Raw genomic sequence first — 110,095 nt, 5'->3', positions numbered from 1 at the left:
AGCAGCAGGCAGATGTCATCTCCCCTCGCTTTCACGTGCATGAGGACTGCAGATGCTACTCCTGCCACGACTCCATTTCACCGGTAACTTCAAAAATGCAGATTAGTCCAAGAGAATAATTTTCATGATGACCCAAACACAAACACAATAATAGAGTGATTTCCATTTCAGCATTTCCACAAGTTATAGTACAGCAGTGTGATACGGCATACCTAACTCATTCTCCTGCAAAAATACTGCACCTATGCATTCCCTCGGCTTACAGTCAATGTTGAAGGCCCCCATCCCCCACCCCAAGAAGACAAGCAAGACCAAATTCTTCCTGGTCTTAAGAGGTATCACAGAAGACACCCAACAGTACCTTCAGCTGGCTAGGTAGTCAGACTGGTTGTAACACATTAACCTCCCCCCAAAAGTAAAGGTCAAAATATCGAAGCTTGCTCCAATCCTGGTTTTTGACGGAGGAAAAATGTCTTTTTTTCAGTGACACCTACACCAACAGATGTCTTTTCTACACAAGGGAATTCAGGTAATTTGTTCTCAAGCTGGAAGTGTTTTTACAGCCTACATGTCCAAATACTAACTTCATCTTAACCTAACTTTATAACTGAAGTTGGACAAGACAGTTGATGTACTACGCTTCTTCCGTAACAGAGTACCATGTGTGCATCTGTTTGAAAGGTTTATTTCTATCTTCATAAATACATAATTTTCTAAACACTGTGCAAGGCACCCAAAAATTAAGTAAAATCTTTTCTTTTAGAGTATTTTAATCTCTTTTAACTCAATGAAGTAAATAAGAATCTGAAACCACCTATTTGCCAATTACAAGCCAGCAGTTAAGGCAGGTACCATTGATACAGTGCATGAATTTTCTATTGCAGTTATTTAAACAAGCAGCGTTTTACTATAGAAGTGCATATATGAACCGAATTCCAAACACCAGCAACCCAAGATAGGCACCTAGTTATGAAATTTCCTTGTATGTGTAGTAGAATGCCAAAAGTTCTGCCATAAAGTGCAAAGACTATGGACAATAACACTTTCTTTTGAGCATTTTGATACCAGTAACATAATACAACGGCTAAACATTTATAAATGTGGTTTCCATTACAAAAACATGTTCCACATAAAAGCTTCATAATACAAGCCAGAAACAGAACTTGTGCGTGTACATATTTATAAAGTTGAAGCTGTACTGGCATACTTAGGTACCGGGTATACATTTGCTGACCTCTACAGACACGCACTAAGTTTATAACCACTTTACATGTACAGTCAGAATCATTCCGCTTTGAGCACCGTGATATCCACTGAGTTTTTCCATTTGAGTGACGATGTGCGACATCTGCCCTGGTGATCCACAACCGAGCATTGCCTGTAAGATGATCTGGTTCACAGCTCTCACCCAGCCCTCCCCAATAAACGGAACCTAAAATTAGTGTCTTCCCAACACAAGCACATGTCAGATGTGGACAAATACATTCATGGTCCCGAACTTAAAACAACTGGTAAGAATTTCACAGTGATCTGGTTAAGGAAGCACAAAGACAAATGATTACGTTTAAGATGAAAATTGCCTTAAAACTCAAATGAAGCTAAGCTGTTATATGACGAGAAGCTAAAGGAACAAAGTATTAACCAATTAGAAAAGTGGCTCTTTCCCAACTAATAACAAAAAGCCTACAGCAATAAACTTAGGGTCCTACTGCTGCAGCAGCCTTTGAGGTAGGTGGCGATGGCTTAAACCGAGGTAGGTAAAGTCCAAACTTGTTTTCAATCCCTGCGAAAGTGGCAACTGCCAATTTATAACCACCAACATGGTCAGGGTTAGGAGCAGGGAGCGTGATCCTGGATTTAGGAACGGGCTCTGATCCGGCTGGTTTTCTGCAAAATAATGAAAATAATAAATTAATTTCCAGAGAGTAAAAGCAGTATGCCCAAAATCTCCTCCATAAACTAAGCTGAATGAGACATCTGAGCGTACGTAACTAACTAAATCAAATGCTACAATGTAATGAGAAATACCCTGGTTTAAAACCTTCCAGAACAGTTAGGGGCCTTCGTGCTGATTGTGTATGGTTAAATCCAGATAAAATTTGTAGTGCGTTCATCAGCACTGCAGCGTGGGGGAGCAGGGGTTCACAAGTCTGCCACAGCGCACAACCAATCCAGGAACCTAGTGGAGTTCAGTTAATGTTTGGCTTTCAAAAACTACTGTCCCCAAAGCTTCGTAAATGGCCTGCAGCTGCTCCTGGGATCACATTTAACAGCAATCTGCACATCCATCTGCATCGTCAACAAAGACAGGAGGCAGAGCTGAAGCTCCAACAAATAGGTTTTGGACTTAGCGACACCTTTAGGCTTTCTTGCATGTCAAATACCCCGCCTAATCAGGGGCACAGCTCCTCTACCAAACTAATGAGGACTAATGCAGAGCGTATCCTGACCTGGCAGGCGTCACTTTTCCCCTGCAGTTATATCCCCAGCCCATTACTTAGCCTCTCACTGTCTCTGTTTACACTAATGCAGGTCACCAGCTTGAAATGGTGGTATAAAATATGGTAAAGCCTTGCTGTGAAACAGGTACCAGCATATCATCCTAGCCTCCACCAGTGCAGTGTGGTTTAAATAGTATTTACAAAGCCTTTGCGATGTGTCCTCTGTAATACCAAGGCCCTGAGACTGGCACAGGAGCAGCAAGACCTACACAGAACCAGGTGCAGCATCAGGGTCCCAGGCAGATTCAGACACCACATACTTACACTCCCCCAAAGTCCACGTAGAACCATCTCTGCAGTAGCTCGTAAGTCACTAGAGTTACACCAAACTGAGGAGAAGATCGAAATACACGAGCTTGAAAGAAAAAAGAAGAGTTTCTAAGTGACAAAACCCACAAGTGGAAATCACTTAGTAATCAAAATCTCTTACACACCTCCTGCTCCCTTCCACAGAGCCTTTGGACCTTCCTCTCGAAGGATCTTCAAAAAGCAGTCTACAACGCCGCTGTAGGTGGTCTGTCCTGCCCGGGCTGCCACCTGTAGCCTTGTTTTGATCACATCTGCAGGGGTCACCAGAGAGGCTGCAGGCATTCCTACACAACACAAAAATCATCAGTGCGTACCACCGACTTGTCACATGTGCTACACACCTCGTTTACGCAGGGGTGACCATGCCTTCTGTCCTTGCATCAGGAGAATCCAGCCACACTTGATTTAAGCAGAAGCTGAGAAAGAGAACGAGCAACAAGAGGCAGCCGTTGTGGACGTGGCTTTGCTGAGAGAGAGCTTCTCCTAGAGGAACAACCATATCACATGCTTCCTGCCAAGCAGGGAGGCACGGGCTGGAGTTTTCAGCGCTAACCAGAAACTTGCATAGTTAATAAGCACAAAGTTTTTGGAGGTGAGGTCGATCTTTCCCTTTCCTTTTCACGCCTCTCTGTGGTTCCTGGCATTCTGGTTGCACACTGTGCTAGAATAGCCTGTACGTGCACACGCACACCCCCCTCACACAGCAATGTCACCGAGAAGCAGATAACACCGGGCAAGCTCAGTACGGCGTGACAGCTAAGGTTTAAAAAAAGGGTCATACTTCTCATTAGGAATGGCAGACTGCTCAGCTGCAAAGCCACAGCTGACATCCTCAGCACAACACTGGGAGGAAGATTTAAATTTACTCTGGCAGATAATCAACTGAAAGCAAAAAATACCAAATTACCAATGGGTGGTATTTCTAAAATCATTCCTATCCAAACTGGGACTGCCCATGTTTAGAATTGAAAAAAAAAGCCAAAAAGAAAAGCAACGAGACTGCACCCAGAAGACACTGTCTCTTATGGTTTTATTACTTTTCCATTCTGCATCTGTTCCAAACCAACTTGGTCAGATGTAGATGCATAAATCTCCTTTGCTTTTTTTTTTTTAGGCTTAATAATTCTGTAACAACTTTTGTCCAAACCAGCATGGTCTGGCTACAAGCACCAGAGCACCCTTCCTGCAGACTGCTCTGAGAGATGTAAGTATCACCAAAATAAGAACTCCTCTTCCTCTCATGGACCCCCCCAAAATAACGCACGAGCTGAATTTGCACAGTGGTCAGTCTGGCAGGCAAGTGCTATAACCCAGTAAAGGTTTCTGATCTCCAGAAATGTTGAAATTCCTCTTTGCTTAGCCTTACCCACACCAGGATATTGGTGAGTCTTCAATTTAAAGCTGGACTTTTGTCCTTCAAAAGCCAACCAGTGTTTTCAAGGAAAACCAAAGGACATACTTAGAAACAATTCTGCTTACTACACGTTGACTTCCATCTCTTTATTCCTCGTTCCTTATTGCTGAGGATATTCTGCAAAGATGTTTTTAATCCTGTTTTTAGGAACTATGTGTACAGGACAAAAGACTTTACAGACAAATAAAAATTTACAGGTTGCTCCTGTGAGGAGCTTACAATCAAAATGAGACAAATGGCACAGCAGGAGCTGACAATAAAAAAGAGGAGCGAGGGGAGGAGAAGGAAATTCATGGCGGCAATAAGCAGATGGAGCAAATTAAGGAGAGATCCTGTAGCTGATATTAGAATCATCTCAGAAAAGGCTGTGGCACAACAGGTTGAGACATCTGGTGAGCAGTGAAAGCCAGAAGCAGATCAAGCTAGGTAACGTGCATGTTGCATGTGTCCCTAACAACAATGAAAAGGAAGAAAATATGCTCAGCACAAGCAACGCCCACTGCAAAGCGCGGAGGTGCGCATCTGAGCACGGCCAGCTTGAACATCCTGGCACCATGGGGCTGTGGAAAGGTGGAGTTTCCCACGCCCGGTCAGAGCTCACGCACACGTCTGAAGTCCGGTGGCCAGGTGAGATCCCCCGGCCAGAGCAGAGACATCAGCCCAGAGACCAAGCCAGCGTTTCAGAGGTGGTGGGGTTTTCGTTTTGTCTTCCCCTTGACTTTCTTGTGGCAAAACAATGGACACATATGCCCCTACCACACTTTACTTGTACCCAATAAAAGAAATGCCTTGTTTTTGTAAACAGTATGATGAGTGTTGTATCTTTAACACTAATTTGCTCATGAGAGTTAACCTAGGATGGGATTCACAGGAAGCACTGGATAAAATTCACATTATAGCTAGTTTGGTAAGCCATATCAGCAACAATAAAGACTGCTTCTGTGCCTGAACTTCAAAGGGATGGTTATCTCAGTCTACAATCACCTGACAATGGCTAGAAAGAGAAAAATAGGAAAATCTAAGAAATTACTTGGCTTAAAAATGCCAGCTTATGTTTCAAGTCTGTAAATATGATCTAAAGTTCAAAAATTGTTTTGTTCCATTAAAATTGGTGAGAAATAAGCTGGCTGTAAGCTCCTGTTGGGGGTCCTGGAGGCTGGTGCTAGTTTGGGGTGGGGGAGGGGAGGGGAAAAGGGTTTTTAAGTACCAGTCATTTGAACACAGCTGGTTTTCCTAGTGCTAGGTCAATTTCTCTGGACTACGAGTTACTGAATACAGACCAAACCCAAAGAGATGAAGCTATACGCTTCAACAAGACAGACTGTCAGGCTTTGCCTATATCCTAAGCCCAGATACTGGCTATAAAAGGTCAATGGCCCTTCAGGAGACACAGCCCCATGCATAATCTTGACCAAGAACAGTTTCCCCAGGGAGAAGAAAACTCAGAATTAGACGAGAAAACATAGCTAAACCACCAGCCACCTATCTGTACTGGATTCCTGCCATTCCATCATCTTTCTCACCCAGCAGGTAGCAGCAGCCTGTCAGGGGTGGAGGAAGAACTTGGGTGCAGCTCAGAGAGACCAGGCAGTCAATGAACACGATGGAAATACACGCTGATGGGAGCCCTCCTGCTTGCTACACACTCCCAAAAAGGTCTTGTTGCACAAATTTTCAAGCTCGTTTGCTTTCTGAAGGCAAAACCTTGGACACAGCAGGAGCGGGACTCTCAGGCTGCCCTCTCCAGGAGGCAGCTACCACCAAATGGTGGTCCCCTTTGGGTGTACAAGCTGGGTGCTGTGCCAGGGACCAGCTACGCAGCAGACACAAAGGGAAGCTTAGGCTACAAAGTATGTCTCTGTCTTTTCCCTTAGGCTCTCGAGCTCTCAAGTTAAAAGCATCTGTGACAAGTTAAGCATGATTTGGCTTTCCTATCCACTATGTAGCAGACTAAAACAAGCAAGCGCTCAAGATCACACTCAGCATCTCTGTCATATCTGGATACGCTAGGAATCAGCAACCTGAAACACAGGCACAACAGAAACATTTTCAAGATTTTATTTTGTTTGATATAAAAAATTATATCTATTTTGTTTAATATAAAAAAAATTATTATATCCCCACAAAGCCAAGTAACTGCATGCGATACTCTGGGTAGCAATTAACTGTCATCATTTTGTCGCAGGCTATGTCATTGTGTTTGGAGAGCTGTATTGCCAGCATGGCCTTTGGACTCCACGTACCAAAATGCAAGATTCCTCTGATCATAAAGAATTTCACAAATGCCGTGATTTTATTTATAAACCATTTCAACAAAACTTTACCAGTCAGCCAGCCACAAACAAAAACGGTGCAGTAACTTCACAAAGTATGACAATACATGATGAGAAAACATCAGCATTTAAATCTTTCCCTTTGTTTTTCCTCCTGAACATTGTGATTATACCAGGAACTTACAGTATCTTTAACATCAACTCACTCTGCAGCATGGTGGCTTTCTGGGTTTTGGGCACAAGGTTGCAAAATACGTACGGTTCTTCTGAGCTTTTCATAGTTCTCACTGCCATAACTATTGCACTGCAGGTGCAACGTAGTGGCATGCAAAAAGAAACCCGGGCACTCACCAGCTATTGATCCAGCCAAGAGCAGATTTCCAGGGCTGACCCTCCCATCTTCATTTGCAAGTGAAGCTTTCAAATGAGCGTAACAGGGGAAGTAAATGGCAGAGAAGGGGATGTCACGCAAAAAGCACGCCTTAGCACCCTGTGTTGAAAAAGAGAACAAGTTCTGAGAACGAGCAAATTTAACATGATGAACTATGAACACCAGAGAAGAGAGCAACATTGTATTTTTTTGTTTTGTTGCAAAGGGCTGATAGAAAAAGCAATCCTTCACTCAAAATTTGGAGAGATCCATGTATTTCACTCTGCCAAAGTGTGTGTGTATTGTTTCTTGGTTCAGAAATTTCTCTCATTGTATTTACCTTGTCTGCTTGCTCTCCCTCACTCCCTAGTACTGTAGTTACTTGCTGGCAATAGAAAAAATATCAGAGTTTACTCCAACACATGACAACACCTTTGCAGAATTTTAAATAGTTGACATTGTAGCCACGCACATGTAGTGGGAGCTCAGGATGTGTCTGAAGAAGACTGAGCCAAAGGACAGGTCTGTCCCCTCTCATTCCCACTTGAAATAAATACTTCAGGGAAAATAGTGCCCGGTCCATGCATTTATGCAGACATTGCAATTGATAATGCAACATAAATTGAGGAAAAGAGAGTAGGGCCGTGACACTAACTGAGACCAGCCGGAAGGCACAAACAGGAGGTGGTTTTGGAAAAAATGGGTAAAATCTTCCAAGCTTGAGAAAGAAATGGTCTGAGGATGAGCCTAAGCCTCTTCTCTTTGAAGTGAGGGTGGAGTTGTGATGAAACAGCTTGAGGTTCACCCACAAGCCCTCACGGGATGCCCTTGATACTGTACTTTTCTTGTGCGGAGGTCTACCAGGGCATGGTTCAGTGCCAGACATTTCACAGGGGATACACTAATATCTACAGAATTTAATTAAATCTAATGATATGCTTGGACATATCTGTAAGCTTAGCTTGTACTATAATAGCAGTTCAGATAAAGCGCTTATCCAAGTTGGTTGCTGGTTATCAAAGCAAAGACGCAAGAGCTGCAAAGTGCCAGAAAAACTGAAAAGTCGCCTTTCAGCAAGGCAAGGCAGGGCCATGCGACCAGGACTGTGTGACGGGAAAACCAGGTCCTGCGAGCCAGTTCATGGGAGATGCTGGTCAGTACAGCTTGCAAGCTGAGAATGCCTATGAGAAAATAAAGATTTATCTAAAAACAGCCATTAGATCTTCTAGTCAGACTTTCCGTGCGTCACAGACTCAGTTACCGAGCATGGTGAGCACAACATGCCCTGCTCCAAGCCCAGCTGCTTTCCACCACACTTTCTTAGCTTATTTCTTGACATTTTCAAACTGAGGACTGACCACTTCCCCTGACAGTCCTTTCGGAGTTAATGATGCCTGCTGTTAAGACCCTTTGCCTTGTCGCTCAGCTGGATTTGTCCGATTTACGCTGCCAATCGCTCGTTCTCCTTATGCCTTTCTAGATACACTGAGGAAAATGCCATAAAGGAACTCGAAGCGCTGCTGTTGCAGCCGCTCCACTGTTCACCTGTGTTGAATGGGGTTATCAGCCACAGAACAAAGTGATGCTGGGCTGGATTCTCCTCTCAAAATTACCTGCAAAGCCCATACACTTTACCTTGAGGGCACAGAGAAGGTGAATCTTCTGTATTCACCAGAGACACAAGAATTCTGACCTCTCCTGTGCAACAGGAGCCCATTTTACAGTTCACCTTTAATCTTCACATAAAAAGAAAAGACTAGGGTTTTACCAAGTTCTGTATGAAAAAAAAGCTTTTTAATGATCAAACGTCTGCACCATATTTACCTCACAGAAAAATTATGAAACTCACTAACGAAACTTCCACAGACCAACACGGTTCCTTCAAAGATTTATTTTTAGAGCATGCTTTTCCTCAGAGCAAATCTCCTCACTGCCTTTGCCCTCAGGGCACATTACTTTTATTTTCTTTGCAATGTTGTCATTAAACACTGCACACATTTTTTCCTCTGCATTTTTTTCATACTCTGAAATATCTCAACATAGTTAAAATAACTTACGGAAATGAATAAACTCCAAATACGAGCAACTCTTAACTCAACCCAAGCTGCTGATATTTCTCCCCCTTCATTAAAAGGCTCTTTATCATGGGGCAGAAATGGCATATTGTTAACATCACTAATAATACGCATTCAGGTACACGGAGAGGGAGGGATGTCCATCAACTTAGTTGGCTCAGTGTAAACAAAACCTGGATCAAAACTTGGATCCACTTTAATAATAACCCAGCTTGGCTCTGGTCCAGCATTGCAACAGTCTAAAGTTTCCCCCCATCATTCCGTTTAAAGTCTGGGAAAGCATGTTTAAAAGCAGGCCTCATTTAACTTCAAGTTAATCATCCGCAACCAGCCTAGGCCAATTAGGAAGGCTTAGGGAGATTGGCCACAGTATCTTGAAAAGCAAAAGAAACATTTATTTTACTTCTCGCACCTTTTTGATGTGGACAACATGCTGAAAGCCAAAAGGAGTTTTAATCAATCCCCAGAAAGCTGTAAGGATCATCCGCCCGAGTTTATTCTGGCAGCCAAGGTGCAGACCTGCCAGGCATGAAATTGTTGGGACATCCCACGCAACGTGACATGCGCCTCCCTCACACAACAGCCAGTTGGCTCCCATCTTCAATCTCTTTAATAACCTTAAAGCTCTTAATCTGGGATAGTATCTCACTGAATAAACCAACGGGGGGAAAAAACCCTGATTGTCAACGATTCGGACAAATAAGGCCAAGTCAGTGCTGGGGCAGGTTCTTTAGCATGCTAATTCCTGCTTATACCAGCTCTACCTGCAAATAAGGCTCTAAACAAACTATTTCTACTACAAGGGGAGGGTAATTACACTGACAAAGGCACCTCTGTGTCGGGTTGGGCAGAAGGAGCCGGCAGGTCTGGGAGACGCAGGCTTAACCTAGTCTCCTGCAGTGAATGCACATTGTCTAGTGCAGGGGGAAAAATGCCAGACTGGGGGGACCTAGCAGCATTCAAGACAACAGTGGTGCACCTTGTCTGAGAGGGTTATTTAATGCTTCTGGCACCTGTACTTATAGCCACCCCCTCTTTTTCTCCTTTACAGGTTTAGAATTTATTTGGCATGTATAATTGTTATTTTGATCCTATAGCTACAAACAATAGGCAGCATGTCATTTCTTGATCATTTTGCATTCTTCTAGGGTTTTACTACAGAGTTAACCCTTTGGAATCGGAGCCCTAACAGCACCTAGCAGGTTTTATAACAGTCAGGCAAACACTACAGGCATTTGCTCTCAAGGGCTGTAATTTTTTCTACTGTAAAATGACATTGCCTTAAAAGCTGCTATAGGTTTTTACTCACATATATTTATACCAACCAAAATATGAAACTGATTTAGCACATCAAGTTAGAGGAATAAAACACTGAATTCAAATGCTGTGCCAGCAATTCAGATTGTTTGCAGACAAAAATTAGAGCACTTCTTAGTTGGAACGGCAGGTTTTTGGTTATTTTCAAAGAAAATTTCTGAAGAGCAGGTTTTCACATACAAGAACGCAGTCACAAATAAGGATGGTGGATGCAAATTAAGGTAACTCAAAACTTTTACTACTCTGTTTTGTATGTTTATCATCCTGCTGTAAACTCACAACTTCAAGAGGTGAAATATCTCAGCTTTATCAAAGCAACCAGGTGGGAGCTTGGTACACATCCTGTCAGCTGAGATTACACTTTCCAGGTCAACACACTAGAAGCCCATTTATGAAGTTGTCAAAAAAAAAATTACGAGACTTTTGGAAGCCTTTCTGACTAGTTTTGGAAATACGAACTGTGTTGGTGATATCAGCCAAAGCACAAACCTGAGCTAAATACCTTCTATTAATTTTAATAATAAATATTACCACAACCAATGTATCCTTTCCGCCAAGAATCATTTACTACCATATTATTTACCATCTTCTCAGGACCACAGAATAACTTTGTTGTGCAAAATTATGGAGTGGCACTGTCTGTTATGCTGTAAGGCACTATTCACAATGGTTATTTATAAAAAGAGTAATATTTTATTAAACACTTTATGGCAGATATTATATGGATATGAGTTTCTATAATGTACCAAATAAGCTGGTGTACTTACAATGTGTATTTACATGAGCACTTTAAAGATGTCCTTTTAAATCAACAGAATACAAATCCAACTGACTTTAATGGGACTTTATGCATATTAGTGTGTAAGACAGAAGATATATTAGCTAATCTTGTACAATTACTTTAGTATTCAACTGTGACCAGAAATTAAATAAAATCTATTAAAAATACTGAAAAACAGAAGTGTATCCTTTCCCATTTCCGCCAACATAAATGACATTTTGCATTAGGTTAAATGGTATTTTCCCTGACTGGGATATGTTGTCTCTATATTTTCAAGAATAGCTGTCATCTACAGAACATCTGTAGCTAAAGAAGAATTTACTAGTCATAAGCTTCCATGCCCTGGTGCTTTCACAGCAACAATTACTGGCAGAAAGAAGACAAACAGAGGAAACAAATTCCTTCTGCAAAAGTGCTGTTATGTGCCTCCCCAAAGGAGCAGCTGGGTTTTGAGAAGTACAGTGTTTTAAAATACTTATTTACACAAGTAGTTCTGAATTTTAGACAAAGGCAGAAAAAAATATTTGCTTTCTAGCTTTAAAGAACTACAGGGGTTCAACCCAGCAGTTAGCCTAATGAGCTGTATGTGTCAAATCTTTTAACTGCTGGAATTAACATGCATTTTATTTCTAAGCTTTATATCATTACAGAATTGCTAGTATCTGAACACCCAGCGAAGGCACAGTGAGTCTGGGAGGAAGGCTTGACTTTACATTGCTGTCCTTATTATGAGGGACAATTAGCTAAAGTGAAAAAAGCTCTGTTTTTCCAGACCTACTGGTCTTTAGTGGGGAAGGAAAAGAAAGCAGCAGAAAAGGCCAGAAAGCAGCTTTGGAGAAAAAGGTCTGGAGGGTACTGGCGGCCAAGCTGAGTCTGGGTCAGCAATGCCTCTTTGCAGTGAAGACAGCCAGCCACACCCTGGGCTGTAGTAGCAAGGGTTGCAAGACAAGTGATTATGGTCTTCCCTTCAGCACTGGTAAGACCACATCTGGAGTCCTGTGTCCAGTTCTGGTCTTTCCAGTACAAGAAAGACGTTGCCACAGTGGAGTGAGACCCGGCGCAAGGCCGTCAAGCCAGCTGGGTAGCCCAGCTGGTGTATGAGGAGAGGCTAAGGGAACTCAGTGTGCCCAACACCAAGAAGAGCAGGCTAGGGGGAGACCTTATTGCTCTCTTCAACTACTTAAAAGGAGGGTGCAGGGAAGAAAACTCTTCTTGGAGGTGCACAGTAGAAGGATTAGAGGCAATGAACAGAAGCTGGACCATGGCCAATTCCAATAAGGCATTAGAGAAAGGGTGAGGGATTTTGGGTTTTGCTTGTTTTAAACCACGAAGGTGGTCAAATACTGGGTCGGGTTGCCCAGATGACCTCCGGACTAGCTTTCAACACAAATTATTCTGATTCTAACATCAAGACTGCAAGTAGAGCGGAGCACATAGCAGAGATCTCAGCAGAGTACTACTGTGAATTGCTTTGTGTCACTAGCACAGTAGAGCACCATGTTAACATGCCAATGAATGACCTAAAAGAATATTAATCTCACTAACATAGAGGGGCACCAAAACTACACAACCCAGCTTCTCAGTGATTCTCAAATAGCTATCCCCTAGAACACTGGGATAATTACGATCATAACCAATACAAGATTAACTCAGCTGGATGCAAAAATGGTTTATATAGCATTTCCTTTGTTAATCTGTTGACATGAGACATAAGATTTATTTGTCTGTGCCTTGGTTTTCTCTGTTAATGCAAGACGGGAACACTGAAATTACCTATATCAGGGGTGTGTGGGCATTGTATTTTACAATCCACAGAAAGTGCTTCATAGGTAGAAATTAATACAAAATATAAGACTTCAAACAACAAGCAGTAGATACTGTTAAAACATGCAGGAATTTGCCTCTTGAAGCTAAGACTGATATATGTATCTAATTCTTCGCATCTTCTGGCTGCAGTTATGACTAATGAAAGTACATTCTTCCTTGCCAACTACTATATGGACTCTTACAGGTTTTCACCCAAATTTCAGCATAAAAGATTCATGGGAACTAAGCAGAGAATGCCAGATTAATCTATGGTGGTAAGAACAGCTTTCAAGATGATTTATTTCTGAACTGAGAAAATAGAATTTTCACTGCAGTCCTTGCAACACGGTAAACAAAACAGCACCAACAGCACCAAAGCGGAGCGAGAGAAACAGAAAAGCTAGCGTGCAGCAGACTGGATGACCAGTCCTGATTTAAGAGGTTTGTAACTTATTCACACAGAAGCAAACTCACACTGATGAGCAATGGAAACACTTCAGCTCTACTACAAGCTTGCAGACTGACTGGTAATGTTCTCATTCATCACAAAAAAAACCAACCGCTTAAAAATATCCATGCTCCTATTTTGACAAACTATCATTGTGGTAATACTAGTTACAGGTTAACATCATGTCTTCTGGGCTCCGTCTTCCTTGTAAATATGTGATATCCCTCCATTTATTCTATCTCTATAATAAGCCCATTTTCTCCACTGCTGGCAGTACAGACACATCACTGATCTTTGCTCTCTGTGGATTTCACCATCCAACCGTTAGGCTGAGGGAATCCCTTTTCTTCCCATCTCAAAGCGAGACCTTTATGGAAATTCTGTAAGCGATAGAGGATTCTGTCCCTCTGTCCAGCTTCTCATATTATCCTGCCCTACTTGGCCTCATCTAGTCCATGGCCATCTTCACCTTTTCCAGGGACTCAGCACTACAGGCACTTGATATCCATTAATCTGGACATCAGAAGTGAATTATTTGGGTGGTCAGCGGTGGAAACTGCTGTAGAAAACTGCAGTCAACCCCTCTTAGAGCAGTTTTACAGGAATTTCTAACAAGTCAAGTGGAAAAGGAGGAACATTATGGTCTTGAACCAAAACTGACAGGGCAGTTAATCTTTAGTGGTTTTGCTTTCTTTTGGCCACAAAAGAAAAAAAAAAAAACTCCAACAGAAAATAAATTCAGGCCATACAAAAAAAAATTTGTTATTAACTATGAAATGAAATATTATATTTAAATGTGATTGTTAAAACAATTTTTTTAAAAGAGAAGTTAGGGGGAAAAAATATATCAATTTATTTCAAATGAAAATTCCGTAAATGAAAAGTCTATAATTTTGCTTTCAGCACTTGCAAAAGAAAGTTAATCAGTTGGTCCTAAATCATGGCTAAGATAGACCAGTGTTGAAACAGCTGGAATACCTAGCATGAAGGTCCATTAAGCCTATAAAAAGACTCCAAGATTCACAAATGAAACTGTCTTCTAAAACAAGTATTTACGCTTGTTCCTCTGCTGCAGTATGTATGGAGTCTTGCTTAGATCTAACTAATAGGTACATACATAAGAATTTGAGATGCAAGCCTTGTGTCTTGAGACACAAAAGACAAAGCCAAAAGAAAGACTTAAGATGCAAAGAGTTGTTCATGTTAGAGTGGACAGCATAAAAAGTACTGAGATAGACACAAAATCCTCATTCCTGTTGTATATAGCTTTAACGCTAATTTGACTCATTAAGAGTACAAGCACTCCAAATGTACCAAGATATTTAAGTTCTCATTGGTAGAACACTTACTATTATTTGAAGTTCACTTGATCGTTATATTCACTAATTTACTAGAAGCACCACCAGACAAGGTAGCACCTACCAAATCTAGTCTCATCTGAAATCCATTTCAAACCACTGATGTCTCTGGGTAGCATTTACTGGGGCTGGTGACTTTGATGCAATGAGTTACTAATCCTGCCTGGCCTCACCAGCACTGCCAGCTTCAGCACAAGCATTTGGGAGACAACTGCTTTTGCCTCTAACGCTGCTGTTCCACAAGCACCTCAAGGCAGTACAAAACTCCTCTGATACAGACTGGTGGGTTCCCCATGCCATGAAGGTATTTCTCCCTTTGCCTGGGTACAACCATCCTGAGGAGATACAGAATGAGCTGGTCTGGGTTCAGAACAAACTAAGCCATAAGAAAGAGGAGGTTTTAGTTTTAATGAGTTTCCTGTTCCTGATCATTATGTGGCTGCACCAACACAGTTGCTGGCCTATGGGGGAGGGGACAGATAGAATTGCCATTTTTTTCAGCTACAGTGCCAAAGTGTTTGGTGGACAACAGCACAAACCTGCTCAGTGACAGAGCTAGGCGTGACTAAGGGTGCACTTCAACACAAGCCTTCTGACATGGTCTGTGCTCCATTGGGTGGATGACAGTGATTGCCAGGTTAAATTCTCTAGTTTTGTCAAATCAGTCAAGTTTTTGCAGGCAATGAATCCAAACTGGACATACAAAAGGACATGTATACATGGTGGAGTCGAGTGGAGGGAAGGAGAGACAACAGTAGAGTAAAAACAAATCAAAACCTTTCTGTGGCTTTTTTTGTGGAGGCAAATGGACTTAATGAATGAACCAGCAGAACTGTGTAGTTTGTGATTAATAACTGCCTGTTTCAATGCAACATAGTGCGGTAACCAGCTCCTGTTCAGGTGTATTTCTTACAAATATTCACCAAGTATCTACTCAAGAAAACAGAAATAATTCATAACATGACCCAAGGCATTAATACCATTTAAAAATGGAAAAAAAATGTAGCAAATTCTGCCCAGCCACCAAGAGTGGGTATTCAGGGAAGAAAAAAAATCCAAAAAATGCTAACTTTAGTAAACTACTTCATCGCTCTTTCTCGGTTTACGTTTTATTTTCACTAGTCCAAGTAAAAGTCAGTAGCTGCCCTCCATTTCTGCACAGCCTCAGGGCTGCAGGCTGTTTACCATATCCATGTTTTCAGTTGTAAATGTTGACCTGATCAACACCATAATGCCATTTACTAGGAGTTTACACAATAGCATCAGCTTCAGTAAAACACCTAAAAAATTAGCAAGTCAATTTAAAGGGAAAAACAAGTCCCCATTAAATCCTATTCAGACCTGCAACTTCTCTCCAGGCCAAAACATACATACATCTACTCGCAGGCAGGCTTCCACTTTGTAATGTTAACAGACCAATTTAAAAGGATTGGATGCTTAAAAATGGAGATGGAGGGGGATGGGGCTCATCTGGTGGTTTTTGAAGCATCTTCAGTTTACACTGCTGCAAATAAGAATCAGAGGAATACTGCCTGCTGCACTGGAAATACTGGGACAAATGGGTAGCGTGAAAGCTTTCCCCCGAGAAGTAGACTGCAGAATCTGAAGAAACACTACACGGTGCTCTGCAGTATATGGCATTCATTACAGGTTTTTTTTTCAATACTGTGTGTAACAGCTATCTCAAAGTATTCATAGAATCATAGAATTGTTAAGGTTGGAAAAGACCCTTAAGATCATCGAGTCCAACTGCTAACCTATCACTGCCAAGTCCACCACTAAACCACATCCTCAAGCACCACGTCTACCCTTCTTTTAAATACCTAGTATCCTTCATCTAAAAGTAGAAGGCAGTATGTTAATCCTTTAAATTATTTGCAGCATGTATCCTATTAGATTCAACAGAATATGTTTCTAATCCTGCTGCAGTCTAACATTAAACCTAACTTTATTTCTACTTATTTATGTATCTATGTGAAGACAAGATATATAGGAAGCAGAATCGTAGAGTCTGGAGTACACACTCATAAAAGCAGCTTTTCCTGATGTTATTTGTGGCAGTGTTGTTCTAACCTAGCAAGGGGAAGCTTGCTTTAGTAGTTTATTTGTATGCTGGGCTCCCACTGTCTGTGTTTCTTCACTATTATTGTGCTGCAATTAATTTCCATCACCAGGTTAACAACGACATCTGGGAAAGTTGCTGAATCAAACACAGAAGACCAAAAGCACAGCTCCAAAACTGTAAGCTCTATATCATGAAGCAGATGAAAATAAGTTTATTTTTACACCAGGCAGAACATCAGGAATCACAAACTCATCCTCAATGAACAGTACTTACACCAGCTGAATTGGCAAAAGAAATCTTAGTAAGACAAGCAACACGAGACAGTTTCTTCCCTTAGTTAGAAATGAAAAATGAAGATATGATATCACATAATAAGGAACATCTTTTTAAATAGTTCAATTATACCCAACTATGAAAGTTTTTGAGAACAATGAAATGAGGTTTCAATTTTAAATGTTCAGAATTGGCTTTTAAATGCGCAAGATAGATAGATAGATAGATAGATAGATAGATAGATAGATAGATAGATAGATAGATAGATAGATAGATAAGAAAAAAGCATACCTTGTAGAGACCAAAGAAGCCTAAGTCCCGTAATACAGTTAGGGCACTAACTCGTGGACCAGTAGTAATTTCTCCAGCCACCTGTAATCGAATCTTGACAATTTCCAGTGGATTGGTAAAGATCACTTGAGATCCTCCAGCCTGAAATTAAAAGTGGAAGGCAGTACATTAACCCGTTATGTTATTTGCAGTGTACGTCCTGTTACATTCAAGAGAAGGCATTTTTAACCCTGCTGCAGTCGGTTAAGCTATTAGCAGACAAGAGTTTTAGTATTAGTTAATAAACTGCAGCTCACAAGGTAAGAAACCCACACCCCCATGAGATTAGTGGTCAGGGAAAACAGAGGAAGCAGGTCAGCCACTGCAGAACACTGCAGCACATCAGACAGACACTAGCTCAATTCTTGCTGCAAGAATACGTTCACCAACACCAATTTATGCAATACTGACAGGCCAAGAACATTGTAAAGCAAGTAAGGAAGTGAAAGGAAGAATTAGTAATTAAGTAAAGAAACTAAAATGTGCATGCCAGTACTTAGAAAGTGAAAACATACTATTGAAGAGTCAAGGACTGGCAGAAGCTTCTTCAATTTTGGCATGAGTTCATAAAACAAAGAACACATGGATTCCAAAGACCAGAACTGCAGATATCTTTTGCATTTTTAAAACCCCACTGAACTACCAGTTTCAGTGCCATTAAATGCTGTTTGAGTCAAGAGTCTGAGCTCCACATCATTATTTTTGCACCAGGTAATAAAGAAGGTCTACAGACCGAACGATTCCGTTGATCAACAACTGCTCAATGTTTTTAACATGTCAGTCTCCATTTGTTGGGAAGACATCACTCAACTGATTTTGAAAGTTAGTTTTAAAACACAACAGTGGCAGGCAGTTTAGACTCCCAGCTAGTTCTGGTAAAGTTCATCTCGTTCACAATACGTACTGCAGGGCATAACCTTTCTGCTATGCTGACAGATCCTGAGTTATAAATTTGAAACAAGAAAACGAAGTGGATTAAAAAAATGCTAAATCCAACCCCATCTGGCCCAAATTCAACAGAGTGTCATTCTAACTTCTGCTAATTTCTTAACTATGTGGCCCAACAGCTATGCCCTTCTCTAGGTTCTGAAATCACACAAACCATGCAAAGGGCAACCCTCACTCTCCCCACAACAAAACAAGAACTATTTTTTTTCTAGAAGGGAATGACTAAAATGAAAGAAGCTGCATTTAAAAGCACTTGCATATAGCCATGTCTAGTATGTAAATACAATGTGCACATCTTTTTTAAATTATCCAAATGTTAAAAGAATTAATCATAGCTCAGATTAACTATCATTCAAAATAAAAAATATGCACTGTAATATGGTTTAAATAATGTGCTGAAGAAATGGCAAATCGCACGAACAACTATTCTTGTCTACCACTTAGACTGAGCATACACAGTGCGGTTACAAATTAAAGTCTTTACATAACCCCCAAAATATCCCAAATGTTTCCTATTTTGACCAGAAAAAGCATGCTCTTGTGTAACTCAACTGGTTTTGACTTTCAAATTGGCATAATTTAATTTAACTGCTTTTACCAAACCAGAATCCTGGTACATATAAAACTGCTATTCTTGTTGCCATCAGAAATTAGACTGATAAATTATTTGGCACATATGCTGACTTCAGTTTTGCACTTAAACTGAAACATATTAAGTAAGTAAGCATTCAAAACAAAAAATTGAGTTTTTTTTAACTTGTCTACTCATCTTGCAAAGTTTCAATATTAAAAAAAAATCCTGGAAAGGTCTTTATGGCGAATTACAAATCCCTATGTAATAAACATTTTGCTCTATGTATTACAAATATTAAGTGTTCCCACATGCCATCACACATATTTTCTTCCTAAAAGGACAAAATCCCAATTGCAGGTGATAATGATCATTTGCAAGTTTGCTATACCACAGCCATCCTCTAAAACACACCACTTACAAACTCATACCAACTGATCTATGTTAGCACAAATAAACTACTTTCTCTCAGTATGATATTCTTGCAGTTCATTGTGCCATGACTCCATGGGAAGTGTTCAATTTTCACTATAGGAAAGCCATATTAAAATTTAAAAGATGACAACAAAATGAAGTTTAATTTATTATTATTATTAATGCACCAAAGCACTGAGCAATTTAAAAATCTATAAAAATGTTTATAAGTGAATGCCATATTTAAAGAAAGGAAATAGAAACATACATCTGATTTCAAAGGAGAATAAAGGCAAATAATTTCTGAATTCAAATGACTGGGAAATACTTCAGGTGTTAGCACATGTAAGTGTTTATGTCTGCATGTCCAACCTGGCTGTGTTGACACTTGCAGCGTTAGATGTTTGCGGCTTTGGGTAAATCACCCAAGACTTCCTCTGCTTCAGCTTGCTATTTGAAAAAATGGGGATGCTATTATTTACCCACCTCATACAACCAAGCTTGCTGCATTCAAATTTTTAAAACACTGAGACCTGCATGCATCAGGCATTACTAAAAAGACTACAGGTTTTGCTGCCCACAAAGGAGGTCTGAAGACAGACACTGGAAATTCCACGGAAATCTTTCCACAAAACTGTCTAGGTACTAGCCCAGAACTCCCTGAACAACCTTTGTCATCCTCTAAATTTGATCAAAGATATACTCCAAAAATCAAATGGTGAATAACTGAAAGCAATGAGCCAGACAATACCAGACAGAGGGTCTCGGTAGGAGGGATTCTACCACCTGCCTGCTTTGCAATGGAGAGGAAGGCTGGTTTATCAACCAGTGTAGAGGCAGTTCTAGCAGTAACAAGTGCAGTTGCCTGGTGGGGAGCTTTTATCGCCCTGTTATTTAACCATCTATGCTGGTAACTGCAGCTCCTTACTCTCAAAATGAGGGGGAAGCAAACTGGAGATGGCTACTGTACTCTCTAATGAAATGATTTCTTGCTTGTCTAGTACTGGTAACTCCTATTGTGTTATTCATCATCATAGTATGCAAGTGTCTCATAAATATTAATGGCATTTCATCCCATGGCTCGCTCCTGTGAGGAAAGTACAATGACTCGAGTTTTACAAAAAGAGGATTTGAGGTAAAGAGGTTAATTGTATGCCCAGCGTGTGCGTCCCCCTAGCTCAAACATACACAACTTCTAAGAGCCTCCAGATATCCTGATCTCCAAAAGAGTAGCTTGAATCACAATAGCATGGCTTCTGTCCCTTCTGAGTTTTTGCAGAGTGAATGCAATGAAAGAAATCTCATTAATCTATTTTTTTCCCCAGTCTCTTCAAGGTGCTTGTACAAACTATTATGGAAAAAACAGACAAAACATCATCAGCACCTCGTATCACCCCACCCATTCGTTCTTTTTGGCCAAAAGTTGAAGAACATTGTCTTCTGGTTTGCTAACTTTTACAGCTGAAAGTGTTATCTCATTTTAAAATTTTTAAATATGCTCCCAAAGGTCAGAATTTGAAAACTATCTTTTTTGGCTGCAATAAACACAGTTTAAGCTCAGGTTGCTCAAGCGTAATGATTTCTCCACTAAGTGTCACAAAAATAAACTTTATCAATTGTTTAATATAGACAGTTCCCAGTAACACCATTTTTTTCTATATTGAAGTTACAAACTTGAACACAACTCTGAATTCCTTACCACCTCTTCCAATCTTTTTTTAAAGAAATAATCTGACTGTAAAAGCAAATCTATTACTTTTCAGTTATTAGCATGTGATTAAAATAAAACCTGCAATTTTGAGTTATTTATAGGAATAGATACCTAGAAGTACCGCATAGATTATTATCTGTAAGGGCCCACGAAGGGCCCATATTATTCTGAAGGAATTTAACATTTGACCTAATCACAAGCACTTATGGTCTTGTTTGATGTAAAGCAAGAAAATAAAAGGGAAATACCTCTGTCATCCAAGAACTCTTCATACACACATAGCTAGAAATCTGCGTGCATATAAAATGTTCAGTGTGCTTTAACACAAAACCAGCTAGCTATGCATCCGCGTACACGTGAATTTTTAAAAACAAGCTGGGTTTTTTCATTTTTGCATTTGTTCTTTAACGCTGCACTTGGTAATGATATCACCCAACAAACACCTCTCGATGGCAGTATAGTCTTGTACAGTAATACAGTATTGTCTATCACATGCCTCCTTCTACTTTCCTACTTTACTGAATAGAAGGGAGAAGTAGAAATAGTTGAGGTATTTTTTTCTGTCCAAGGGGAAAAACAACCCCACTCTATAGAGAAAAAAAATGAATTTAATAACAACCACTTAACAACACTCCAGTGTAAGAAGTTAGAATGTTTTCTACTTCTTCATGTGTTCAAATCACCTTGTAACAAACCTTACTGGAAAATAAACAGATTTTCACCCCCATCATTACACTAAGACAAGAAATTCCTGTTCTTTTTAATGTAACTGCATTTTGTGCCTTTATAAGATTAGATAAGAAATGAGCACACCAGACCCAACTCTCCTAAGGCATTCACATCTCCATTTGAAAGCTGCAGTGTAGGTTCTGAAGAGAATACAGCTTGTAATTCAGGAAGCTAATTCTGTTTTCCATCCCAGAAGAAAGTACTAGACTCTTTTCCTTTCATTACTACTGACCATCAGCTGTTCTTGTGCCTCTAATTAACCTTATTACCTACTTCAAATCATAGCCTTTTTCCTGTTCTCAACTATATGCATTTAGGGTCAGCATAGATCTTTCTTCTGCACCCCATACAACTTGTCACGTATCACTTCTTAAGGTTTCGTGGATGAAGAAAGGATCACTACTGCTATTAGAGTGTTAATATTTCCCAACAATATCACCCCGGGATAGCAATTATGGCAATTAATGGAAACCATTAAAATACATAAGCAGCATATTATATAATTATCCAAAATCAACCTCTGCAAAAGAAATAATCTACAATGTTTTGGTTACTCATTCAATTAAAAAAAAAAAGACAAGCAGGTGCAAGTTTCAAAATTTTTAGTCAACTGTTTATCACATTCAGTTATACTGGATATCATACACTGTCCCAGGCCCTTACTCCTTGCCAGGTCCATACACAGCTTGTTTTCCTGTGCATTTGCTAGCATCCATTAATCCTAATTAAAGTCAAGGTTCCTGAAGTGCTGAGCATTGTACAGATACAAATAGAGATTTTTCCCCATCACAAAAAAAAATCTAAATTAAATACGCACTCAAGGGATGCATGAATGGAAGAATTACCATCCACGTTGTATAATAAAGAAGAACTAAGGCATAGAACTATTAAATGATTTACCACAAAATCACATACTAATTCTACGACAGAACAAGGCTTAGAAGCCGGATTTATGGAGTGCCACTGCAGTGCTTCAAACTACCTCTAGAAGTCTTGGAGTTTGTATGGCAAAAGATCCCAAGAGGATCAGATGAATTGTGTTGAGTTGCTGCAGAGATTATTTCACTCTGGACTTGCCTGTTACCAGAAGAGCTACCAAGTAACAGACATCTGTCCGAAGTGACTGTTTTTCTTATACATCTCAAAGGTGACAACCTTAATTACATGGTGCTATGTATGTCAAGGGCAAAGCACACTGGGTTCTCAAAAGCTTGGTTCTATGTTACCTTTTTTCCCAGTAAAGCCAGGCTTCAAAAATCCAGACAAGCCATCTCATGCTATTTTGTGTCCTCTTGTCTGTGGTCCTATCTAAACAGGATTCTGATAATGCTCTTTAGCAATGGGGGTTCATATAGTAAATACCTTTTCTTCAGATCACGAGATTTCCCCAGCCCTCAATCATCTGCTTTTCACTACCCTGCCCAGGCTAGCACAGAAACAGCTTTCATGCTGCTCAGGCAGAACTGTGTTTTTCTCCAGCTAATCTTTCTTGTCTTCGGAGGGCAGACTTCTCTGGTCTGGCTAAGGTTTTGCTTTGGGCAGCTCAAACAGCGAACACTGCTAGAATCACAGAGTCTTGTTAATGTCCAAATGTACATAAAAAGTAAAGCAAGCTCCTTCAAACACTCACGTAAAAGCACTCATAAATAGAATTGCAATTAGTCTGAACAGAAGTACATTCCTGCTACTGCTTCAGACAGATTTCCAAGACTCGGATACAAGTCGTGATGATTTCCCTACAATAGGTTATTAATGACCTGGCTAAACCGAAACAAACAGGAGTATGGTTTGTTTGCAAGCACTGACCAAGTCTGCAGTGGGAAAAAAATTAAAATTGTGGATTTGATATTTTCCATGTTATAGGTAATTCAGTTCTCAGAAGCCTAGCCAAAAATCAAAGTGGAGCCTACTTGATTGGCATTATAAAAACAATTAAGTTAGAGACTTGTCAAAGATGTTAACATTTGGCTTGGTCTGCTCTACTTGTCTATTTTGACTAGTTGTAGAATCATTTAATGATTTACAGACCTTTCAAGTCTTACGGCATAGTAGCTGTATTAAAACTGTGACCCATTATTTCTTGGTCACATCATAAATTACTGTGACATTATAAATATCTTCCTTTTTCTCACAGAAAGCTAGATTTTAATTCCTGATTTCAGTTTGAGGGTTTGGTTTTGGTTTGGTTTTTTTTTAACCTGCACTGGTAAACACTAAAATATTTTACTGCCTGTAAAAGAAGTAGTAACAGGAGAAAGGGATGTGTAATAAAATATAATTGTCAAAACAATTACATGTTTTAAGCTGTAATGTATGTTCATATAAAATTTTGCAGTCATTATTTCTAATACAATAGTAAAAACTTAATACATTTCAAATGGGAAGAATATTAAGTATGTTTGTTGCAAAAAATTGGGCTTTTTAAGAGTTCAGAATTGTTCTGTTCTGCAATCAGAAACATATCAACCTAAACCTATCCATCCCTCCTTCTTTTACAGTTTGAAAAAAAATCCCTCCCCTTTTTTTTTTTTTAGGGGAGAAGGGAAGAGGAAAGGGGAAGCGAAATGGGAAAGCATTTCTAATTTGTCATGGGAAATATCTCTGGGAAAAATCTCTGGGAAAAATAAAAATTAACTTAACTAATCCAACAGAAAAATTCAAAATATAGTGAAATCGTGTTCTGCATAACTCCTCACTGCTTTAAGGAAAGGCCAGTTTAAACAGGTTTGACGGGGTGAAAATTTCTGCAAACCGTTTTAAGACATCCAAACCTGCAAGGAAATGTGGGATGAGGTCAAAGAAAAGACGGAACTCTACACCAGGAACTTCCCCACCCTTTGGTACAACCTCTTGGACGGGCTATCATGTTACTGTGTGTTGCCCTCCCAAACTTCATTATAAGGCTTAAATCTATTTAATAGATTTTAAATATCTTAAAGCTGAAAATTAATCGGAGACACTTATAACAGAGCAGTGTTGAAACACAATGGGTTTGCAAAGGTGAAGATAAATTTAAGTCCAGATCTAGCTGGGAAGGTTGTACCAAAAGATTACAATTAGCTTAAATTCTTTTCAGTATGATGAAAATAACTACAATTACAGTGGTTCAGAGGAGAAAACTATACTTTAAAAATACCTAATTAATTATAGTATATCTCTTACATTATATTAATTAAATAGACTTTAAATCTAAGTAATTTATTTAACAACATCAATTTTATGTAAAAAGAAAATAGCTTTAAATTTAATCAAGAAAAAAAAATGTTTCAGGAGCTTCTGAACCTTTCCTTAAACAAGAAATATGAATGTTGGGCTTTTACACATGCAGGTAGAACTCCCCTGGAAAGTAATGGAAGTTACATTCCCTGACTACAGGGAGAATAGACCTCTCAGAATAAATCTGTTAAGAGTTCAACACATGTATGCCATTTGCTTTCAAAGCTAGTAAGAGCAATCATCAAGAAGATCATCGTTACTTAACTATCCCAATAAACTATACCAAAACTTTCCTGTGTGATAGCAGTTGTTCATTTTTTTTCAGATACACATGCAGAGATTTTTTTTTTCCCCAGCATACATAATGCTCAGTTTCATTTTACCCTTACTCATAGGTCAGCCTTCCTTGCCAAATAGGATAGAATTTTATCAGATTTAGGTTTCTGAATAAGGAAAGCAAGAATGACACCTTCAGTCTCCTTTAGCCTACAACTTAGAAATGTCTGAATTTTTGCAAGTAAGATATCTAAGAAGCGTGGGAATTGCAGTCCATCCACCCTCTACCTTTTCTGCAATGCAACAGAGAAAATGCAGCTCAGACGTGGACTTATTTTATTACTCTCTGAAACATAAAATAAATGTTTTCAAGTAGCTTAATAAAACTATTTGCACTGGATTGGTTATTTAGCACAATTTGTTTGGAATTTCACATCATATTCCTTTATAAAAATTAAATCTGGACAGGATTTTGCATTTTCTAGACGAACGCCCATCTTAACCGTATCTAATTTTTATGTTCAATAGCAGAGTTGAGGTTGTCCAAGCAGGTCCAATATGTTTTAACTTCATTATGATTACTATAAAGTCTCTAGAAATATGCCTAAAATTGTCTTGACAACTTAAATAAAAGCAGATCTGTACGGGGTCTGTAATTGCACTGTGCTACGTGATTTAAACTGGCTAATAGTGAGCACATACTGAGCAGCTGGGAAGGAAAAGACTGTGTGTTTGGAAAGAGAAGGGAGAGCAGAGGGGAAGGTTAATAAAGCAAAATGTTTTCCCCTTTTCTTGCTGAACATTAAGCCTCCGATTTACCTATATAATTGTATTATTATAAGTAGACAAGACAACATATATTAAATAGCTATTTCTTTTTAGACATGCTATTAAAAAATCTTCTGTTTTTCTTAATTGTTTGTATGTATTTTATGATCACTCTTTATTTTGCATCTTTGCATCTCTCTCCCTATTACTTCCGGACACACAATGTAAATTTTTCAATTAAATGTGGAGCTGCTTTATTTAAGGAACTTAGCAAGATAACTGTCTCACCTACAAGCTTAGTGTTAAAGGCAACACATCAAGACCCCCAAAATAATATTTATGTCACTTTTACAAATAGAGTTTTTGTTTGGTTAATATAACTCAAAAATAAAAATAATGACCAGTGCTCTGTTAAAAAAATCAGGTTATTTTTAACAGAAGTTTTTAAGAGAATCAAGTTTAAAAGAAGCAAGCAGCTAAACTCGGTATGACTAGTGATTACTTTTTATTTAAAATATAAAATAAATTGAAAGACCATGAAAAAAGCTTACAGAAACGTGCAAGGTTATTGCCACTGTAAAAAAAAGATTTCAAGTTGTACTTACAGCTTACCCAAGATCATCCTTTTTTCAAAGAATCCCTGAAGGTAACTTAGAACATTAGCAGAACTCAAACCTAGCATATTTGTGCACTTTTTCATTTGAGCAGGTTAAGTCAGATTTGTGGTTTAGATGCTCCGCAGATCCTCGCTCTACAGTATCATACAGTCTTGGAACTGAAGCTTTTTACTAGTCTAGCAATGATAAGGGCTTTATAGGATTCTCATGAGTGATGAGAGTCCTAAATGCACAGCAGAGACCAGAGTTCATGGTGGGTATCAGGCATTGTGCAAATCTGGAAGTTACATGTATTTTTATGGGTAGCAAATAGCACAGTCACTAGGAAAATTTCTTACAAACACGGGAGATGGAAATTTTGAGTTAGCAATTTACATAAGAACCCTCTTTAACATTCTGCATTAAAAATACAAAGGTTATACTTTTAATTATATTCTTGGGGGTCTCAGAAAAAATAAATCTCAACAAACCTATCACTTTCATCTTCACATAATAAGAAGCTATGAAACAGGCTGTTAACTGAACTAAGTGCCACGAGGTCATGAAGTAAAAGATCTATTTTCTTCTTTTCTTCTTTTTTTTTTTTGAAGGAGAGAAAACAGTTTACAAAACAGAAAAAGACTTGTTCAATGAAACAATTGGCTTTAGTTACAAGTGCAAAAGTCAGCCATGTGTACTAATTCTCAGTAATTATGATGCAAAGTGAACTCCTTGGGGACTTAAAAGTCAAGGCCTGGCAACGGTTGGGCAAACAGCAGAGTGGAGCTACCCAGGTGATACTGACCCCTTCAAAACCCTTTGTGTTACTGAGCAACTCAAACCATCCAAGTATCTGTTCCATCCTCCCTTTCTTAGGTATTAATGCTATACTGTTTGCACAGGGCTGGTATTTAAAACCTTAAAATCTAGCATGCATCCGAGTACACAGCCCTTGCATAAGCAACAAATACACTGCAAGGAACAGAAGCGCACAAGGAGGAAAATTTAACATCTGTGTTTGTAACACAATCACAGCTGAGAATTACATGCAGAGAGTGGAAAGGTGGTAGGGCAGGTGGTTTTTATAAAATTCATCTTAGTTGGCTGCCCCTTTTTAGACTCTAACACATCATGCACTCCTGTCTTCTTGCCTCCCACATAAACGATTACTACATGTGAAATGAGGTAAAAATCCAAGACTGTAAATTTTCAGAAGTACTCAACATTGTCCTTACTGTCTCCACGGTGAAACCAGAGGTTTCACGTTGGCTTAATCGGGGACAAAAAGTTGGGCCAATACAATGCTTAAAGCTATAGGAAAAAGCTTGCCTTTGGCATCTCATATTTTATGCATATATTTACATCATGAAAGAAAAATTCACCCCAAAAAACTAGGCATCACATGTAATGAGAGCCTCTGCTGCTAGTCTGAATTGGGTTTAAAATTACAAATAAACCCCAAAGACCACCTGCAGAAAAGACAAGTTCCAACCTATCTACCTGGCACTAGACTATGCCCTTAAGTGGAGCACTCCAGTTAAAAGAAAACTCAGGGCATTCTGCCACCACACGTCTACTGCTACAACTTTGTGCAGCATCTCATTGTTAATATATATTTCAAATACCAAATAGGACAAGCCAACATTTACAGCACGTTTAAAGTTTGTCTCAAGCCACCTATCTCTTAAAGCAGATCCTTAGTTTACAAAGGAACTACTGGCATAAAGCTTGCTGCAGCATTCTCATGAATGACGGGTCTCTGTAAAGAGTGCTTTTTGTACCGCATTAAAAAATTCACAGCAGTCTGTAAAAATAAAAACTCTAGATCAAATGACATTTTAAATGAAAATTTTGCTGAATTCTCTATGGCTGCTATGTTCATAAGACGTTTTATTAGTGTAAGGGGCAAATACTTTTTACTCTGCAAGCATTTTATTGCATTTTTCCTTCATTTACAGCATGCTTTTTATTTAGGGCTTTAGAGACCTACATTCCTCTTCCTCCCCCTCCCCCCCGCTTTTTTTCCTCCTCTGAATGCTCCTAAAGTTACAGAACAAGGGGATCCTACCTGGCAGTCTACAACAGGTCAGTGATCAAACAGAAGGAGCAGTGAGACAGCAGCCAAATCCTGCCCCATCTCCTGAGAATTACAGAAAGCCAGGGCTTCTCAGCCTGTAATGCAACTGTGCCACTGCACCCTGAGGCTCAGATAATCGTAGTACGCTCTCTGCAAGCACATACAGCACTAATCTCCGCACCTACTGAGGTTAAGACACAAGCATTTGTTTTTAAGTTGCTCCTCACTGTAGTTTTCAACACTGGTAGAAGCTGCTTGAAAATGTGACCTCATCCATCTTATGACAGCAGAAACAAAGATACACTGAAAATATACCAACATTGCTCTGCCCCAGTGATCAAAGCCAGTTTAAATAAACCGTGTTCTTTATCTGTAAAGCGCACTGGTCTTTGAACAACGATTCATTTTACCTAAAGTATTTACATTTGCTTGAACAAAATCAATACACCAGATAAAGTAGGCTGTAATATGAACAGATAGAACTAGACCAAACCGCGAAGTATTACCATTTACCCAGTAATATGCCAGTTGTTCATTAAGATACTACTTTGTGCAAGCAAAACACTCTTAAAAACTTAGTGGGTTTTAAGTACAGCCTACATTCAGGAATGCATTATGTACTGAGTTAACATTACACAGCCTACGTCTGCTATGAACTCAAAGAAGCATGAGTAGTTTTTGCCATTTCAAAAAGCCAGTATCACTGCAAAAAGTGAATATTAGTGGGCGCAATAACACATCAGGAAAGAAGTGACGTGGCAGAGTGGGTGCCACAAAGTAGTAACTAATTATTAACTTCTGGAAAGGTTAGCATGAATCCTCTTCAGGCCACAAGCTACAGCCAACATGAATAAAAACCCATTCTTTATTAAGGAAACAAACTCTAAATTGTGAGAATTATACAGCGCAGTTAAAAGGCACGATGCACAGAAACATTTACCCTTTCATCAAGAATGGCTGGCCTATCTAGGAAAGAACTGAGATGCTCTAGGAGAGTCTGCTCTTGAACCGGATCTGTGGTTAAACAGAAGCCTTAGTCCACATAGTTACTCTAACACACGGCACTTTCATGAATCTCATACAAAGGAAATTAAAGATACTTACACAGCCACCAGCAAGAATTTCTGCAGCCAGTGGGACAGAGCCATCTTTAGTCATAAACTTATCTCTCACAAAATCATTAACCTTAAAAAACAAACAGTTATGAAAGCTGATAAATTAAATTCTGTGCAACTGAAAATGCCAATACATCCATGAGACTACCAAGCTAACAGATATCAAACAAATCTTAGATTTTATATGAAATATTGCAAATCTGACTATATTTTTCTTTCTAACAAAGATTTGAAGCATAATTCAATTATTTATTATTGAAAAAAGATTACAATTGATAATTAAAATAATTATTAAAAAATTAATGATAAAATAATTTAAGATTTTAGAAATGCTTGCAACATTTACAAATTTCAATACAATTTCAAATTAATATCAGTGTTCAATAGTAAGTTTTAACACAACAGTAATTCAATTAACAGCATTAAGTACCTTTCTTTTTTCAAAATGCATATTACTAGCCTTTATGAATACTAGCTTATTGGTGAATAACCAATACATTAAGATTGGGTTACAGCGAGAAATTCTTCAGTGCCTTAAAATCATTCAAGAAATAACAAAATTACACACGTAAAACATTTAGGAAAAAAATGCATGCAAACAAGTTCCTTTCTTACCAACACTTCACTACATGCTCATATTATCTCCTGTTGCGCTAGAGTTAAACATACAGGAACCATGTGGAGACACAAAAAACAAAAGCCCTCCAAGTCCAATTAATAATTACTCATTTTTGCTAAGAAGCAAAACCAAAGGCCTGCACTACTTACAAACAGTCAGAGGAGCTGAACAAGTTGGATAAGCTTGTTACCGTTTGAAGCGAGTCCAAAAATAAGTTTTCAATAAGATTCTTAAAATATACATATATGTATCTGCATGAAGCTTGTATGCCACTTGTCACGTTCACAAGTCACATATAAACAGCTGCATTGTGCTTTTTGTAATTAAGTTAGTAACAAGCAAAAATGATGGAATACACTCTACCATGTTGCTGACACAATAAGGATACAAATCCTTAATGCGGTAATTTTAATTAGATGGACTTTACAATGTGGAAAAATGTGAAAGCATTCCATTTGCAAACTTACAGTAAGTTTTATGGCCTTCTCTGGTGCTACTCCTAATAGCTGTGGCAACAGACCTGTAACATGGAAATAAGGAATTCAATGCATCGAGTAACTTGGTATTAACTAAACAAATCAACAAATGTATGTAGAGATCACCACCTAGAAACGGGCAATTTTTACAGCAATTTTGTGTTATTATATTTAATGAGAGTACTTAAACATTCCATTTTGAGAACAAACTTTGTGCTACCACTTCAAGTGCTACCACTGCCTGTACGTATTTGTTTCTTTAGCTTTTTTAAATCCGTGGTACTAGCTCACTTGACGCTTAAACACTAATACAGGTTTGCCAACTATGTTTCAGAATTCTGCCCTAAACTAACATTTATTTTCTGCATCTTCACACAAAAATTAAGACTTTCTAATTAATTTTGTGAGCTACACAATATATCCACTTCAGAAATCATGATCACAGTACCCTTTTCTGGCAAAAAACAATGGCATTAGATGGCAGGACCCTAGGGGATAAGAATCAAAATAGTGCAAAACATTCAAACATGTATGGCTGCATTCTTGAGCTCTCTGCCCAGCTAACTCACCAGTTCTTATAACAAAGGCAGTTATGCTGCTTTCTTCCCAGGTATGGAATTTGCTATTTTATTTTGTTAGAAGTGATGCACTACAGAACTGGAAATGGGAATCTCTGACTGCCAGCTTCACTTGCTTGAAGTGAACAGTTTATATTTTGTAAACTTTTGGATACAACCTAAAAATACCCAAAGCTTACCAATTAAGCCTGGGGCTAGAATGGTGTTGTAGTGTTCATCAGCATAGCAAAATTAGGACACCATTCAGAAGTGTAAGAAAATCACCTTGGCTAGAGTTCCTGGTGCAGACCCCCTTTGTTTTAGTAGCTCAGACAATACCTTTGGGTACTTTCTACAAAGCCTGACGTTTTCGCTTCTCCATGGTTTTATTTTTGGAGAAAAAGACAACAATTAAGATTTCACTTCTAAGAACTAACTTGCCAAAAAGCATTTTCCCAAAGAGCTAAATGTCAGAATAACAAAGAGAAAGATGTACTTGCACTGGATTAGTGTATTCTTCCATCCTCCTACCACCCATCAGCCTTACTGGTTACTACTGATGCTCTAAATAAGGAAATGACATTGGTGAATAGCACCATTTGGCTTGTGGTAGCAGGAGGGCCAGCCATATTTATACACTAATGCCTTCAAACTTTTGTACCTGTATTAGTATTTTTGTTTTTCAGGTGTCAAAAAGGGTAATTAATTGCGTATACAGCTGATGTACATCCACACACAACATTTCCCCAAGACAACTGTGTTGAATTATGATCACATGGCTGAATATTCAAACAAAAGAATACAGTAATGCTATGTTCATATACAGTTACTAAAAAAAAAAAAAAGATTCTGCAGAGTAAGTTAAATTTCAAAATTTGAATTTCTTAAACAGTTCTAGTTGCACAGGTGACTTGAATCCAGACTTCAATTAAGCCATTAAGACAGTCAGAATTGTGTAATTAAATGTTACATTTTCTGCAGCACTATGAAGAAAATACAAGCATATACAATGAATAGGATTTTTCAGTTTTAGCCTTATACACACAAAATTATCTTTGTAACTGCTATGCATAGTTACATCTTACTATAGACATGTGTGGCTTTGTATGGACATTACAGCTAATAAACTGGTACCATTAGTGATTAGAAAAACCATTTACTTTACAAGCACACTATCTGATCCTACACCTAATCCAGCAGAACTAGAGCAGGTCTATAAGCAGATATGTAATTCCAAAAGAACCCCCTTGAGATCATTAATTTTAAAATCACATGTACGTATATTACTAGATCTAAGCTATATATAACATGACTTTGAAGTTATATTGTATCAAGTAAATTACAGAAAAAGACATTCTAAAATATCAAGATATAAAATTATAAAAATAGTCCAGTTGGAGATCAGTACGAATATCCAGTTTTGGAAGCAACATAAGGAGGACAAATCAAGTTCATTTTCACTAAACTGATCTGAAGATGGCCTTTCTACCATTTTTCATTTTTCAGTCCCTAAGACTTTGCATTTGCAAAGGCTCTTGTACAATTGCAGGGAAAACATGTTTATCTTGGCACAAGTTATTTTTTCCCATCTGGTCCATTCCTTTTGCACTCAAATCTGAATGGGACTGTTACGACTCAAAACTTTCCATAAAATGTCAATGTAGAAAAGAAAGATTAAATAGAATAGGTAGAAGTTACAAAAAACAAAATACCTCACCACCAAAAAAAAACCCAAAACCCAACTGAACGACCAAAAACCCAGAGCATTTTCCTTTTTCTCTCTCTACTTCACCTATGATTTTATAGTATAAAAGGGCTTTTTAAGTTTAATTACAGATACTGCCATGTATGTCTACTGCAAGATAGCATACAGTATTCTAAAAGAGGTTGCATTAATTTTAATACTACATTTTATAGCCTTGCCAGATGCCAGCTAGGCCTACTGTCTCCAGCAGCTTGGGAAGGTAGAGGGATTCTTCGTTTGCTCTCGTACCTATGTACCTGTGCATTCTATCCTTATGACTATCAAAACTAAACTACCTTTTCTTTATCCTTTTGATGAGAGCCCTGAAACATTGTTGAAAATATTTCTGAACATGGTGAAGATGATGAGTTTTGGAAGAAAGCAAGAACATCAAGGGACACATATGATAATGTCATTCTTCTGTTGGTGTTATTCTGACGTGCTGGGAATTTTTCAGTGTTACTATGCATTAGCAGATCAGCAATATGACGAATGCACAGCTGTAGGACAGGCTTAATAATGTCTGACTCTCTTAAAAATGTACGCCTCATAACATCACAGAATAACACTTCTCACATGAGCATCCTGCTAGTGTGGTACACAGCAAACGTTATTCAACCCATTTTTATATATCCAAGGCTCTTCAGTAACAATTACCACGTATCACTTCATATTTCACACACTATTGTGTTAGGACTCTATGGGACGGTGAAGGTATATGCAAAAGAGAGCACCAAGTGCTTCATTCAGAGTCTGTGACATCATACAAGTTACTTTCTGAAAGCAGTCTAAATACATTGTGAATATACATGCAATAGCTCATCCAGCCCAGCTGCGGTGATGGCATCAAATCTTATTTGGCCAAAGACTTTTTTCAGACATCTAACAGTGAAACTTCAGTTTCACACTGTGTAACAGATGTGGCTTTTCCCTTCACAGTAGAAAAACCAACTGACTGAAGATGTTGCTCAGTCTAAGTAAAATATTTGAAACCATTTGGACACCTGAGAGAAAGGTGGTAACAAAATACTGCCAAATTTTTCTACTACACGATTCACACAATAAATTGGGCAATTAATCACCAGCTGCCATTCAAGCACAGCTCCTTCATCCTGGAAATGGGGTATTTCTTGAAGATTTTGTGCTTTGACAGAACTTTGGGATAGGAATAGGCTTGTACTTCTATTCTACAAAAATGGTACTTCATTGCATACTTCTGGAGAAAACCTTCTGTCGTGGTCTTGCATCATTAGCATGGGAGTCCACCAGTAATAATGAATTTGGATGATTAAAATCTAAGATTAGAATGCATCTGGAGTCACTGCAGTGCTAGAAGCACCATCACAAGGAATAAAACCAACAAGTTCCTTAACAGTTAACGATCACAGATAACAGAGTCTTCCACAGCATTTCCTGGTGCTTTCATCCTCTAGAAGAAGTGGCATTAACAGCATGGCTACTGAAATTTTTCACAAGCTACATTTTATCTCTGGTACTTAAATTTCCCACAGAATTTCTGTGAAGTAGAGGTGAAATAATCTCTATTACATGTACTGCTTAAGACTGTGAAGCACTCTGTGACTCATTAGGTGGACTTCTGATTAAAATATGAAGAAATGCAGGGGACCTCATCAGTTGAAAGAGATGTTGACAAATCACAGCTTCCAAAATTTTCTTGTATTTGCATATATATATAAATACCTGGGAGTTTCTAAATAAGTATTTCAGGTATAAATGTAGACACAACAGTAAATTATAGGTATATGAGATGGGTATTCTCTTTAGCCATGCTGAGAAAGAGACAGATTAAAAATTTATCTCAGATGTACAATCTTAAAAAAAAAAACCTAACAACACAGCATTCAAATAATGCATGTTATAAAGGTTCTACAGAGCTTTATATCATGTTTGTGTTTTTTTTTTTTAATCAAAGTATCTTCTCAGTGCAAATAGCGATTATTCTTTGAACCAAATTCACATTAAACAAAATTTAGCGCTCTCTTTATATCCACAAGATGGTGTAATTTATCCTTATATGAGATGGTGGTTTAGAACATGGTGGTTTTGCCCTTTTCAAGTTTGGAATAAAATAATGATACAAAAAACGGAAAATCAGTTCGCTTCACTGGATGGAAATAGGTGCCTTGCATCAAAAATATCATCTGAAATGGCTGAGTTCAGAGTAGAGTTTATAATTCCTGCTTGCTTTCTTGCAGTGCAGCATGACGAAGAGACCACTGCTCCAAACGTTTTTACTATAATTTTTTTTAAAGGTTTTGCATCACTATTCAGCTAAGCAGGAGAACTCTACCAGTGACAACTCCCTCCTCTAGTGGGAGAAAAAAGCCGTGTTTATTTAACTCTGACCCCATCAAAGTGTGAGAAAGAATACCAGTTACCAAAGAGCAGCAAAAGGTAAGGTACTCTGTAGTCTGTCTTACCTAGTGTAGTATTTAAGACTAGAGTGAGGTGATTCTTGCTATAACTTTACTGCATTAAATTGGGTGAATATACTAATCTATAAAATGTCCCTTTCAAATGTTCTTGTCCTCCAAGCTTAACGTGAAACCTTCATTCTGCACTCAGTTGCTCAACTTTCTCCGACGTGATCTCCTTCGAAATCAAGCAATGGTCCAAATTTACAAAACTGCACAAAGAAGCTTCACATTTTTAAGGAGTTTTCTCTATTTGACTCTTTAAAAAGAGAAGTTAAATCAGGGTGCCCTTTAAGAAGAGAATCTGTAGAAATGCAGGTCTCAATTTGCCTCTGAAATGATGGTGTTCTTTGCCATCACACAATTTCTACTATATAATCCAGAAATGAGATTATTGCCCTGGGTTTAGAAGTTCAGCTCCACCAAACTGTCTGAGATTTCGCTATTCAGTACTCCTAGGAAGACTGAAAGGTAGTAAAGGGGATGGGGAATGGGAAGACAACCTATACTGATGAAGGTTCCTGAAGTTCCCCAAATTTGGCAATGAAAAAAATACTCCAAAAACACAACAAGCAAATGGAGTTAAGAATACACATTTATGACATTTCTGAGGTTTATTTTTCCCGGTGAAAAAATCACTGTGTTTCAGTGAGACACAAACAGATAATAGTGGAATTCTGCATATTTATTCTTATGGCATTCTGGAAGAAGCAGACATATATTTGCAGGGAATACATTTTGTTTTTCAGCCAATAACTGGGACTTTTTATGATTCTGATTGGTATAAATCCTTACAAAATAGAAATCATGTCAATACTCTTTATTAGATTACTAGGCCAACTCAAAAAATTACTTTAAACTCAGTCAATAATATGAGAGCCTTCCCACCTCCAACTGTGCTGAAATAATTACAAAGTCTGCATTTTGCAGAGCAGCTACTGAGCCAACCTCCAGTAACTCAGGTCATATGTTAAGGAGCACACATGTATCACACCACTTACTTTTAATGTTGTTTCACACACTGTCTTGTAAACTGTTAAGTTTTTTTTTCAGGAAGCTGGAGCTTTCCCAGATCATAACAATATTTTACTGAAATCCTCCATCCTTCATTCCTGACTCAACTGCTTCTAGCAATTAATTTCTGTCATTACAATATTTTTATTTTCAAAAGTTACAAAAAAGTTTCTAAGCCAGCCAGCTAAAAATGAAATATGTAACACAAGTTTCAAATCCTCCCCAATGAATATGGCAGAGGAGGATAAGAGATCTTAATAATTGGGATATCAGAAATATCATTTGCTTTACCTCTCTGACAGAGAACAACTGCAGTCTCACACAGTTCATGATTTTTTATGACTACTTCTGCATTACCTGAACTTACACCATTGGTGCCATAACAGGGAGAAGGACAAAATAACAAAAAAAGCGCCATCATCTAACTGCGGGCACTTACCTAAGATACCCAAAGTGGGGATGATTTACATCCTCAACAGAGTAAATGAGCTTTTGGAGCTTTCTCCATTGACTACAAAGGGAGCCTGGAACAGCTAACTTGGTAATTTGGGTGTATTGGTTATGTATATAAAGCTAAGTGGGTCGAAACCCAGCTAATCTCTCTGGCTGACTCAACAGTGACAAGCTAAGATGAGGTATACATAAAACTTGGTAAGAATGACTATTCCCAACGATTAGTGAAGCATATGCCACTTGTTCGGAGAAACCTTTTTGTCACAAAAGATATCACAACAGGAGATCTGGTAAATAAACAAGGTACCATATTTTTGTCTATGTTTTTATGTTTTTAAATAGAAAGAAAACAGGCAAGAAAGAATGCTGAAACAAAAAAGTAAAACCAGATGATCTAACTTCTACTAAGCAGTACAAAATTTTCTTGGTACTAAGGATCGCTAAGGAAATGAAAACTTGACTAACAGTATATTTTTGCTAGGAAATTGCTATTGTTGCCCTGTTGTAGATGAGGAAGGAAAGGACAGAAAGGTCCTACAGAAATGTTCTCATTACAATAAGGTTTTAATTATCAAAAAGTTTCAAACTTCACCTGTAGCAGAACAGAAGCAAAAGCACAAACCATGCAAAATTGAAGTCTTAGCAAAATAGGCTTAAAAATCTAGAGTTTCACTGAAGTCTTATTAGTATCTTAAAATTAGTATATACCACCTTTTAAACTTACCTCTATAAAGCCCAAAGAAACCTTCATAACGTAGCACTTTTTTGAAGCAATCAAAGCTGTTTTTATACATAAGTTCTCCCACAAAAGAGCCTGTAGAGCGCTGGTTTTGCATTCGAGTTTTTACCAAATCAATTGGATAGACTGCAGTGGCTCCAACAGCTGCAAATAAAAATCAAGCTGTTAAGAAAACATGGTTTTGCATTTGCAGTGTTTGACTGCAACTGTCATCTTCCACATTTATATCTCAAATATCAGTTTTATCATTCTTCTCCACAATATACTCTGGATACATTAAACTACCTCCCACAGTTTTAACCAAAAGCACTTCTTGGCCCTACCTCATTATTAATCTGATTCTTCTGAAACTGGTTTGGTGACAAATCAGATAGCAACACCACCTGCAAACTCCAATGGCTCATAAATTCCAAAACTCTCGTAGACCAGACGACCTCTTCCCCTTTTCTATCTTACAGTCATCCCATTCCTTAGACACGGCTTCAAAGGAACGACTGAGAAGCCTTCCACACTTAAATGAAAGGCAGAAAGGGAAAAAGGGCAGAAGAAAAGAAGAAAAAACCCAAACAGTGAAGATAAATATTCCTTTGCTCAGCCACGACTAACCTCCAGCAACTGAACCAAGGGCAAACCTGTACGCTGATTCTGCAATCTGGATGAGAACAGGTCGAGACACATCGCCTGGAGCTTTCTGTCAAGGCAGGATTTAAAACAAAAGGAAAGACAAGAGAAATAATCAGAACACCATATTTCACGAGAGAACATCTCATGATCAGACAGATATAAAGATACCTGAGGAAAATCCCACAATACACTGAGGATTTTGTTTTCAATTATTATTTATTTTCCACTGATTTCTAAGTGCCATATAATGTAGCCTCTTCAGATTGGAATAGCAAAGAAAAGAAAGACTGATACTACAACAAAATTATACAACTCCAAAATCAATGGTCCAAATGTGCTTATGAGGGCACACATACTGCATCTTAGGTAATTAATTTTCTACAGCTAAGAGCAACTCCGGTTTGGAATTTCTTTCTACTTTCGCCAAAAGCAGATAGACCTATTACTTCTCAGACTATCAAAACAACCATGCAATCATTGTTCACACATAATAGCTAAAGGAAAAGAAGGTTTCATAAAGCACCCCCACATTTTCATTTTCCTCACAGTCCATGAGTGCTAATTGAACGCAATGAAAAGTAAAATTCAGAAGTGTTGCAGATTTAAAATTGCTATCTAATGAAAGAAAAGAATTCAGAAGACAGATATTCTGCAGGGGCATTAAGTCTTACATACTTACTAACACTTTTTCAATACTTTTTTTTCTAGGATACCACAAGTAAAAGGGCAAAATAAATATGCCACAAGTAAAGGGGGGGAAAAAAAAAACATGTATTTTTTCCTGAAAATGTGTTTAGGATTTAGCTAATATTCCAATGTAGCTGGAGTTCAGCAGAAAATAAATTGAAGGTATCAATGTAGCTGAAAATCTTTTCAGTCTCAGCATCAAGCAGCTCACATTAAAAAGGAATTGGATGGAAAAGTGAAAAGGTAGGACATACATGCAGAAGAATTGGTAAGATATAAGCAGGTTCATACGTCCTAGCCTCTTAAAATGGCATAAATCATACAAAGACAGCGGTCCCAAAGGAAAAATTGAAGAAGCTGCTACTTTCACCATCACATTTTTGGCTACATTTTACTGCCACCTATTGTAACTTACGTTACTTGATATTCAGTCCAATGCAAATGCTTTTAACTCCTTGAGGAGTCTTCTAGGAATAGATGGTGAGCTTTTGGGAGCCAACTCATTTGAATTCATCCCAGCATAGTCAACACTTAGTCACTTCTCAAACAAACAGAAAACCGCCACCCTAGATACTGTCCTGGAGTGGTGGTGGGGGTGTTCACATGTAGGGGAAGGAGGAGAAGAAGAAAGAGAAGCAAAGGAGATGCATGTGTACACACACACACAGAGGCCTGGCTTATGGCCTGGTAGTCCTAAAAATGTAGCCTGCATCAACTCATTGTGGTCAAACTGGCGTCTCCGCACAGACCCAGAGCAGGAAAAAAAAACCAACAAAAAAACCTTTAGTCTCACAAGACACAAAGTTAAGACTGCCTTAAAATAGAGACAGAGAAAGAGAGAAACAGAAACAGAGGGTTAGTTTTTAATCTATCTGTATAGAAACTTGTGTCAATAAAAATATAAGATACGCTAAAATGGTATAAAAGCTAAAAAATCAGCAGGTTTGGCATTTAAAGAACACTCCTATTTCTTTTTGCCTCAAACGCAACAAAAGTTCATTTTGTGTTATACCACTGAAAAGTCCTTTAGTTTTTGGAAATGCAGAGAATATTAATGCTTCTACTGAAACTGTGATGGTTAGACTAAACATAATCTCTCCTATTTTCATATTCAGCAGAGCATAAAACAAAGCAGAGAATACTCTGAAGACAGGAACACACGTGTGTTCGGAAAAAGGGCTGCCATTTAATAGGCTAGATGCTGAAATTAGCATTCATATTCGAAGCAGGAAGTCCTCCTTCCTCATTAAAAAGAACAGAGAGCAATAGAATCACATAACAGAAACACCTTAATTAGGTATGTATATACCTAATATTTACTGAATGGCTGGATGACACTCATACATTTTATCTTTCCAAAGTAAATTACATTTAACCTGTCAACATGCAGCCCAAGAGAAAAGGGCACAGAGAAGAGAGATGGAGCACATGACACAGGTTAAAAATAAATTATAACAAGAAGGTATTTGTCACAGATATTACAGAACACAAGAGAAAAGCAACTTAACTGACAACACAGAAGGAGGTTGGCTATCTATTTACTTGGCACTGTAAACGGATAATAGGATCATACTGACTTCTGTTCTTACCTGCCTCTGAGCCTCAGCCAGGTTGTAGGGCAACGTCCCTTCCTCCAGAGGAGCAATTCTTTCAATATCAGCTAACGTCATGCGCCTGAGGAAATCAATTCATCCTTAGCGTCTGCTTAGACATGGGTTTTCAGGTCACAAGAAGTCATCTGCACGTGACCACTACACTAACCTCCTGTTCCCCAACACCACCTTCCCACTCCTTCCAAGAGGGAGAGAGGAGGACAAGAAAGAGAGGAGGATAGATAATGCTCCACTTACCCCCGTGGCTCATACAGATCTGCTAACTGAAACAAGATGTCAACTTCCATGGGTGTAACCTGACCAAATTTCTGAGCTGCCAGAACAAACTCCTCTGCAACAGAATAGAAGATACAGAAAAGAAAAACTAATTAAACCAGAACAAATAATCCAGAGCACCCCAGAGCTGCTTTACATTTTTGCATTAAGTAGAAGATGCTGGTAGGGCAGGGAGAAGGGGAGTAAAAGTGACCCACCACAAAAGTGTTCCTGCCACTACATAAATTATGTTTTAAATGGTTTATCCTTCATGCAAATAAGTACAACTCTCTGGTCTTAAAGCTTAGCGCTATCCGCAGGATTTAGGATATTTGACATACGGTATCAATCAGTTGCGGGTCAGAAGGAAAAAAAAATAAAAAGCAAACAGAAAAAAACCCCAGGAGTCAAGAGATGTGGAACTTTTCATGCATAGTCCCAGTAGGCCACATTAATGAAACTTTGGCGTTGCACAGGGAATTCTCTATAAAAGTGGTTAGATATAGCAGATAACATCTTGTTCCAAGCTTGTAGATCAGCTTACTGTGCCGCCAATACAAGTTTATGGAATTCTTCAACTACCCTTGAAGGTCACTTTAATAGGCTGCCAATTTGGCAGGACTCCTAGGAAGTTTTTTAAACTTTTAAATATCTTTACATACTTTCCTCACCCTGCCCCCACCCCCAGTTTACTAGGACCTTTTTCTGATTGAAACAAAATGAAAAACCTGGAGGGTGGACTCCAACAGGAGTGTACAAAACTGAGTGGCGTACCAAGGAACGCTAATGAGGTGGGCTTTCTCCCCCTCCTGTTGATTTAAAAGCATACAGATGAGGTCTTTCCCTCCACCCGCCCCAACCAAACACCCAAGGAAACTTCCAGACTGCAAACATTTCTACCAACCCTTAGTGACTTCCACATCTTTTCTATTTCCAGCCAGAGTACTGTAGATCTTTCTAATGAGCTCCATGTTGTTAAGGAGAGAATTAAATCCATTAAAATAGGAAAAGCTGACCTGATGGGAAGTGGTACCTCCAGCAGCCTAGAGTAGAGACAGTAAAAGAAGAAAAGAGAAAGGAGACTGTTACAAGACTAAGAAAAATCTTGAAATAAAGGTTCTCAAACAATGTTATTTTACAAGAGCGACAGTAGCACAGGGTTGCTTTTTTTAAAAAGACTGCAAAATAAAGAAAACTATGAAAGATTCTTATGTTACTGAAGCTAATCATGACCAGAATGTAAAACTCTCCCCACCATACAAACCTAAACAAATACATATGCAGGATTATAACAACATAACCAGTAGTAATTTACAAAGTTCAAGTTTCAGTACTGCTTCAGTTGGAAATGTTTCATAAGTTGGCTTATTTCTAGTAATGAGGAAATCTACTTCTACATGTAAAGTATATTACTATACAGAAAATTTCAACAAAATCAAAACATATTCTGAAAAAGGTCAGCTGAAACATTTAAATTCACAGGCATTTCAAGTCATGGAAAACCAGCAGTAAGCTCTCAGGCTTATATCAGGCAGTCAAACAAAATGGGAACAATAAGGCTTGAACAGTTATTCATTCTCAAATAAGAACTGCGCCTAAACCTTTGTTCTAAAGTGGTGTTGGGTCTGCACACAGAAAAATTATTGGATCAATTCTCTACTGAAAGTATAAAATCAAGAAAATTTCTGAAAACCATGTATAAGCTTGCCAAAATTGAATTGACCTTAAGGGATAATAAAAAATCTTATCTTATGTTTTGTGAGAGAGTATATGACCCAGGAAAACTGATAACAAGACTGGGGAGAGAACTGAGGATGAAAGTATCAGATCTCATTGTCAGTCCCTAAGTCTTCTGGCTATGCTTTTTATTGTATGCTTCTTCCAATATTCTGTCCAGAGTTCGCAGTTCTCATCACTTCACACATCTCCCAGGAAATCTCCCTTGCAAGTCAAAGGAGAACATATTTTAAACCTGGATATGGCCAGACTTTGGATTACAAATTCCCAAGATTAGAAACTGTGGTCAAAACTGAATGTACTTTATTTTTTTCCTTCAGTGAAATTGCAGAATTGTAATATCTAATTTGGTTTATGCACTTCAGGCTGAAAAAAAAGTGTACACTCAAGTGCAACAATTATCAGTTAATATATAGTGAATGCCTTTGGGTGATGTTCCAGTTCATACACTGTCCCAGGTGCTTGAAAATCACACTCAGGAGCTTAGAATTGACATTACAAAGCAAGTCCTTTGAAGATGACTTCCTAAGTGAGATGCAATAGCATTTTGAGCATTTTGACATATCTGACACAGTCCACTATGATGGAATGACTGGAAATAGCCAGGCAAACTCTACATTTGTAGGTCATTACTAAGGTCCATCTACCTGCTTTGTCTTTTGTCTCAGGAGACCAGGATCACTGAGGGTACATATTCTTCAGTAAGGGTTATCTTTCATATGTGTACATAATAACTGCTAAACTTGCATGCATGCATAAGTTGAACTACGTGCCATTTATAGTAGTCAAGGTACATAAAATAGGAATCCCACGTCTGTATGCCAGAACTTTCCCAGTTGGGATACCAGAACTACTCACAGCTACTAGGCATTCTTCTACAAATGGTGTCAGCATGTGTGGCCGGATAGTGACCATAATGTCCCTGAAGTCCATAGCTGTGACTCTTCCAGCTTGAGCATTGTCTCTCTGCACAAAAGCTTGTTTTGCATGTTCCAACTGTATCTCCTGAAAACATACAGGGGAAAAAAAAAAGCTAGGTTCAAAATCATCACCGTAATACTTAGGTTTTACATAATGCAGTCCTACAAGATATCTCATACTTAACAAAACACAATTACATGTAATCTGATTTTAATTAGATATTGTATGTCTAACTTTCAGCCTATTCTATCGGTGCCACATATGGCCTCTATCATTGAGCTCAATATCTAGGACAACTATCGTGACTTCTCTGTTGTCTGGTAATGCAATTCATTTAACTGAGAAATGGAGGGCGTGTATCAACACACCAGTGCAGGTAACCTCCCACTCATGAACATGAAAGTGTTCCATGATGTGTATTATCCAGTTTATTGCATGTGTCACAGCAGATCAAAATACTTTCTGTAAAAGCATTTGCTACTCCTTGAATGAGGACAATGCAATCATCAGAAATTTCCACATAGACACCCACTAATCTTGAAAGCATTCCCTCAAAAAGCATCCTCATTTAAAACAAAGTTATTTGTCTACAAAAGACATCAGCAGTTTAATTTAGAACTCCTTGTATCGTGACTGATTAAAGATCAGTTCTCAATATTTCAGCAGTAGTAACAGGCAGAGATCAATCACACAAGCATTATCTGATGCAACCATCTGATAATCTCATTTTGTGATTCAAATGTACCCCTGAGAGAAGAGGGGAGAAAAAAAGGCATTTAATCTCTAAAAATTCTTCTTTTCCTACTGACACCTTCACCCTTTCTTCATAAACTACTGTCAGACTTTCTTATTTTTTTTTTGTTTTTCATTTAAAAAGAACAATCCTGCACAAATAGTAACTTGAAAATATATATGAACTTTTTGTTCAGTTCTACAGGTTTGCCAAAACCAGAAATACCTTTTGGTGATGTACTTAGACTTACCAATCTATATTTATTTGGCAAATGGAGGAAAACAAATCATTGCCATGTCCTCCCTTTAAATTTCAAGGCTTATAAAAACTTACTCACTGGAAATACAGTGCTTAGTCTGAATATATATTCATAATCAGTTATTCAGAAAATGGAATCAGAGCAAAAGTATGGCAGCAATACTAAGCAATACTAAGCAAGTCTTGCAGTGAACCATGATGCTATCCTATTATTTCCATTTTATTTGCAAATATATACCTTCAAAGGGGGGTGAGCAAGCGGCTGCATGGTGTTCAGTTGCCAGCTGAGGCTGAACCACGACAAAGTCATATTAAACTGAGACTCAGGCTAGCCAAAAATCACCAGCACGATGTATTCACGGTGAGTATGATCTCCTTTAAGTTGGTATTTATCTCACAGCAGCATTCAAGGGAATGGAGAGCAAAGGGTGAAAGGCAAATTCAGCTGGCATAGGATCAGACCTGCCAGAGGCCTACATCCACGCTCCCTCCTTCTGCTCATGCCATGGCCACTGATGCATCCTGCCACTCAAACCATGCCTGTCTTTTCATTGCAGCCTCCTAACCTCTCCAATTTTAGTTCTAATTTCTAATTAAAACACTGTACCTTGACCTGAAAGGTATGATGAAAACCTCCTAATATATTAGGCAGAAGGATGAAAGGCGGGGGGAGGGGGAAGTACTGATCAATGTTTCAACACTGCATTTCACTCACAGAATTATTCAGAAATTTCTGCTTTTGATGAGAAATGCTTGCTTGTGGGGGTTATAATTTGAGGTGTTACAATTTCAGTTCTGTCACGTTTCCTTTACATTACAGCCCCCTATGTGGAGGTGTTACAATTCAGCAACAATATTCACTCTGACTGGATGCAGCCATGTATGCTCTTGCTTCACTCCAATTGTGAATGTAATTTCAACAGAAATTTGGAAGCAAGCAATTTTGGGAGGTTTACAGTGGGAGGAGCATGAGAACACAAAAAAACTTTGTCAGCTTGAGGCAGGCAGCTACTCGGGAGGCAGAAAGCTCTGAAGAGGAGCTAGGTATAATAACTCTTGTATCCCTGAATACTCCCCACCTTGCAGATGGAAACGTATGAACAAATGAACAAAAATGTTTGTCATTAAGTGGCAGCATCACCAAAGAAAAAATAAATTTAACTTAGCAGAAGGATTACATGGGAAACTGTGAATGTTGCTTTCTTCTCCTTCTCTCATTCAATTTGTTTTAACCACCGAAGCTGCTGGCAGTGTTGTGCTGGCAGAATCCAGCATTAAAATGCAGTAAAAAACGTGGACACCACTTGCACAAGTCCAATCTGTTACCATCTGCATAGACCTGTCAGCAAGTTTGGAGGTATGTATACCAGTGATGGGTCTCTGGCTCACAGCAATGTCTCAGCCACAGAAACAGAGTGGGGCTCATATTCCAGAGAGATACATTAAGTGCATGTTTCTTGTCATCACCCAGCTAATTGCAGAAAGGCTGTACAGATGAGTACAAGCCAAAACACCCCATCCTCTCCTTACTAATGTGATTCCTTTCAATCTTCTTGGTACATGTGGAACCCACTAGAGAGAAGCATTATCCCACTTGGTTAAACACATGGTCAAGGACTCGATACTGCCTTTTGCTCATACTTGTCAACTAGGAAAGAGCCACTTAGCTGTAGATAGACAGCAAGACAGAACTCTGAATAGGATGATGTCAGTCTTCTGGAGCTCCCTATTCACACCTCCTCCTTAGTTCAGAAATGAAATGGTTTAAGCATACTGCAAATAGATACAGAAGACACATCCCACCTTCTCAGAAAGGTAAGGTCTTTTTAAGCTACTGTTATTTTGAGCTGTGCTAGGCATCTTCCAATTCCACCAAGCAGAAAAAAGCACAGGTAGCTTCAGCCACGTGACATTCCCAAACCATGACGATGGCAGCAACATGGCATACAAGAACATGCAGACCATTACACGGTAACACACCTAGTCTCAAAACTAAATTTCACCTGTAAAGTCTGTCACAAAAAAAAAACCAGAGAGATGTCACTTCTCTGATCACTGTACATTGCATAACAACATAATAAACTCCTTAAGGTGTTTAACTCAAAAGAAAGGCTATCTATTCCCTCAGTCTCCAAAGCCTGAAAGTTGAGACATCTCAGAGCATGACTAACTACATTTCAAAATGAGGCTCAGTAGCTGCTAGTAATTTATCAGGGAAATCTTTATGAGACGTTCATAACATCACCTATGCTGTGTATATGGAGCTAATATAAAAAATACCACCTTAAAAATAAACTGAAAAACAATAAAGCAAAGTTGTAATGTTTAGAGATGCTATCTGACTTGCAATAATTTTTATTGTTTCACCTAGTTCACTCCAATATTGTTTACCTAGACAGACCAAGGTTTAAAAGACACAATCCTCAAGGCTTTGCAATAAGAATTGCACATCCTAAAGAACCTTCTCCGACTAGACTTTCTGTAAACTTTGATATACTTAGAAAACAAGCGTCTCCCTTGATCCTGGAAGTCCAGAATCCTCCCAGGTAGTGTAAGACTTCGTGAAAAATTAATTTGCACATCATGGTGGGCATACTGACACCAGAATTTTCATGAAATAATTTCCTCTGTAGAGATTTTACCTCAGCTTTCACTTACAGCTCATTAAAAGCTTCTTTACTTTCCACTTACATAGAAGTTTATGTTTGGGTTTCATCCCAATGGATCTACAAGTCATGAGATACAGCATAAACCTTTCCACTGGAGTAGATCCTGGGGTTCAATTACAAAGAGTACTACTTCATTAACTAATATGCTGGGCACAAATAAATTCCCAGACAACGTGGAAATGGATTTACCAGGCCCACATATAAACGTATGTTAAAATTCATCCCGTGGAATAGATTTTACACGCTGAGAAAGGAGCCAATGTTGCTCTTCGTGAAGCAGACTTGCCACTGAAAACACGGTGGAACATAACCATATCTGAACAGATATAGATGTGATGGATATGTAGTGGAGATATATGAGCTAATTTTAAGCTAGCAAAATGAGAAGCAGGGTAAAACAACACACCTTGAGCTCTGGGTTGATGCAAATAGATTGTTAACTGTATCAGAGCCAAGCGGTTTGGAGGTTATACTTTCGGGCATCTCTGTTACTGTAGACAAAAGAAGTGCTGGCAGGATATAAATATTCAGAATCCCATATAAACTCTTCTTATTTAAAGCCAGAAGAGATCCACCTTGTGCATGGATAAAATAGCATTATTTTCCATATACCTTCAGCATTGCCAGAAGCGATGATTAGCCCAAATGCTGTGACAGATAATGAATATGAGACAACTTTATGTGGCATAATAGGAGCCAACATGAATGCATTTGAATCTAGCTGGATTATTTCATTAAAAGTTGCAAATTGTGTTGTACTTACAAAGCAGTACCTGAAGCGCCTTACAGAACCATCTGGTCCATGTTAAGTGCAATGTAAAGAGCATTCACACATCAGGAATGCAGAAAGGTAATTTGGTATCCACTGTGGTCTCTCCTGCTGTCTAAGGTCCAAGGTCTAGACATCAGACCAAGGAGACTGATTCATGCACAGGCAGAATGTCAGAAGGAAAGGCTGAGTACCAAAGGTTAGAGGGCTTAAAGGAAGATTTTTACGCCTGTGAACTCTCATATTTGTGCTGAGAGTAATTTCTGTGCCCAAACTTCAGCACGTATAATGCAATGCTGCAAGCCGAGAATCAGCAAGGGAACTTAGGTGTTTCATAGATTTACAGTTCTAGAAAGTGGGTAAACAGATATACCCAACTACTGTGACTGACTGAGCATCCTAAAAGACTGCTGATAACAGACAACTGCAGCAGTCTTAGGACAAATTATTTCTTTGGAAGTCCTTGCTTCCTGCACCAATGCTGAGAGCATCTTTATATGCAGCCTTAGAACTTTTCCTGAATGCATCTCATCTCTCTCAAGGACACCCAGAATCGTCATCCATATTTCTCCATGTTTACACTCTTCCACCCTCTTTCTGTCCTATGTGGATCATCACCAAAACAGCTGTCTGGCTAATGAAGATGACTGACATGTTCCAAAACAACCTTTTACTCTGTACTGCAACTAGCTAAGATTCACTTTTGCATTAGAGCCAGTTAAAAAAAAAATAGTTTGGGCAGACACACCAAAACCAAATATAATTCTCCCCAGAATATAAACACATCCAAGAAAAGTCCTTTTAGATAAGGAAAGAGGGATACCCCTCCACACAAGGAGAAAGCCTAGTAGTCAGGACTCATCTCCAAAGTTAGAAAACTTCTGCCTCAGCTCTTGCTTTTCCTCATTCAAAGAAAAGAAACATGAAAGAACCCAAAGCCACAAAGAAAGAATTCAAATCTTCCAAATACTCAGCCATGAGGTTACAAGCTCTTTCAGGCCTGTGGCTCTAACCTCCCTCGCCACTCCCCTCCTCCTTTTTTTTTCTTTTTTATAAAAAAGTACCCTTTTTTTAATTCAGGGTTTTTCTTCAGGTCTTCCCCAGATCTCTAAACAAAAAGATACATGAGGCACATGATACTCTGTTAAGACTGTGATTTTAGTCCACCAAAATCAGTATACATGAACACCAGAACATGTGGCCAGAGACTTTTTTTCCTAATCAAGTAACACATTTGCTTTTTTACCCAAAAGAGGTTCTAGATCACTATTCTGTCACAAAACTGGTCTGTCTTAGCTACTTAGGAGTTACAATAGTCAATACAAAATCTAAGGGAATATGATTTAATCATGTGATACCTGACGTCCTCTTCATACAAAGTTAATTAGGCTCTGTTCTACAAAGTCAATTTGAAACATTTGTCTCAATAGCATTATCTTAATTATTCCTCATCAAAATGATACCACCTCCTACTGTGAACTAACATACTTGTGTAAACAAGAAAAAAAGAAACCTTGCAGTCTTGAAGCAGGTTCCCATTTTAAAACTCTCTAGTGTAAATACTAATACAGGCATTAAGTATTCAGAAGGAATACAAATAAGAAACTCACATGTTTTACCACTTCAAGGATCACTTTTCCTACTGAAGACTGTTTTTAACAGTACTGCTGAGATACAGATAATCTGTTTATTTTTTATTAGCACAATATTTTGGTTTCTCTAACGAAGTACCCTAAAGCACAAATAGCCAAGAATTCCTTGGAAAAGATTGTATTTTATTCTCTATATACCACATTTCCCTGAGATACTCTTCATTCAAAAAAGGTCAAAAGTAAAGAAGTGTGTGGAAGGGCTTGCAGGAAAACAACTTCTTTATTGGATATCAGCACTGAATTAAATACAAATTTGGTTAACATGCTGTTTACAGACAGTACTTCTTAATACCAGTCTGGCAACTGGGTCCAAAATGTTTAGTACCGTTATTTAACATTTTTTGACTCATGTGATTTAAATATACCGGAAATTTTCAGACTTTGAGGTCTAGGGGTTTGATTTCACTTCTCTGTCTACACAACAGTGTAAAAAAGATCACCTTCTGCACACAGGTGCCAAAAATGAAAGAAAAAAAAATCCCAGCTAGCCTGAATCAGTAATTTTACCACAAGCATATCCTATTTATCAACACACTATTAAAGTCCAGTACTCTGACTCAAAAAGCCTACACTCAGTCCATCTCGCAACTTTCCTACCAATGTGGTGTTTGGCAAGTCTGCATATACTTAGATTCTTGCATTCTTCTTATTACTCTTGACAAACTGTATTATATTAGACCCACCAGTAAAAACTGGGTGAACTCCGCATATGTTAGGTGTCTTTTTCTATCCTTTCCAAAATGCAGCTGTACGAACTCTGAATTCCAGTTAAACGGAATGTGCTGATGAATTGTGGTCTGGCCAAAAACTTGCTTAGCATCCTCTGGGAAGAAAAGAAAAACGTTCATTTAATAAAAACATAAAATAACAATAGATACAAGCATATATTTCTGCAAGAAAAACAAATGTGATATTTTCTAACAGAAAAGCAATACTATTCATACAAATTAGTAACATATTGTAAAGCAAACCTGATTTTGTTGTTGACCAAAATCATAACAAATGAAGTTTTGAACACCCTCACAAATACAATCCCTAAACCATCTCTTTATTTGTGAAGTTTTATACTCACAGCATTTGATTAGAAGACACTCAACTAGATATTTCAAGTTTCAAAGTCAAACAAGAAAAGATTAAAATTAAAAGACAATTTATAAAAAGATGACTAAAGGTAACCAATTTTCAGTATAATCTTTCCAAGCTGCTAACAATGAAAGTTTTGTGTCACTATAATTCAGGCTTTTGTATTATTCCCAGAGTTCTCCACACTGAAACAAATCAACTACAAAAACACCAGTATTTCAAGAGCCACTTTTCTGTAGCTACCTTACAGGAGCAGCGACATGCAGGGAAAGGGGTGGGGGGCAACACGGCAGGCAGGAACACAAACTTATCACCACTTCCAGCGCTAAGCAGACTTTAACCCTAGACCCCTAGGAGAGGTCTAAGCAGATTTTAACCCCCCTTGGGGGGGAGGGGGCGGGGAAAGCACAACAAGTTTGTTTGAGCACACCTAAATGCAAGCTTCATAGTTTAGTTCAGTTTAGTAGTTGTAACTGGGCAATAGTTTATTAAGGGCGTGGCAGTCTTTTTGGTAATATATGGCATTTTTGGTGAAGAAACAACTATTTGTAACACAGCATCTTGTACAATCAGTAATAAGGACCATATATTGCTGGAACTGGACTGTACATATTTTAACTAACGGAAACAGCAACAAGATTTGAGGAAGTACTTGTCTCATACAACAGCACCCATTTCAGTGTGATAGTCTGTCTCAGACAAAAATACAGGGCAAAGATATCTTCCAAAGACAAGCTCAAGGCCAGAGGTTCCCAGCTGCTATACACCTTCTTAATTGCCATACAACTCCTCCAGCAACTCCAGCCAAGAGCCAGTTCTTGTCTCCTGCTAATTCCTGTCGGCATGGAGAGCTGGTTCCCAGGAAACACTCCCTGCCCACAGGCAGGGCCAGGGGCTGATCTCCTCCTCCCTTCACGCTTTGTGGAAAAAAGACCAGGAGCCCAAACCCAGAGCTCCTGTCTGTCTCGGTGAGCAGCAGAGCTGGAAGCCAGTTCCCAAGCATGGTTGGTGCCTGGGGGCAAGGAAATCAGCACAGCTTTGTGCTTGCCTTTGTGCAGAACAAGCTGGGAGCCACCTCGCTGGAGCCAGCCTCTGCCTACCAGGCTGGCCTGGGAGCCGCCTTACAGCTCACCCCAGTGCCACAGCAAAGATGGGAGCCGACTCCTTGGAGCCACAAGGTCCTGTATCCTGTGCAAGTTGAGTTCTGGCTTCTGGTTCAGCCTATGCTAGCCAGGCACAGTGGCTCTGCTGACCTGGGGGAACCCAGCCAGGCTGAAGTTCCCACTTTCAGGCAAGGAAGTAGGAAAAAGCAAGAGGTGGGTGGGATGGCTGAGAGCCAGGAAGATGTAAGGACGTGCCCAAGTGAATAAAAGATAAACACATAGGAAAAAATGGTCCCAAGGAGATGAAAGGGGCAGGTGTCCTGCCAGATAGACCCAAAAGCACTGCAGTTGGTGCTACCCCCAAGGACAGCTTGTTCTAAAGCATGACGGCTGTTCATATTCTGGGATTGACGGGAAGAGCAGAGATGATACTGTGAACCTCTTCCCATCCCTCAACACAGTCAGTAATTTTATCTTTATAAACACACCACCCACTGATCCCAGGGAATCAGTGGTGAAAGAACAAGTTTGATTTAACTTACAAACAGAAAGACTGACCCCAGTTAACCTCAAATTCTTAAAATTCAGAACTTCAAGCCCTAATGTCCTATGAGAATTTTCTCCAAGCAACATCACACAGTGCCCCCAGGACAGCATTGTTCATTCATGTCTTCAAGCTCCATCACAGCAAGCTTGCATCTTGTCCGCCAGCATTCTCCAGGAGCAAAATTCTGCTCTCAGGGCAACAGGAAGGAAAGCCAATCGGTTCAGGGTGAGGTCCTGTCTCTCTGCTGAATGTCTTTTAGTTAGGATGCTTCCTACTGACACAGTTTGAGGCATCTTGCCACAGCCATTAGAGATCACCTCTATAAAGTTGCTGCTTTCTGCCAGACTTCCTTCCCCACTCCTCAAAGAAGGGAACCGGCATGAACAAGACAGACTGTGCTGTCCGCAGACAAGAGGAAATGATAGCAACCACTCTGCTTTTCGAGAGGAATTAAGATATTCCCAGAACAGCTCCGGTATCTGCCTCTTGCACAGAAATCAGATGCTCACCTGCTTCCTCTTTCTCTCCCATTCCATCTCCTGAATTTCCCCAGAGCAATTGGATGAGATTAGGAACAAGTCACTGTTTACCAAAAGCTATTGGGGAATGGACACAAGTTGCTCTTGGGGAGATTCCGATTGGACACCAAAGGGAAATTTTTCACAGTGAAGACAGTGGCATAATCTCCCCAGGGAAGTGGTTGACTCAGCCACATTGGATACTTTCAAGAGTCGGCTGGACAGGGTGCGGGGCCATCTTATCTAGACTGTGCTCTTCCTAGAAAGGTTGAACTAGATGATCCCTGAGGTCCCTTCCAACCTGGGATTCTGTGATTCTATGTTTGGTTGGACTCCAGATTTGTCTTTGTCAGAGAGAAAAGGTGCTTTCTTACTTGATGCAAGGTAAAAGATTGGAAACTTAGCTAGTACAAAAGCAGTCTCAAATTTCTTTTGCTGGGGCCAGGCTCCTCTCAATCTTTACTTCAACTTGACAACAGATGAATGTTACAGAGCATCCTCTGATTATGCGACTGTAATTTTAATTAGTTATCATACATTAGCTCTCTTGAAGGAACAATGCATCTTGCTCCCCCAACTCTGTGCCCTGTAAACTCTCCTTAGTTGTGGCCCACAAGAAAAATTCCAGCTCATAAAAATCAAACATCAAGAAGTGAAAAAAAAAACGGTAATTTCAGGCAATGTTTAATTACTGGCATTACAAATGGCAAAGGAGCTCACAGCAATGGAACTTAGAAACTCATCAAGCCACTAGGAATATAGTGAGGTATATACCCAGAGCATTTGCATTCCCTTGTCTATTACAGAAATTAAAGGCTACATGCATGCCTTAGAGGTTCACATAAGCACAAATATCCTTCCAGACAGTCCAAGCAGGAGATATACACTTAATTTTTGCTATGGCTTGGAAAACACAGACTACTGCATTAGTGTAGGTATTTAGTACAATAGCAAGGGAACTCCCTACACTACTTGATCTTTTCAAAATCATACTGTATATTGATGTCAGTATGTCTTAGCAACTAATACCAGGTGCTTTTCTGACAGAGTGCATGTTGGATTATACAGTGCAGGTAGCTGAATGGAAGATTGCCAACTTCTGATTCCTTGATGGCATGAGACATGGTATCCTGTTTGCCACTGCCTTTTTACACATACCCTGTAATTCCTTTTCACAACTATTTATGGTTCTCAAACTCCTGTATACACTCAGTGGACAGTGTTCTTCCTCTTTCCTCACTAGTCTCATCACCCATTCATCTACAACAATGTCACTGACTCAAGTCTCGTCTGTAGTCAGATTGCCTGATTCAGATATTAAAGACATGAACAAATTTTAAGGTTTTTAGCCTGTGATTTAACCATCAAAATGTATCCAATTACATACTAGGACTCACTCCAAGTTATTGTTCAGTTTTAACAGTATCATCTCCTGATCATCCAAGTCAGGTATTAAAATACAAAATGGACAATTAAAAGATGTAGTTTCACCTTATACCTGCAGCTGAAGTTCCATGGCTACCCACAAGTTGCTGAACTAAACACAGTACAGAGCACCAATGCCCTTCAATGACAGGAGTTATTTGGTTTGTTTAGACTTTTTTTTTAAGGAACCTGTTTCACAGAGTCACAGAATAATTTGTGACAGAAAGGACATCTGGATGTCATCTAGTACAACCTCCTGTAAAAGCAGGTCCAACCAGTTCATGTTGCTCAGGTCCATGTCCAGCTGAGGTCTGAGTACATCCGATGATGGAGATTCCACAACCTCTCTGGGCAACTGTGGTTTGATGCTAAACCAATATTTAATCAAAATATCTGATAAACTTAAGCTTTAAAATCCATATTAAAACACCGTTTATTTGTTTTAGCTTTAAACAGACAAATATGTCAATGCTCCACTGCCTGGAGCTGTACAAGCACAAGACCTAAAGCCAGCAAAAGATACAACCATTTCTGTGTTTGCATTGTTTGAACCAGAGCTGTTGGAAAGCTAAACAAACAACAGGTTGAAGGAGAAGATTTTAAATATTCATTTTTAGAAATGCATGCTGTCATCTGTGTCAATCTTAAAAAAAAAAATTGAAACTAATTTTTAAAATAAATTGCAATGTTCTATAATAAATGTTTTTCCCTGCACTGCCTCTAATTAAAGGATACCTTGTCATTGGTTTCTGATCCCTGTACAAAAGAGATGTTCTATTTTCCCTCCAGGTGAAGTGCCTGCTGGTTTACAGTGGTTTTTTTTCCCCTTTGGGTCCTGGGGACTTTCTTCTCTCCAGTGTACTGATGTCTATGCTTAAATGCTTACTGTGCAAACAAGTACACTGCATTCACATTTCCATACTATTGATTTGCACAAGCACCTAAATGTTCCATGCAGTGTCATCGTTCAGTCTAATGAAGTTAATACTCAGTGCACAGCTAGAAAAAATTTCATGATCATCATCAAAAATCCCACTCCCCTTACAAAATAGCGGCAACATTTCTGCAGAAAAGCTGTCACAATTGGCTTTATTTTATATGTTCTATGCTATATACATTTTGTATATAATGCATGTTATATCTTTATGCATTTAAGTAATGTGTGCATAGTACAGAAAATCTGTACCAAAACCTTGGGCCTTGATTAAAAAATTAGATTTACCCTGATGATAATGGTAATAGCAACTTCTGTAAAGAACACCAGCTACCTTCTGCAAAGAGGGAAACTAAAGACAAAATTGAAAAGTCATAAATTATCATAAGTTAACAGGAGTTCCACATGCACCAATAACCTTTTCAAACCCTTCTGGCACTAACTGTTTCTATATTCATCATACTTAGGGCCCTGAAGTGGAGCATAGAAGCATTATAGCTACAACTTGGATTAAACAAAGCAAAATTAACGCAAAGAGCGTGGAATAGATATTTTACTATAAAGAGACAAGATTATTTTTTTTTTAAACTTGAATATGCAAACCCCTGTCATTCTGCTCAGACAGAAGGTGATACCTTTATAAAATAATGTTTTGTTAATGTTTAAGCACTTCCATTCATGCATTTGGAACAGCCTCCTTTAAATGGCTGCAATAAAAGCAGTGCATATTTTTCAAAGTCATTTACAATAAATTGTACATAGAAGAAAAGGCAAAGAAGGAAGTCCAGTTGGTCAAACTGAACTGTTGATAAGAGTAGCCGTTTCACTATCAAGTCTAGGAAGCCCCAGCACCTTGCCAACTGCCAAGCAAGACCTGACCTAAAGCTCAGCGGAGATGAGAACAGAACGATTTCCACAAGTTCGGCAATGGGTCCCCATTGACCATTTGAAACAACTCTCAATTTTTCCATAATCTTCATGACCCTGAGTGCACCACCAGGTTCTGTAACCTCTTCCCTATGCCCCACCCGGGAGCACATGGATCAGAGTCTGTGCAAAGAGTCATGGGAGAAAGAGCTGGGAGAAGGTCAGGTCCTTAGTCCTCCTTGCCTGAGCCACTCCGCAGGGATGCCTGTACCTGCCCATGCACTTTGCTGACCCAACCCCCTGACTTGGCTTCCCAGCCTGACCTCGGACCTTGCCTCATCCCTGCAGACTTGTCTGTCCATCACTGGACTCTCGGCTGACCCTGGTCACTGTCACCAGACCTGCTCTGCTGTCCTTGCTTGGGCAGCGTGGGACTGCACCCCTTGCTGGGTGGCCTCTGCACATGCCCCGGCCTCTTGGCACCCTCACTCAGCTGCAGGCTCACCTGCCTGGCAAAGCGACCAGCCCTTGCTGCTCCTGACCACAGAAAAAGTATAATAAACTTCTGCAAAAGCACATGCGTAGAGAGATGTGCATATATACATGCCAAAAATAAGTAATAATGTTCTGTATTAGCTTGTTTTACTGTAATTGTTCAGGTTTATCCAAGGTTTGGGTTGGCTTTTTTCTGTGGTTTTGTGTTTTGGGTTTTTTTATTTACTGTTGTGAACTTCAAATACACAACTAGTTAGTGTTTGTTTCCATCCTTCTACAGTCTGGCACTAGGACTGTTCTATAATGATGACTTTTTACTTTGGAAAACATATGTCCACATCACATCTGCTCCGCTAAGGTATGGAATGATGGGTAGTCCGAGTAGTTGGCTGGGTTGTCCATTTATCCCCATTCACCCAGAAGAGGTACAACACTTCGGAAGTACAAGCGCTACAATCACCTTCTTGATCTCCCTGCTGCTTTGTCAAGAAAACGGATTGAAACAGTGGCCGTGCTGTAAATTAAATAACACATTGGAATAGCTTGATTACTAAGGATTGCAAAGGAAAGGTACTTATCCCTTCAACTTCCCTCAACAAAGCAATAAGAGCAGGAAGGGCTGTCACAGCCACCTTATTCCACGGGTTGGAAGCCCTGAAATAATACATTAATGCTGTATTTTCACTGCCTCATAATTCCTTGCAAAACATGGACCACAACTTATTCTGCAATTCTGAATTAAAAAAACAATTAGGTTCTTTCCTGCGTAAAATATTACTAGGAAGGTATCTGGTAGAATACTCAAGATGGCACAGTAGAAACGGAGCACATAATTTGAAGATAATGGGATTATTACACAACTCAAGAAGGGGGGGTTTGATTTGAAAAAAGACAGCAGCTCAGGTCAGTGCAATTTATCTGCGCTCTATCATGTGGTAGTGCTACTGTTTTAAAACAGATTCATTCAAAAGAGTGCAAAACCCTCCATTAGTGCACCCAATCCATTTAGACTGAGTTTCACCTGCACCTAAAACTGTGGCTGCACATACACACTTGCATATAAACCCTTAAAAATTCACTTATTTTGATAATTTTGTGTGTGTGTACACATGTGTAAGTGGTAGCTAATTTTTTTTATAGGAGTAGTTACTCCAAATTCAGAGAAAAATCCCTAAAGACAAAATTAAACTCAAATAGTAAAAATGGCAATTTTAACCAATTTACCTATGTTGAGCTAGTGCAGCTGTGGACTAGTGCTGAGTTGTAATGGACAAGCAGTGTTTTCTGCTGCTTAACATAGGCCAGTGTTGCTTGTGTGTAACCAAAGCTGTCATATTAAATTCAATGCCCCCATTTCTGTGTTGCTAACTGAAATCATCATCTGGACTCATTTCTGTTATCCCGACCATGGAAATGTTAAAAACACAGGACTTTCAGAATCCAGACTCACTCAACACCTGTTTCTTTACACTGGCAGGGACTGACCTCGCTGTAGTTGTCCAGAATACATATTTACTTCAGAATTCACACGACTGTTTCCTACAGTAGTTTAATGTACCAACCAAAGTGATAAAAGCAAACTCCTGGCTCAAAGAAATTATCCTAATCTTTACACTTTACTCTCCAACACAGACTTCAGAGCTCTATTTCTTTAACAGCTATTTTGCTTAGATACATGGTATAAAAAAAAAAAAATCACTTTCTTGCAAAGCATTAACATACATTTTCCCCCACTTAAATACTTCAACTTCAAATGCACCACAAAATGTACTCCCACAACAGTACTGTATTAGTATAAAACTATTTTCGTTCAATTAAAATGTCTAACTATCTACCCCCAAACCTACCTAAACTGTAATTTTCACTTTGAGCACTTCCAACATGTTCTCAGTTTTGTTTTCTTTTATCAGCTTATCAAATCAGGTCCTGCATTCTAAATGTTGGAAAAAATAGTCATTAACTGCTAGGTAACAGCAGATTTTCCAATTTAGAAAACTAAATTACACACACTGCAAAAGTATGTGTATTTTGCTATATGAAATTTCATATTAAAATTTGTAGTAACACAACACTTTCCTAGCTTTTAGGGGCTGCTGAAGTTTTTACCGTCTAATCTGTAATTCCAGGACAATTTGAAAAGGTGATGGGAAAAAAATTAAAATAAAAATCAAGTTTAAAGCTGTATACTGCTGCTGCCACAGCTTTAAATATATTCTGGTGTGGAAGCTTCTGGTTCATCCCCAAATGCTGCCTAGTAATCATGCTGGGCTTTTCTTTCCCAACAGGATATACAGCTGTACAAAAGATGGCTAACCCGCAGCTTACTGTTAACCAAAGAGTGACTTCATATAGTTGAAATTTACTCTCAGATTGGCTTTTCCACACCTATTTTTCTCTCCTTAAGTAGCATCAAGTAGCAGCAGAAAGCACAATATTTTAGCCATCTGAACATGTGGTATTCTTGAATTATCCCACCAACTCAAAGTGCTCTCTGTTACCTCTGTCTTTTAAAATTGGAGCCCTTATAGTCAATCGTTAAAATCTACTGTTAGCCTTTCACAAAAAGTGAATTTTTGACCCACTGAACTGGAACAGCTGCTGAGTAGTTCTTCTGATCTCTGACAAAATACCATACAACACATGCAAGCCAATCTGATCTTGGTGTGCATCTACATTCAGTTGTTCAGAAAACACTGCTCATAGGTCATTAAAAATTTCAAAAAATCAGAGTGGTTCTTTTTGTAGTACAAAGTGGTAATTTAAATAAGTGCAATAAAGCTCCACCTATATAAAAAAAAAGGATGCCTTCACAATGGTTTTTCACCACCTCCATGTAACATTCCAACATCTGGAGCATATCAGTGGAAAGCAAAAGCTTATGATATTTGTTGGACTGCCCACATAAAATGCATTGGTTGACCCGGCACATCTCCAAGCAGAAAATAGACTGTACTGCAACAGCCCCAATGGAGTTCCAGCACCCTTAGAGGCAGTCACAACAGGGCAGAGAAGCAGGAGGCTGGAGGCTCTCACTAAAAGTGGCTGCTTCCATTCAGATGTGAACCACATCCATTTTGTGGTTGGAGAAAGCAAAAAAAGGCTTCGTAGCACCTGTTGTACACAGAGGTGAGATTGCTCACCTAATGTCTTTCAGGTGTTGTAAGTAGACTTTAAAGATGACAACACGACAAAATCCCCACAAAGCCCCCAGCAAACCACAAAGTCCGGTACAAATCCTAACAGAAAGTTCAGCATACATTCCCTTTTAGGAGAGAGGCTCTAGCTACTGAACAAAATTCATTTGGTTATAACATCAGTGCCCTATCCAAACTTTTCAGCAAGGACAGAGCAGTTTTACAGGTTAATTTTACATTAATGGAAACACTATCATGAGAACATGCTTGTATCTTTGTGATTTTTCCCTATCAAAAGATCTATGATAAGCTTCAAGTTTCACCCCTCCACTGAAAACGTTCTTATTTTTAAATTCTCTTGCCTTCCCATGTTCTGGTTGTTTGTGCTCTTGCCACTTCTAAAAACTATGAATTCACTTCCTCATGACATACCCACACACTGTCCAATTCATATTGGCCCTGATTTTTGATTGAGATACCTGAGCACATCTGGTACCTCTGCTAAACAATGCAAATACCCCAAAAAGCAGGCTCTTCCCAATAGTACCATCACTTTCAGCAGTTAAGACTCTGGATCCAAGCTTGTTTGTTTCTTCTGTCCTCCCTGGATGTAAGGGGAAGTAATTTATACACAGAATGTTACATAATTGGCTTACAGAAAAGGTTTTCAACATTTTTCCAAGATGCAATCCCTTAAAAATATTTCTACTTGAGCTGTGCATATCCATAATTTCAGTTTACTGGCAACAGCCTTACATTTCTTCATTACCTTTCCTGGCCTCCTTAGAAGGGAGGAACAAACTGCCAGAGCCCAAAGACCACAGGTTTGGAAAGCACTAGGTCCCAGGAGTGCATAAAAACTAAATTCACCCCTTTTGCCCTGAAGAAGAAGAATAAAAAAAACCCAGACTGCTTCCATCAAGGTAAACAGCATAACCTGGCTAACTAAAATAAAATACCACTTTTATTTTCTCCATGTAAGACAGTTGGGGGTTGATGCACATGACACGCATGGAGAGGCTGGTGGTATGGGGTTTTCTCAGCCTGGAGAAGGACAAGCGAAAGGAGGACCTCATTGCTGTCTACAACTACCCAACGGCGGGTGAAGGAAAGACGGAAATTCACAGTGGAAGGACAAGAGGCAATGGATGCAAGCTGGAACATGGACAATCTCAACTAGGCACCAGGAAATTATTTTTCACTATAACAGTGGTCTAACACTGGAAGATGCTTGCTTACAGAGGCTGCAGACTCTCCATCCTCAGAGATATTTAAAACCTTGATTGCATGTTGCCCCCAGAGCAATCTGGTCTTGATGGCTCTGCCATGGTTTGAAGCAGATGGCTGCTACTGTCCCTTCCAACCTAAACCGTTTAATGATTCTATGATCATTCCTTGGGTTTTGGTAACGAACAAGAGAAATGCTCTGCCTTCAGCCTGATGTTTGTCGGTAGGCAACTTTGATTTAAAAATAAAAAGACAAAACAAAATCATGAACAAAGAGCAAACCAAAACACCAAATTTCAGTTTGGGGTGACTTAGAAGACTCAATATTATTTTCTAGACCAAATGAAACACAACTGTGTAAAAGGATGGACCTCCTCCTAATATTTAAAAGGACAGATTTATTTTTTGACTAAACAGGCTTTGTTTTACTTCAGATGCCTTCCTGAAAGTCTGCCTGGTTACATAACTTTTTAGTTAAAAGAAAAAACAAAACAAGAAAAACTTGCCAAGTTGACATATGTCTAGAAATGAAGTTCTCTGAAAATAGTATTAAGAAGATTTCAAGAATTGTTTTGAAGAAAATAAATATACTAACAAGTCTACCTTACATCCTCTTTTAATTAAAGCTGCCCATTATTTGTGCAAAATCCAGTACAAACAACAAAAAATACCAGAGACTAAACAAATGTTGCATTTGTAATGTTGCCGTTGGGATCATCATATCTAGGCAACTGTCATTTATAAACCAACAACTGTTTCACTGTGTAGGTGTAAGCTAACACATCACTAGCTTCAAATGGTTTCTAACCAATTTGAATAAGCAATGGAAATTTCACTGAGAAATACTGAATATTGCAATTTATCAAGTGACCAAAGCTTACAGCCTCAGTAATTTATTTTGGTAGTTCAGATTTAGCTTTTCCTTGCTTTACATGATATTGAGTGGGCCGGGATGGGCATTACTAAGCTAGGTGTTCTGCAAGAAAAAAAAAAAAGAATTCCCATAGGAAGAGCCAAATCATACCAAGCAATTACAGGGCAAAGCATAAAATTAGTAATCCTCTGTAACAAAAGCAAGAGCTAGCTCACACAGTCTCCACATAATCCTTTGGTCAGGAAAGCAGTTGTGAGAGTCCTGTAATAATTCTTTGCATATTGAAAAAGTTTCAGAGCATTATCATAAGAGGAAAAACTCTGAAGCTCATCACAATAGCTGTATAGCTATTTAAACATCTGTTAAGAGCTATGTGCTTTTAGAAAGTTTACAAACAAGTATTCAGGCAATTCAAGTATCAGATAAGCAAATAGGAGTGCTTAGTAAGATGTATCCTTAATGAATGTGTTTATCTAAGAACTGTACTGATATAATTAATAGTAGAAGCGCAGACCCACAAGAGTTGCTGTCTACATGTAAATAAAGTTCTGTTTTGAAACAAAAGCAGAATACATTGCTTGATTCTGCAGCTGTTACGCTAAACAAGCAACTATTTGGGGTTTGGTTTCCCCATTCCCTTTGCATTTTTGCGGGTTTGGGGGGGTTTGCTTTGCTTTTCCATTTATTTTTTTTTAAATTGAAGGACTGACTTGTTTTACAGCATACTCATATTTCTCAAAGCAGCACAGCACAGCATCCATTTTGAAACAGCTTCAGGTTAAGGACCTTTAGGAAACAAAAAAAAACAAAACCAAAACCAGAAAAACACACGGTGTACCACAGCTACATTTCATTAAGTACAAGAGCAAGAATTTCTGTCTGGTGGGAAATTCTATTTTAAAACAAATCAGAATGAAAATCTTCAAAGCCAGGTTCAACACTGGTTGGCAGCACAGACTCGGGCAATCACATCTCTTTTTGTGGCGTTCCTTTCTCTGTGAGCAAAACCAACATGGACAACATTTTTTGCCCTTCACTAGAGCTGAGAGAATTGGTATAAGAAAAAGAAATTTCCAGTCCCTGGATATCACCACTGTGTTATTCACTGCTCAGAACTGTTAGCTTCCATCATTTCATTTATTCATCCGAAATTAGAGATGGAGGTTAAGACGACTCAGTTTTTAAACACTGACATTTTTACCCAACCATCTCGCCTTTTTTAAACACCATCTAGTAAAGAATTTCAAAGGGCTCTGCTTCTTTAATGAGGCATTAAAATACAGTCATACGACAAAAAAGCAACTCTACTAAGTCTCTTAAACCCCTGGACTTACATTATCAGCTTTTATGTGCCTGTCAACACTCAACAGTAAGAAGCAATGGTTTGCTCTTTGCCTCGAATTTAAAAGCCAGCTAAACTTCCTCCCACTTTCCTGCTGAGAGCTTTAACTCCTTGCAAACTGTCAAAGCTTTGACACTTCAGCAGCAGATAAATCTACGACATGATGCAACAGCCAGGTGTAGTCTCAGTCAGCCACTGGCCACTAATTTACTAGTGGCCATTTCATTCACCTCAAAAAGCAATAAACCTTCCAACCCCCCCTCACACAGACTGCTTACAGATCAGCCCTTTTAGACGCTAGCTCTGTCAAAGAACCATATACAGTTAAGTTGTAGCCTGAAAAAAATGAAACATTTAAAATTGTAGAGATGTCAACATATGGCTAAAATGCAAAGGCATTTCCAACCCAGAAACTAAAGTAAGAGTGCAGCATTTTTCAAGAAAGGTAAGTGCAAAGTATTAAATACCATAACTTCTTCACCCAGAACATTTCTCTAAATATCCAGAGCCTGGATGTGGCATTCAGTGTTAAAGCTCATTGATGCAAAGCCCATTATTAATTTGTTTTACAAGAGTGCCAAGCTAAGTGCACCTGCAGAAGAATAAGATTTGGATTATTTGCTTCATAGAAAATGTGAAGTTCACAGCCGGGAAGCCCTATATTCCATTTGGTATAAGCTAAAATATTTATACCATTATCTCAGTATATAGAAAAACAATGACTGCACAGATAAGCCATGCTGTTTCTTTACAACAATAAAATGAGATACAGGCTTATAATGGGATCCTTGAGATACTACACTTAACAGCAGTATAGTGAAAAACGATCCTTTCCCTTTTCTTCTGTTCCTTTCACACTGTAATTCCACAGTATACAAAACCCCTATTTAAGTCTCCTAACCTTGATAAGGACTTGATCCCACTCTCATTCTAGTCAATGGAAAAGATCTCATAATTAACCTCAAAGACACATGACTGAGGCACTAAGTGGCAAAGTTACAGGATAGCATTGTAATAATTTATTCATTAAAATACTAGGGTTTTTTTCATAATAGGAGGAAAAGAGCTTTTTTTTTCTTATGAGAGAAAATAGAAACTAGCTTTGTCTAAAGGTCAACCGTTTCTGCTGAGACTGCACAACACTGAGACAGCTCTCACATCCTCCCCACTCCAGGCATTTGCTGGGGTGGTAGCCACAAGGTACTATATAGAAGTTACAAATGCGTTTATGCTTTCAAAGGGGGAGAGGAAGGAATTAAAAAGAAGCTATCTGAGGTTCTGCCAATGTTGGCATGTCTCCTCTTTCAAATACCTTAAATACAGCCTGGCATAGTAGTTCCTCTCATCACTAGAAGGACTTCAATGGACTTCAAATGCCAAACAAATGCCTTGACTCACTATGTCAAACCCCAAGGGAAGCATTTGCCAGCAGGAAATATACAAAGAAGAATGCCAAGAGTTAAAAAGTTAAGTCGAACTGATTCAGCATTCAGATCAAACTACAGTTCTTCCTAGATTATTAACAAGCGCTTGAAGCAACCAGGGGCTCTGACGCAGACAAGAACCTGCACATCACAGGCATTCCAGGAACCCTGGTTTGTCTGCGCTGGAACAAAACCTCTGCAAAATATGCGTGCCCTTCTGGTTTAAAAGCATGCCGTCTCTCGTTCCCTCTCTGTCCACACACATGCTCAAGACTGTTAGGCACAAAATACTTCCTTCATCAAGGTTATGATCAGCAGAACTTTTTCCTGAAATTCTTTCAAATCTTTTAACATCTGCAGTAATTTTTAAAAAGCTGTTCTAACAAGTAATATTGCACACAAAAAGCACATCTTTCACAATCTCTACAAACAACCAAAATAAAGAAAAAACAAAACAGACACAAGAAGAGACAGCAAGTCTTCTCACCAGCCACAAATTCAAATACAGATTTTTGGAGATGGTAGAAGGAATACAATGGTAACAGGATCTTGTCAGTTCAAATTGAAAGGGAAGGGCCTTTTTAACTGAGCATAAAACATGTGTGGGGAATACTAGCAAAAGACAAAGGACATGTGAATCATACATTTTGGAAAGACAAAGAGTCAATATCATCCAACTTTCCTTTTTCTTAAAACTGTTTAACAACCAATTAATAAAACTTGAAACATATGGATAACCATGTCCAAATGTAGCAGATTAGAAACAGCAATTTTATCCAGTGTATGTACTTCAGGCAAAAAAATCCCCCATGCTTTTTGAAGTGCAAGTTCAATGTCTGAAGTTACTCAGAACTGCTAATTTCTGAATCCTTCTTCCAAACAGAATGGCCCTTATCATTAGGCAGGTGGCAGACAGTCCTGCAGATATCAAGAGCTGTCTTTATGGTATCTAGAAATAAACAGTCCCCATAACCAAGTGTTAAACCAGCCTGAGTATTTCTCCTGTTGTCAGTACAAACACCACACCTCCAATGCACAGCTGAATTTGGGGGGTGGGGGTGGTGTGTAATAATGGATTTATGACTAAAATTTCACAGAAAAAAAGTTTTAAGCCTTAAGAGGAAGCCAGCTTGAAATACAGCCAATTTAAACAAAAAATAATTCAGGGTAATTTCAGACTCAACATTCACCCAAGTCTTCTGGCAACCTTCTTGCGGTTTTACAATTATTTCCTATAGCCACCTTTCACTGCTGTTCTGAAGACCTGCACAAGCATGTTGGCGAAGAGAAAAAGAGAAGTGACCAGTTCTCCAGAGAAAACCATGAAGATGACTGTGACCTTGATTTCCTATTGTGCACATGTAAATGATTAAAAAACCTCAGCCAGAAAGTGTCTTGGCACTAGTGCCGTTCCACTACCAATCACTGTGTTTCCTACAGTAACAGAAGGTGAAACAGAGTTTAGTGTAAGTAGGGATTTTTAAATTAAGAGTGTACATTTAAGAACAGTCTTACCAAAAGTAACTTCTCCTTTGCCAGTCTTGTCAAACAGCTGAAAGGCAACTATGAACAATGCATCTGGAGCACACAGGACTGATTCAAATGCCACAAACTCTTGAAATGATATCAGCCTAAGGGATGAAGGAAAAAGAAGAGCTATGAAACCACTTGCTTGCAGAAAAATTAAATACAATATTACATAGACTATACAAGAGAAGTAAGACCACAACCAAAAAGTGCACAAAAATGTTATCAATAGGGATTAAAGTTTATCCTAAAATGCCCTAACACTAACGCTGTCAGGAGGCCTTTATATCACTAGATAGAAATGACTTTGTTGAACAAGGAACTACTCCTCTCAGCAAGTTGCAACATAACATAAAATAAGCAAAGCGCTCAGCGTGGCTACTCACCTCAGCTTTAATATCTAACTGAACTGCCCTCCGGGGGAGCCTACCACTGGCAAGACAGAGAGCCAATAAAGATATGAGTAACTTCCCTCAAGACTCAGTACTTAAGGCTTTTGTAAAGCAAATCCATTCAAGACCTACATGCTGCCAGTCACTTCAGAAGGATCCGATCATAATGTTATCTGTTTGCTAGCAATTTATTAGTCATCCATCACAGCCCTCCAGTCCTGCGTGTTGAGTCAACAAATTTCAAGCGGTAATGTGCACGCTCTTCCTCAGCCCAAGAGCAGTTTATTCAAATTCATCATTACAGGCAGGTTCCCAATATGTGAGCGCAGTAGCGGTGCAGAGATAAAAGCAGAGGTGCCCTTCCTTAAGTTAGTTAATAAACAGAAATACATAATTAGACAACTTGGCATTGCTTCCAGCAGTAGATTTGATACAGCAAAGACCTTGAGCAGTTCTAATTTCTCTTGGTCACACCCAAGAGTTCAAATGCAGATCAAACTCGTATTCTTCAAGAGGTAAAAGCCAACTGTTCTTCTGGTTTGCTACTTCTTTAATGTCTAGGTTGTACAGTTTAAAATCATCTTCAAATGTGTGGCTGCAGGGCCTGCTGGCAGTCTGGGAGGTTTAAGATTGCCCTCTCTTGAGGCTGCTTTATGTCAGCCTAGCAAGCACGTAGCTTTAATGGGTTCACATGGCAGTAGCTGGGGAACAAAGATTTATTTCTATGAAGCACAAAATTCGGCGTAACAAATGTCAGGACACATACAAAACCATTTTTTTTCTATTAGAAACTAACTGTATCTTTAGGATTTCTACTCAAAATGACACTGCAGCTGGTTCAGTGAAAACTTCCACTCAGTATGCAGTAACAGTGAAGAACAAAGTGTTTGAACAGGTTGGAAAAGATATTCATTCCATCAAGTTATGATGACCCGTGACTATAGAGCAATTTCCAGTTGCCCTGTCTTAGGAATTAATTTCAAGTCACACAGAAGTGTGCTTGCTACACATCAGCAGCCAAATATCCACAGGGTATCAGAAGGTGATTTCCGTGAAGAACATGAAAACACATGAGACATGAAAACAAAAGAGGACAAAAAAAAAGCATGGCTCAGAGAAGGCCAAAAAGCTGTTCTGCTTTACCTCCCTCAATACATATGCACTAAATAAAAGCAAGATAAAGCATATGTAGAGTCAGAAATAACCTAACAAATAATTAGCTCTGAGAAGTTGCCACCGTAGGTTATTATGTAGTGTGAGAAATAAATAAAAAGAAACCTCCTCAGGTATTGTTAATATTAAAATCACAGTTGATGATGCCAGTAAACATATAAGCATGCCTTAAGCTTTACTGGCAAAGAAGGCAATGACTTACTACATATGCACACGTTAGCACATGGGCAGGCCATGGAGTCATTTATTTTAAGCTCCTTGGGAGCTTTCAGTACTCACCACTGTTAGACACAGAATACACAGATACTCAGCCTTTAAATGGAAGAAAACTTCCATTTCTCCTAAGCCAAAAGAAATTTTTTAAAATGCAGCACTTCCTTCAATTTTAAACCAATACATCACAACCTACTTAGTTTTGCATTTATGCATATTTATTGTTACTATGTGACTTACAGGTTATAAAAGCTCATTATTATCCATTATTATTGGTTACATACCTGACAACCTTACAACAGCAACCAGACACAAAGCACTGAATTCTTCTGTCCCAAGGATTATAAAGCCCACACACAGAAAGAATAAAATAGACAGCAGGCAACAAGACTCTAGAATAGGATTGTTTAGAACTAAAAATGTAAAATAATTGCCAACACCATTTTGATAAAGCCGCTTCTCATGTGAAACAACAACCAGCATATGTCCTTACCAACAGATCATGACACAGTGATGAGTGCACAGAAAAGAAACACAGCACCTATCCCAGCAGAACCCTAGCACCACACTAATAACATATCCTATGTTATTAGGCCTGGATTTGATTAAAACTTCACGTAGCAACACTGCTGCAAAGATTTTATACTGGTAGAAGCATTCTTTGTCAGTACTTGCAAGTAATAAATCCCCCCAATAAGTCAGAGATAGATGCTTAAAATAACCCCATATCCATTTTTAAAAACAATTATTCATAGTACTAGGAAGATTAAAAGTGTACAAATTGTGTGGTTCTAGCCAGACTATTAAAGAAGAGACATTAATATCTGCTGTGCCAGCTGAATTCAAATTAACCCAATTTTTACATGTTAATTAAACCAGCTATTTTCTTCTTATTGTATTTTTGCTCCCTAAGTAGACTAGCCTGCTAGTGATTCCCAACAGATCTATTCTAACAACAATGACGTATTCATTTACTTCTATTATGACCATACAATACAGTAACTGAGCAGTAATTTTTCACAGTCAATTACACGTGTGATTCTTAATGCTTAAAGATGCTGAAATAATGTGTACTACATAGCCATATGCTCACTTCTCTATATTGCACAAGGGTAGTTGCCTGGGTAACACATTTTCTCTCTGGTTTAGCATCACCCTTTTGGGTTTAGCATAACCCTTCACTGAATATCATTAGGTGTCATTAAACAGTACATATTAACATGGACTTCAATATACTACTTAAGAGTTATTTTATTTAACTAAACAAGTGCTAATTTATGTTACAAAAGCAGAGAAAAGCCCACTGATCTTAACAGTGCAAAGAAAGGAAGCTGAAATGTTTACAAAATTTTACTTCTGCCTTGGAAGATATCCTGCCCAACTGGTCAGTCTCCCTTCACCTTCACATCCTCGTTAACTGTGCCAACGCTGCACAATTTATTCATGAAGGTGGAAAACCTGATGTTTTAAAAGCATGCACACACAAGAGCTACAGTGCTAAGACAACAACTGGGTATGGTGCTGCAAGACCACTATTTACTACTCTCTCCTTTCTTCCATGCTTCTTTTGGTGCTCACACCTATGGTATCTGGGCACCACACAGCCATGATGCATTCCCACCAGAGGAAGTTCGCATGTAGCCATGCAAAGTTAAAAAGCCATTATCCACTGTAATAATACACACATGGCAATGATGAAGAGGTTTCTTCAGAAATCAATGCATATGTTGTTACTGTATCAGCAATTTAAACATGATAACATAATGGGACACAAATTGAAGCTACATCTATTATTTTATGCTGCAACCTAGGTAAACTAAGTATAGTGTAAATTGGTGCATTAGAGGATAAATTTATATCCAATAATAATGGAAAATGCTGGTATTTCCAAGTGTTATTTTTGAATAGTTTGTCCTTTCTAAAAATAAAGCATACAGTATTTCTCAGTAAAGTGTTAGTTACTACAGCCCAAACAGAGATGTGCAGTAAATACTTATTTTGTTAGACAGATGTTTGAAAGTACAACAAAAGACTGAAAAACAATATGTTACAGTAGGCAGGATGGAAAATGCCTGGCCTGTTGCTGATAGGCCTTGAGAAAGCCACTGTATTTGGGGGTAGTGTCTGATCCAGCTGAAGCCAAATGAAGCTTTTTTTTTTTCAACTAAACTTAGGAATGAGAAGCTTAAGGCTAGGAACCAGTCAAGGCTCTTAAGTCCATTTCATACAAACTACAGCCATGCGATATACCACTTCTAAAAAATCTGTGTTATTACCGATCGACTGCTTTGAAAGGCTTCTTTGGCCATCAGCAAGAAAAGCATTCCCTTTTCTTAAAGGAAACCTTAAAAAGATGCCTTGTAAGAGGAAAGACGGAAAGCCTACCTCCAAATAACCCTATGCCCTGACTTAAGATGGAGGCAAAACTTGCTCCCATGGCAACAGATATTCACTGAACACCAGAGTCTGCCTTAAGAGGTCTTGTACCTTTGTCACACCACCAGTAACGTCGGTAGATAACCCTCACATTCTTCATCTCTGGCAATGCAGGAATTGTGCTAGAGCTACATGAGAGATTTTGTTCACAGCCACCACAGTGAGATTGTACGTAAGAGCTACTGTTATTCACACTTCATGCTTAGGACTTCTTCAGTTCTGGTGAAAGAGTCTCTTTGCCCGTGTTTTTGCTCTGCTCATGAGTCTGAATCTCTTGTGCTGTCTGCTCTTCACCTGTGTGACCTACCCATTTTAGTATTTCTCATTGATTACACTTGGTACCTATACCTAACTTCTCACCAGTATCAGGAGTTAAAAAACATTTTAAAAAGTGCTAGGAACAACCCTAGTGGTTCTGGGCTCAGATCCTTTTAGTGAAGAGTGGTCTTGCTCACCAGTCATGAAGAACAGATGCTTCTTCAGAGGAAAACCAGGACCTGAGACAGTGGATAAATGCTTCTAGAAATATTCTAGCAATATTTTCAGAACCACACTACTTTAAGCCAATAACACTATAACAAAATTAATTTGTCATTGCTCTTGCAATACACCTTCTATTTCACACTAGAAATAAAGCTGAATTATAGAACAGATTCTCATGACCTTAACATGTGTAAGTCTCTAAACACTGACCAGCCTATTAAAAATAAACACTAACAAAAGCAGTTTTGTACTTCACTTTAAAACTAGGAGCTCTGAACTGCCAAGTTGGAAAGAATTCAATAGGAGACGACCAGTAGGTCCTATTGCCATCCCTAGGAGATTTCATTCCAGGAACCAAAAAGCAAGTAACCCTTGCTTCAGATGACCACTCTGCAAATTACTTTATATACCACTAAAACAAGGTACAAATGGCACATGGCAAAAAATGCTACAATGCCAGGTCAGAGAGAGATGAATGCTGCTCCCTCTCTGAACTTTCTCCATTCTTTCACACAGCTGAGCAAGACGACAGCCTGAATACCTGAAGAGGCTCTCCAAAGACATGTTAGGAACATGCAGTCCCCTGCCACTGCACAGTCTGGACTGCAGAAACAGTCCTTACCCATGGTAGAAAGCGGCAATTAGAAGCCTCAGTACCACACCACAAAACTGCAAGATCATGCCAAGTTATGAAATCCCAACTTGTCAACAAGTTCACATAGGCTACAGTTTTACATTTTGCTCTTCCTGACACCAACTGCTGCTTGTGAGGGAGATCCAAATCACAAGGTATGGATTATACTCTCAATCTTCTTATTACAAAATGGATTTGAAGCTGTGCAATTTGGAAAATGCCGTTTTTGCAGGCATCGAACCAAGGGAAGAAATCTGAGAAATGTTTAATGTTTTCAGTCAAACGCTATCTGAAGCCACCACTTTCTTGCTGCCACCATTGCCAACATAACCTTTTACAGAACTCTTTTACCAGGGGTAACAATCATCACATTAACTTGTCTGCAAGGTTTAAGGTGTCTGGCTGCCAGATACAGGAGGCTGGCTGAGCAGAAGAGAGAGCACAGAAACTACTACAGAAGTTCTCAGTTATGCATGCATCTGTTCCCTAGGAAGCCTGCATTCTCTAGTCATGCTTTATTTATCTCACATTTTACTCTCTGCGACCACTGATATGAGTCATCCCTGAAGTTTTCTGGTTTCTAAAAATGCCACAACTACAGACTTTAAGTCCATAGCTAATTATTCTAAAGTTTCTCTAAAGATACTTTAAAGGCAGGGTTCAAAAAATGCATTCATATGGATGAAGAGACAGCTTGCCTGGGCAAGTACCAAAAGCAAAAGCTAGGATTTCATTAAAGAAGGGGGGAGGAAGATGGAGGGGTAGCTAATCTTGCCTATTGGCAAAGTCAGCCTTTCAAATGCAAACCATGTGCAACCAACTTCACTGCTGTCTTCCCAAGACTGCAAAGTGGCTGCCTAAATACATTAGTTGCTACTCCTCCCTCTTAAGGGAAAAAACACTGGCAAAAACCTTTAAAAGTGCTACAGCAAAACAAAGCAGGGACACTTTTTTTTCCTACGATCCCTTCCTACACCATTTAAAGTTATTCTGGATTGCTATTTGAATGTGTTTATGACAAATACATAAAGTAAACAGAGACAGAAAGACTCATGGAAGGAAAGGAAAGAGGGAGTTAGGGGAGCCAGCCAAAAAACATGAAACGTTCAATGAATTAAAAATATATAGTAGACAGAAAATGGTCTGCTCAGCTAAATGGTACATGCAGCCCAAAACATTGTTTCTACCGTATCCACTTAAAAGATACTGTATTCCTTTATGTATCTGCAGGCCAAAAAAAAAAACAACAGGCAAAGAGCAAATACAAACCCCACCACCCTTCGGGGATCAGACTGTTTTGGAAGAATAGTTTTGTATTCTTTAAACAAACAACATAAAAAGAAAAAAAAAAGCACAAAAAACCACTTACCCATCTTTTGTCTGATCCACCACCCCTGCAAGGAGCTGTACAGTGCTTGCATTAGGTAAACCATCTCCAATTATCTTCAGGTAGCGTGTGACAAAGTCATTTGGAGACATGAAGAACTCACCATTCTTCTCCACACTTGCATACTGTTAAATGAATACAATATTTAGTGCCTCAAAAACATCCTTCTCCAGGTATTTATTACCACTACCCATAGTTTCCAATCAGGAGCAGGCGTATGTTGCAGCACATGAGACAGTTCTGATCTGAAGAACGTACAGCCTACACCCAAACAGAAGAGAGTAAGTGGGGAGTTACCTGAGCAGCTGAAGGCTGGGCTTCCCAGCCAGAAGAGTTGCAGATATACAGTTATTTGTTTATCATGTCAACAATTTCTCCATGGTAGTCTAGAACGAGTTAATACTTCAGTACCAAATGTTTTTTTGAAGTTGAACATGAAGCACACGTGCAAAAGTGCGTGGCACCTCCGGCCCACTGAAACTACAACAGCAACAGGATACTCCAGCATATTTTATTTATCTGAAATTAATCCTTTGGGATGAGAAGGTAGGTTTACACCTGTGGAATGAATTTACAGTGCTAGTGGAGCAGATAATCCCACAAGCGTATCCACCTGGGGGTGCTGTTCTGGAGGAACTCCACCACATTACCTTCAGCCACGGCTGGTCTGTAACTAAAGAATAACCTACAGATATTCCTCCTTGGTTGAACTGCTGAAAGAAGGCCAGAGAGAAGCATTTGCAGAAAAAATATAAGAGAAAGCAAGAACTTGGACACTTCAGCATACTGCAGAAAGAAGAAAAAGGGTCCGAGACCTTACCAAACACCGCCGGCACACATTATTCCTGCTTTATACTGTAGTTACTGGCATACTACTCCAGAAATGGCACTCGACAGACCCAACCTTATTTGCTCCCAAAGGAAGCTTCCACTAACATGTTAGATATCAAGGAAAAGGAATATTAAAATATTTTTAAGATAATACATAAATAAATAAAATTGCCTTTGTTACCACCCTTACCCTGATTCCTCAGTCATCCCTGAAAGTTTAAAGCTCTCATTTTCTGTAGAAGGATAAACTTGAAATCAACCCTAAAAATGTTTTTTTAGGGAAAGGAAAAGGATAAGGGCAATAATTAAGAGGAAAAGAAATCCCAGCAACATTTGAAGAACATGTGTTCACTTTAAGGGAACCAGGATAACAATGCGCACTGAGAATAGAAAAAGCAACTGTTAATTTCTTATTCTTTTTTAGGGTAAGGTAGGATGATAAACCATTATTGCAGCTCCCCACAAAGCATTATCCACACTAAAGTAATAAATAAATTAGACGCCTGTTCCTGTTTTGTAGTGTACTTCAAAGACACATCTTTTGCTTTACATTGCTATGGCTCTGCTAAGGGAAGGAAACTGCCAGTTTTCATTTCACAGAGCCACACTGGTGCCTGCAGAGTACCGTTATACCCGCCGTAGGCATGTAACTCTCAGAGGGATGCCAAAGTGTAACAGTAAGTAGATTAGTTTATTCTGGTGCTATATAAATACAGTCTTCAGGTACAGCAATATCTTCAAGAAACAAGGCTTCAGAGAAGCAAGCCCTAACAAAACATAACTTGCTTTGGCATAGCAACCAATATATATTTGTTAGCATTTACAGATTCATGTTTCAATAGACACTGTTCATTACGCAAGCTTTCTAGTTGATACACTGCGAGGACTTTTCAATTGTATACTTTTATAAGAACTAGCAGGTCAATTGATTTCAATGTAATCATTTGCAGGGAGACAGAATCTTTCAGAATCCCAGCCTCAAAAACTTTTAACACAGCTGCTATTGAGAAACAAATCAAATAAGTCATACAGCCTATGCTTCTATATTTCTTTTTTTTTCTTCCAGGCTAACCCCCTGCTAGGGCACTCAATAACAGAAAACAGCACAAGGTTTCAGTGTCCCCCTGTTTCTTGTCACTGTGATTTACTCAAGTGCATTTGAAATCCAATCACGTACTCTATACTACATATAGAAAATGACCTTGGAAAATGTCAGCTTGATCACTTTGACTAAAATCTAATCTCTTAGGGGTTATGGTAGAAGACTTAGAAAAAGTAGAGTTACTCTTGGAAATTATCATAACAAAAAGAGAAAAGCATCAATTCTATTGGTTTTGGAGGAGAGACATTAAAAAATGGTTCTTTACAATTGTATTTTTCCCCACTTTGGCAATTATACTCACAGAGAATTTGATATTATACAATAGTACTTAATGGCTTTTTGGTAACTTATTTCCATACATTTTAGATAGTCAAGTATTAACCAGTTCAACCCCATTTTAAATAAGATTTGCAAACATTTTACTGGGTTGATGTATTAAAAAAGCTAAAAGTTGACTGTAATCAACTGCATTTAAACTGATAACTTCATATTTATTTCTACAGAATGGCTACCATTCCTGCCTGGAAATAATGTTTTTTAATTCTTAATTGCAGTAGAAAGAGTGGCTGTCAAGTTATTTTACAAATGAAGATCCCGCAATCTGCAAAAGCAACTGTACTGGCCTCACCACTTAAAACTGTCTGAAGCAGCTTATCTGTAGAGCACAAAACAACATGCCACACCCACTCATCCTTTTTCCTTCTCAGTAGTAAGTGATGCAATAATTTCTGTATTACACTGAACAAAATGTTCAGCTCCTATTTCATTACTTTGCTTATTGAGACCCCTTCTTTAAGTGGAAGGGGAAGCAGAAAAGGATGAAAAGGGAGCTGTAGGTGGTATTTAGTGTGTTCAACCATGAGCCATTAAATCCACCAAAACTGAAAGGTGAGGGAGCTACAATCTTCAGAAACCCAAGAGAGGTGAATACCCACAGGCATGTAGGGAACACTTCCACACTATTCTCAGCAAACCATACAACCTTCTCACCTCAACTGAGCGCTGCCTCACACTGCAGAAGGGACCAGGCTTCTCTCTACCGTGTTTATTCCCTTCCTTAATGCTACCATCTCCTTGGGTCAACGGTCTACTCCCCATCTGCTTTTTCTGCTGTCTTCCTCCTGCTCTTCAAGCATTTGCCTCTGAAAATCCCATTATCCCATTCTTTTTCAAGAGCCTTTTTGCTCTCCTGACAGATACAAGTTCCAGGACTTAATAAGTTAAATCCTGGCTTTCTCAACTGAGAATCTGATTTCAGAGCTATAAATACTGACAGTATATGATAAAACTATAAATACTGGCAATACACATAGTGACACCTACGCATATTGTTAATAATAGCTCAGAAGGGACAATGGAAAACGTGCTAAGTACATGGAGAGTGGGGCATGATGCCGGAGAGAGGGAAGGTGGAGGGAGGAACTTGGAAAGGTGTGAGCTCTCTTAGGCACTCAACCCCGTCGTAAAAATGATTCAGATACAACAGCTCCCTGGAGCACTGTGGCACCTACCTCACATACCTCCAGATGCACCAATTTCTGTACTCACTTTTCAGACCAGACTACCAAACTAATACAGACACTGTGCTAATAAATCTTAGGAAGGTTAGGAATAATTATTTAAATTTAGGATATGGGTCAAAGAAAGCCATATTCCAGCAAAACACTGAAGCACACATTTCTCAAGTATACAAGTACATGAGTCACTTATTTGCTTGCATACTTCTTCAGCAGGCAAAGACAGAAGGAATTTGAGTGAAATAATAAATATGGCCACCACTTCACATGGTGAGCTTCCCAACGCTTCTACAAATTGGACAAGAGGGAGGGAGGGAGGGAGGGAAGAAGGAAGGAAGGAAGGAAGGAAGTTAGTTTACCAAATGGTCTAACTGCAAGGTGTCTACACGAACATTTTACCATGTGTAGGAACAATATTGAAACTCCCACCCCATTCTCTGAACAATGCAGGTTTTTTCTAAGACAGTAATACTTCTGAGTCAATACAATAATCACTGAGGAACATATCTGACTTCTTGGTGAGCATTGTTCAATTGTGATAATGGTATTTAAGTCTAACATGGTAATAATACAGTGAATGATTAATGGTTGGAAAAACTATCAGGAGTTGTATGCTGCAAAAAGAAGCAAAAGATATGAAAAATTTAAGCAGAAAGAGTAAAATATTTACTTTATACATACCTTCAAAAATATTGTTTTCAACTCAGCTGGATCAGCTCTCTTGGTTAGAGCCACCTACAAGTAAATACAATTACATTAATATGCATAATTTATACAAAAGATGTCAAAGTGTCATTTAAAAGGAAGAATTCAAACAACAGAACAAGTGATGAAAATAAATGTTCACCTTAGATAAATTAAGTACTGCTTTAGCTGGCCATGCTTATTTTACTCATTTCACATTTTACACTGTAAGTTATTCATCACTTCTGTTGTAACTGCTTCCCTTAAGCAACCCTGCAATTCTTAAACAAGCACACATTAACAAGTCATAAAGATATTCAAGTATCAAATCTTTTCAACATACCTCTCTGCTGGGATTCAGCATTATACCATCTTTACCATATAGATTTTTATACCTCCAGCATCTTTCCTCTAAGGATTTCAGAGTACCATAAGCAGCCCCCAACTGATAGACAGCAAGAATAAAATATTCAGACTTACAAACTTGTCCAAGAAAGCAACTCCCTAAAAGTCTGAATTCCAATGTAATTATTTGGTTTACTGGTACTTCTACCTCCTACTTCAACATTTCAAACTATTTAAACTTACAGTGTGGACCTTTTTGGTGAGGTAAATTCAGAAACCACAGTATCTAGAGTTTTCTGCAGATCAGACAACTAGCCATTCCAACTAAAATCTAAGTTACATTTATCACCACAAACCCAAAGTAACTAGAATTTTTTCCCAAAACACTGAATTAAAAAATATTCTATATTCACTATAGAGTAAGCCCATCAGTATTTTCCTTGCTGACATACTGTGCCATCCATTTGCTGCTTTTGGCAGTAAGAGGATTCATCTCCTCAGTCTGTACTTGCTATAGAGTTTCCCTTTCTTTCTTCAGGATACTTTGATAAAATCTTGCTTGCCAACATAATAACCATCACCCAGTAAGTCAATTCAGTACATCAATCTATTTCTAATTTTTAAAAAATTACTTTGCAAGCAAACCTGGATTTTCAAAAAACTTGTGAAAAATACCTGTAATGGGGAAAAACAGCTAAAGGGCAAGACGTAAAATCTTACCCTCACCTAAGAATTAGTGAGAAATGTTGTCACTAAAACATGGCTACCTACTTTCTTGATTCTCCAGAGCAATGATAGACTGTAAAGGCGAATATGACTGCAAGTGCATTTGTAGTAGTTTGTGTAAGTCTGTACAACAGCATTATATCCTCATATGTACATTTAATGAAGAATCTTTAGTAAGATTTTCCTCACCCTAAATGGGTCATTTAAAAACTTTAAAAAAAAGACAACCACCACCACCTCCAAAAAAAACCCCAGAGTATTTTTAGAAAAGTGTATGAATAAGGTTTCTTATAAAATTTTGTAAGTTTTTTTAAATGCGAAAAACCACACCTGAAGTTATGCTAGGACTTAACTGACAGAGTCCACAGCTGGAGTCCCAATTCTGTTTGCACAGAAATCCATGTGGAGGCAGTTGCAAAAAATCAAAGTGTAATTGTGAAACTGGGAATCTAAAAATGCGTATTTTCTAAAGTACAAGCTGTCCTAAATGCAATCACTGTGTAGCAAGCAGAGATTTACTTTAACCTTATTTGTAAAAATCTGGTAGTCTAGAGCAATTGGGAACTTTGTGGAAAGAAAAAAACCCCTACCTTTCTCCGCTGCTGCAATGCAGAATCTTGCCACTACATGAGCGAACAAAAGACACTTCAAACATCTGTAGCCATTAAAAATATAATTGGTATCACTCTTAATCTGCCTTAAAGTTTGAATTTTATACTGTTCCAGAAATCTAAGCCTAAAAAAAAAAAAGGGGATGAAAAGAACCAAGGAAAAGGGTGTATGCTGATGGCTGAACTTCCGCTCATTTTTGTTTGGTTTCACTGACATTAACCATCTTGGGAAACTTGGGAGACAAAATGTGCTCAAAGCCCAGCTGCCATTTTTCAGCTCCCTTTTGATTATGGGGGGATTTGCTGGGGGTTTTTTTGGTTGGTGGTTGTTTGTTTGTTTGTTTTTTACAGGAGATTTCTTTCAAACCATATACTGCAAGACAGGGTGCAGCTGGCAAGGTCAATGAATGCACAGCAGCACTGCAGACCGGCTGCCCAAGCAGAAGCTGCAGACCACAGCTTCCCTTTATTTCCTGCAGTCTACTTCCACGCTTTTCCATTTCCCAGGACACAGGAGAGGAGAAGGATGGTTAGCACTGTGTAATGGGTCCATTCATGTGTCACTCCAACCTCCATATTTTTTTGAAAGGTCTATTTGACCCCAAGGAAGGAAAAGAGCCTCTATTACGTTATGTTACAGCTTCAGGAGGACCAATGCATATGCAGCTACATCAGTGCTAAGGGAAGTATTTAATTCAGCCTTTCATCCATCCCCAGCTGTGGGCAAAGCTGAAGCTGCACACACAGACAGAAGAACTGATCCTGATGACAGACATCACTAGCATTTACTACTCTTCTGACCTATTGGAAAAGGTCAAAATATCACTTTCAATACCATTCTGAAAATTGTTCCCAGTTACGTTAGTAGTTGAAGGTGGGCTAAGTAACCTGATGCCAAGACTGCAAGCTAACAGGTAGCATGCCTAATGAAAAGTGACCCGCAGCCACAAGCTGCTTCTCCTTCCATCAACTCAGGTGATATTTACTGATTTGCACAGAACTGGGCTTAGGTGATGTGTTTTGTTACTGGAAAGAGATTGCCATTTCACTTTATCTTCTCTTCATAAAGACAAAAACCAGCCTGAGACAAAACTATCTACGAGCTGGTAGGCATGACATCTCACTAATTGTGTGAGGAGGTATTTGATAAAGCAGATCTGAGGGAAAAAATGTTTGTCACTGCTCTTTACAAAGAGGTGCTTTGTAACTGACACTAACACTTTAAAAAAACAGTATGTTTTATTAAGTAAGGTTCACTGAAGAAAGCTCTCCAACAAGCAAGAGTTATTTTAAAAAAAAACAGGAGACAACATGGAGTACAGAAACTGAAGTGCAGGATTATAACAAAGTCAGGGCATGCTACAAAAAAGACTGGAATAACACACAGAAAATGTCAGCAGGATTTGCATTCCTAAAGTAGATACTTGAAAGTTTTATCCAACATAACTATGTGTGTATGCGCATTATACTGTGTATCAAGAACCAGCCAGCAATGTGTATCTGAAGCAATATGAGAATTTAATTTAAAAACGCCAAATCCCTCACGTTAGCAATGATATTCAGCAAAGTGAGACAGAGGATGCACAGAGGAAAACTCTGTAAGTAAGGGACAGTAACACACGGGTGGATTTGCACACCGGTGCTGTTCATATCCTTAGACTCCCTTGCACCTTGATCTTAATTTTAGCCCATTTTCTCCAGCACAGCTCTCTTCTCCTTGTTGACTTATGCTCAATTTCGACTGACGTGCATTTTTGGTCTCACTTTCCCCCTCAAAAACAAATGCAAACAGACTCTTCCCAGAAAAATGTAACTGTACAACAACACAAGAAAACAGAATCAACTGGGAATCAAAGAAAACTATATTACCAAAGAAAATTGTATTACATTTCTAATAACTCTATTAACGTACTTGGCATACACAAGGCAGAAGGAACAAGTTGACAGACTGTATGTGATATCAAAAGATACAAAAGAACTAATAAAAGTAGCCAGCATGCTGCACCAGTAAAGAACAACAACATGGGTGGACAAGAAGGAAAAAGGGCAGTAGGGAAATCAGAATTAATGCCAATATGGCATTAGCCTAAGGGCAAATAAAAATGTCTGACCTTCTCATCTTATGGTAAAGATCACTGTAGTAGGCACCATTTGAATACAGTAGAAAGGTGATGGGGATCCAGGAACACTTTGGTATTGCTACAATATTCCTGAAAGTTTACTGGGACAGCAGCAAGTCATAAACAAAGATAAAGAGATAAACATCTCTAATACTGTTTCTTCCTCACAGTTTAACCTGAATACAGCTCAAGTATGAAGGAGAAAGTTGATGGAGGTAACTCCTGACACCAAGCAGGTAATACACTGGAGAGCAGCCCTTCTCCAAGCAGCAAACCAGGGCTGTGCCTTGCTGCCGGGCACTCGTGAGCTTCATCTGTTTAATTCTAGAGAACACCATCTACAGGCATGTACAGAAAGATGTTTGATGGAAGGCCTAACAAGTGATCTTAAGCTCTAGTAACTTAATGTTGAAATTACGACTAATTCTTTAAAGTTTTTCCGTTCCTAAGCACAACTAAAGAATGTATCTGGCACCACTAAAAGATCTCAAATCAAGATGGAAACCTCATGTCTTCTAGAGGTATTCTTCAGTTTCATCACAAGTTATTGAGTCCACCTGTAAGACTCAAACACATGTGCCCCAGTTTATGTAAGAGGTCAGATTATATCCTCACAATGTTTCCTTCTGCCTAAAAGTATACATATACACTCAAAATGTGCAACTCCAAAGGAGATCAAGACAGGGTTTGACCTTACATTCTTGTTTGAGTGACTGCAATATCAGAAAAAAAGTTAAAGTGTAGTTACTGGCCAAGTTTGAATTCAGACCAGAAATCTGTCAATACCGTGTAAGTATTACACGAAAACAACAGTCCAGCTTGTATTTTAATACAACTAACTTGCTTACATTGCTTACATTGATAAGAATCAGCTTCTTCCATATTTACACTAATACTACCACAAACATACACAATCATTCTCCTAACCTGGCAACTTGCCTTGCCACTTTCCCTCATCACACACAGCATCTTAAGTTACAAGTGTTCTGCATCAACATCTGTCCAGGGGCACTGTCCCCCGTTTCAGCTGCCTCAATAACCATTTTTTGTTAGCCCAACACGCTTCATTATCTTCTAACCTCAGAGGATATGGTAGTTCCTTTTGCACAACAGAATCCAATCTATGCAGAACTCAGCATCACGGGGAAGTCTGCAAGCAAGCTGTGGACCGGGTCACCAAGCATGGAACCAGAAAACTGCAAGCACAGCTGGTACAGGTGCAGACCAAAAAGACCTTCTTGCCAGACCTCACTAGCAGTAAACTAAGTGTTTCTCCTAGAAAAAAACATCAGATGGCATTTGGCATTCCTATCCAAAGGCTTAGGGTAAGGAGCACTGTAAGAGAAGCTGATAACTACTGAGTGGGTACTTTTATCACACTCAGTCTCATCAGCCAGAACACAAGTCAGCCTTGAGACAAAAACATTTATTTTCTAAAAACAGTTCTCATCCTCAGAGTCAAACACTACAATTACATTTTGCAAAAGTGTAACCCTACACTAAGTAGCAGTTACTGCATTCCTTTGTCTAATAACACCTAGCTAAGCTAAGAAAAAGAAATGTTATTAACACTAATCAACCAAGTCTTCTTGGATCCTACAAGCTGATTCAGTATGCAGAGCTACAGAAAAAACACTACTGAAACTAGACAGTTTTGCTGAGTTTACCCCACACAATGGTGAAGCAGAACAAAATTTGCTAACAGAGACAGCAAACATCAAGCAAAACTATTTGCATCCATCTTCACTCTGTCACAATTATATATCTCTGGGCAATTCTCAGTCTGGCTTCTGTACAATGGTAAGTGGAAGCCTCACCTTCCCCAAGTGCATCAAAGTTTACAAAACTACTTTATTGGGCCATCACCTGCTAGTTTTGATCCTGCTTTCAAGGTCCCAAAGCAAATGCAGCTGGCTTTTTCATAAGACCGTTCTCACACAAGGAGATACGCAATAAACCATAATATTTTTGCACGCAAACTGATTGGGGACCAACACACAGTTATCAATCACATACACACAGGAAAATGCTTGTCTGGTTTGTCCAATGCTTCCAAATAGGTACTGAAACAAAGGTGGGAGTAGTATATACCTTAAGGAAAACTGCTACAAGAATTTCCAAGAATAGCTAATTAATGCTACGTAAAAAGACATTTAGACTGTGTCCTTCTACAATTTTCCTGCTTAAAGACCTGGAAAACAGAAGGACCATAAAACTAGCCCAATACTAAGGTAAAAATAGCTAGGCATTGTCATTGCTCAGAGAAACTGTTTAACAAAAAGAAAAAGCATCATACCGTGACCAATACTATCCACTCCAAACTTTAAGCACGTACCAGAAGATGCAGTTAGGATCAGCCTGGACTTTTAGTTTGTAGTCAGCCTCTGGACTAGGACAAGAATGCAATTGCTGTCATTCCTACAACAAAACATGATGCAGTACACTACAGCGAGAAACAGAACCTGAAAACCAACTCTGAAAGACAGGAATTTCTTTTTCACTTTTCATGTTGTTATCAGAAAAAGCTCAGCTCTCTAATCACTCTATGTGTCTATCATAAAGTGCTACAGTATTCTGTATCAGTCCATCTTCTTCCTCATATAAAAACTTCTTCACCAAAAGGGTTGTCAAACATCGGAACAGGCTGCCCAGGGAGGTGGTTGAGTCTCCATCCCTGGAGGTATTTAAAAGAAGGGTAGACGTGGTGCTTGAGGATATGGTTTAGTGGTGGACCTGGCAGTGATAGGTTAGCAGTTGGACTCGATGATCTTAAGGGTCTTTTCCAACCTTAACAATTCTATGATTCTATGATTCTATTGTCTCATAGCTCATCTACAACATGTTTTCACGCAGATGATCTTCGGGACTGTGATCCAAAGATAAACAAGCAAGCTACTTTGCTATGGCCATTATGTAATACTAACATATCCCAATGTATGTCAGCAAACTAAAGCCCACCACTCACCTGAAGAAATACAATAATTATATGTAAAATATATTAGGAGTTCTTAAATTAAAAAAAGTTTATTTCCAAATGAACTACTAATGAGAATGGTCAAATGACATTTCCATCAACTCATGGGTATTTTTCAAAAATACTCCCCTCCTGCTCACCACAAATGGATGGAATGATAGATACTAACACTCTTAATTTGCTCTCCCTTTTGCTTCCTTACACCTTTTAGAATTGGAGGCATATCAAAGCATTATCAATGTCAAACTGCTAAAACATATTTGGTGGCTACCTCAGCCCAGTTTATAGACTCTCCCTTTTGATTCTGCCACGGCTTGTTCTGTTACGACAGTGCTACTGTACAGCCAGTGCACTGACTGTAAGCTCAAGACATGAACTGCTTCATGTTCAACTTCCAAAAGTAGCCACCCCAGTACTAGCAATTCATCTTCCAGAGCTAAACTTCAGGCTTATATCTGGCAGGAAAATAGTCATCTCACCCAAAGAAGCAAAGGATAGGAAAATTCTCCAGTGTAACAGCAAGATCAAAAGTAGTTCCTGGAGGAATCAGAAGATTAGATACTTGCTATCACTCAAAAATTGTCAGGGAGAAGTGGGAAACTATTATGGCAGCACGAATTTTACCTGGCACCCAATGTTATTAGCGTAAAATATGTATTTGGACCAGGATTACGCAATGGATAAGCCACAATTAAGACAGAAGGCCATTTACCATCATGGTTCTCACAAGATGGCACCTTCAGGAAGCATCGTTTCACAGCTATGCAGAGCACCAGTGTGCTCTGGGAGAGCCATCACTGAGAGCAACATACAAACTACTAACAAACCTCTCCAAGGACCCCATGCTCATAGTGCTTGAGGTTCCAAACAGCTCACAGCTCAATGGAGACAATCACTCCTCGTTTCACCTGGCTCCTAGCTCCAGCCCCCAACACCCAAATACTCACTATGCCCCTGGCATGGAACAAAGCAGCTTTTACAGCCTAAACGATCATGTGTTTCTACCAAGACCAGACACAAACAAAAGATTCAAAACAATGGATATGATGCTGCACCACCACAGAACTTCTGCAGAATCCTGCACTGTGCCGGACGCTATGCAGTACAAATGGCCACCTAAAAAGAAGTGTCCTGCACGCTACCTGACACCTTCATAAGTTACAGAACTAAGACAGCAAACAATGAAAGGACTAGTCACCCTGTTACAAAAGGTTTCTCAGTGATTTCCTCTCCTGGATGTCAAGGCAATGGAAGTTATACTGTGACACAAGGTCCCAGTGACTGAGCAAGATCGTTAGCAGCAATAAACAAAGACCTGATGCCCTTTGAAGAAAGCAAACCTGGAGCAGTGCCGTACAAGGGTATTGTAACAGAATGGTCTGGTCTTAGATAACTACTGATTCTGTGATAAGGAGAAAAAAAAATTATATGAATGTGCAATCAGTGCCTATAAACTTGTGGAAAGGTCTGTCTCAAGTTGTTGCTAGAGTAACTGTTGTTACTTGTGATTTCATGCTTGTGAAGGAGCAAGTGAAAGAAATGTGCTGGAGAAAAGTTCCTATATATTACATGTCTTGAGTAATAATTGCGTGACAGAAATTATGTAGGAATAACTGACAGGTAAATGTATTTTGTTTCAGTGTTGTGTTTTCTTCTTTGAACACAGAAGTTCACTTTTCAAGATCCTATTTATAATCAAATCCATCTATTCAACTCTTCAAAATGCTACACCTCAGCAGCTCAGAGAACTGGGAAGGGTGTGGGAGTGGGCATGAATCCCTGTGTGTGCACAGATCCAATTCTACAACCTTAAAAAGAACGAAAGACAACTAAACAATGAAGACAGCATCACACACACAAAGCAAACTTATTAAAGGCTATAAATGATGGGACCCAAAGAAAATCTCAAGTCCTGCAGTCAGGCACCTTTCCTTTTAGCTAACAAAAATAATAGCAGCATTACAACACACGCTTGGGCAAATAATAACACTGCGCTACTTCAAACAATATGGAAAAAAAAGTCTAGGTTCTTTTTTTTCTTTTCTTTTTTGGCTGTATAGCACTCAGCACCATGGAGTACTGGGTTATGGGGAGCTGTGACAGCTGAAGGAGCCACAGTAACTATCCACCTTCCCAGACGAACGTGCTAGTCAACCTCTGACTATGGAAAATGTGAGCTTTCAAATAACAAAATATGTCTCTCTCCCTTAAAGATTTTTACCTGTCATCTGAAAATACATATGCTAAAATATGAGTTTGCAAACATGCTCTCTTTTGCCTGCAAGCAACAGTATCACCGTTTGTCCAACCCCCATCATATGGGCTTCAGTTTTAAATTATTAGATCGCCTCCCTGAAGACAGGGCAATTACAAAGTAAAGGCAGTTTAGCATTTTCATTTACAATTTTTAACTTCACTATTAACATTAAACAAATGTTTGGCGCTTAAATATCAGCAGATTACACAGTTGCCACAGGCCACTGTGGGCATGACCTTCATTCTTCCTAAGGACCTGAACAGAAAGTTGAAGCTATCAAAGAGGGTACTTGGAAATAATTTGCAGTTTTATGTGGGAATACTAAATAATCCAATGATGACCTAAATCATTTACGTAAGGCAATGTCTGTAATAGTAAAGGTTTACCTGCCGATGACTTGCAGCAGCTCAATCAAATTGGTGAAGAGTTCACAATAACTCTCCATAATTTGCGAAAGTTGTAAAATACCTGAAAACAACAATTAAAAACTTCTCATCTCCCTAAGAAACTGCGTAAACATTTCCAGCATTTTAATACATTTTACTTAGAAATTATTCTGATTTTAGTTTGAATGATTTTGGCTTCTTACTTGTGAGCCTATTTTATTACATATATTTGCATAACGCAATAACTGTTTCATTAAAACACTACATTTACTTCTGCTGCATAGCCCTCAGAATATTTTTATGAGATCATTTGTTTGCAGGGGAAATGACGATGTCAAACTGAGCATTCTGATTTAAAGATAGGAATTTTTAAAAATTCTAAAATTACTTTCAGGCAGGCATTTTAGCAGAGAGGAAAACAGAATTATATCATTTTTATTTGTCAAGAAAAGGGTTTCTATTGGGAGCACTTCAGTTAAACTAAAATCTAAAAATGTCAGATTAACCAAATATGGAGCAGAGTTTAAGACACTAGAGAAATTTTAGCACTATTCTTTCAATGTCTTATTAACCAAGAGTTCTTTCATTTCATTCCTTGGACAGTTGGGTTGATGTCAGCACCCTGACATCACCAAACAAATTCAGAGCAGTATGTCCACTGTCCCAGAGTATGCTACTGGTATCAGATGACAACATAGTTCCCTTTTTGTCACCAACTGTCACAAGCGTAGTAAAATTCCCAAAACTTCTTTCTGACTAATGGACCAAGCCCTTTGAAATGAAAAAAAATTAATGCTTTGCCTCGTGAAAACAGTGGGTGATCAATCAGTGGTTACTTCTCAGAGCTTTCACAACCTGGGCCAGCCCAGGAAGTCTGCAAACAGTGAACGGAAAAGCCAGGAGACCTCACGCTAGTTTTCATTATATATTCCTTTGTTTAATCAAACTGTGGGTCACACACAACATAAAGTATGCCCACACTTTCAAAGCCACAAAAGAACTGTAGACACATATTCTGTATAGGACCTTCTGAAACCACTGAAGGAAAACAGTGTATCTGACAGATGCTTTTTCTGCATCCTTTGCTAAGCTCCTTCCACGATCTTCCGAAGTTCAGTGCCCTCTTTCCCTCCTTCCACCCCCACCCATCCACAAGAAAAAGGGAAAAAGCTGGTTTACTATCCTTAACTTGTCAATTGCTCACAGAATAAGGAATTGCTATTTCAATTATACAGTGTTTGGATTGAATGTTTACACACTTGAGAATTAAGTATTCTGGCCTGTGCTATTCTCATAACTGAGATTCTGAATCTACCAGTTACATGTAATGGAACACCAAAAGCAAACTGCAAGAGGTTTACAGTCGCTATCAGTTTTCTTTGCTGTGAGAAGAAAAGAGAAGCCCAAAACTTTTGTAGTACAACATTCACAATGCAGAAAAGACCGGACCCACTACTTCACACCAGTCAGCCTAGAAAGAAAAGATGCAGACCAAGTAACTGATTCAGGCATATGAACAAAGTAAAAACAACTGTAGAAAGTTTGTTGTTGCCATGTTTTTCTTCCTTTTGAACAGCATCAACATGGGACTAATTCATGATCTTTACAAAGTGGTTTCCAGTTAGACTGACACACAATGGCAAGCAGCGTTAGACAGGTGAAGTGACAGGAAGGAGGAAGGCTGACTTGATGTCAGTGACAAAAACTATTTTAATGGAAATGTGAAATTATTCAAAAATTTCTTCCCCTAAACACGTGAAGATTTCTCTAGTCAGATTCAGACTGCACAATGGGCTGAGAGCAGGAATCAGCCAGACACAGTATTTTTACATACCCCGTTTTTTCTAACGGCTTTTCATACTCGGTGCCTCACTTAAAGGTTTCTTCTGCCAAAGACCTGTTAAATCATTGATGTTCCATCAAACAGTAGTTGTCAAACATGATAAAGACCTACAATAATAAAATACATGGCCAAGAGGTTTTAGTAGCCAAGGATCCAGGGAAGAAGTGGAAATAGGTCATATTTCCAAGGCACAGAAAGACGACAATAATAACAAACAGCCTGCTGTTAGCTCAGTAATACTAATTTTCTGATCTCTTTTCTTCTGTCCTAAAATCAGACCTATGTATCAGGTCATGCAATGGATGGATGTGACAGGAAAGTCACGTAACAAAGGACAGATGATAATACTCAACTGCTACTGCAGAATACACCTTTCAATTAAGTTCTTTAAGCAGGGAGCCTCCCACCCTGCTACTGATACAGGGCAACATCTTAGTCTCTCTCCTGCAGCGAAACATCACACACCAGACCAGAGACTCAACTAAGAAGCTGTAGTGGGCACCTGGCGTAAAAGAACTGCAGAAAAAATGCAAAGCAACATCACAAACATGCAAAAGTAGGAAGAAGCATTAAGGCAGGAGATCTCATTTCTCAGTGTAGGAAACCATGCGTGTACACGTTTGAACACAGACCTCCAAACCTGAGTTGCACGCACAGATGTAGGATCTTTGCGTCATGATCCTGCTGATGGCCTTTTATGTTTTGGAGATGTTACCTGAATTTTGATTAACACCTATCAGTCTTTGATGAAAGACTTAGTCAGATGCCACTCAAGCTACTCCAACACTGACTAATTTCTCTAATTTTTCCTTAAAAAACTGTTCTAGTTTACTGCTTTACTTAGATGAAGTGGGGACATTTGCTACCTTCCCAGAATTAAATATCCATTGACTGAGGCAAAAACCCAAAACCCCAAATAAATTATAGTTCTATTGCCTGAGAGAGTTCAGAGAAGCTGGGATAAGAAACAGCAACTTAAATATGAAGACAATTAGAATTTCCCTCTCCTACTGGCTGGATGATTGGCATTTGGCTCAGGATCACCCTTGTGAAAGCATCCTCCCCTGCTGACTAAGTGCACTTTTAGGCAGTATGCAAACACTATCAGGAAGAAGGTAGAAAAATGTGTGCCCTTCTATGACACCATGTTCTGAAATCTACGGATGTTTTTTCCAGTACACAATGTCAGAAAGAAAAACAAAGAACAAAAAGTCCTAGTTGTTGTTCTCTCCTCATCTTGCAAAGCCAGCACTAAAAAAAGACTCCAACCTGCCAAGGAACCTTCTTTGAACCTTCCATTTTCTGGTAAGTTTAAACTTATATTCTCAGACAGAAATGAAGCTCAGCTCCAGGAAAGAACATTTTTAAACCTTCAGTGAATAAAGATCAGGTAGTATTCACCTACAGAAACTGAAATATGTGAAAAGATAAATACAAAATTGTGCATGAAACTGGAAAAATCTGTGGTCAATGGTATTTTATACAACAATCCAAATTCCAGTAAATCAATTTCAATTACAAAGGAAGTAGCAACAAGATTACAGTGTCACAAATGGAGAGAGAAAAAGAATACTCTCTGTTGGGGAAATAACAAATGGAATTCAAATACATCAAATCACTGTTCTCACCCTTTTCCTAAAGTTTTCAGTTTAAAAAAAATTTGTTCAACTCTATCAGAAATATTCAGGCTGTGATCCCCTACGCTTCTCACCCTGTGCAGTTCCACAACTGCTCAGAAATGTTATGTTTTACATTTGCTCAACAGCTGTTTAGCTCAACAGCCAAGGATTTAATACTCCAGAACACTAATTACATAAAGGCATCTGAAGGAGAAGGGAAAAACAAGGCAGCTTCTATTAACCAATTTAAAAGGTTGGCTAATAACTATGGTCATCTAGCTACACAACACCTTCTTCAGTATTACAGCTTTGGAATTAAGGTTGCTCTTTGCAATTCTTCAATTGCCCTAATTATCAAGGACATAAAAATCATAGTTGTAAAAAGCACATGTATTACTATTCTGATAGGTCCCCATAATTGCAAAAACAGCCTTTAAAAGCCTTGAGATTTTTATACTGATGAGAATTTTTTTAAAAAAATAGACTCTAAGAGTTTGAGGGTATATTATCTTCACCTGGGATTGATTTATGGTGGGACCTGAAGACTGGAAAAAATTAAAGACTACATGCTAATACCCTTCAAGTAAAACTATTTTTTTTAATATTTCTGTTTTGAACAGAAGACATAATCAAGTTCCAGCTATGTTATTTGCAGCTAATCTCAGTATAACCTAACGATAGTTCTACAGGTAACTACAACTCTAGGATTATCATTGCTGGTTTACCAAAACTTAGACCTTAGCATGTCAACTTAATTCTGTATTCTGGCAGCTTTTAGTAAATAAGATATACTGGTCAAAAAGTATTTAGTGTGCTTTGAAAAGGTCAGTTTCTAAGAGACTCTTCTTCAATTTACAACATATTAACATTTGTCTCCCTGATCAGTCTGTTCTGGTGTCAGACATTCCTGTCCCAGAGAGAGGTGCTGGAGCAGTACATTCATTATCTGCTTTCTGTGAAGCACCGTACTTTACAAAAAAAAGGCAATCCTAAATGTCTGAATAAAGAGACATGTCTGTGTGTTTCTCTCCACATTACATGAAATTTAATTGATCTAGCACTATGAGATAAGATGCAGCATTAACATCTTTTTTTCACTATTGCACCTATTTTTAATAAAGAGAAGTAGTAATTCAAACAGTGCTAATACGGCTGGGAAGGCCTCACCTATCATAAGGACAGTTTGCAGAGCAAGAATTAACAGTTTAAAGAGCAGTTATCTGTCCTATTCATTGCAATCACAGCCACCTAAAATTTTAACAGTAAGAATGTCAAAAATGTGGAAAGACTAGGGAGACAAGACAGGCTCATGTGAAAATCAGCACCATCAACTCAAAACAAGAGGCTATCTGGACACTAGTTGACTAAGAGCTTGGTTGAGAACCAAAATTGTTTCACCTTCTCAGCTTCCCCAGCAAACACTGTGGTGTAACTATGCCCTACCCAAAACCAAATGAAGCTCTAACTGATGGCAAGCCCCAGATCCTCCAAAAAGCCTACATATAAATTCAGTAAACTCAAGTGATGGTGCTCGAGAAGGAACACAAACTGTCAGGCATAAGAAAGGCTGCTGTGGAGACTAAAACACTCTCTACCCCACAGACAGGAGGTGTGGAAAGTAAAGAAAATGTGTCACTTAATGGAAACATATTTTAGAATAACTAAAGCAATTGCAAGTAGCAGTGGCACTATTTACTACAATACACTCAGATCAGATAAGTTTTCCAAATATGATATCTGGGTTAAAAAAACCCACAATAATGACTCCCATAAAAGGTCCCAGGTGCCTGTTCGCTCTGGGGGTATATAAACCTCCCTTCAGCTCTGGTCCAAAGCCTTTGAGATTCAATCTCCTGCTGAAGAGCTGAGCAAAGCACCAACATTAATTTTGTTGGCATGGGCTGGCTGGTAGGGAGCAAGATTGAGGTGATGTGGAGGTAATAGTCATAAAGGCAACAGTAACCTGAAACAGAAATGCATGAAACCTCTCTGTAGCTAGGTTTTTCATTTTGACCTTTATACATTCTAATATGGATAATTCATAAAATGCTATAGTGCTAAACAATTAGTATGTATCTAATAATTCAAAAACTATCAAGCTAAGAACAAAAGCGTAAGGATTACTGCATCACATGCAAGGTTCCATCATCTTCACCACTAAGGTCACTTGTCTTTACTCTCCCACATTTCTAAAGGGAGGAAAAAGCCTCAGAGAGTAAGGATTTCACTAGCTGCCTGACTCCTACATGCTAAGACTGCCGTCACCTTCTGTATGCGGTGTTGAGCTAGAACTGGTCAGCACTGTTAGAAAAACATGTTGGGGCCAGCTAGGCTAATCAAGGCAAGTACAACCATGAACTTGCCTAAAACAACAGGCAGTTATTCCTTCTATATCAAAGTCAGTTCACATTTGAATACATAAATAAGTCAATCAGAGACACACCTTTTAAAAAACAAAAACAATACTAAACCTTTTGCAAGGGCAGTCTGGTTTTTTACTTCTGCTTCCACGGAAAATTCACAACACAGTTTTCCTTTCAAAAATGGTCCTATCAGTCAGTTAATGGGCCATATAGAGAAAATCAGACAAAAGACTTTCCAAGAATTTAGCATAATTATTTAAGAGAAAAAAGGTGATGAAGTTTTCTCGGTGTTTCAGTTCCATTTTTTACTTTCCCTCTTCTGAACAGTTAAACTGACTGTTGCCTACTGGCATTTAAATAACTAGCTCATACATTTGCTGACCAATTAGACCTATGACTATCTCATAGTCATATCTCATGACTATGCAAAACTTACAGTTACAGCCCCATGGCTACGTTCTTGCACCATGCCTCGTATGTTTAGGGAAAAAGCCCTAGCACCTCTATGGTTATCCCACCATGATGGGTTGACAATGAATGAACTGCCTGATCCACAAAACACACCGCAGACCTAATTTTGGTACAGTGCAATCCCTTCTCATTTCTCTGATGAGCAGAGGAAAATGCAGAAATATTCATAAATGCAAGGCAGTAAATAGTCCTATGGTTGTAATACAAGAGAACCCTTCACAGGTTTCCAGTTTAAGGTATTTCTATGCTCAGCGTCACATTAGAGCATGCCATCCACATAACTCTTTATGCTATTTTGCTGTCAACTATATTAGGAAACTGCTCTCACTTAAAGCAAACACAACCAATTAAAAAGGAAAAAAAAGAGCTGGGCTAATTTTGCCAAGTCAGTTACCCACTGTAATTCACCCCGGCACCATTACATTACCCTTGCATTACTATTGAACATTTAGTGATATTCAAGTTGAATCACAGCTTCAGGGTTACCACTGAATTAAAAACACAGCGACCTCATGGTTCAGGAAAGAAACAGGTACCTCTCCACACCAACCCAACCAACAGAACAGCTATGAGAGTTCAGCCTTGGCATCAGAGCAGAGAGACAATCAGTCCAGTATCAGGAAGGCAAAAAAGTCAAAGAACCAGTCCCAGAGGCCTGATCCAGCCTAGTCTAGGACTCCAAAATTGAACCAATAACGTCCTAAAACTATGGAAGTAGTGATGATAGTAAGATTTGAAAATTATTTTTAAAAGGTTTGGCTGGGCATATGTCTGCCAATCTCAGTGCTCTCCTTGCAAATAAAACAAGTGTTTGTGTGTCTGCAAACTCCACTTTGCTTGGCCTCTGAGGGTCAGATCCATTAGCACGCTCCACTACCTCAGTCACAGCATGATGCAACAAACAGTCCATCTACGAGCAAAAAGGCGCATGCCATTTAAGATTTTTAGGATTCCAGAAGTTCCACCAAGGTGCACATCCAGAACTGCCGCAGACCTTGCTGAGCATGTACAGACATTTCAGAAACGCTGACCAAGCCTCGCCGCTCCAGCCCAGCAACCATGTGTGCAACACATCTAATGTGCATTGGCAGAACTGTATTAAGCATCCAGCAGAGCAACCCTCTGAAACCATGGCAGGTGGAGGTACCATTCATGCAAAATGCACAAACTCCCCTGGCAACAGAGAATCCAAACCTCCCCCCTCCCAGCTGGGTGCCCTAATTGATATCAACTGCATTGGGTTCTGGCCCACTCCCCTGTCCCCCAGGGTCCCTGCCTGAAATAGAGTTGCAAGCCTTGCTGTTTGAAGATCCTTCTGGGAGATCCCTATCTTTTTATTTCCCACTAGCTGACTTAGATGTTCCATAGTCAGCATGCTGGCTGTTGTGATACCTGTTCCTGGACACCTCAGATACGTTTCCTAATTCTACTTCCAAAGCCAAGTGGATAAAATTTAGGCATGGAGACATTGATCTAGAGAACACCAAAAAGTCTTCTTAACCTAAATTCCAGGCTCTAGTTTTCACATGGCCAAGAGTAAGCCAGTGAGTAAGGCAGATCTTCAAGATGACCCCAAGAGTGAGCTTACTGGTGAGCACAGAAACAGTTCTTGCAGGCTGCCTAGGCATGCACAACATCAGAAGCATATGAATCTGGCAGCTGAAGTTAAGCACCTCACAAGTACCCAACAGGAGGAATTTGATCATGCTTGCGACAAGCTCTATTTCTTCTGTTTCTTCTCTAAATGTACATAGTTTGGCGTACATGTATGCACTTCACTCTCTCTCAAATGTTTATTTTTTTCCATCTTTAGAGAAGAAGAAAAATACTGACAACCCACTCCTTATGAGCAATTTCATCCTTTAACACACTGGGTTTTGTGCTGGCCAAGTAACATTTTTGGTAAAGAATATAATTGCAATTGCACGTTTCTAAGGTATTGTAAATAACATGAAATTATTTTAAGATGTTATGAAAAATGCATTTGCAGTGTTCCTTTAAGTGTTTTAACAAAGCTTCAGTTGAAATTGCTTTATTCCAAAGCAATCGATGATAGAGTATTTTTACAAGGACCTCTTTATCTCCCTGCAAATGACTGAGACACAGATACTTTCCAGAAAGAGAATGCACCAGAAAACATGCAACTTTATGCTGTACTAGCCATCGTTACCTAGCACCATAAAACATCAGCTGCTCTGTTTCTGAAGACTGTGCTGTAGCTGAAGCAAAACAGCATGATTAGCAGAGTCACAATAGTGCCCGAGGCCTTATGCAAGCTGAGGTTTGCCACCATACAAACATACAGGCTCTATTCAGCATGGTCAAGCCATTCTACAGCCAAAGCAGCAGCAACTCCACAGATGAAAAGCAAAAATTAAGCAACACATTCATGCCATCTTCCAGGAAATACGGTATCACATACCTCCTTGTCATACTCCTTGGACAACATAGATAAATAAAATAGATATTGGCCTAAACAAGCTGGTCAGAAGACACATTGTTATCATTCAGGGCTGTAAGCTTGTCTACATTACAAGATCAGGAGGAATGCCTTTAACATGTCGTTTGAAACACACTTGGAAGAGCTTCTCTAACCTCCTGGGACACAAAGCTGCATGGAAAGAGGAATTCATTTGCCGATGTGATAAGATCCAGGTAACTTAAAAATACTTTTCAGTGGACATCACAACAGATGAGACGCACATGAGGATGTACACATAACTGTTGGGTCCAGTCACACTCTCCCAGAGCTATACATGAAGCGAGGTCCCCCGGCAATTCCTCTTACAGGCATACCATAGTGGAAGAGAGCAAGTGTCAAAAACTTGTTAAAACCACTGGCACTTGTCACATGTGATTCCATCAGTACCTCTAACCTATTAAAGACATAAATCAACCTCTTTCACCACCTCCTCTTACCCCCACCTTGCTCTGATAAAGAAAGCAGGGGAAAATAGTAGTACAAAGAAACAGATAAACTCAACTAAATCAAAAACTCTGGTGTAATAAAGCTCCTTTTCAGGGTAACTTGGCGTTCACTGTAGAAGAGAGTTGTACAGACTTTTTCCACAAGAGAGTTGTTCCATGAGTGGCTTGCCTGGGATTATTCTTGCCAGTGGGCCCTATAACTCACTGTGCACCTTGCGGGATCAGGACTCAAGCAGTTCCCTGAGGGTAAACGTCAAGAGCCAAGACTTGTGCAGTGAAAGAAACCAAATGAAACTAAACACATAAACAATGGCGGGGAGGACAGGGAAGGGAGTAAATGATTCACTTTCTCCTCTGTTTCAGTCACAGTGGTCATGCATGCTACTTTGTACTTAGAAAAGGTATGAAGTCATCAGCACTCAGACAATTCAGTGTCCCTTTATCAGGCAAATTCTGGTCCCTTAAGAAGACAAGTTGCAATAATAAGGCATAAGCAGCATAAATACACGTTTGTTCTGAGGGGGGAAAGTAGAAAGAAGAGTCTCATGACACATAAAGTATTTAAGAATTTACACACTTATGCACAGTTCCACAATGCAACTATACATTAGCAAGCATCACTGGACCTGTCCAGACTAGCCACAGGAGTTTCCATGTGGGTCTTACATGGTGCTGTTGCATCCAAAAAAATTACCATGGTGCAATTAAGTGTCATGACACTATTAAGCCTACAGTACGCAAACTCAGTGATGCCCTCTCTCCTTACTCACCAACCACTTTCCCCCCCACAATTTTGATCTCACTGAGTGGCTGGAGCCTGTCCATAAAGGACTCCACTCCTTTCACGGACACAGTAGCCCATCATGATGCTAAGATCCCTCACCTGTTCCTTTCTGAGGGCCCATCGAATCCACATGCAATGCAATGCAATTCTTCTCTACCATTTTGCTGGAGGAAGGGAAGAATGGCATCAATGAGGGCAAAAAGAGTGAACTCATTTGTTCCCAGGCACATCCCACCCTACTGCTAGGCACAGGGGAGAGGAGCATGGGAGAAGGAGCTGAACCAAGAGGCATGATGGAGCTGGATGATGCGCAAAGGAACACACTGGGAATGCACGACAGCAAAATAACCAACGTGGCATGGTTGCACCAGCATCTAATAGTTTCAGCATTGTCTGGAATCACATTCACTTAGAACTGCATTGCCATGGTGTGTGTATTTCAGCCATTAATTATCCAGACCTCATTAATTCACATCGCCCAGTGCAGGCATTGGATCATTTCTGCACACAAAAAGGCACACAGAGTGAGGGCCAGCGGCATCAATCCTTCACAGAACTCCAATTAATTCAGCCAAGGTGATGCATCTGGCCGGACTGGGATGTTCAGTGGGAAATGTCTGACTGTATTAACACCAAGACACACAAGGAGCCTGTGAAGGGTACTAACTGTTTTTGATATGACAAGGTCTAGGATTTGAAAGGTAAATATGGCAGTAACCGGAGAGAACATGTAACTCCACTGATACAGCTTCCATAGTAAACAGTTCCAGAAAAACACAAGCAGAAAGAGAATAAAAAATTGTTAAATACAGCAAAACTGCATACCAAATTTTCTTTACCTTGCATTAGAAACTACTTACATGACAGTATTTGGGAAAAGTCAGCAACAAATCTCTTTGTGTTACCTTACTGATATATTTTCTGACAGCTAGGCACTTGTTCTTCAAAAGACTTAGGCATGCACTTAAAATTAAGCATGCAAATAGTCCCAGCAGGTACTGATGTAAGGTTCATGCCTTCGCTTGAACAGTCACTTTTACAACTAGCTTTTTTAGCACGTGGTATTTGTGTTCACTTTGTTCATAAGACAGTAATTGTTAAATAACTTAGACATTCTAGGTAATGGAGGCAACCAGTATGTGCCCAATGGATAGAAGTTCACACGTGCATCAAGAAACAGTTACATTAGAAAAAGAGAGATATACCACAGTATTTAAGAATCATCTCCTAGATCAGTACTGTGCAGTTCAATTCAAGTATCAAAATTTATTCACATGCTATCCATAGCAGAGATGAAGTTTAATGGGGTAAAAGTGCTTCCATGCTAAGCCCACAGTTTTTACACAGCTTCTAAGCTTTAATTTATCTACTGAAATTCTTCACATTTGGAATTTTCTTTAACGCAATTTTTAACATTTGAGTTAGTGGTTATGAAAGAGAAAGTGTAAAAATACTACATGTATTAGCTTCCATTACAAATATCAGTTTCTGACCTTGTGTTGAACCAACAAAGTAACACAGGGGCAAAGGCAAAATCAGCTATGGAGAGAGGTCTCATTGAGAAGTGCCTTAGAACTTCCCACTGAAAGTAAGTTTATATTTTACCAAGCACTAGGACTTCAAAAAGATAGCAAGTCACATTTTGCACATGCATGACACAACAGCTATGCCCAGAACTGCGTAGCAGTATCTGGGCCAAGGGCAGCTCACATTCACTCAACAGGCACAGTTAATTTTGCTGTAAAATACACACAGGGTGAACGGCAAGGGGCATTAGCTAGACTACGTAACTTCTCTTTAGAAGTACCTGGCTAAAGGGCAGAAAAAACATTGTGATTGCATTGTTAAACACTCAAAATGAAGAAATAAAGCATGACACGCTATATAAAATGTCGTTATTGCTCTGTACATGCGTTACCATAAAGACTTTCCACATAGCCTGTTTTCTGTGCAATTCAGAAAAAGAAGCCAGTACCTACAATGGTAATGATTTAGTTACTAATGGGGTAAAAATCTACTGGAACATCTCACCTGCAGTTTTTACAGGCTGTTTGTGCAAATATAATTTACAGTGCAGTTTTTACAAAATGCTTTTAGAAAACATTTTCAAAGATTTGGAGAAGACACTGATGTGCAATATACATTGTTTAAAACGTTGTATAGATTGTAAGACACGGAGTAACATACAAAGAAGACAATTAAATGGCACTGTAACAGTCTTTAAAGATTCCATCCATAAGAGCTTTGCCTATTTCTTGATACCTGAGTGCTTAACTATGCAGCCTTAACAGTATCCCATTTGGCTTTTCCTTTTGACAGACTGAATTCCTGGAGTCTGCTTAAACTGTCAACATCTGAAATCTTGCAAGCAAAAAGCAATTACATTCAATCCCAAAGACTCATACGCCTAAAAGGTTGTAATTAAAAAATTAAAGGAAGCGGTCATGCAGGATACTGGCAAGGAAAAGGTACTGAAGGGATTTTAGAAAAATTATTTGACTCACCAGTCCATTGTTTGGCTGAGGTGAAAAAGGCAAACATTACTGAGATGCATCAGTGAGGAAGTTAGAAGACAAATCAAGGCCCGTGCCTGCAAGCACATGTGAATAACTTCAGGCCCAGAAGCTCTTTGCGTGGCAAAGTTATTCATATGTGTGTTTGCAGAACCTGAGCTCAGACATTACCATTAAGAGTACAAAACACATTTTGCCACTGACTTCAATAAAAATAGAAATTCATCTGTGTTTAACAGCAACTATTTTACCTCAGGAAAATAAAAACCCTTGAAGTCTCACAAGGTGACTTAATAATTAATCCATTCTAGCAGCTCCCAGCTCTACTTTTTTTTTTTTTAAAAAATGTAAGTTTCAAAACACATTAAAGCCTGCAGAAGCTATGTGAAGGCTGTAAACCCTGCAGTATAAAGTGCTGCATCTCTGTCTTGCAATGCACCAAGGATGCTTATGACACTAGTGACAAGCCATTGTTCTTTTTATCAGGTACCTCTCTGCCAAGCTTGACGTAATCAGAAGCATACTACATTCAATTCAGTTTCTCTTTGAGTGTTGAGTCTTTTCAAGGTCTGCTTGGAAAGGTTTTGTTTATCTGAACTGTGTAATAAGCCAAGCCAAAAGAAAAAGGACCACATGCAAATATGCAGCATGGAGCTCACATGTCTACCAGATTAGACAAAGAAATTATGCACTATTTTTTTAAGTGTATGTGAGTAGTACAGATTCAAATGCATTGCAGATTAAGAACTGCTGCTTGGAGAGGAAAGGTAAGTAGATGGTTCATATATTCAGTAAGCAGAAGACTCCTAAGCCTTTGAACACCAAGAGTTTGGTAAGACGTAACTGATGTGCTGTGTATGGATCAACGGGCAATCAGAAAAGTCAGCTAAGATTTAGAAATAATGAACAAAAGATTTGGGGATGACTCTTTCATATATCCCAGCAGAGGACTTGTATGTTACCCAATCCATTAAAACCGCATAGGTTTCACATAACCTAAGTTCTTAGTGAGGAAAAAGTTGACAGAAGCAGCTCCGTCAAGGACTCACTGAAATAAAAGAGTGTACAACTCTACCCAGGCTGAGCACATGTGCTGCTTTGCGTTCTTTGGGAAAGTTTTGTTTTCAGATATTTTCTCAATACAAGTTTCATCACCAACTTCAAAAAAAGCAGGATGTGGCCCAATTTTTTTTAAAGTTTCAGCATCCAAAAAAAGAAACTTAATGAAAGCCTACTAGTAAGTTTTGAAACACCATGACTACATATAAATTTATCTGCCATTAGAAGTGGAATACCTATTTGTATATGGCCTTGATCCAGCTAACAGCTTTTTTTTTTCTGGGATGGAAGTGTGTTATTAAACACCTGATAAAAGTATTTCAATTCATTTATCCTTCTGAAACAGCAGAAAAGCCTAACTAATGGGCATCAAGCTGACAGGAGAGCACAGAGATGTGAAACCGGCTGGAAATGATAATCGAAAGTGAAAACAGAAGGCAAAAACAGGTACACGGAGAAAATGGGAGAAAAGGCAAAAAGGGGCTGTCATGCTAAGGCCTGCGAGTGGGGCAGGGCCAAGCTAGTGCCCGCTCAGGGCACGGTGAGCCCGACAAGGTCCTGCCCTGCCAGCTGCCGTCCCGAGCACCCTCCGCATTTTCTCGCCGAAAATACGTGTGTATTTATGTCCGAAAATACGATGCACGTATGTGCACTTCTATGCATCCATATACCGTGCGTGTGTGGCGGGTGCTCACTGAGGCACAGCCGGGCCTAACGGCGCTCGGCGGAGCGGCGGCCCGGCCGGGGCGCGGGCGGCCAGCGGGGCGGGCGCGGGCCGCAGCGGCAGGCCGGCCGGCCGCACCGGTGAGGGCCGCAACCGAGCGGCGGCGGCGGGACGGCGGGACGTGCCGCCTCCCACCGCCCCGGCCGGCCGCAGCGGGAGGCGGCCGCGCAGTGTCAGCCAGATCTGATGATGCATTACAAGCAGTGAGCGGGCCCGCTCCCCGCGGCTGGCAGGTGGGGATCCCCGCCGCGCCGCCTCTGCCGAACCCCACCGGGGGGGGGGGGGGGCCGCGGGCACTCGGCGGCCCCGCACCCCACCCACCCCCGCCGCCTCCTCTTCCTCCCCCGGGGCCGGCGGCGAGGGGCCGTGATGAGGAGGAGAAGGAGGAGGCGCCACCCGCCGAGTTTTGCCAAGGACAGGACAGGCCCGAGGTCAAACCCGGCAGCCGCCCGCCTCCCGCCGCGGCCCCTTCCCCGCCGCCACCGGCTGCGCTGGCGCGCGCCGGGAACCCGCCGCCCGCGCCGCCTCCCCGCCCGCCGCCGGCGGTGACTTACCTTGGCAGCCATGCTGTGCCCGGCGCGGCCACCCCTTCCCTTCCCGTCCCTTCCCTTCCTCCCCTCCCCTCCCCTCCCTTCCGACCGCGGCAGGCGGCTTCCCCGCCTGCGCACCAGCCCGCCAGCGCCGGCCGTCACTGCTCTCCCAGCCGCGGACGGGGCGCTCGGCGCCGCCAGCCCATTGGCTGCACCCCGGCCCGGCGGCAGCCCGCCTCAGCGCCCGGCATGGCACGGCATGGCCCGGCGGCAGCCCGCCTCAGCGTACGGCACGGCACGGCACGGCCTGGCACGGCCTGGCACAGCCCGGCCCGGCACGGCCCGGCGGCAGCCCGCCTCAGCGCCCGGCACGGCACGGCCAGGCCCCATCCGGCGGGGGACCGCGGGGTTCGCGCTCAGAGAGGCGGGGCGGCGGGAGATGCGGCCTCTGGCACCGGCGGGCCGGGGGACTCTCGGGGCGGGCACCCCTTTCCCCCTCTGAGGCGGCCAGTTTACCTCAGGTTTTCTCCTCAGTTTTGCGGCTGATGGCCTGGCAGCCTCCGAGTCGCCTCAGAGGGACTGCGGGCCCCGAGTCACCGATCAGTGACTCGAGCTGTTAGCCTGAGGAAATGAGTCCGCCTTGTTCAGGGGGCACCAGGACAAGCAGCAGAAGGATGCCAAACACATTCACAGCAGCCATGCTGCCTCTCTCAGCAAACCCTGCTCTCCTGCCCAGAGCTGTTTTCTTCCCTGCGAGTCAGACTGCTGTTCGAGGAATGTTTCATCCAGTTTCTTGTATCCCAAGGCTTCATTCTGGGATGTCCCAAGAATAAGCCATACTTTCGACCAAATTGTCTTAATGCCATTTTAGTTCCTAATTCAGCATGAACATGACACGTAAGCAGCCCCACTAGAGTCCACAGCTGTACCCATGAAGACCACAAGTATGACATGCTTGGCCTCACAGACAGTTTGCAGACCGTCTACAGACAGCCTGTCTGGCCGTGTTTGGCAGCGTACCATTTGGGATGCAGGCCCGCAGTTGCGACCAGGGCAATCGCCAGCCCTGTAGGTGCCCGCTCTGGCTGGCCTCCGGGCTTCTGGCTCCTGGGTGGGGTTTTAGGCTGGCCTGAGGTTGGTAGTGCAGCCAGGGAACTTGTCACATGCATGTAGCTAAAGGTTGCTTATAAGAGTAGCTCGGGGGTGAGGTTTTGGATTTGTAATTGGGTATCGAGTTAGTCATAGCTTTGGGGTGGATCTTCCAGCACTTTCCCTAACACGAGTTTCGTAAAGATAGTAAAAAGGCAGAAGATCTCAAAGCCAGATTTATTACAATATAAACCAGAACAATTAAGTAATTAATTGTCTTTATTTGTCTTAGAGGGAGACAGTAGAGAAATGAAACGGATTTATAAACGCATCTGCCCTTTTCCACTCTGTATCTTTGCAGGATGGCTCCTTTTATGTTTGTTTTCAGTCCAGTGAATTAATGACTTTCTGGTTTTCAGCAAATTACATACAGCCTCCTCTGTGTCCCTCAGAAGTTTCTTCCACCACCTGTGAGGCCTGGCAGCATATCTACCTCCTTTGCTTCTCAGCAGTCTTCCAGCCTCTGCCTCTTGTAAAACCCTCCCACTTGAGGGATTCTCTTCCTTTTCTACCTGCCCTGCATCCGTGTGCCCACTGCATGTGCCCAGCTGTTCTGTGAGACAGCACAGCCTTTCTCTTCTTGCTGAATCTCCCTGACCAAGAAAACAGCAGTTAGAGCAAAGCAGACTTGGAGCCTTCCTCCAGCCACACTTTTTCAAATGACCACAAAAACCAGATTATGCAGTGCTTATCTGCAAACAACTAGATAAGTAAATACAATCATCTTGTCATAAATGAATAGATAACAGCAGTCCATTTATAAACAACAAAAAACAATCTCAGATTATTTTAATAATACCACTAAGAAGAGAAAAATTAGAAAGAGAAAATAGCATAACAATAGCCTTAGAATATACAGAAGCCAGGATATCTAGATGTGAGTCTGAAAGGCTGTCCTATTGAGCTTTATTTTTGTGAAAACAGGCTCCAATGGGATTTTTTTTTCCATATTAAGACTGCTAAGAAAATTGCTACAGTTGTCACGTTATACTGCCACATGATCTTGAGCCAATTGCCAAGGAAAAGCACAAGCAAAAAACCTGCCTATGTTTCAGGTAGACTGGTGGTGAAATTCAGAGAGGTAAATATAAAAGGATGACCCTGGAAAGCCTCATTCAACTGCTCCCTAAATGGGACAGCACCTGAGCTTTTCCAGCACTTAGAATCATAGAAGTATAGAATAGTTTGGGTTGGAAGGGTCGTTTAAAGGTCATCTTGTCCGCTCCCCCTGCAATAAGAAGGGACATCTTCAACTAGATCAGGTTGCTCATAGCCCCATCCAGTCTGACCTTGAACATTTCCAGGGATGGGGCATCTACCACCTCTCTGGGCAATCTGTTCCAGTGTTTCACCACCCTCATTGTAAAAAACTTCTTCCCTATATCTAGTCTGAAGCTACCCAGCAGGTTGGATGGGGCTCTGAGCAACGTGATCTAGTTGAAGATGTCCCTGCTTATTGCAGCGAGGTTGGACTAGATGACCTTTAAATGTCCCTTCGTATAGCTAGTCTGAATCTACTTCATCTCCCAGCCTCCAGGAACTCCAGGTGCCTCAAGTCCTGAGCATTCCTTCAGAGGTGTCTTGGTCCCAACAAGGCTAGAAGGTCATTGCCTAGCTTACATAAAAACCTGAGTGCAATCGTCATAAAGGGTTTGGCCTGGCAGGTCTGTGTCCAATGCACATGTACAGGCCCAAGCTCCTTATCTTCGTAGAAAAGGCAGTGGAGAATAATGTTCACTGTTAAAATGGCATGCGGTATTGACTGTAGTAGATTACGACACTCTCTTTGGCTACATAAGCAACTTGTTTTCAAAGTCCACGGTTGACTGAGGTTGGATTCAGGCCCATGAGCCATGCTCCTTTCAGTATGTTTTAACCACAAAGCCATAGACTGCTCTGGGGAATAGAGGAGGAACATTTTTCATTCTTTCTAGTGAAGCTGTGTCATTATGCAGGATAATCCAAGATCAGCTGGACTGGAGAGAAGCATGACTGTTCTGTATGGTAAAATGCGATGGGATGAGGGTAAAATTGTGAGTCAGTTTTCATTACAAAACATATAAGCACTTCCTGGGGAAGTTAGGAGATTGTCTCTCCTCAACCAATGGCTTTTTCTGTGACTTACACATAACACTCATAAAACAGAGCACACAATCATTCCAGGGCTCCCCTTTGCAATGAGGAATGACCTAAAGTTAGCTCCTTCTTGTGCCCTCTTCTGATACAGGACACCTTGAGTTTGTTTGTACATATGGGGATGGGTTCAGCAGGAAGAGCAGTAGCTTGTTTCCAAAATAAGCCCCAGTCTAGTATCTGGACACAGTCCTTGAGGTGAAAAATTAGGCTTTGATTGTTTTCGTGTAGAAGAGGGAATGAAAGCTTGTTCACTACTTGGTGTTTTAATTATGAGGGTGTTGTATAGCCATATCTCAATAGGCACATATGAACTTTGCCGAGCTTATTAAAGTTTACCTTGGGGAGACTGGCAGCCTGGGGCTCATGATTTTTTAGACTTAATAAAGGACTGATAAAGGACGAACATTTTCCTGTTGACTAGTGTAAGGCAGAGCTCAGTGTGCTAGCTATTTTGGATATTATTCTGACATTCATTACTCTTTCTACGATTTCTGTTACAGTGTTCCTGATTTTACACTGTCAGACGATGCCTAAAATGTAGGCATTGCAGTGTGTAGCTTGAAGGCAAGAAACTCTCTTTTTCCATCTGGAAAAATCTGAGTGTGTCTGGAGAGATCTGGAAAGGACTGGATCTGGAAAGATAAGATCTGGAAAGATCCGGGTGCAGTGAGTACCTTGGTGAAAGGCTGAGGTAAAGCAAAGACGTATTTGTTGCAAATTATTGTTTTCCTCAGTATACCTTCTGTCTGCCCCACAACACAGTAACTGTCTTCTAAGTGGCTTCTTCTGTGTTATATTATACATACAGCAGCATGGATAGTGTGTTGTATGTTAACTTACCACAAAACTTGCATTCCTACAGTAAACAAGTTGCTTCTGCTTCATTCGTAGTGGGAAAGAGCTGAATGTTCAAAAGACACGAGCACAAGGTTTTCCTGAGCAGATTTTGTTTAAATAGTTCTTAAAACTCTTTATTGGCTCCTCTCTCTCAGTGAAGCGTCAAGGAAAGGCATGAAGCAGTATCTCCTTCCTTAGGTCAAGGGTTCAGCTGGGGTTTTTTGCTGTTTCTGTGTTTTCATGCTTTGGGGTTTTTTAATAAAGGATGTCTGTCTGATGTGAGTTAGCACATCAGTTTTAGTGAATCCTAGCCAAGAATCTGTGCTCACACAGTAGGCCTAACCCTGAGAATTTCCCTAATAAAATAAAGTATGACTCAGTTTGAATGAATCATTCACAATTATTCTTTCTGTGTTTGAAGAATATTCACAGCAGATCATGATGTCTTCACATATATTTGCTGTTTTTCTGGTTATTTTCTAACATTGTCTGGCAGTTGTCAATGTTTCCTTTTTTTGCTGTTGTTTTTTTAACATATCACACAAATTTGTAATTTAAACGCCACTGTTTATCTGTGATTGCTGAGGAGGTCAGCCAAACATGATCTTGTTTCCTGTTCCTTAGAACGTAGGATTTTCAAATACTTTCACATGCATGTCTAAAATTCATCATCTATCAGTGATCCTGCCAGTGAAAAAACAAACTGGTCATTTAAATAGACGAAAGAAAAGTGAGCATAAAAGCAGCACGTAGAAGTATGAATTCATTAATGGTAGCATATTTTCATGGCTTTCCCATCTCAAAATACGGCACTATCCTCCACTGTGTGTATTACGTCTACCAGGAGAGAGTGGAACTCACAAAGTTGGACGGAGACATCTATGATTCTGTCTTACGGCTGATAATGGCATTTACACAGACATTACTGTTAAAATGGAACAGTCAAAAATGATTTACCAGGGCTATGTTTTAGAAATGCATCTGAAATAACTCAGGAAACATTAATGCTGATGATGAATAGAGGGTTAATTCTTCTGTTGGTGTAAATCAGCATAGCTGGTAGATTTGTGCTGGTAAAGCCTGGAAAATAGAGGGGATATATGACAAACAAAAGATGCTATATTTATTTCATAAGTGAAAAATACTTCATAACTCAGGCACACCATTGGCATGAATAAGTTATGAAAAATCTTCACAGCCTAAAGAACATAATCATCCTTCATGTATAACAGATTTGTTTATTCTGTAAAGATTCATTTCAGTTGATTAATTATCAGTATCTGCTGATGGTGGAGGTAACAAGCCATCTCTGATGAGAGAATCATTTTGGGACATGCTCAGAATATTTTATCACCTAGCACAAGTTGTGTATGCTTAGAATATTTATCATGCTGTGTACTAATAGTATCATGTTTTTAAAGCTGAGTACTGAATGTAAATTATATTGCAGATATAGGAGTTACCTATATTTTTCTTGGTTTTTTTTTAATAAGGGGGTATAAAAAATAAATTTAAAGACAATAACAGTTGTGTTTGCATGTCAAGTGCTGAACTGTGCTGCTGCATTAAATCATTGTTATTCTGAACCAGTAAAACATTTGCATATGTGCAAATGCCAGCTCCTAACAATACCATCAGAATTGTTTCTGCTTACACCAAATCCAATCTGTACCAGCCACTTTGCACGCTCACCAGCCATTATTCACAGATGGAAGTTAACAAGATGGAGGTTTATCAAGGGGTAAATTACCTTCTTTTTCTTGCAATTTTATTTATTAAGTAAACAAAATTGTGATACCAAGTTAAAATGCCAAAAGAGGGATTAGATCTTCTCAATTCTGAAGCGTTTATGAAGAGGAAAAAAAATATAATAAATCTGTCAGTCACTGCAAAATAAAGAGCAAAAGTAGGTCAGATTTTCAACACAGTATATTAATTTGCTATTTATAAAGTTAACCTAGTGACCAAAATACCTAGAATGTAAAGCATTATCCATAACAAGATAGGTTGAAATCTGTTAATAAATCCATTTGCCAAAATGTTGGTCATATTTGAATAGCCACACTTTAACCAGACTTTGCTCACGGAAGAGACTAGGCATCATTTAATAGAACATGTGCATGTCTATAAAGTGTATGTATGAGTGTCTGCACACACTGAACATACACTGTGTGCAAGAGCACAGCTGGATTTTAGTTAGCCAAGAAAGTAATATTACCTTTGCAAAGTTTTGTACAAAACACTGACCTTCTCTTAGCTTCAGCAAACATACGTGTTTGAAAATATAAACATTTGGTCATCTTGAAACTCAGTGTTTTCTTTCATTTTCTAGCCAAAACCCATCATTTTTTATTTTCTATGGAGATACACATTTATTAATTATTAGTAGACATTTCCAGAGGACCCACTATGAGCTAGTCTTTTTCCACAGCTCAAGAAAGAAGGTCTAGCTCAAAAAAAGTTCATTAAAGCCAGCTGGAGCTTTTCCATTAGTTCCAGCACTTTGCTTAGACTCTAAGAATATCACCCACCTACGTATTTACAGCTCCCTGTTATCAGTGTATCCCAGCTTTTGGTATTTGCTTTGTTAAAATGAGCTGGATAAAGACAAAAGTTCAAAAGGTTTCTAATGACTTACAAGACAGGAAGCATTGATAGCAAGTGTGTTTACCTAGGGAAGATGATAACTTCTAATTATTTGGAGCACTTGTTTTTAATTTGATTACCAAGAACAGCAGATCACATTGCTTTTGTATGCATCTGGTCAAAAGTCAACTATTAGCCAGTTTCAACTGGGCCTGAGAGAAAAGTAGCAGGCTCAGAGGTATTACGTGCCTCCAGAGTTTGTAAAAAACAGCAGTCTGATAAAGAATAGAGACTTCTTATTGCTCCTGCTGAAGAACAGACTGCACTGTAAGTTCATCTCTTAATAGGCTCCCAAGAATCCATATCCAAAGAGAGAGGAAAGCCTAGCCACAGGAGAAGACATCAGCCCAGGTACTGATCTCTCCAAACTCCAGAAGGCTCCACAGGAAATCAGACTTTCTGGGTTGCTCTGCTCACATAGCTGCTTGTTTGGTGGATTGTTTATCTCCTCTTTTCTCTTTTCCATTCATTTGATGTTTTCAGTTTGGTTGGAACAAGCCTTGGAGAGGTGGGAAGAAACCCTCTAGATCTATGGTTTCATGCTTCAGAAGCAGGCATGATATTTCGGGATAAGTTGTATGATCAGCGGTGACTCAGTAAAAATGTGTCGTGCAGCTTTTGTGTTCAGTGTTTCAGAGCTTTCCCAGCCAGATGTCCACACTCTACATATCAAAAGGAGATTTTTGGGGCTTTCGGCAGAGTTCCTGAAAGTTGAACAGCAACAGATGTTTTGATTGTTTAGCCCACTATTTCTGCCAGTAAAAAAATTTAAGCAATAAATACAGAAAATCCATTGCTATGCTTACTGAAATCAATGGGAAAATTCCCATCTGAGAATATGATTTATCCTCTATTAGATTTTGTGGGTGGATAATGATGTATGAGGCAGAAAGAATCCAGCTCTTTTGTCCTTTGCCACTGATTCTGCTACAGTAACAGGACTAATCAGATGTGAGTCAGCGAAGTGTCCTTTTCCAGGGAGAGAGAGGGAAACTCGCAAAAGGGAAAAAAATTTTCATCTCTGCTGTGGTGAAGAGAACATCTTTGTTGTGTACTGCTTTGCTTGTTTATATTAATACAGAGTGACTTAAAGAGCATGTCATTGAAATGTTCATCGCCTGGTGAGGGAACCCATTATCTTAGCCTTCTGTAGGAACATCAGAGAATTAGTCATAAAACATACTCAAGTCCTGTGTACTTCCCTCTTCTTCTGGTATTTCCCTGTCAGTGCAGAGTATGTACAATCACCACGAGGCTCATTACTAGATTCAGCCAGATAATGCAAATGGATAGGGTATATTGAGAGAATACATGCAACTTTTGCTACTGAGATTTGGAAGCAATACCCTTCTTGAATCCTCAGCCACAAGTCAGATGCTAAGGTGATAACCAGCACTGAAGAGCTACAGGTCAGTTTTTCTTCCATAAGGGACTGGCATTTTCTTTGATAGTGGATCCACTCACCTTTGTTTTACCTCTTTGAGACTGGGCTTGATGAGGTCCACAGAGAAGCTGAATGGAACTTGACAACCTACTTAATAGTATGGCTTATTGAGGGACTTGTGTCTTTATGAGATTCCTGAAGGAGCCTGCTAGGATTGTATATTCAGAAACTCATATAGAATAGCACTTAGCAGCTACTGCTTTTGTAGTGAGTAAGACACATCTGTCAGACTTCTTGGCTCTGGGTGGTTGCACAATGCAATGGTTATCTCCCACCCTGTCAGGCTTGTGTTGGTTCCCAAAGAGTTAGCAGGTATCTAGTGGAGATTCTGGTCTTGGTTTATTTGCCCTTAAAAACTAAGCAAACTAACAGCCTTCTCTCTATTCGCTTGTTGTACTTGATATTAAGCAGGAGACCCATATCCTGCAGAGGCTGGGCATAAGCAGAAATGACCTTCTGCTCCAGAACATGCTCTCCTTTTTATTCCGAAAGGCCTGAGTTTGCTGACCTGCAGTGCCTGTTGCAGAGCTCGTTGATGAGTCCTTTTTGGGCAAGAACCAAGGAGATGAGCTCTATGGGATT

At 39.5% G+C, this 110,095-nt stretch overlaps 1 protein-coding gene across 3 annotated transcripts; it reads right to left on the bottom strand.

Annotated features, from left to right (window-relative positions):
- Positions 1-669: 669 nt before the first annotated feature.
- Positions 670-101,407, bottom strand: SLC25A13 (solute carrier family 25 member 13). 3 transcript variants are annotated; one of them, XM_064444575.1, is made up of 19 exons: positions 101,326-101,355; positions 98,980-99,065; positions 77,046-77,099; positions 72,897-73,039; positions 66,185-66,300; positions 50,380-50,519; positions 43,553-43,699; positions 41,862-42,000; positions 40,940-41,033; positions 40,679-40,763; positions 38,385-38,469; positions 37,764-37,922; positions 30,828-30,880; positions 29,731-29,811; positions 17,282-17,422; positions 6,849-6,987; positions 2,936-3,094; positions 2,766-2,856; positions 670-1,887 (listed from the first exon to the last, which is right to left on the bottom strand). In XM_064444575.1, the coding sequence occupies exons 4-19, from the start codon at positions 73,004-73,006 to the stop codon at positions 1,698-1,700; spliced, it is 1,929 nt and encodes a 642-aa protein (XP_064300645.1). In that variant the 5' UTR covers positions 73,007-73,039; positions 77,046-77,099; positions 98,980-99,065; positions 101,326-101,355; the 3' UTR covers positions 670-1,697. The 3 variants fall into 3 exon arrangements, with proteins under 3 accessions (XP_064300645.1, XP_064300644.1, XP_064300643.1); XM_064444574.1 differs by lacking the exon at positions 98,980-99,065 and having other exon boundaries at positions 101,326-101,407; XM_064444573.1 differs by lacking the exons at positions 98,980-99,065; positions 101,326-101,355 and adding an exon at positions 96,575-96,622.
- Between the last annotated feature and the right edge of the window lie 8,688 nt (positions 101,408-110,095).

Source organism: Phalacrocorax carbo, chromosome 2 (assembly GCF_963921805.1).
Source record: "Phalacrocorax carbo chromosome 2, bPhaCar2.1, whole genome shotgun sequence".
Taxonomy (NCBI): Eukaryota; Metazoa; Chordata; class Aves; order Suliformes; family Phalacrocoracidae; genus Phalacrocorax; species Phalacrocorax carbo.
The sequence above is the reverse complement of the archived record's forward strand: the minus strand, read 5'-3'. Positions and strand labels throughout refer to the sequence as shown.

Excerpts from the sequence above, each read along its gene's own strand:
- SLC25A13 (XM_064444573.1), bottom strand. The coding sequence starts at position 96,607 with ATGTGGATTCGATGGGCCCTCAGAAAGGAACAG. Across the intron at positions 42,001-43,552 it reads TAGAAGAATGCCTAGTAGCT|GCTGCTGGAGGTACCACTTC; the intron begins GTGAGTAGTTCT and ends TCTCTACTCTAG. Across the intron at positions 37,923-38,384 it reads CCTTGGTTCAGTTGCTGGAG|CTGTTGGAGCCACTGCAGTC; the intron begins GTTAGTCGTGGC and ends TTTTATTTGCAG.